The sequence below is a fragment of the Marmota monax genome, unplaced genomic scaffold, assembly GCF_021218885.2.
Source record: "Marmota monax isolate L192 unplaced genomic scaffold, Marmota_monax_Labrador192_F-V1.1 WCK01_AAM20220418_F8-fsc00068, whole genome shotgun sequence".
NCBI classification, from domain to species: domain Eukaryota; kingdom Metazoa; phylum Chordata; class Mammalia; order Rodentia; family Sciuridae; genus Marmota; species Marmota monax.
Genome location: NW_026692352.1, coordinates 5,659,020 through 5,799,248, shown reverse-complemented (window position 1 = coordinate 5,799,248; position 140,229 = coordinate 5,659,020). Strand labels below are relative to the sequence as shown.

Genomic DNA, 140,229 nt, shown 5'->3' with positions numbered 1-140,229 from the left:
CTGGCACTAGGGACAGAAGGCCAGCCTGGAGATGACAATGTGGCAGGGACAGTAATGGATCAGAGCAAGTAGAGAAGGTAGGAAGGCAGCAGCTGGGGAGAGGCAGGGCCTTGGCAAAGGAATCGGCTCCTAGGAGGGGAAGGAAGGTGAAGCCAGCAGGGCTGCGGGAGTGGGTAGGGCCCAGGGGAAAGGCCATGGGGATGCGATGGAGCAGTGGCCCTCCTCTTCCCTTCCTCCCTTCCTGAGAGTGCTGAGGGGGACAGGCCTCAGCAGCGGGATCCCTGTGACTCGGTGGCGGGTGGGGTGGGCCAGTGCTGGGGTCTGCATACTCGGCCAGGCCTCATTGGCTGTGGAGACTGGAGCTGCGCAGAGACAGGCCGAGCTGATGCAACGTGGGCCTATCATTGCGGGGCCTGCTGAAGGGATGCAGCTGTGCTGGCCGCTGCCCAGCGGTTCCAGCAGGGGGTGGGGGCTGACTCTCAAGGCTGGCTGGCGCTCTGGGACTGCAGCCCAGCCAGACCCAAAGGCCGTCTGTTCTGGGTCTGTTCTGACTCAGGAGGGAAACACGCCTTTCATGGAAGCACCAAAAGAGCCCTCGACTCCGTGTGTGTGTGTGTGTGTGTGTGTGTGTGTGTGTTTGCGATGGGGGTGGAGCCCACAGCTGATGCTGTGCTGCAGATGTTCCTCACTGGCTCAGCCTTTCTCAGAACCAGCTGGAGAAACAGGAGGGGAGGAGAGGGCCCTGTCCCCCACAGAGCTGGCCGTGGCTGAGTCACCACAGGGTTTTACTCTGCTCACCTCTGACTCTGAGCGTAACTTTGGGAAAGTCCCTGTTCCTGCTGAGCCTCAGGTTCCTCATCTCTTTAGCTGGGATTGAGTATGTGGAGGAGTAGCGAGGGGAAGGGGATCCTCCCCGGAGTACACTTAACCAGGCTGAGTCCCCAGAGAAAACTTGGGAGAAAGGTTCCCATCACGTTGCTGAGAGGTAGGCGTTTGCACCTGAGGATACAGAGCCTCTAACAACCTGAGAATGACAGACCTGGATCCAGCCAGGTCTTTTTGCTTGGATTCCTGGATCACAGCCAGATGAGATTAGGAGGCTCATACTGGCATCAATGTTTCCAAGGACTCTGGGAGTTGCCCACAATTTGGGCACAGTCTACAAGTCGATTACTTTGTTAACCTTGCCCAGGCCCCAGGCAAGGGCCTCTAAGTATTTGGGCAATGAAGAGAGGGAGATGGACAAATGGTGGCCAGGTTTGAGGGAGTCCCAGTTGGGGGTCTAAAGGGCTGGATCAGAGCACAGGTGAGGCCCATGGGCAGCTTGCCCAAGCTCCCAGACATAGGGTTTCCGCCCTGGAAGATGGGCAGAGGTGGACTGAGAAATAGAAAGGATCAATTCCTGGTCCCAGGAACAAACCAGGGAGCCTGGCTATTGAGACTGAGGTGAGGGGACTCAGCTCAGGGCTGGGCTCAGAGGTTTGAGGAACTCAGTAAGGTTTGTGCAGTGAGTAGGTCCACAAGAGGCCTTGGGGTAGGCAGCACCATCATCTGAGGTCCACAGCACTGACCTGTCCCCACATCCTGGCCAGATGTCTGTCTTGCCACCTAGAGTGGAGCTGTTTCTGCCCTGGTTCCCATGGGTGGGGTGGGGACAAATAGGTCAGGTGCCCGCGGAGCTGGCTCTGCTTCCACTGGGTACTTTCAGAGATGGAGACTTGCTCAAGGGTTACCCACTAGGGTGTCACCCAGGGCCTGCTGCTTGTCCCAAAGGCCTCATGTGGACAGAATTCCATCACTAATAGGTAACTTATTATCACTCAAAACCAGATTATCCTGAGCCACAAAGCTGGGATAGGCCCGATGCTGGGGACATAGAAGCAAACAAACTCATTTTCTCTGGTCAGGGAAGGAAGCCAAGCAGAGCTGGAGCCCAGAAGTACCTGTCCCAGTGCAGGGCTGGGTGGGGGTCAGGGAAGACTTCCTACATGAGGTCACCTGAGGCTGGGAAGTTCACACTAAGCAGAGAAGACCTATGGGAGGAGGGCAAGGCACTTGCCCTTGGCACACACCTAACAGAGGCACCCCAAACCTCAGGAGTCACTATCAATATTTTCATGTAATTTTTTTTTTTTTTTTGGCTACCAGGGATTGAACCATGGGTGCCTAACTACTGAGCCACATCCCCAGCCCTTTTTTTGTATTTTATTTAGAGACAGGGTCTCACTGAGTTGTTGCGGGCCTTGCTATGTTGCAGAGGTTGGCTTTAAACTCGCCATCCTCCTGCCTCAGCCTCTCGAGCTGCTGGGATTACAGGCATGCGCCATCCCACCCGGCTTATGCAGTATTTTTTAAAATAAAAATCAACCCCAAATCCCATGATGAACAAAATATCAACATTTTAACCAAAGACAGGATCAGGGCAGACTTCATGATTGCACAACCTGCTTGGTCTTATTGGGCCTCCCACAGGGTTAAACGTGTTGCTGTTGCCATTTTGAAGTTTTTAATAAGTTTTAAAGGAAGGGCCCCTCAAAGTGTGTAGTGAGTCCTGGACAGGACCAGTAAAACAGGATTGTGTCAGCCATATCAGAACCTGAGGCAAAGGAAAACTAAACAGTATGTATTTAAAATTAGGTATTTTATTCATCATGGATTTGTTTGCATTAACTGTGACTTTTAAAAATTATTACATGAGGCCAGGCATGGTAGTGTAAGTCTGTGATCCTGGCAACTCAAGAAGCTAATGTTAAAAAAAAAAAAAAAAAGAAGCTAATGTAGGAAGATCACAAGTTTGAGGCCAGCCTGGGCACATAGCAAGGAGGCCCTAAGCAACTAGTGAGACCCTGTCTCAAAATTTTAAAAAATAAAACAAAGGACTGGAGATGTAGCTGAGTGGTAGAAAGTCTCTAGGTTCAATACCCAGTACCAAAATAAAATAAAAATTTTACATGAGCTAGGCATGGTGGCTCACACACGTAATCCCAGTGGCTCCAGAGGCTGAGACAGAAAGATCACAAGTTCAAGGTCAGCCTCAGCAACTTAGTGAGGCCCTAGGCAACTTAGTGAGACCCTGTCTCAAAAAATAAAAAGGACTGGGAATGTTGCTCAATGGTAAAACATCCCTGGGTTCAATCCCTGGTATCAAAAAAAAAAAATTATATGAAAATATTATTACCTTGATTATTGAGGTTTTTAAATTTACACTTGAGGTAAACACCTCTCTATCTCTTAATACCACCCCTGAAAGAGGGTGAGGAGAGGAAGTCCAGGCAGAGGGAACAACAGGGGCAAAGCTGAGAGCCCAAGCAACAAGGAGAACTGTCGCATGGGGTCCTGGGAAGAGCCTTTGGGCACACCAGGTCCCACTCCCACCGGAGAGACACCCGATGACCCTACCCCACAAATCGCTGTCCAGAGCCTCAGTGCCCCATCTACAAAATAAAAACAAAAGTTTCAACCTGTCTCCCAGATTGTTTTGACGGATACAAAGAAGACACTGGGTTTGCAGTGATCTGTAAACTGCGCAGTGTGTGCACAAGTTTTGTGTCAGGTGGGGTATCCTCCACCCCAGGCAGATGCATGGTCATCTCCCCTGCCTCCACCCCTCATGCAACTCTCCCTCCTTTCCAGCAGCTTCAAGACCCCTGCCCCCTCCCTCCACATCACCCCACAAAGCCTGGGGGGTCGACCCCATGCAGCCAAAGCTGTTCCGTGTGCACATGAGAGAATCCTTGGAAGTTCTTCATTTATTCCTTCTTTCTTCTATGCAGCAAATGTTTACTCAGAACACACTACAAACCAAGCGATCTGGACCCCAAGAGTGAACAGAGCCAGAGCTCCAGCCTCGCACGCTGGCCAGGAGAGAATCATAAAAACCAAGAAGAAACGGGGACAGGAGGAAGGAGGTGGACCACTTCACATCAGTGATCTGAGATCTCCAAAGTGAGAAGCTGCCTTCATTTCCTGTGGCTGCTGCAACAAATCACCGCAGAGCAGCTTCAAACAATCCTCCCACCTCAGCCTCCAGAGTGTGGGGCTACAGGCATGCTCCACCCTGACTGGTTCCCTGGGTGTGTTCTAGGAACAGCAAGAAGGCCAGCCTTCTAGAGGGGAATGTTCCGGTTACCTTGATTTTAATCAACTCATCTGTGAGGCCAACCCCACCTCTGCAGACAAATGTGGTGGGCTCCAGGACCCCTGAGCATCACAACTGTCCTACAGGGCATCCCCTTGGCAGACAAGGTCACCCCCTCCATTCCCCAGCTTCTAGCACCAGGTTCTTCATATCTTAGAAGAGCCCAGGGTGTTTGAAGAAGGGGCCTGGCTGGGCCCAGGCCAGACTGCTCTGGTAGAGGACTGGGACCAGCCTCTGGTACCTGAGTATAATCCTGCTCTATCCTCCCCACTGAAGGCCAGGATTGTGTGGCTGAGGGAGGATGAGGGCAGGAAAGCTGGACCTGGGGTGGTGGTAGAAGCCCTCAATGGTCATATTGTTAGCTCTGGGCTGTGGCGGGGAGGGCGCCAGGGTCTGCTGAATGAGGCAACTGTGCTTGCTAGGTGGGGTGCCCAGGTCAGGGGTGCTCTTGGGAGATGGCTTCCCCATGGTAGCCCCAGCTCTGCCCAGACCTTACCATGTGGCTTCCTTGGCATCTCTCAGAGACCACAGCTGTAACAGGCTGGCTCGTGGTGCCACTGGCTGTTGGGTGGCAGCCTTCCCTGACACAAGGTAAACTCCCCACATAAGCTGGGAGCTGTCCATCATCTTCATCATCACCAAGTCCCAGCGTCTGACACGACCAAAGGTCTGGCTCCGAGAAGGTGTTCCATGTGTGCCTGCAGTAAGTGGATGGAAGAATGAATGGATGAGAGATGGCTGTCACCTGGCCACCTCTTCACATGGCCATTGTACCCTTGTTGACTAGCCTCCTGTCCCCATCTTTCCTCCTCCACACTGTGGCCAGGGATCATTCCAACATACCATCTAGTTAAAAGCCTCCTCGGGCTCCCTTCAACCTTGGAATCCGCCCACACTTCCAGTTTGGTGTCAAGGCCCTTCTGGATCCTGGCAGCCTGGCCTGACTCTACCCATCAGTTCTCTCCTCTACCCAGCACTACTGCGGGGGCACCCCTGTGCCCAGGACTTACTTATTCCTATGCCCAGCCTGCCCTTCCTCTTCTTCCCCACATGGATGTCTCTTACCAGTGACGATCAGCTCCTCCAGGAAGCCTGCCCTGACCTCCTCCAGCCTCCTCCGGGTTCCCCCAGTCCCTGGGCTTTTCTCGTCTCAGCATCTGTTGTAATTGCCAGTTACATCTATCCCCTTTTCCAAGCCCTGAACCCCTCATGGTCAGGGACTGAGTTTGACTCCTGTCTTTTTCAACCCTATGGCCCTAAGCACAGTCACGGTAGAGAGCAATAGCAGAAGTGTCAACCTAGACCCAAGACAGTGGGTGGGTCCTGAGACCTGAGTTGTGGATGCTTCTGCCATCTGGTGGCCAATTTAGGTCATTATGCATTTCTGCTGCTTTCAGGGGCTTCCAAGGGTAATGAACTTTGTCAGCAGCAATAGTTGAATATAGTCCCAGGACTAGTGGCATCAGAATCACCTTAGGTATCATTCTTACAGAGGGACAGTAAGACACCGTGTCCTTGAATGATTCCTTCTGGTTCCCAAAAACCTAGCCAAGTGAAGGGAACAATGAGAGCAGGCCAGGGATGGAAGGTCCAGATACGTATTATCTTGAAGGACACTGGTTTTCTCTTGTGCACACTGGGAACCAGGGCAAATCAGTGTTATCTACAGAAAATTACTTTCTTGCATGTAGATCAGGACAGTGGCTCCTCTGGATGTTGGCCATACAAGCAAACCAAGCAAGTTAATGCTAATGTCACTGCTTCTGCAGCCTAAGATATAAAACCCCTCTCAAATGGGGACTGGTGTAGAAATGGGAGCACTGTGGAGAGGATATGTGTCATTCATCCAACCAGCTATCCCTGGGCAAAGCTCCATGAGGAACGGCAGCTCTGCTTGGGGAAGCATCATAAGGGTGGGAGGTGCTACCAGTTCAGCCTGTCGCCACTGAACCCTTCTTGGGGCAGTCACTGACCTCTATAAGCTTTCTCCAATAAAGCACATGTCTCATGAGGCCTTCCTCTTCTTCCCCACCTGGATGACTCTTACCTTCAGGTACTTTCTTTGGTCTCTCTGCATCTTCGTGTCCTGGCACAACTGGGCTGTGGATGTGAAAACTTAGAACTTGTTAGAAGTGAAAATTACTGGTCTCCACCCTAGACCTATGACTCAGAAACTCTGGGGGTGGAGCCCAGTCACCTGAGTTTTAAAAAGCCCTCCAGGTGATCTGGATACCTGCTAAAGTTTGAAAACCTTTCTCCTAGTACCCAGACCTGAGCCACTCCCAGGAGCACCCGGTAATGGAGGGGGCAGGCCTAGCACAGCAGGCATGCCAGAGAAAACAGCATTGCCAAAGTTGAATTTCAGATAAATAATGAAAAACAGTTATTGCAAATATTGTCTGAGACACAAAAATCTAAAAAAATTATTCCTCTTTTATCTGAAATTCAATTTTAACTCAGTGTCCATTTTCTTGTTCCTCTTTTTTTTGGGGGGAGAGGGCAGGTACCAGGGATTGAACTCAGGGGCACTCGACCGCTGAGCCACATCCCCAGCCCTGTTTTGTATTTTATTAGAGACAGGGTCTCACTGAGTTGCTTGGTGCCTCCTTAATTACTGAGGCTGGCTTTGAACTCACGATCCTCCTGCCTCCACCTCCTGAGCAGCTGGGATTATAAACGTGCATCACCACGCCCAGCCTCGGTGTCCATTTTATTCCTTTCTAAATCTGGCAACCCTACATAAAGATATGGCTCTTGGCTTAATGCTCTGCTGTCACCATCTTGAAAATCTTAATAATTTTTTCACAAGAAGACTACATTTTTACTTTGCACTGGATTCTGCAAAATGTAGCCAGTCCTACAAAAGTCCCTATTTATGTCTCACCTGGAACATTCAGGATCCAGAGCTCACTGGCAGGGGAGGAGAGTTGGACCTGCAGCAGCTGAGCTGTGCCTCCAGCTTTTCCAGACAACTCTCTTCTGCAGACCCCGCAGCTCCTCCCCATGTGGGTCAAAACGTATCCTTCTCCCCAGATTGCAGCCCTGCCCTGCCGACTGGCTGCCTCTGGTCTCACCACTTCTATTTCACCTTCCACACAATAAAGTGAAGTTCAACATCACCCTCCTGCTCAAAACTTTTCTCTGAATATCTCCTTATACAGCTCTTGTGACAACCAGTGGCTGGCCTCACAGAGCACAGAGCTAGATGCTTCTCTGATTATCTCTTATAGCCTATAAATAACCCTGCCTCTGACCAATGCCCCAGGGTGGGGCTACTGTGAACAGCACCTGTCTACAGCCTCCGATGGAGAGCTGAGTGTCAGCCCCAGTCAATGCCTAACTTGGGAAGAGCTGCTGCCCAAGATGGCAACAAAGGAGATCGGGCAGAGTGGCTGCAGAATGGTTTGCTGAGCGCCTATTATGTGCCTGGCACTATCTTGGGTGGGGGAACACAATGATGAAACAAGTAGATATCTAGCCTGCCTTCCACAGAACATCTCCACAGATTCTGCCAGGCTTTCATCTCAGGTGCCTCACTCTCAGTTCCTGTTATGGTTTGGATCTGGAATGTCTCCCCCAGAGGCTCACGTGTTCAAGGCTTGGTCCCCAATGCAGCGATGTTCAGAGGTGAGGCTTTGGGGAAGTGACTGGATCATGAGGGTTATGACCTCAGCAGTGGATTAATCCACTGATCGATGATGGGCTGCTGGGAGGAGGGGGAAACCAGGAGATGGAACCTAGTTGAAGGCAGTGGCTTACTTTGAGGCATTCCCTGGGGACTATATCTCGTCCCCAGCCCCACCCCCACCCTCTGCTTCCCAGCTGCCCTGAGCTGAGCAGCTCTCCTCCTCCGTGCCCTTCCACCATGATGCTCAGCCTCACCTCAGGTCCAGAGCTGTGAAGCCACACACCAGGGACTGATACCTCTGAAACTGTGAGACAAAATAAATCCTAAATCCTTTAAGTTGTTTTTGGTCACAATGACAAAAAGCGAATAGAGTTCCCTACTCAAACAGTCGAAGACAGTGACTCTTTTTAAAATTTCAGTGACTATGGGCTGGGGTTGTGGCTCAGTGGTAGAGCGCTTGCCTAGCAGTGCACTGGGTTTGATTCTCAGCACCACATTAAAAAATAATAATAATAAAAATATTTAAAAAACAATTTCAGTGACTATTTTTAAAATTTCAGAGGCAAGTAGGAAATCATTCTATTCTTTCTGGAAGATTTGATTCAAAATTACATGGGGAGGAAGGGATGGGGCACAGATAGAAGTTCAGCACAACCAGACCATGGCTGAGGCTGGCTGACAGCACAGAGTCCACTACACCGATCTCTCTAACTTCATGTATGATGGAAATCGGGGAGGACAGAGCCTCTCCCACCCGCCTCAGCTCTCACATGGGCTCTTGGGCTGGATCTAGGAACCCAATTAATACAAGAGCTGATTAACAAGAGAAAAGCATCAAAGTTATATTGACTGTACATGTACATGGAGACCTTCACACAACAGTGAAGTATTGAAGAAAGGCCAAAAGTATGATGCTTTTATGCTTTTTAGATGAAGAACAGTACATTTATTATGAAGGAAGGATAGGACAAGAGTGTCTGGAGTAGGGTTTTGGATTAGTGAACTTTCTATCACTATAACAAACACTTGAGATAATCAACTTATAAAGAGAAAAGGTTTCTTTTGGCTCATAGTTTTGTAAGCTCCAGTATATGATTTGTTGACCCCCCCTTTTTTGGAGGCTGTGGTAAGGCAGATCATCATGGCAGAGCATATGGCAGAGCAAAACCCATGACCTTGTGACCAGGAAACAAGAGAGGGAGGGGGCTGGTGGTCCCACAATCCCCTTCAAACAACCTATGGACCTCCCCAGGCCCCACCTCTTAAAGGTTTTACTATCTCCCAACAGAGCCACTCTGGGCCTGGGGACCAAGCCTTTAACATGTGGGCCTTTCGGGACATTCTGAATCCAAACTACAACAGGTAAATTCTAGAACTGTTAGGAAGAGATAGGGGCGGGTGGAAGCTGGTGGTGGGTAAGGGTTACTTCAAAGTTTGTGTTCTCAGGTTCGCTGCAGCCCGGGTACCAGCCTCTGGTGAGGAAGGCTATTTTCCATCCTTGTGTGGAAAGGACACTCCTCCAAGTAGAATCTGTGTGCCTTGTTGCATGTAGAAAAAGACAGGCACCATGGATTTTTCTGAAGTTCCAGCTCCTCAAATGATTTCAGCATGAAGATCGATAGACCAATTCAGCACATTTTGAGTGGGCACATCTTGAACTCCTTCAAAATCGTCCATTCATTGTTTTTAAAGAATCCACTTCAGAGTAATATCTCATCCAATGCAGGGGGCACCCCTCCTCTGGGGTGAGCTGGCCTCAGAAACTAGAAACCTTTGCTCTCCCTCTGTCTCTGCCTCCGGCTGCTACTCACGGCTTTCCCAGGGTGGGATGAGGAGCAGGAGAGAGGGCAGGAAAAGCCCTCCTTGCCTGACACTTGTAAACTGGCCTGGGGACACTGGGACATGGTGGATGTCCAAAGGCAACTAACTCACAGGTTCTCCTGGGGTTTCAGGGAACTTCCTGTTAGGGGACCTTCTCCTGGACAGAACCTTGCCACCTTCACTGGCAGCTTCTCCCCTTGGGCACGGGTGTCTGCAGTTCCCCCTGCCAGCTCCTGTCCCTAGGCCCTCCTGTGGTCCACTGAGGAATCAGGCACCCGATGTCCCATCTGCCCTGGCAGTGACAGCTACTCCCAGGGCGGCACTGGCTCTCTCACTCCACCACACACATGGTTGCTGGCCTCTGTGACATGTGAGGTCCCAGCCTGTTGCTGTGTCCCCCACAGTCAAGGCATAGTTATCAGGCCCTTGGAACAGCTCTCCCTCTCTCTCGTTTCTGTTACCAGGGATGGAACCCAGGGTCACTTAACCACTGAGCCACATCCCCAGCCCTTTTTAAAGTTTTTTGTTTTGAGACAGAGTCTGGCTAAGTTGCTGAGACTAGCTTTGAATTTGAGACCCTCCTGCCTCAGCCTCCCAAGTCACTGGGATCACAGGCATGTACCACTGTGCCAGGCTCTGAATGGCTCTCTTGACGCTTCCTCATTTGATGTATAGGAAGGAGAGAGGCTCAGAGCAGAACGATAATTCTCTCTAAACAAACACCAAAAACCTTTTAGCAGGAAGGGCGGGGCAGGGCAGGGCTGGTGGGGGCAGCTCTGCGGGCGCTCCATTGAGACTTGGCGGGCCCCAGCCTCTGAGCCCCTGCTGAGACTCCAGTCAGCGGGAGGGGCCCCAAGCTCTCTGTTGGGAGAGAGTCCTGGATTTGGAGAGTTGTACAAGAGCCCTCCCCTTGTTCCCTGGGTCGTCCCAGCAAGGTCTACACTCAACCTCCGCCCTCCCCCCCCCGGGTGGCAGCCCTCCCTCCTGGCACCCTGCCACGCTCACTCCTCCCCATTGGAACAGTTCACCTAGTTTTAAGGTTGTCTTGTGTCCCGTCTCCCTGTCGGACTGGGGGCCCCTTGAAAAGTCCCTTTGTGGCTGGGTTCCTGCTGTGCTGACTCACAGGAGGCGTGGAAACAAGAGCTACAGCCCGCCTCTGCCCAGGGTCCGCTGTAGGGCCTTCAGAGGCAGGCACTGTCACCCCTGTTTTAAGATGTGAAACGAAGGCTCAAAGGTGAACTCACCTGGCCAGGGTCACAGGCTGGAGGGTGGGAGAGGCGGACTGACTGGCACCTTTCTGAGCGCAGAGGCCCTCGTGCTGTGCAGAGACAGGCCTCCCCCGTGCTGGATGGAGGCTGGATGGAGGCCAGACTGCCTCAGACCCAGGAGACAGGGACTCTGTTTTTCATGGGGTCATAGGAATCTGAGAATGGGGATAAGGAAAGTCAAGGCGGGCACGGGGCTGCTGTCTTCTGAGGTGGAGACTAAGTGAAATCAGGGTAGAAATCGGCTTTTCCTGCTCCCTGGCATCAAGGAGCCTTGTTCCCTCAAGGCCTCAACCCTGCCCGGCCTCCAACAGAAGCCCCAAGACTCCCAGGGATGGGGGAGACACGTGCTTGGAAAATGGCAGGTTGTGGGTGCTCAGGGTCTGGGTGCCCCTAGGGGCAGAGAGAGGTCCTGGCTTAAATAACAGTGGCTTAAACAAGAGGGTTTCTCACTCAGTTAGAAGTATGGAAATGGTCCAGGGTGATCTGGGGCTCTGCTTCCTTAGTCCTTAGCATTCAGGCTCCTTCCAGCTCATGGCTCCTCCATTCCTAGGACATAGCTCTTGTCTTCAAAGAACAAGATGGTAGCTAGAGCCCCAGCCATTACAGCCGTCTTCCAGTCAGCAGATATAAGAAGGAAAAATAAGTGCATGCTCTTCTCTCCAAGAGCACTTCCCAGACTCACACACAGCATTTCTGCTTATATTCCATTCATCATAACTCTAGTCCCAGAGCCAGAGATGGCTGCAAGACAGTGTGAAATGCTGCTGCTACTGCTGCTTCTTCTCCTCTCCCCGCCCCCGCCTCCTCCCCCTCCTCCCCCTCCTCCTTCTCCTCCCCCTCCTCTTCCTCTTCCTCCTCTTTTTCTTCTTTTCCTTCTTTCTGGCACTGGGATTGAACCACGGGGCACTTGATCACTGAATTTCCACCCCAGTCTTTTTTATTTTTTATTTTGAGACAGGGTCTTGCTAAGTTGCTGAGACTGACCTCAAACTTGTGATCCTCCTGCCTCAGCCTCCCAAGTAGCTGCAATGGTAGGAGTATACCAGGTATTCAGCTAGCTGGTGGTCTTGCTTCCTGATTCACTGAAAAAGTCAAAGCCACTGGAAAAGAACTCCCACAGGTTCCAGCGTCACAGCTACTGACCCCTGCACCTATGCACCCTCCGGCTGCTTTTTCTCCCACCCCTGTGGATAAAGCCTCCGTGCCCATCCCTTATGCAGTGGATTCCACCCCGGCCTACCCAAGGTCATGACTCCCACAATTGCAATCCTTTGCTCCCCCCGATCCTCCTCATCTCAACCTTTCCCACCAGCATACACATCTCTCTATCTTATAAAATCTCTATTTTACTCTTCAACCTCTTTATTTCCTTTCCATTAATACTTAGAAGAATGGTCTATATCTCTCTCTGAAGCCTTTTTTCTTACCCTCCTCTAACCAACACTCCATCTCTGCCTTTCCACTGAAACCAAGGTCACTGAGGCTTCCCTGGTGCTAAATCCAGTGGTGGATTTTCTCCATCTTCCTCTCACCCGTCAGCTGCGGGCTGGCCCCTCCCTGGATGCCCCCTCCCTTGACGTGCAGGACACCACACAGCCACAGTGCTGCCCTCCTACCTATTGAAGCTCCTCTCAGTCTCTGTGGCTGGTTCTTCCTCCTTCCCTGACGTAGGGCCCCAGAACTCAATGTCTGGTCTCCTATTCTCTTACATCACCATGGCCTTGACAATCCCATCCATTTGCATTTCTCTCTGGGCCTTTTCAAGACCCTTGGATTGTACAACTGACAAATGCCCAACCTCCTTACTTGGATGTCTGAGGAACATCTGAGAATGGACATGTTCAAACCTGAATTCTGGTTTGCTCCCCCAAACCTATGCCTCCTGTCTTCTTTCTCTGATCAGAGGTGATGTCATCTTTCAGGCCAAAAATTTGAGGTCATCTGACTCCGCTCTTTCTCACCACCTACATGTAATCCATCAGAAAATTCTACCTCCAAAAGACATTCCAGATCTGACCACCTGCCACTGTCTGCAATCAGAGCCCCCTCCCCTCTCCTCAGATGGCTGCTCTCCATCTCCCAGCTTCTGCCCATCTCCCTTCCTCTAACTCCCAAGGCCAATGACAACACTCTTCTGAGAATTCTGCAGTGCCTTCTCGAGTCAGCTGGAGCAAGTCGAGTTTCTGCACCCCCTCCACCATCTGGGCTACACGACCTTGTAGATGCATCCTTTACCTCCCCATCCTCTCCATTCCAGCCATGGCCCCCTGGCTGACCCCACCAGGGACATGCCACATCAGCACCCTGGCACCTGTTGGTAGCTTCAGATTTTTACTCAGAAGTCGTCTTCCCTGGCCACTCTATCTAAATGGCAAAGGTCCTCACAGACGTCCCCTGTTCACCCATCTGTGCTGTTCTCTGTTCCCTACCATTAGCATGCATCCCATCTAATAAACCATTTGCTTTCTCTCATTTTCTACCTCCCTCCACTAAAAGGCCAATTACGTGAAGGCAGAGATTTTTGTGGCTGTATTCACTAAGTTAAAATAATCACCAAGTATAAATTCATTTAAAGAACAAAGGAAGGAAGGAAACCACAACTAAATGAACACAGCGTCCTCCCTGCGGGAAGCACTGGGTGCCCAGAGAGAGCAGTAGAGAAGGGAGGTGACGATGAACAGTGTGCCTATCATGATGCTGGAATGTGGACTGGGAGGAGCAGACACAAGCTGTCAATCACAGAACCCACAGGTGCCACGGTGAAGAGACAGAGGACAGCGTAGGGGCCCTGGAGGAAGCGGTGCCTGGGCCCCATCCAGAAGTCCCACTTGCCACTCTGCCACCTTTCTCCTAGTCCAGCTGGGCTCTGAATCAACAGTGGAGAGAAGAATCCAGCCCCGGGAGCCAGAACAGCCTAGGTTTACTTATTTGTTTACCAGTGGGCGACTTGGGTAAATTACTCCCTCTGGCCAGCCTTTAGTGTAAACTGTGTCAGCTGCTTAAGCCACCTGCCAAGCAGCAGAGCCCTGCCGCTCACCCTTTCCCTGGAGGAGAGTGCATGGGCAGCAGTGGCCTCCAGCTGCGACACCTCTGGACCCACACCCACTGCCCAGGCCGTGGCTCAGCACAGCGGGAGAAGCAGGCTCCCTCTGTTGTGGGCCTCTCCTCTCCAGGCAGTTCTTGCTGGGCCTCTCCAGGCTGGCTGAGGCCCTCCAGCTGTACTGCAGCCTGGGGCTCTCCCTACTTCATGCTTCCTTCCCTCTCTCCTGTCACCATGGCAGACCATTTCCCAGGGGGAGGGAAGCTTCCTGGAGGAGGGGACTCTGGAGCCATGTCTTCCAGGTTGACCTCCATGTACCAGGTCATGTATGTGCTGCCAAGGGCCCTAACAGAAGGGAGCTGCCCGAGAGTTTCAATCGAGGGAATGGTGTGACCAGATCTGTGGCTGGACAGGAGGACGGAGGAGGCAGGAGAGCAATGTGGGGGCTGAGGTGATGGGCCCTGTCTGGGGAGGTGACTATGGGAGCCACCAGGTCAGGGAGTAGAGAGAAAAGGTTCTCCAGGTTCAGGAGGAGGAAACTCAAAGCAAGGCAACTCCAGGAGCTGTGGAATTCCTCCCTCTGATTCCTCCCGTGACTGATGGGGCACGGGGACCAAAGTCAAGGATGGCCCCAAGGCGCTGGCCTGGGTGACAAGATGGCTATGGGGCCTGTCACAGAGACTAGAATCTGGAGCAGCTTGAGGGAGGAAGTAATGAGTTTAGTTTGGGACACAATAAGTTTAGGAGGCCTGTGGGTCATCCAGAGAAAGCTGGAAATGTGGGTCTGGGCCTTGGGAGAGAGGCCTGGCTAGAGAAAGGGAAAAGCCACGACAGTGGAGAGCACCCAGGTGGCCTGGTGGCCATTCACAACTTTGCATCTTTACAGTTGGGGAAGCCACAACCAAGAGTGGTGGGCCATGTCAATCTCAGTTCTTCTTTATCCACTGCCACGGTCCCCTGAGGGTAGAATGTACTTGTGTGACCCAGTGAGACAGGAATTGGTTTTGTGACTTTGGTTGTGCTGGCCAGTGGGATGCGGGCAGAAGAGAATGTGTGATGACTGATGAGCCCAGACCTTGAGAGGCACGTGTGTCTCTGCACACGCCCCTGGGGGGAGAAAAATGCTCCAGGGAGCCACTGATCTCAAAGGCATGTGGAATAGACCTGGCCCAACAAGTGGACCCAAGCAGAGCCTTCCCTGTCACTCCAGCTTCAGGCCTGTGACAAGAAAAAGAAATAGTGTTTACAAAGCAGGAGGTTCTCAGTTATCTGTCATACAGCATTATTAGCTGATCAGCATGCCGAGGTAGGAGATGTGAACACAAAAGGTCACAAGTTATGAATGTGTGAATTTTATTACTGCTTAGAAATACATATGAATTAACGTTGAATAAAACTATAATTCTACGATATTGAAAACATCATTATAATTGTACAAAAGACATGTTTGTGCCTTGATCATGCACCGATCAGTGTGTGGGCGCCAGGTGGATTGTCTGTCACGCACCTTTTCCTAGTTGTCACCACTGCCCCTTCCTCCACATGTTTGCAAGCACAATCCCCATGTCCTTCACTCTATGTCCTGGTGACGAGGGATGAGGACCAGGGCCTGCCCGGGTCAAAGATCTTCTTATAGGATTTTTGGAACTTCCAGGACAGAGATGAAACCTCAGTTTCTTTTTGAGTGGGGGGACCATGACAGCACCCATCTTGGGCCTGTTTGATATTTCAGTTTGGTTCTCACCCTGAGGCTCATTGCATCCTGCCCTTGGAGCTTGGGAGACTCCCCCACATCCCTCCATTCACTTCCCTTCCTGCTGAAAGTAGTTCAACCCAGGATTCTGTTAGAAATCAAAGAGCACTAACTAACTAACTAACTAACTGGAATCAGAAGAGAAGCCTGTAGGAAACAGCAGGTGGAATTTGGAGCTTATGAAATTTCCTTTGGTAAAAGTATGATTATGATGTGACAGGTCTGTCTCCCGAACTAAATTGAACACTCCTCAGAGGACAGGGTCTAGTCCATTCCAAATCTCGGTGCCAGCCCAGGTCAGGGAGGAATTGGGAGCTCAGCAAAGATCCCTTGAGTTGAGTTGCTATGGGAAGCCACCAGGTTAGTACTGCCATTGCCATGGCGATAGCTGGTTGGGTGTTTCTAATTTTTGCCTTAAACAGCACCCATGATTGCCTCTTAAGTGACATAAGAGGCAAGATGTTGTCCACTCAGCTCTCCTCTTCCTGTCCCCTGCCCAGCTGCTCCTGGAGATAAGGGATGCCCTTCTGTTCTTTGACAAAATGACACAGTGAAGAAGAACACCAGCCCTTTGCATAGAGATCTATTGTGCACCAACTGTGTGACTTTGGGCAAACTACTGACTATCTGCACCTCTGTTTCCTTATCTGTGAACAGGAACAGTAATGTTACCTAGAGTTAGTATGAGTATAGGAGTGAAATGCTTGTTGATAACAACAACAGCAACAACAACATAAAACTATTCAAAAATGGGCAGAGAACATGCATAGACATTTCTCCAAAGAAGATACACAGAAGGCCAAACAAGCACATGAAAAGATGTTCAACATCACTAATCATTAGAGAAATGCAAATTAAAACGCCATCTCCCCAGGCCTGTAATCCCAGCAGCTAGGGAGGCTGAGGCAGGGGGATTGCAAGTTCAAAGCCAGCCTCAGCAATTCAGTGAGACACTAAGCAACTCAGTGAGACCCTGTCTCTAAATAAAATACAAAATAGGGCTGGGGATGTGGCTCAGTAGTTGAGTACCCTGATTTAATTCCCAGTACTCAACAAAACAAAACAAAACAAAAACACATCTCTTCACATTCATTAGGGTGGATACTATCCAAAAAATAGAAACTATTTGTTGGGCAGGTGGTAGAGAAACTGGGTCTCTGTACTCTGCTGGTGGGAATGTAAAATGGTGCTACGGAAAGCAGTACATGGGTCCTCGAAAATTTTAAAAGTAGAATTGCCCATAAGATGCAGCAATTTCACTTGGGGCAAATACAGCTAAAGAATCAAAAGCTGAGTCTCTAAGGAATATTTGCACAGCCATGATCATGGCAGCACTATTCACAAGAGCCAAGAGGTGGAGAAAGCCCAGGTGTCCATTGAGATGAACGGACAATGAAAATGTGTTTATAGATACAATGGAATGCAATTCAGACCTAAAAAATGGAAATTCTGGCACATGCTACAACTTTGATGAACCTTGAGGACATCATGCTAAGTGAGATAGCCCATCCCAACATAGCAAATCCTGCATGATTCTTCTTACATGAGGTATCTAGAGTTAAAAAATATTCAGAGACAGGAATTAGAACAGTGGTTCCCAAGAACTTGTGGGAGGGAAGAATGAAGAGTTTTATTCAGTGGTTACAGAGTTTCAATTCTGAAAGATAAAGAAAGTTCTGGAAATGAATGGTGGCGCTGGTCGTGTCATGTGAATGTACTTAATATGAGTGCACTGAACTGGACACTTAAAAAGGGTTATGTCAATTTTGGCACAATTCATTTTTTTTAAAATGGCAAAATGCTTGCTCGGACACTACTGCAGAGACATCAGACTCTGCGGGTCAAAGCTTTTTTCCAAAATGGTACCAAGTTATCATTTTCCTTTCTCACTGGCTTTGACATTTTCCTGATGGTGTAAGAGCAAGGTGGGGAAAACTGCTAGGACCTCGACACAAATCAGAGCAGTGGCCCCAGGTATACCAGAAGTCACCTAGCTTCACTCCCCAACTCTGTGGGAAACTGCCAACAGCAGGGCATGTGGGAAAGCCTGACAAGGCCATCAAAATTATTCAACTCATGATACATTGCCCCTTGAATATGTGTCTTTTTTTTTCCTTTCCTTCCTTATATCCTTCTGTGGCATTGGGGATGGAACTGAGGGTCTCACTTGTGCGAGGCAAGTGCTTTACACGGAGCTACACTCCCGGTCCCACAGGTCTTTTTAATATTCTGTGTGACAACGTGAAGAATATCATAAAGCACCTCTGCCACAAAGGTGTATGATGACTGTCTTCAGGAAAAGCTTTGGCACAATTAGTTGAACTGTCAGGTAAACTGACCACTTTTCTTTTCACGGAACACCAATTTTACTGGAAAGAAATACTAACAGGTGAATTATTGTTACGCAGACTTGAGTATCTAGCAGACATTCTCTCAAAAATGAATACAGTACGTCTGTCATGTTTCTAGGCAAACTGATAGCATTTATTGCTAATGACAAAATTCAAGCTTTCAGGCTGGGGTTATGGCTCAGTGGTAGAGTGCTTGCCTTGCACGTGTGAGGCACTGGGTTCGATCCTCAGCACCACAGAAAAATAAATAAAACAAAAGTATTGTGTCCATCGACGACTTAAAAAATATTTTTTTAAAATTTTAAGCTTTCAAGTAAAAATTGCCACTGTGAGCCTGATAGGCTCCCAATACTTAAAAACTTCTCCAATGAGATCAGTGGTGATGTTAATAAATGTAATTTGTAAAGAAATGTTGTGTATTGAAATTTCTCAATATTTGGAAGATCTGCATAACTTAGAGAGCCATTTCCCCCCCCCAAAAAAGGCTGATGTATGAAGTTACCACAGCATACCTAGGTAAAAGATACATTTAAAGTGCCCCTCAAAGTGTGATTTTAATGTAACTGAGCATGCAAGGTTCATGGATGGGATTTTAGAGTAATTCCAACTAACCTTCAAGAAACTACCACTTGTCCAGTTTGGCTAGTATCAAGAAGAATGGACGTAACTATTTCAAAAGGCCATTAAAGTATCCCTTTTCCAACTACTAATCTGTGCAAGCCTGTATTCTTTTCATAAACTTCAAACAACAGTGCATCAGATTGAATGCAGAAGCAGCTGAGAATCCATCAGTCTTCTATTAAACTAAGCACTAAAGAAACTTGTACACATTAACAATATCACTGTTTTCATTAATTTTTTTGTTTTGTTTTGGAGAATTTATTTTTTAAAAAATACATTATATTAGTACTTACTAGTAACTTTTTGTTATTTTAATTATGTAAATATTTTTAAATGTATCCATTTTAATTTAAGTAATGTAAGTATCAATAGGTATAAACTGGTAAGCAGAAGTTCTTCTAAGTTCTCAATAATTTGGAGGTATGAAAGGGGGTACTGAAACCGAAGATTGGAGAGGAGTGTTCTAGCATTCTTTTTTTAAAGAAGATAACCTTTATTCTTTTTCTTTTTCTGTGGTGGTGAGGATCTAATCCAGTGCCTCACACATGCTAGGCAAGCACTCCACCACTGAGCCAGAAACCCAGCCGGCTGTAGCATTCTTAGTATTATTCTGCCCTAACCAGAATCAGGCAGCAGGGGGCAGCAGAGGCAGCCAAATGAAAGCACCCTTTGCCTTTCCACAGTAAAGCCCCCGAGCCCCTGTTGGGTGTGACCCATGCTCTGGGCTGGGAACACAGAAGTTAATCTCCCAGGACTTCATGGTCCTGAAATTGACAGTGAAGGGGACAAAGTAGACACCTCCTGCTGTGAGCATACAAAGGTGCTGGAAAAGGGTAGGCGTGGAGCTATGATTGCTCACATTTCCCCTGACTAGCTGCAGGGGAGGAAGCCCCCAGGATCTGGGGTCAGAAAGGAAATGAAGGTCCCCATCCTTTCAAGATTAGATTCTGATCAGGATACTATCAGAGAATGAGAAGAGGAGCCAAGTATCATCTTTTATTAGCTTGACACAGACCCTTTCCAAAGTGACCCAACCCTCCTACCAAGTAAGAAGGGGCCATGTGGATCTCCCTCATCTGCCCCTGCACCCCTTAATTCTCAGGCCTCCCAGAAGTGCTACCTCTCCTTGGGACTGTGTCAGTCTCCTGCCCTGGCCTCCCTCTGCACATAGCTTTCAGCTTTAAGTCCTTCAAACTCCACCCAAATCCTCCAACTCTGCCTCCACCTCTGCTGCCACTCAAGTGCCCAGTCATTTGTCAGCTGCCCTGGAAAGAGCTCTCCACCATCAACAAGTGCTCCTCTGCTCCAGCCTCCTTCTCCATCCACACCCATCTCCCAGTCACCCATGGTCTCAACTGCCCATTCCAGACATTTTGTCCTTGTCCTCCTGGCCCTTATTAACCTCTTGCCACACTGCCCTCTCCTCCCTGCCTCAAGGGGTCCTCCTCTGGTGCTCCCCCTTCCACATTGGTTTTCCTGCTTCATCCTTGGTGGGCCACGTTCCTTCCCTGGAGCTGCCACAATTTCCATCTTGATTTTATCATTGAGGAAGCAGAGGCACACAGAGGGAGGTAGCTGGGCCAGGAAGTGTCTGGTTCCCAACACACAGCATCACACTCCACAGTGCCCTCCAACCAGATTGCTCTCCAACCCCAAGCAAACATCTTTACCTCCCTGTGCCCTTCATTCCCCGGTCTGTTCCCACTTAACTTACCCTCTTAACTGGATCCATTAGCGTTTAAGTCAAGGCCTGAACTAAGACACTCATCAGGGTGTTAAGGATCAGGGCCTTTGACAATAAATTAGGCCTTAAAGTTTTCCCTGGATATGTCAGGTGGGTGTGGCCACAGCCCCTGCAGTTCCACAATACATGGATTGTGGCCAAAGGGCCCCTGGGAGCACCAGAAGGCATGGGAGATGGAGGGAAGGCAGGGGACCCTTGGGAGGCCCTTTAATGTGTGTGGGTGGAGAAGTGAGGCTGGACCCAAGCCAAGCCTCTTACTCCCCTCAGCTCCTCTTTGTTGCTTCCAGTGTCCTCAAAATGAAGTCCAAACCCAAGCCCCACACAAGACAGCCTCGCCTGCCCCTGATGAGGCATACACAGCTTATCCCATATCAACATGACCCAAGCATTTAACAAAAATGAACTTAAGCCTTATAAAGTTCTTATAAGGCAAGTACTTGTATAATCCTCACTATACAGATGAGGAAACTGAGGCACCGAGAGATGAGAGGGTCCAGTGTCAGGATTTGAACCCAGGACACATGGCTCTAGCGTATGTGCCCAAACTGCTCCATTGTGTAGCCTCAGTTCTCCTTCTGGTATTGTTTCTGTTCCCCAAATGCACCTCCCTCTACCAGTCACTCGACAGTGCCCTCGTTCATGTCTTTGTGTGATTGATGTCTCTTCTGCCGAGAAGGCTCATCCCTCATCTTGGCAAGTTCTGTTTATCCTTAGATCCCAAATTAAGTGTCACCTCCCCTGTGAAGCTGCTTTTGCTCTGCCCTGCCCCAGCTGAACTGGCAGCCACTGTGTTCACAAAGCACCTGGCACCAATGTCCATGCAGACAGCCATGCCCATACAGACAGCCCTGGATGGCCTCTTCATGAGATCAGCTTTGGACCCCTCCTCATGGAACACGTGTCACAGGTAGGCACAGTGCTAGGTGATAGCAGGGCGGAGCTGGGGGCTCCTGACTGTCCCACCTCTGGGTTCCTGATGTCTGGTATAAGACTTGGTCCAGCTCAGGAAACAGCAAGTAGGGCCTGAGATGTACAGCCCTTGTGCAGAGAGAAATCAAATCCCTGTCCTTTAAAAGCTCATCATCAAATGGGAAAACCGACCTTCAATGGCTCAGATGCAAGGGGATCGGAGTTCCAAGAGAGGGACAAGACCCTTCAGTGTCACAGGTTCCACAGGAGGATACCGTGCTACCCACTAGGAGAACAGGGAGGGCTTCTCAGAGGAGCAGATCGTGGGTGGGGCCTGGAGGGATGAAGAAAGTCCCACTGGCTGCACGAGGCACAAGCAGGCAGGGGAAAGTGGGGAAGGACTCCAGGCTGGCAGAGCCAGGACAGAGAAGTGAGAGGGCACCACGTCCTGTGAGGGCTGATGAGCTTACTCTAGCCTAATAATCCTGTCAAAGAGACAGCTACGGGGTGGGGGGGGCACATTACCACCTAGCGCTGGGCCTACCCCTCATGCATGCACCACGTGGTTGGGCTGGAAACAGATCTTGTGGAAAGACCTTTCTGAATTGCTTCAGTGGCCTATTAAGAAAAATAATGCAAAATTACTAGTAAATGCAGGCCTGAGAGAGAGAGCTGGGCTGTGTGAGGAGAGAAGGGCTGCTCTTCACAGAGGGCTTGACGCACAGGCTGCAGCCCGGCTGTGAGCTGCCTCTGGTGTGAGGCATGGAGAGGGCAGAGGTTCTTGGGAGCAGTGGGGCACAGGCAGAAAAGGCTACTGTTTCCTATTAGCCTCCAGGCTCATGGATCCTGAGCGCCTGCGCCCTCCTAGACAAGCCACCCTGATTCTGGAGCTGTTCTGCTGGGTGGGCCTCCCTGGCCACAGAAAGGCCAGATTCCACCAATTCCGAAGACTCCCTCTTCTCTGAAGGTTATCCAGAGGGAAAGTGTGGGCGTTTGAGACCCGTATACTGGTCACCTCTTGGTAACCCCTGGGCAGGCCTCAGGGGTCATAGAGGGTCCGCTCTGAAAAGCTCCTTTTCATTCTGGCTCTGTTCATCTGGCACGGCTGAGGCAACAGGGGCATCCAGACAGCTTTTCTCTGAGAATCTCATTCATTCACTTCCCAATGCTGAGATCTCTTGAGGGCTGTCAGACACCGGGCTGGGAGGCCGGTGGATGGGGTCACACTTCTACTGAGGTGCTCCTATCCCAGTGGCAGGAAATAGACATGAACATACATAATTACAGAACCTTCAAGCCAAGGGAGCCAGAACAAACGCAAACTACCTGGAGGAGTTCAGGAAGGCTTCTCAGAGGAGGTGACTCTGACGTGAGAGATGGAACATTCCATAATTATTTACTAAGCACCTGCTATGCACTGGACTCCATGCTAGTCTCTGAGGATGCCACAGCAAAGAGGACAGGTGACCATCTGGCCTCCAGTTTCTTCCCTTCAACCCAGCAGGGAAGCAGAAATTAAAAAGTCAGGGCCCCATACTAGGGAACCAGCAGGAGCAACCACATTGGAGGAAGTCCATGGAGATGTTCGTTGATGGAGCTGAGAGAAGTGAGTGTGCGGAGGGTGGAAGAGGTGAGGAGATGAGGCTGGAATGCCAGGCTAGGGATTCAAAGCTTGATCATACCAGCAACTTGAAGCTAGAGAAGGTTCTAAGCAAGAGCTGAAGGAAGAAGGTTTCTTAGCACCATTACCAACTTTGACACATAAGGCAAAATTGCCTCCTACCAGACCTCAGGCCCCAGTGACTAGTCTGAGCTTCCTGGGGCCAACCTCCCAGTCCCTGGGCCTGACAAAGGGCCCCTTACTCCACCTCTAGCCTGGACTTCAGCCTCCAGCCCACGCTCTTCCTTGTTCTTCCAACCAAGGTCTTGGCTGGTGTACTGTACAGAGGGGACTAGGCAGCCTCTGGCTAGGCCTTGGCAGACACCATCTCTTCTTCAGGCAGACCCTACAACATAAGCTTCTTGGGAGGTTAGAAGTATTTCCATGCTATCTGCTTTCCTATCAAACTCATCCTTCCCATATCAATGCCTGGTTTAAGATTTTCCCAGGGCTCCCCTCTGACAAACAGGGAATCCCAACACATGGATCTTGAAGGCTTGAACCTCAGCATCATCCTGCAGGGCTCAGGATCATAAGGAAAATCCCAGGAGTTTGTGGCTCTCAGAAGGAAGTCTGAACCCCCTTGTCTGTACCCCTCTGCCTCTCCACATTCCTCTCCCCATGGATTCTACTGCCCTCTCACTGGCAGCTCCAGCCATTCTTTACTTTTCTGGGCTCTTTAACAAAGTTCTCCTTCACCTGCCTAGAGCTATGTGGGTTCCTGACTAATCCCTTCTGGCCTCAGCCTGCCCATCCCTCCCTCAGGGAACCCTCTGCTAACCAGAATAGTCCAGGGGTCCCCAGAGGTGTTCTTTCAGACTCCACACCTTTGCACAAGCTGTTTACCCTGGTGGGAATCCCTTCTCTCCATCCTCTAAAGCCTGCTCTCTCACTTGTATCCCTGCCAAGTCTCAGCATCTTAATTCTTTAAAAGAACCAGAGGTTCAGAAAGATAAAGTAATCTTTCAAAACCACACAGCTTTGCCCTGGAATGTGGTACTGACTGGTGGTTAGAATCCTGTGCCAGTTGTGGGATCTGGGGAGCATCACTTGGACTCCGTACTTGAGTCCTTAGCAGTGAAATGGGGTTCTTACTGGTTCTCACTTGGTGTGAAGCTTAAAAGAAGCTGTACTGTGCCACCTCCATTCCTCCACTTCCTGGGCCAATTAATGGCTTTCACATCGCCCGGTGCACATTCAACATTCATTCATACAGCAAACCCCTCCAACGCGTGCTCTGTGCCGGGCCCTGCGCAGGGCGTGGGGGAACTCAGAGGCATTAGACACAGCTCCTGCATCCAAGGCGCTGGAATGGGGAGGTGCGTGAGCAGACGACAGACACATCACGACTCGGGGAGTGTTGTCCTCACACACCTCTGCTTTTGACTTCATATTTTTAAAACTAACAACGACGTTCCTCCCGGCGATGAACGCTGGGAAAGGGGAAGTGTGGAAGAGAGATCCGCTCTTCATTTTCAAAAACTTATTTTTCACCGCTTCTTCAAATCTGAACATTCCACAGCACTTAACTCTTCTGTGCGCACTGAGCCCTAAAAGCTAGGGATGGGCAAGAGGAGGGCAGGGTCGCCTCACCCCCAGGTTCGTGGTGACCTGGTGGCCATCCTGGCCACCGGTATCCCACCTGGCCGCCATCCTGCCTCTCCTCTGCTTTACCTACCCACCGGTGTTCCTTCCCCATGACACCCCCGGCCTCCCACTGCAGACTTCATGCACCGGTCCCAGACAATTCAGACCACCTCGCCTCTCCTTCCATCCGGGCCCCCAGGTTACCCCCCTTTCCAGCTTGGCTCTTTAAGAACCCCCAACCCATCCATTGTCCTCTCTGCAGCCGCACCTCTCCATTGTCTGCCCCGCCTTCTCGGAGGTAGAGTCCACGTTCCGCAGAGCTCCGCCCTTTACCCCTTCTCTGATTGGCTCCGGCTCACGACGGTGCTGGGGCCCAAAGAGGAAAGCAGGCGCGCGCCCAGCCCCGGCCCGGGCTTGTGAAAGGCGGGGCCTCGGTTGGCTCCGCCCTATAAGGGCGGGGCCGCGCTCGCGGGTACTCGGGCGCTGGGCGGTGCTGCCTCAGCTGGGCTCGGCTCGGCTCGGCACGACTCGGGCTGCAGCTCCGGTGGGGGTGGGTGGCCAGGATGACAGCGGCAGTGGCAGCGGCAGTGGCTGCGGCGCGGGGCTAAGCGAGCGGCGAGCGAGCAGGAGAAGACGAGGAAGTGGAGCCGCTGCCAGGAGCTCAGGAGTCCGCCGTCGCGCTGAGGTCCGCCCCGTTTTGCAGAGAGAGCTGCGCCCGGACCTCGGAAGACTTCCCTGCGGGGCTCCGGCCGCCGCGTCTCCCAAGTGGCGCCTGCCCTGCCCTGCCCTGCCCGACCCAGCCCCGGGTTCCGCGCCCGGACTCTCCCAGCCCCAAGGTCCGAAACGGACTCACGGGACGCCCAAGTCTCGGCCCTGAACCGGAGCGCCGGGACGGGACAGCTCAGGCTCCACATTCGCGTCCATCGTTGCGGGGTCATTCCCAGTCTTTCTCTCAGTGTGTGTCGGAGCCCCCAGCCTTTCTCCCAGGGGTTAGCGCAAGGTGGCCCCAGCCTCCGACTGCAGTGCAAAGGAGTCCGGACGTCCCCACCCTCCGGCTCCGGAGAACCAAACCTTCAGCTGCTTCTGATAGCTGCCTCAGACTTGGAACCGTACGAGCTCTCGGGAAGCCTGGCCAGGGTGCAGCGCCCCGCGAGGGGTCCCAGGTCGGCAGGACAGTCGGACTGAACCACTGGGCTCGTTCTGCGAGTCGAAGCTGCCGCCTTCCTTCCGCTCCAAGCGCTTGCCCCGAGAGGAACACAGACCCCCCTCTGCCGTGGCTGCCGGCGAGAGCCTAGGCTGCAGGTGAGAGAGCCCCGGATGCGCGGCGGGAGCGGTCCAGACCCTTCGCGGCTGGGCTAGAGACTGAGGGCGTGGAGGGGGCACTGGCAGAGGCTGGAACTAGCTGGGAGAAGGAGCGAGAAGGGAGAAAACGAGCACTTATTTAGCTCCCATTGTGTGCAGGTTCGCGCCCCGCCCTTGCACAAATGGTCTCTTACTTAAGGCGCACTGCTACCTCGTGAGATAGAAAGTACTATGTATTGTTATGGGTGCTGACAGATGGAGAAACTGAGGCCAGACAGAGCTGAGGTTCCCTACTCTCATTAAGCTGGGGATGAAGGAGAGGGTAAAAAAAGAAGAGCAAAGAGGGGCTGGGATGTGGCTCCGTGGTAGAGTGCTTGCCTAGCATGCATGGGGCACTGGGTTCAATCCTCAGCACCACATAAAAATAAAATAAAAATATTGCGTTCACCTAAATTAAAAAAATAAAAAATAAAAAATAAAAGCAGAGCAAAGTCGGAGAAGAAAGGAAGTGAATAGCGGCCTGTGGGAGGTGGAGGGGCCCAGTGCAGGGCCACTGATCTTGAGGCTAAGAAGGTGGCTTCTCCTGGCCTCCAACTCCTTGGACATCTCACCTCCCAGAGTTGAAGGCAAAGGTGGGGGGCTTCCCAGTTTCAAAGCTTTCTGTGGGGCCTAGGGTAGAGAAACGGCTCCTTACCCCTACCTGCCAGATTCTGGGGTCTCCAAGACACGCTGAATTTCCTGGGATTCTGCTTATCTGATGGCAAACTCACTGTGGAGGTCCCCAAGTCAGTCCTGCAGAAACTGGAGGAGATGTGGCCCCTCAGCACTCACCCAGCTCATGTCCTTCACCCTACTAATGGGGACTGCTGAGGAGGTGCTTAGGATCATTCCCCAGATCATAAAGTCAGAGTGGTTGACCCAGAAGTTCCACTTGAGAAAGCTTTCCCAAGCGTCCCTCAAAGTGTCCACTCCCCTCCTCAGTTTGCAACTTCTGGAGGCGTGGCTGGGGTTTTCTCCACTCCTGATTTGAGGTCAGTGTGACCATGTTTGAGGCTGCTGTGAGAGTCTCTGTGGTGGTGCAGGGGCCTGAGACATGCCGGAAACCCCACAGCCTTTGGCCCAGATGGAAAACCTGACCTCATTCTCCTTTGGGCAGGGGAACTCGTAGGACACCTCTGACCCAGGAAGAGAGGGCTTGTTTAAGATCTTAAGGATGAAGCTACCAGGGCTGTGGGCATAGTCCCAGGTGTCTTGAGTCCCAGGCAGGGGCTCCTGCTGTCCTTGGGGGCCAGGTGGATACAGGACAGAAGCCCTTGGCATGGACTCTTGGGCTCTTGTTCTAGGTGAGGAAGAAGAGGGCATATGGCCTTGGTCTGGACCCGTAGCCTTGGCTGGGACTACTTAACCCCTGTTGTACCCAGCTCCCTGGAGTCAAGGGAGAAACCACCTTGGAAAGCCCCCGGGAGGTGGAACAGGTTAGTGAAGACTAGAAGCTCGTCTCTGGGGTTAGAGGGACTAGGGGAACCCAAAAGGTGACTAAGGGGCTTGGGATTCCCCCTACTCCCTCCTCTGTCTGAGGATTCAAGTCCTCATAATAATCCCTGCATCTAAACAAAGCTCTTCTTTGATGGAATAATTTCACACCTGTGATCTCATTTCATGGGGTGGTGGAGAAAGCCTGGAATCTGGAGTGAGGCACAGCAGGGTTGGGGCATCTTCTGGTGCCTCACCTCTAAAGTGGGGTCAAGCAGGCTGTGTGTTACCTGTGATAAGGCAATCACATCAGAAAACTGTCGATAAGGAGTTTGTTGTGTTTGCCAAGAAGGGGCTTGTTATTAATGGCTACCTTGTGTGGAAACTGAGGCTCAAAGAGGTAAAACCACTAACCTAGGGCCTTTGAGTTTGTTTCAGGAGTTATTTGAGCACCAGCTATCTATCCAGTGATCTGGAAGTTACCCAGGTGGGCTAAATGGCAGCCTAAACTGGTGAGAGCAGACAGTGGTAAGTCAGACCAGGCAGGTGAACTACTGTGTCTCACACTCACTGGGCAAATCTCTTCATGCCCTGAGCCCCAGCTGCTTCTCTGTAAAAGTAGAACATCTCCTTACCAGGTCATTGTGAGGACTGAATGAGATACCAATATTCAATGCCTGACCAAATATCTATTTCCTTCCCTATGAAGAAAAGGAAGCTTGAATTTTGACCAGGAAGTCTGGGATAATTCTCAGACTTGCAATAGATTACAACTCAGGCTATTGTTGAAGCCGCAGAGTCCTGAATTTGCTCAGCTCGGGCTTCCTATATAGGTTAGATTGCCCTCGGCCATCTTCCATAGTCTCATAGCTTCTGGAATCTGCTTGGGGATACTGGCAAGGGGCTCTGGGCTCTGATGATACCTTCCCATGGGGAACGGGGAGCTGGTGTCCATTCCTTGGCCCATTGTCTGGCCTCCCTAGGCACAAAGTGCAGTGAATAATTTATAGCTCCCACCCCTGGGAGGCAGGCTCAGGGAAATAGCTTTGTGTTCAGCTGAGCTTCTGAACCCCACCAGAAGAGGCAAGAGGCTCCTATTTATGCTGTTAGTCTTGGATATGACTGTATTAGAGTGGGGGATGGAATAGATAGAACAGCAGAGTGACCTATTATCAATCCGATTCTCCTGTTGGAGGGCCAGATGGATCCACAGGCAATAGTGAGAGCCAAGCTAGCAGATCTAGGATCCAACTGTGGGCCTCTTATTCCAAAGAGATATGGGGGGGGGCATTAAGGGTGAGAGTACGGGGGAGAGGTTGACAAGGGAGAGGGGAGGTCCTAGGGACTAGAGTAATGGGCAGGCTTCTTTGAGGTCATAGATGGTTGGGCTGGAGCTAGAGGTAACTTACTGCATCAATTGGGGGTCCCATCATCAAGGTTGAATCCTGACTCTGCCACCTACTCACTGTCAGATTGTGGGCAAGACACCTGGCCCTGCCAGGCTGTTTCCCTCTCTTGAAATGGAGGGTTGTTATAGGTGACCATGGGGTCACCTGCATAGAACCCAGGGCATGAAATATACTCAATAAACTGATGCTTCACTGTCCATGTGGACCACGGGGCAGGCCTGTAATAAAAGAGATGGGATGGGATGGCAGGCAGAGAGGTGGGGAGAACCCGGGGTAGTGATGCTGGGTTTGTGGGGATAGCGAAGGGCAAAGCAAGGGGCGAATGATCAGCTGGGAGGGGCCCTGGAGTGTTAGAACCCCTCTGGGCTCCCTGTGCTTCCTTTGTAAGGTGAAGACCAGGCTTCCAGTTGTGGCATTCAAGTCCTTGCCCATGGGAACCACTGCATGGACCTGGGCCTCATTGCTCACCAGTGTCTCCTGCATTCACCACCTGTGCCCCCATTGCTGCCTCTTTGCTTGTGGGGTGCCTCCCATCAGAACCACCAGCTCTGCCTCTTCTTCACTTATGTCCCCATCTGTCCAGGTCCAACTTGGGTCATAAATTCCCCTAGAAACATTCCTAGATTGTCCAACCCTGTGGGTACACCCCTCTGAATTTTAGCACTTCACAGAAATACATAATACCTACCATCCATGGCATTTGACAGTTTATAAAATGGATCAGCACATTTAATAATACTATGGTGATGATATTAACAATAGCTAATATTGAATAATTATTATAAACCAGACAATGTGCTAAGACTTTATGGACACTCTCATTCACACTAATGCTGGAGGTAGCTACTGTTGTGCCCCAGAATCTGAGCCTCAGAGAGGTACATTTTCTTACCCAAGGTCACACAGCTTGACAGGAAGTAGGGAGTCAGGGCTGCAACTGTTTGAATTAGAAATCCGTGCTTCTGTCACTGAACAGCCAGCTTTTAGATGTCCTGTCTCCTCAACTCCATTCAGTACCTCGAAAGCATTCTTTGCATGTGAAGAACCCGAGCCTTCTTCCAAGGCTAAGGAAGGGCAGTGTGAGACTGAGCGTGGGGCCCAGGAAGGAACCTTTGGCCTGGGCTCTGCAGCAGCTGGCTGTGTGACCTGCGGTGACTCAGCCCCTCCGTGCGGTTCTCTTTGCCCACATGTATGGTGAACTGGCGGTATCCAAGGGCCTTACCTCTCTAGATTTCTGCAGTGTCCTCTGTGATCCTGGCAGAAGGAGGAGGAGACCACAGCACAGGGTAGAGGATGTGGTGTGACAAGCAGCTGTGATTTTTGGCCTGGCTGCTGTCTGGGCCAGAAGGAACTGTGGTCACCCAAAAGAGGGTGGTGTCCTAGGCTGCAGGCAGCATGGTCATTAGCTGTGATTGGGAGCTGGCTGGGCCAGGCCAGGTTGGCAGGACTGGGGGCAGGCTGGCCTGGCTGCAGTGGGGTCATTGGCAGGGCAGCTGGCTTCTCCTCCCTCTGCCGCCTCCAGGGCAGAGCGAGCATACCCTGGGCACCAGAGCTTTGTGGGCCACAGCTGCCCTTTCTCCTGTTGTGGTGGCCAGCAAGAGCAGCGAGATCCTCCAGGCCTGAGGCTGCCTCCTCCGAGAAGGCCCCAGAACTCCTTTCTAGCTGGTGGACGCCACCCCTCTGCTCACTGCCTGTGGTCTGCATGGATTTGCCATCCTTGCCAGCCACCTCGTCCCCCAAGTGCCTGGCAGTGTGCCTGGCACAGTTGGCCACCCCCAGGTCAGGGAGGCCATGCAAGCTGCCCTGGGACCAGTTGTTTAACTTTGCACCTGTTTTCTTACCTGTAAAATGGAGTTGATAATAACAGTGTTGAGGTTTAATGAGGTGAAGGGAGAGGGGGTACTCATTGAGGCCTGGTACCTAGGCAGGCATTTGATCAGTGTTCCCTTTGCCCATCCCATTGGTGGCCTTGTGAACAAGTGACTCAGTGAGAAACTGACTAAAGAGTCCAGTGAGAGCAGTCAGGAGAGAGGGTGTGGCAGGTGGCAGGGAGGACTTCCCTTCAGAGGGCTACTGAGGGTCAGTTGGGACTTGCAGAGATGCTGTTCCCAGTGACTTCCCAGTGAGCAGTGCAGGAGCAGGCAGCTTTCAGCCTGGGAGGGACCCCAAGCCTGGTCAAGGGCAGGGAGCAAAACAGGATGTCCAGTGACCTGGGTTTTCTTCTTAGGCCTTAGAAACAGAAATGACCCAGTTGGAAGGAGCAGCCAGGGATCTAGCCAGCTAGCAGTGCTGAGCAGAGTGAGTCCTTCCCTACTGGGAGGCAGCCTTCTTTTGACCATCCCCCCTACACACACATCCAACCCCAGTGTGACATGGTTGGAGAGTCTGTAGACAGGCAAACACAAAGACACAACACTTCCAAACTGTGGAGAGTGCTGAGCTCCTGAGGCAGGGGCCGGCCCACGGGTAATATCCTTGATGGTAAAGGGTAGGGCTCAGTTGACTTGGGCAAGTGATTAAACCTCTCTAGGCCTTAGTTACCACATCTGAAAAATGGGGCTTAATCTCAGAATCTACTTCACAGGGTTGTTGTGAAGTAGGTTAAATGGACTGTGCACGTAAAGCACAAAAAAGAGCCCAGCACATAATAAACACTCAGGGCAGGCTGGCCCTTATTATCTGTCCCCAGCACCTAGCGAGGAGCTGAGAGAACAGGTGCTCAGGAAGGCATTGGAATGAATCCCAGACCAAGGGCAGCTACTCTGTGGAATGAATGAATGAACAGCCCAGTAGGAAAGGAGGACAGAAGCAATGACAACACAGAATGTGACAAGGCAGGCCAAGATCTGGGTTGCCCAGAGCTGTGTGGGAGGGAGCCAGGATGGGCTTCACAGAGGTGGTGCTCGCTCCCAAAGCCCTGTGACGTCTATACCCTGAGCAGTATCCAAGGGGACCGCGGTTCCTCTCCAAGGGCAAGCGGGTGGCTGGGGCCAACCCCAGGAAGCTGGGCTGCATAGGCTCTCTGTCCCCACCACCCACGCTGCCACCCTGCCCCTGACATTCAGCTCTGAGGGCGTGGGGAAGGCCAAAAGGCACCTGCGGAAGAAGCGTGGGCCGCGGGCCTGAGACACCAAGCTCTTCCCGGGCTGGGAACCAAACTGTCCACAGAAAAGAAGCCACACGCCCGCGCTGAGTTCTTTTATCTGCATCTTGCTCCCAAGGCACACCAGCAAGCTAAGGGGTCTCCCGACATCCATCCTGCAGCTGTTTAGCTTTTAAACAAGTGGACTCTTAGAAAACAACCCCAGGAGAATTCATCTCACCCTCCCACCCAGGAGGCTCAAAGAGAAAGTTCTGTCCCACTGACAAGGGATCCAGGACCCCCCAAGTATCTTAAAAGAGCGTCCCCCAGAGGCCAGCCCTAAGGTCAGAGCTCCCCACCCTGCCTTTGTTGTGGCTGAGGGTGGACCTGGAGGACACCCTTGTATTTTGCCTGAATCCTGGCTCTCTGTAAAATGGGGTCAGGAAAATAAGTCCCTTCTTACCTAAAAAAGGTGTAAGGTGGGGGGTGTCTTCTTCAAGCCTCAGTGTCCTCCTCTGAAAAATGGGAATAACAGTAATCTCTGTCTGAAATGAGGCCACACATGGGAAACGCAGTGTCTGACACCTCAAGGGTGTGCGGAGCAAGGCCACAGGAGCAGGAGCAGGAGAGCCAGGCCGGGGGCAGAGCCAGGCTGGACGCAGACCCCGGGCTCCCACCCCAGCCACCTTAGCTGGGTTTCCGAGATTAGGGCTGGCTGGGGAAAGGGATCGGTCCCTTGCCTTGGTGACTTCCCACTGTCCCCCTTCTCTCTAAGGGATCAGACAAGGCAGCAACATTTTGTTTTGCTTGGTTTTGTTTTAATGGTCAAAGTGTCAGATTCTGTAACAATGAGGCCTTGTATGAATCTGCTTGTTTTTCCAACCCGGATACCCGACTGCACTGCCTGCTTCAGGCCTTGTTCCACCTGGGGAACTAAAGAATGTCAGAGGGCTTTTTTGTTCCTCCTAGGGGAGGGCGTCTGGGGACACTGGAGGCTACTGCACAAGCCCTCCTGGTGGTGGACCCCACTGAAGTTGGTCTCCTCTGTCCTGAGCCGCTTGCACATAGTAGCTTAGTGTATTGCCAACTTGGGGGACTTCAGAGGCCAAAGAGCTCATGTTTGAATCCTGGCTTTGTCACTTACTGGCAGGATGACCCTGGGCGCGTCATTTTGTCTGTTCTGTAAAGTGCATAATTTATACCTACAATCTGAGCCATTCAGGAGGCTGAGGCAGGAGAATGGCAAATTCTAGGCCAGCCTGGGCGATTTTGCAAGACCTTGTCTCAAAGTAAACAATAAAAAGGACTGGGGTTGTGACTCCATGGTGGAGTGCCCTGGGTTCAATCCCTGGTCCTATTAAACATACGACCTTGTGTGAGAAGCGAATGAGGTTCTCGGAGTGTAAAGCACAGTGCCTGCTGTATCCTCAGTCTCAAAACACGCAGGGAGTATGCTCTGGGGGGTCCTCCTTCTCTGGCCAGTTCCTGCTCCTCATTCTCGGGTTCTCAGGGACGCCCAGGCTGAGGCAGGGCAGGCTGCACAGGTGAGCCCCAGCGTCCCCTCCAGCTGTTCTTTTGTAATTTGTTCTGTGAGGGGAGCCCCTTCTAGATGAGGCCCTGAAGGCCACTGGGGGGGAAAACTGCAAAAGCAATCATTGGTGGCAGGGCTTGGTCTCCTCTGGTCCAGCAAGAGAGGTGTGGGGCCCAGAAAGGAGAGTGCAGCCCCAAGGGCTCACAGCAGCTGGGACCATCACTGTCACCGCCAGGGTTTGAAGGAGCAAGGGAAGAAGTGGTCAGCTATAGGAACAGGGGCTGGGACTTTCTGTAGAGCAACCTACTCAACCCTGAGGACCCGACAGGGCACTGGACCTCCACTTCCTTTTCCCTCCCTGTAGTCCCCTTGCTTCCTGTGGCCTGAGCCTCCCCAAGCCAGCAGCACAGAGCCCAGTGCGGCCCTCAGAGGTCGGGCAGGGTGGGGCGAGGCCTGGAGAGGCGTGCTGAAGCCACTCCTCACCCTGTCAGTGCAAGCCACAGAGCCCACGGATGCTGCCACCTGAAGACCATGGGGTCTCAGCCCCCGCCCAGAAGAATCTCAGCCTTCCAACTGCCACAGCCCTCTCAGCGAGAGGAGTTTGGGAGGGGCACCCATCTCTCTCTCACTGCCTCCTCCCCCAAATCAGGCTGCAGGTGGCTTCTGGGGTGGTCCCGGCAGGGACAGTCGTATCTCTGGAGTGGGCAAAGGCCATGGGCTGGCTAATGGCAGGTGTGCTCAGGTGCACAGAGCCCTCGGCAACCCGTCCAGGCCAGAGCCTGCGTAGAACTAGGCAGCTGGCCCTGCTTACAGCACCCCTGGGCCAGTGTCGGCCTCTGGTTCCCAGAGTGGGTCATTCCATCTGAGCTCAAGGGACCCCTGGGAGCCTGTGAAGGCCACCAGATGCAATGTGGGGCTGGCAGGCCTGGGGCAATCTGCAGGGCCCTGGAATGGGCAATCTGCTGTCGGGTGTGGGGCTCACAGGGGCTCCTGCCAAGCAGGTAGTAGGCAGCATCCTGGCGCAAAACTGAGCCTGGACTCAGAGGAGGCACAGCTGGGGGAAGGACAGGAGATGTGCTTGGGCACTTTGCATGGAAAGCACCGGGAGGCCCTTGGGATAGTGTCCATGGGGCACAGCCAGGCGGCCTAAAACACACAGCCTCTGCAGCCAGCTCCTGCGAGCTCCTGGTTTTCCCACAGCTCACCCCTGGGCATTGTCTGAGTCCCCAGAGAGGCCTGAGGAGGAAGGTGTGTGGCCCTTGGAGTCACAGTCCTGGCTTTGAATCCCAGCTCTGCCTCTTTTGAGCAGAGCTCAGAAGACACTGGGCGAGTCATGCAGCCTAGCTGAGTCTCAGATGCTTACCTGTGAGATGGCGGGAGCAACACTCTCCTGCCAGGCTGAAGACAGCGTCTTATATTTTAGAGGAAGTGCTACACCCACACGCATCCTGCTCCCCTTCTCTGTCTGCTGTCCATTCTTTTTTTTTTTTTTTTTGAAGAATCAATTGAGATTTTTTTTTTTTTTTTATTGGTTGTTCAAAACATTACATGCTGTCCATTCTTAATGCTTCTCTAGGAAGTTCTTTCTTGCATCTAACCGAAGTCCATTATGGTGTAACTGAAACCCTTTTCTTCTTATTTCAGACTCTGCAGAGGCAGACTGAGCCTATCCTTCATCCAAATATACCTTGTCAGTATCTGTAGTGAATGAGACAGAAAAAGGAGCAACCAGGTGTTGGTTTTCACCTGGGAGCTTAGGGTCCTAGCTGTCAATGACCACAGCATCCTGACCAGGGCAGACCGTGCACGGGTGCGGCATCCTAACTGTTCACTCAGTTCTTCCTCTCTTTGCTTGACCCATGCTCTTGAAAGGGTGGCTCTGGGGCAGTGGAGACAGCCTGAGCTGGACCTAGAAGGCCTGCATCCTGGTACCTTCTGCCTTGCTTTGTGGCCTGAGGCTAGTTAGCAACCTCTCTGGGCCACCATGGGCATAGGGGATGTCTGGGCTCTGGGCTCCCCCTTTCCTACCTCTCCTCTGCTCAGACTCCAGCCACCCTGGGAAGACAGAAGATGAGGGTCCTGCTGGTGGCCGCTAGTAGGTTCTGTGTCTACCTCTCTGACCTGGGGCTCCTGAGGGCCAGTCCCCAAGGGCAGGTCACAAGTTCACAATTACAGTGGGGATTCTTTTGTGGGGAGGTAGCACTTCCCTTCTCAGACCAGGCCTTTGGAGAGCCTGATTTCCTCTGATTACTTACCTAGCTAAGTCAGCTGTTGAAGGTTAGGTTCGTTTGAGTCTCTCCTTGGTGTAGACCTGTTCCATGTGTGATCTGCTTTAATCCCTCATTTAGCAGGTGGCAAATCAGAGACTCAGAGAGGTGAGATGATTGGCCTGAGGTCTCACAGCCTGTCAGTGGTGGGTGGTGAGGGATCTTGGAGTGATTTCATGGCACCTGGGCCAGGAGGTGCCCTTTAAGCCCCTGGTAGTGTGGAGCACAGGAGAGACAGGTGATGGTGAGACGAGTGGTCTTCCTGGGCAAGAGGGGCCTGGTGGGCCTCAAGAAGAGCCCTGCTCTGAGGGCTGCATGGGGTCAGCTCAGGCCCCTGGGACTGCAGATCCCTTTCTCTGAGAGGCAGTTGGCCAAAGAATGCAGGAGGTCAAAGGATCAGGAGCCCAGGGGTTCTGGGCTTGGCACATTCTAAGTGTTCTTCTGAACTTCAGTGTTGGGTTTCATGGAGGAATCAAGACTTATTTTTTGTTGCCTTTGGACACATAGTAGTTTAACTTTACAAAGCCCTTTGATATCTGTGATGTCACTGAATCCTCAGCAATCTGTGGGGAAGCAGTGTGGGATTGTTTGGGAGGGCAGGAGAGGGGCGCTCTGGAATCAGACACACCCAGGTTACATTAGGACGCCCACAACCCTTGGACCTCAGGCAAGTTAGAAACCAGCTGAGCCTCAGTTTGCTCATCTGTGAAAGGGACAGTCCACCCCACAACAAATAGTTAGCAATCGCTGCCTTGCTGGCTGCAGCATTAGGTGAGAGAATATCTGTGACTGCTGGCCAGGTAGCTGGTGCTGTGGAGTAGTTTTTGTAACTTTTATCATCCGCCTCACTTTATAAATGGGAAGATGGAGCCCTGGAGAAGGAAGAAAGCTTGCCTGAGGCAGTGATTTAGGTTAGTCCTCCAGACTTCCTGTCTGTGGAATTTTTTCTGCATCTCCTCCCTCCCTCTCATCCTCAAGTGACCAGATGCCTCATTGATCCAGAATCTTTCATGCATGATGTTGTCTGTGGTGACCTCAGGTCCCCACTGCCTAACAGTCACTTGCTAGGCACAAAGACGGCACTTTAAAGACTTTTGTCCTGTGCATGAGTATGTTGAATGGTATAAAGCTAAGTGGGTGTCAGGCCCTGGAGCTGTCCTCTGCTCCCTATACCAGCCAAAGCAGTCTAACAGTTTTAGGTGGAAACCTTGTTTTCCAAAAAAAAAAAAAAAAAAAAGATTTGTCACTTCCTTTCAGCTCCTCCCACCCTGTCCCTTCCCTCTACTGCCCACTGGACCTGACTCCAGCAGCCCAGCACCTCTTTCTCCTCCCCTCCTGCTTGTGTGTGTCCTTCCTAATTTGTCACTTCTACCAGTTGGGGACTGAGAAATGAGACAGTTGACCTCATTTCAGCTCGCTGGTTTGTTTGTTTGTTCATTCATTCATACCTAGCTACGAGCCACCGGTGAGCCTGGACCCTGCTGGGGCTTCCGTCATCCTGACAGAGGACCTCTGCAGAGGCTTGTGATTGATCAAAATCTGCCCACCCCCTCCTGGCAGCACACACAGGGAATAATGGTGCACATAGTGAATGCTGGCTCAGGACGTCACAGTTGATACTCTGCCTCTGTTCACGTCACCACCGTGAATCACAGCAACCTTAAGAAGAGCCTTATCCCCACTTTACAGACAATGAAAGCAAAGCTCAGCAGGATGAAGTCCCCTACCCAATGGCCAACCGTGAGCACAGAATTGCAATTGGGGATCATTCACCCCCAGCCTGGCCTGTCACCTTCTCCTTTCTGTGCTCCATTTGCAAGCTGCACCATATCCCCTTCCTTTCTGTGTCTGTCACCAAGGATTGTTGTTGGCTGAGATCAGACCATCTACCTCAATGCAAAGAAGAATGGCCTTGGCCAGCACAAGTCCCCTTCAGTGTGCACACCTTGTCCTGTAGTGGACCCTGCCTGGTCAGGTCCCCCCACTAGTGTACACTTCCCAAACCCTGCTCTGGGGAGCTCTAGTTCCAAGGGACAGTAACAGGCTCTAGAATCCATGCTGACACACAGATTCAGAAACTGCTAGGTTACATAACTCAGAACATGCCTTCTCAGGTCCTTTAACGTGTTGATTTGGGTCAGGGAACTGCCTCAGACAGCAGTGCACAGCCAGCTTCCCCATGCTTGTTGGAATGTGTACCTCCTTTGTCACAGAGCAGGGCTAGGGACTTGGGACAAGTGGATGGAAAAACTCTTGCTTTGATGCTTTGCACAGGGAAGCCCCCAGCCCAAGGTAGGTTCCCGGCCAGGACCATTTGCATTTTGAAGAATATCTGAGGAACACTGTTCATCCCCAGAGAGGATCTGGAATAATGGTGGGACTTGAGACATCAGGGGCAAAAGGAAGGGGGGTATATTTTTATTCTTTACCTAGCAAACATATCTCAGGCATCTACTGTGTGCCAGGCACAGAGCCAGCTCTGGGAAATGCCAAGACGCGTCTCAGAGCCTTCCACTTCATTTCACCGTGCCCACTAAGGTTTTTAAAGAAAGACAAATAGAAGCCTTAAAAGGAACAAGTGATTCTTTTCATTGTTCTGAGTCGTGGCAGTAGGTGGGTGGGTGACACATTGACTCAACTAAGTGGAGCAGCGCTGAGTGCCAGGTCTTCCCAGGGGCAGAGGGGTCACCATGAGCAGAGTGCACAGATGTTGTAAGAGGTCAAGAGTGTGGGGAGGCCCAGAGGAGGGAGCGCCGGCAGGCAGGGCAGGAGCTAGGGAATGAGGCCAGCAAGGAGGAGGCGGGTGGGACACAGGCTATGGCCAGCTGGGAAGGGACAGCAACAACTAGAGCAAAGGTGTAGAGGTAGCAATGTGTGGTGACACCATGAGGGACACTAGATGACAGGGCAGAAGGAGGTAAAAGGGAGCCATTGGAGGTGGGGCTAGAGAAGTCACTGGGGCAGATCGTGGGAGTCCAAACACCAGCTGAGCAGGTGCCCACCTGACTGTGAGTGTCTTGGGGACCAGGACCATGTGACATTCATCCCAAGCATCTGGCTAGTGCCCAGTAGGTGTTTGTGGACTGACAGGACTTAGACAATCCTTCCCTTCTCTGGACCTTGGGCTCCTCTCACTTGTGGTCTGGCAAGGTCCCTGGCACATCCCTTCCATCTCCAAATGGCTCTTGGGAATTCTGGGTGGGTGCAGGGGAGACCCGATTGCCTCTCCCCCAGCCTTGAGGTTTTCTGGGCTGCTCCCGCTGGGCAGGCGTCAGCAGCCCCCTGGCGGGGACGTCTCTTGCTGCCAGTGGAATTCATTCCTGTGCTCTCTCCTTCAGCAGTTGGTGATGCACCACCCTGTAGACTCACTGAAGGCTCTTCTCAGGTCCCAGCCTCAATATGGGTGGAAGCAGGGTAGAGAGTGGGTGAAGAGTTGTGCCAGGCTGGGGTTGAGGGTGGTGTGCATACAGCAGCTTGGTATAGGGCAGGAAATTCTGTTGTATGAAAACAGGCAAGTTACTAGCTCTGATCCTCAGTTTCCTCCTCTGTAAAATGGGAACAATAGTAACTCCCACACGATTCAGTTGGACAGTTTGTGGACATGGAGGGCAAACTGACACGCTTGTGAACAGTTCTTGTCATCCATAGTGTTTATTTGTCCACTTTCCATTAATCCCCCAGGCCTCTGGTCCACTCATCGCCCTTTCCAGAAGTGATTCTTGGCGATGGCTTGCCTTTCCCCGCATAGGCTCCTCCTGCTGGGTAGGTTTTATCCAGGCCACGGCAATAGGAGCCTGTGAATTATGTACAAGTTGCACTCAGAGGCTGAGAGCCTTAGCCCAGTGTCTGTGTTACCTTGAATAGGAAGAGAAACCCCACAGTCCCGCCCATCTCCTGGACCCAGGAACTAGTACTGTCCCCTCCCAAATGCAGCCCAGAGTGCTGGGTCTCAGCCTCCTGGAAAGGATGGGAAACACATGTCAGGGACTCCCACAGCCTGTCTCTTTAGCACCTAGACTGGGTCCAACAACCTACATACCAGGGACTCTGTATCCTTAGGTAGCTGGTGGGAAGTGGACCCTTGGGGTTTGTGGGCATGGGACCTGAGGGACAGAACAAGACAATCACCCCTCTATCTCCTCCGCTGCCCTGTTCTCAGGACAGGAAGTGTCAATCAGGGCAGCTTGGTGTCTGGTGTGGATGCTGTTTTATTTCAGCAGGGCCTGGGGCACCCACTCTGGGGGGCCTACAGCCTGTCTAGCAGAAAACTTGGTCAAAGCCCCCGGGCTCAGGATGCGATGCCGGGGGAACAGGGCTGGATGTGCCAGCATCCCTTCCCCCAGAGTTCCTAGGGTCCCTCTCAATGCCCTTGTGCCTGAGCAGCTCCCAGATGGTGTTCTGGCCCCATCAGGGCAGGATAGGGGGCAGGCAGCTGGTGAGGTTGGCCCGAGGGCAGCACAGATGCTCCCTCTGCTTGGGTTGGCATGTGTGTTTGTGTGTGTGTGTGTGTGTGTGTGTGACTGGCAGGCAGGGAGAAGGATGCAGTGGAATATCAGGACAAACTTGGGCAGCTTTCTGAAAAAAGAGCCCCCCTCCAACTCTTCCCTGCCTTTATTTTCCCCTCCTTCCCCCCCTGCCCCCTGCCAGTGCTGGGGCTCCCTCCCAGGCCTCTGCCATGCCAGGCAAGAGCTCTGCACTGAGCGGCACCCTCAGCCCACCACCCGTCTTTTAAAGAGGCCAAGCAGGAACACACCGGCTTCCTTCTCAATTCTGCTCCTGTACCTATGCAGCCTTGGCTTTGTGACTTGGCCCTTCTGAACCTCGGATGGTTTCTGTAAGGTGCTGACGATGAGGCCTCCTTGCTGGGTGCATGATGGGCCACCGATCCGCAGGGGAGACTCAGCTCTAGGCCAGAGCAAAGAAACTGGATGTTTTTAGATACTTGATCTGTGTCCCTCTAAGCAAGAGGGAGGGCATTTCTGCTTGGCTCCAGGAAACGGTCAGCGCAGCTTAGAGGCCCTCTCACACCTGTCATAGCCAAGGATCTGCAAATTACCCCCGGGTGCCTGAGGAAGGTAAGGAACAGGAAAGACCATGAAGCCAGGCATCCCTGAGTGTGGGTCCTCTCTCTGCCATGCTAACCAGGTGCCTTGGGTGAGTTCGTAGTTCCCTTGACCCCATAAAATGGAGGGAACACACACCAAACTCAGGATTGTTGTGAGGTTCAGATGAGAAATAAATTGGGGAAAAAAGCAGCAACTGATAGGTAGTTAGGTGCATGGAGTGGGGTGGGGTCTGGGGCAGATGCCCAGGGTACAAGCCAAGGGCTCAGGCAGCTGAGGCTGGGTTCCAAGTCCTGTGACTGCCAGGCTCTGTGAGGACCAGCGGAGTGGAGCCTCATTTACTTTCCTTAATGGGACAGCTGATTAATTGGCCTCTGAGTGCTCCCGACAAGCGCTCCTGTGAGTGTCCCTGGTATGTGTCACCGTTAGCCCTTGCCAAGCTATGTGTGTGCTTAGCCAGTCAGCCTTGGGCATGAGGCTGTGACCCACTGTCCTATTCTCTGATTCTTAGCTTGTCCCTTAGATGACCTCGTGGAGCAGTTGCTGTGTTGGGGACTAAGGGAGCAGGAAAAGTCCTGCCCTGGGAGCCCCAGTTCCGGACAGGTGTAAAGGAAGAATCCAGAGAAATATCAATGGTGGGGACTCAGCTCGATGATAGGGGCAATCAGTATCCTCCAACCTGGGCAAAATTCTGCTTGGCTTTGCCACCAATTCCCTGTGTGCCCTTGAAACCTGACCTTTCTCTCTCCGGTCCTGTTTTCCCATCTAAAACAGGGTGCTGGAGGAGTTGGTCCCAGGAAGCTGCGGCCAGAAGCAAAGCAGCATATGGGGAGGAGTGGGTTATGAAGCAAGCAGTGGCTCGGGGTTTTCACCCAGCTCCTCAGAGCTCTAGTCCATGACCTTGGATGGGTTTCCTAGGCACTCAGAGCTTGACTGACAGGGGTGTGCTGGCCATGCTGGTGTAGAGCAGACACTGCATATGGAACCCTGCCCAGCAGTGCCTGGGGTAGTGGGCTGCGGCACAGCTTTGGCCCATTCCACTTCTCTCCCTTTATCCTGCAGTACCCAGAGGCTCCCTAGCAGATTGCAGGTGAGGTGGGGCCAGGGGAGCATGGCTGACCTCAGTGCTGAGTCTGCCGGACTGCTCCCCTGGGGGGACCCCACGGCCGGGAAGAGCTGGTCATCCTCAGCCTCTTATGGGCAGGCTGGGAAGTGAGGGGAGCGCTGGGGTGAGGCGCACACACTAGGGCCCAGCCTCTTGGAACCTTGCTCTTCTGGAACCACGGACTCTTTCTATTCCCAAATCACGGAAGCAATCAATGGATTGTGGGACCTTTAGAAATGAAGAGTTGGACGTGACCTTGGGGTTCATTTGACTCAAAACTCTGTCCAGCCCAGGCAGCCTCTCTGCTGACCCCTGTACATCCTGGAGACCCTCCCACGGGTCATAGGGCTGTCCCCACTCCAGTGGTCCTGACTAAACCCAGGCTCTACCATTGGCTCCCTGGGCTGGTTGGTGCTGCTGTGGGGCTGGGAGGAAACCAGGCCCTTGCTCAGCTAAGAATAGAAGGCTTTGTGCGATTTAAGTAGCAGCCCCATCGCATCAGGCCTCCCGCTGGGCCCCTGGGAGCTTATTAAGCAGGATCTGGGGCCACCCTGGGTCCTCCTGGGTGGATGGGTGGAGGCCACGCTTTCTGGGGATTTCACTCCTGTCCCAGGGGATAATGATTTTCCCTTTTTCCATCAAGCAGGGCTCTTCCTCCTCCTCCCTGGGGCCCACTGGGGAGTGGCTCCAATGGTCCTGGGGGAGAATCTCTTCTGGGACAAATTCAAACAAACAAATCTGCCTTTGAACAGAACAAATAGATCGATGAAAATGGTTTTGTCTGAAAGGAGAGAACGGCTGATGGTGAAGACTGCTATTGAGCGCCTATTGTATGCCAAACCCTAGGCTCAGGGTTTGGGGCTCTAGCCTCATTTAATCCTCCCAAGAGGCCGCAGGGAAGGGTTCTTGTCCCTGTGGTGCAGATGAGGATACAAACCCAGATACTATTTGGTATAACTGGGGTTAGAACCAAGAACTTTCCCATCCCATCTGGGAGAGAGAATAGGGATTCCTGAGAGTCCTGGGAAGGGGTGAGGGTCAGAATTCTTGGAGAGAGCCCTGAGCATGAAGGATTTGGTCAATGACAGCAGTGAATCATATTTTAACTTATGTTAGAATCTTTTCCACTTTGGGCAACATGGAGGTATCGCACTGGGCTCGGGACAGGAATTGTGGCCCTGTCACAAACATAGCAGGTATATGCCCATTTTCTTGAGCTTGAATTAAACCAAAACCTCTTGGGTCTCAGAGTCCCTTCTGTGAAGTGGGCAGAAGCTGCTTGGGGCAGATCACGAGGCCAAAGCCAAAGATACCTGATTTTCTGACCAGGGAGTATCCTGGTCCTTCCTGTTCACAGTCCCTAATACCTCTCCCCGCCACCTCCCTAACCTCAGAGGTTATTGCCAGTGTGAGAAATGGAAGGACAATAAGAATCTTAGGCCACCCTATGGCTGTACACATGGGAAGACTGAGTCCCCAGAAAGACAGAGTGATCCAAGGTCATGGGTAAGTGGGCCTGTGAGCATATGTCGGTGTTCAAGAAATCCCTCCTTCCTTCCAAGCCAATGCCTGCTCCCTCGGGAGCATTGCTTTTGGGTGGAGATCTGGAGGGCTCAGCGGGTAGGAGTCAGCTGATCCCAGCAGGGAGGCAGGGGCCAGAGATACAAGCCTCTGCCTGTAGCACCCTGGGCCCATCTGTGCTTAGTCAAACCTGCCCAACTCCACTGGTCTGTCTGCACAAAGCTTCCAAACCCTCTTCCCCAGTCCCCTTGGGGACTAAGCTCCCCATTTATCCCAAGGGTGGGAGTGTTTTTAAAATTTTATTTAATGTTAAAAACATAACATAAACTTTATCATCTTAGTCATTTTAAGAGGACAGCTTGGTAGTGTTGACTATATTCACACTGCTGTGCAGTGCCTCTCTGGGGCTTTATTTTTTCTTTGCAGTGTAGACCTCACACATTCTAGACAAGGGCTCTCCTCCTCAGCCCTGACCTCCAGAGCATTTTCATCATGTAAAACTGGAACTCCCCCTCCCAGGCTCCTACTAACCACCATTCCACTTTCTGTTTCTATATGACCACTCTAGGCCCCTACAGTGTTGGGCCTGGCTCATTTCACTTAGCATAACGCCCTGTGGGTTCATCCATGTTACAGCAAGTACCAGGCTTTTCTTCCCCTTTGAAGAAGAGCAGCATTCCACTGTGTGGCTACACCATATTGTGTCTGTCCACCCACCTGTTAATGGACACTTTGGTTATTTCCCTTTAGCTGTTGTGGCAAGAGTGGGAGTTTTGAAGTGAATGGGCCTGGGTTGGACCCCACATCCAGCATCACCTTTGCTATTTGTCTAAATCCCTCCTTACTGGCTGCCCGCCCTGTGGGATGGCTGCAAGGAACAGCATCTGTGCCTGCAGAAAGGCCCGGCACACAGCAAATTCACGGTGGCAGGATTTGTTCCCATTACCTGCTTTCTTTCTAGGGATGGTCCCTTTTGTCTGTGGGTTATAGGACCCCCATACCCACCTCTCACCTATAGCCCTATCTGTGATGCCGGTGTAATGCCTTGGGAGTCTCAGTATATTGAAACAGGAGAGAACTTGGGCCCAGAAAGGGGCGGGGACTTATCCAAGTTCACCAGCCAGTCATTGGCCATGGTACTAAACCCAGGTCTCCAGCCCTCCCCTACTCCCCAGGATCCACAGACCTTGTCCTTAGGAGGATTGGCTCCCCAGGGACCTGCCTATAATCTTGCAAGTATCAGGATTCCGGGAGGCAGGGGCAGGGCGAGGAGCATCTCAGGAGAATCCCTATGGGGAACAGAGCCTGTGACACCTGCAAGTCTCCTCTGATCTCTGACTCCCCCCAGGGCTGTGGACAGGGCTCACCTCAGGCTCATTTGCATGGTGCAAGCTTGCCCAAGGTCCTGGCCTTGCACCTGGGCGCTTCCTCTGCTTTTACTCATTCAGTCATTCATTTACTGATCCCTTCCCGTGGTCATTTCTTCAGCAACCACACCCTGAGGCCTGCTGTGGACGGAAGGACCAGCCAGACCTTGGAGACAGTGTGGCATAGCAGGGAAGAGAGGATTCTGGGACTGAACTGGTGGGGTTCGCATCCTGGCTCTGCCAGGTATTACTTCTTTGACCTTGGGTAATGGTTTAACCCCTCTGTGCCTCACATTCTTCTGTAAAGTGGGGAGAGCAATGGTTTCTACTTTACACTTGTTCCAATTATTATCCTCACATAACATATCACCCTAAAACTTAGTAACTTTATATAAGAACAAACCTCTCATTTTCTCAGTTTCTGAGGGTCAAGGATTTAAGACAGCTCAGCAGTGGCTCTGGCTCGTGGTCTCACAGTCAGAGGATATGAGCAGTGAGGACCTGGGTGGCCTGGATTGGTGGCCTGTCTTGCTTTCCCTGCAGCCTCCGGGCTTCCTTTCTCCCTGAGTCTGGTTGGGCTGGCTCTCCCATGGCATGGCAGCCTCTGAGCAGTGCCTATGTGGTGGCTGAGCGGGCTCCAGCAGGAACATCCCAGTGAAAGACACAGGAGCCACATCACTTTTGGTGGCCTGGTCTCAGAAATCTCATAGTGCCACTTAATCCACTATTCTCAAATCCTCCTACATTCAAGTTATGGTAGGTAGACCCTACCTCTTCTGGGAAGATGTCAGCATTAGACTGCAAGAAGGGCTTGGGGCAGGGGGCTGGGGTTAGAGCTCAGTTGGTAGAATGTTTGCCTCACATGCACATGGCCCTGGGTCCAATCCCCAGCAACAACAACAACAAAAAGGGCATGGGGGATGGGAGGTCCTGCTGCAGATCTCTTTGGAAATATAATCTGCTATAGTCTTGAGGGCTATGTGAGTCAAAACAGGAAATGCCTAGAACAATGCCTAGGCATTGCATATAAGTGGTAGCTATATATAGCCAAGGATGAATTTGACCATATGCAATTTGCTTATGGTACTGATTTGAAGACCTGAATGCCACTGCCAAAGCCAATCTACAGAACAACAGCATTTTCCATTTGGTATTGAGGAGTCTATAGGAGTTTACCAAGCCCAGAAAGGTGGGAGGTCTTCCATGCAGCAGGAATTAGTTGTACAAAGGTATAGAATAGAGTGAAGTCCCTGGAGCAAGATAGAACTCCAAGTGGGGGGGCTGTCTTGAGGGGGAGGGGGAGATTGGAAAGGTGTGCTGAGGCCAGGTGGAGAAGAGCATTGCACGAGAGGTTTGTACCTGATCCTGTAGGTTCCAGGGAGCTCTTGGCTGTTTCTTAGAGGGATGAAGGACCTGGTGTGCTACCACAGGGAAGCCCTGCGAGGTGGACTCAGCAGATGGAGGGAGGTCTGGACCTGGGAGTGGTAAGGAGAGGGCAGGCCTGATGGGGATCACACTGTGAGTTTCCCTTCGGTTGTTTGCTTCAGTTCTAAATGTGATGTGCACACCCAGCTTCCTGCTCTCTCCATCCAAAAGACGGAACACTTTGTGATTCTTCTCTGCTCACATTGGCTCTGTTGTAAGAGAGGGTACTGCCGAGGCAGGGGGCCCTGGGGAGTCTGGCAGTCAGCCTCAGGGCCACCAGCAGACCCCAGGACACTCACTGGCTTCCCCTTCTGCTCCCAGCCCCATCCATGGAGAGAACAGCCCTTGCACCCCTCATCCTCTCCATCCCATAGACCTCCCCACTCTGCATACAGCCTTAGGGTCCAAACAGACTTGGCTAATCCACCCGGGGCTGTTAGTCCTCTCCGGGGCCCAGTTCTGCAGCCAGGAAGCCAGCCTGAGCCCTAGCTGTGCCAGCCTGCACTCCTGGAGCTGGAAACTCCAAGTGAGTCAGTGGCCCAAGTTCATATCGTTTCCTGGATGCTCAAATCCCCACAGGCCCATCTCTGCACATCCGCATGTACCTCTGTGAGCCTGTGTGCTTGTACCACCTGTGTCTGTAACTGTGCTGTGTGTGTGTGTGTGTTGAGCCCATTGGCTCTCTCTGGGCCCCACGGGACAGCTCCTTGTAAATGGCAAGCAGGTTAGGAGCCTCTACATGTGACTAAGCACACCAGCCCTAGGAGGATCAGAGGAAGGACATGGCCCTTGCTCTGGGAGGCCAGAGGCTGAGGGAAGATCCAGGCTTCACCAATGGGGCAAATCCTGCAGAAATACAAGTTCCCAGATTTGAGAGAGCTTACGCTGGATGCCAAGGCCCAGGTCACAGTAAACAGCTGCCCCTGCTTTCCAGAGCCAGCCTGGGCATCTGATGTGCCACTGAACACTAGCAGGAATATGGACCGGGGGCTGTGCGGGCACAGGAAGACAGACGAAGGCACCCGAGTCTGTGGGAGTCAGGGAAGGCGTGGTGCAGAGGAAACCTGAGCTCAGACTCCAGGGACATTTGAGGGGACACAAGGGAGAGGAGTGGGGAACAGGAGAAGGACCTGCGGTCCCGGTGGAACTTGGGGGTTTGAGGAAATGGAAGGAGGCTGGAGAACAGGGAGGATGGAGGTGCCCCGAGAAGAGTGAAATGGTGGGGACAGGCTTCAGGGAACAGATGAGCTCCTACTTGGCCATTGTGGGTGTGAGGCTCCTGTAGGACATCCAGGGGAGAGGCGACTGAACCCATGGGGGTGGCTGACATGGCCCAAGGAAAGCATGAAGCAGGAGGAGGCGGGGGCAGGAGGCAGGGAGCAGGAGGAGGCAGGGGGCAGGAGGAGGCAGGGGGCAGGAGGAGGCAGGGGGCAGGAGGAGGCAGGGGGCATGGCGTGCAGCAGCGGTCAGCCTGGGCAGAGAGGAGCACAGGGGCTGGGGAGGCAGTGGGGAGCAGGAGAAAACCAGGCAACGGGTGTCAGGAAGCCAGGGAAGGAGAATGTTTCCAGAAGGAGGGCCAGGTCCAGTGTCAGCTGAGGACTGAGCAGGATCTGGCGGATTTTCCCATGTGGATGTTCCTGGTGACTTGGTGGAAACAGAGGGTGGTGGGCTTAGCCTTCTGGCAGGGAGGAAGTGCAAAAAACTCTTTCAGAAGTTCAGGAGGAAAGAAAAGCAGTTTGGCTGGAGAGGGGTGGAGGGAAATGGACCAGGCGGGACTTGGGCCTGTTTATTGCTGACTGGGAGGTGGCCTGCGGAGAGCAGAGGGACTGTGCAGGAGGGAGGAAGGGAGAATCGTCCATAAACACTGCCCTGGCCCTCTGCAGCAGGGTCTGCAGTGGTGGGGGTGGCTCTCTCCCAGGGATAGTTGTGATGGGGAGGAGGTGCCTATGGTGGCAGCCCTCATCATGCTCTGAGCGCTGCGCAGCCAGGCTCCAGGGCCCCTGTCTGTCTTCAGGTCCGCAAAGTGGTAGTAACCACACTGGAGTGTGGGGAGGATCCTGGGAGCCCCACAGACTCAGCACATCCTCATCAACCCATTCAGGTCAGGAGCTGAGCCTCCGGCTGGGAGGCCCAGTAGGTTGCCCGGTTGGTTGCTGCATGGACACTTCAAAGGAGGAAAGCCTGAGAAGTCAGGACATGGATTTGTCTGCTTCCAAAGAGGCCACACCCAACCCCACCCCTGGGCCCAGCTCCCAATTACTGGGAAGTTCTTCCTTCGGGTCTGGCCTGAGTCTTTCCTGCTGTGTTTTCCCTCTGGCGAGCTTACTCAGCCCTGCCTGCACAGTGGAGCCAAGCCTATCAGCCGGCCACTTGGAGTGGCCGCTTGTGTTTTTACAACTTGTTTTCATGAAATCGGTTTCAAGTCTCCCTGCATTCCCAGAACGCCAGACCCGCCCTGATTCACAAGGATTGACCAAAACAGGGTCTGAGCCAGTCAGAGGAATCGGAGAACTTAGTCATTCTCCCTGGATCTTCCACAGATTCTCCTCCTTTCCTTCCAGTAAATAAATAAATAAATAAATAAAAAGAAGTAAAGTTAGCCTAAAGGACCAGGAGGGGACAATGGTAAGATAGAGGCTCAGATGATGCAGGTGGTGGACAGAGGGACTGGGCTAGTGAAGAAAGGAGCCAGCATATCTGGTGGACTTCAAGTTCCCCTGCCTAGAAGGCATCAAAACTTTTCGACTCAGAGTCTCAGTTTGCACAATGGAAGAATTAATGGCTGCACCTCCAGGTGCTGAGGTTGGTCGGATCAGTAGGTCCCGAGGCAGGAGCTGTGTGAGAGTGACTTATTGGGAAGTTTTCCGGGAGACACACTAAGGGAACAGGGAAAGTAGAAAGCAGAGAAAGGAGAGGAGAGGCAGGAGGCGATGTCGGCCAACTCCACACAGGGAACTGCAGCTTAGTCTGGCAGAGGAGCTCAGGGGACAGTGTCCGCCACACCCCAGGGCTGGCCCTCCTGTGGCAAGGATGCCGGGGCACTTACAGCCCACCTAGTCAGTCACTGGTGAAGGGCCACCTTGGGAGCTGGCCATGACCTTGGTAAAGGGATTTCAGCAGTCCAGGGGCATCTGGACACCCCCCCACACACACACACACATACACACAGCTGGGTGCTGGTTGTTGGGAGGGACCACACAATCCCATGTGCCCCCCAGTAGTAAAAGGGTCCCAGGGGATATGGGTGGAGCACGCAGAGTCGGCTTCAGGGGATTAACGTGTGGATTATGTGAGATGAAGCTCGCAGGGTGCTGAGTGCCCAGAACCTGGCACCAGTAAGTGGCAGCTCTTAGGAAGGCATGTGCCAGCGGGGGAGCCCAGGGCTGGGGTAGCACCTCCTGAGAGCTGTGTGGCGCTCCTGCTGCTCTCCAGCCCCAGGTCTCCTCTCGCTCACCTTCCAGAGGCAGAATGCCAGCGCTGCCCTTGAGGTAGGAGGTGGGACAGGCAGAGGTTAGTCTGTCCAGACTAACAGATCTGAACACCAGCAGGAAATGGAGGCCCTGTGGCCCAGCCCCTCCTGAATAGAATTTGGCTTTTGTTGCCAGCCCATACCACTGTGTCTTTTTCTGGACTTTGTCCCTAGAAGGTGCTCCGTGTCACTTGGGGGAACTCGTGTTGGGTCAGCATGTCCCAGGAAAGAACAAACAGAAATCGTCCTTTCAGGCTGTTTTGACTAAATCCTAGGATCTGACAATGTGACTTTAACCGCTGATGTCAGCCTGCCTGGGTTGGCCTGGATGGTATCCTCCCTAACCCTTTCTCTGTCCCTCGTGACAGACGTCACAAGAGATGTCACCCATGACCTGATGTCCCCATTCAGGCCCCTGAGGGTCTATCCTTATAGACCATGAGAGACGTGAATCCCAATCCAGATTCTATGACCTGCTAGGTGACCTGCTAGGGCTAAGTCACCTCCCTTTTCTGAGCCTCTGTGTCCCATGTTCCTAAGCAGAACTGTAAATTGCTCACATAAAGTGAGGCAACTTCATGATGCTGATCCCTGTGTCACAAAGCTGATGTCCAGAGAAGTCAGGTGATTCGCCCGTGACCACACAGCAAAAGGGTGGAGGCGAGAGGGTGAGGGCCTGCTCCCAGGCAAGTGGCTGGTTAAGTGAGCACCTTGACGTTTCCCAGCTCTGCCCTGGCCCCCAGCCCTGGCCCCTTTTTGCCTGGGTTCATTAAATGCCTCACCATGTGAAGGTGAACTGAGCCAAGAGGTCCTCACTGCTGTGTCCCCAGTGGCTCACCTGGTCAGCACTGTGGGCAGCTGCTGGGTGACGGCTCTGTGTTCAGATGGGCTAATGTCCCATCCACTGCAAAGCTGGGAACCTACAGGCCCCAGGGGTGAGGGTGGACATGGGTGGTGACCCCAGAGGAGGAACTGGTCTAAAGGGTCAGGTCCCTGCTGGGCTGGAGGTGGGGGTGCCAGGGAAACAAGTCTGCTCACCCCCAGGGGGCTCCAGCCCTATGCCAACTGACCCACCAATAAGGACTCCCCTGGCCTCTCCATCTTTGTCTACACCATTAAACCTTGGGCTCCCCCATCCTGAGCCCCATCCATTCACTGGGTGCATGGAAGCTTAGGGAATGTGTGTTGGTCACTCCACCTGTGATCGTCTAGACAGGCCAGGGGTCAGTGTATGAATTCCAGGAACTAAAACTCCATCCCGTCTCTGCCCACCCCGTGCAGTGAAGCACCCCCTGCCATGGGAGGAACAGAGCTGAGTGACAGCCTATTAAATCTGTTAAATAAAACAAGTGTGACCTTCCCACCTTGAAAAACATACCTTCATTATGTAAAATGAACCACATGTATAAAGGTATAGTTTTTTTGTTGTTTGTTGTACTGGGGATTGAACCAAGGCACACTTAACCACTGAGCCACATCCCCAGCCCTTTTTTAGATATTTTATTTAGAGATAGGTCACACCAAGTTGTTTAGGGCCTTGCTAAGTTGCTGAGCCTGGCCTTGAACTCAAAATCCTCCTGCCTCGGCCTTCTGAAGTGACAAAATATCAAGGATATCTGAAGTTATCGTTGCTCAACTCTGCTTGGTTTATTGATGGGCTGGGGATATTTGGATAAATATTAAGACTTATAATTTATTATTACTTATTTCAGAACATGTTTTATCTTCATTTTATCAAAATCACTAATTATATTGTTATAATCAAGATTTTCCTATTATTTGTGCTCTATTAATGGCAATAACCTAAAGGGCTAGAAGTAAAATAGGATTATATTTAAAAGTATATAAAGTTGAGGGCCAGTGGTGGAGCCTAGCGGCAGAATACTTGCCTAACCTGCACAAGGCCCTGGGGTCCATCCCCAGCACCAAAATAAATGTGTAGAATTTGAACGTATGTCCAATCCAATGTAAACACAGGAACATTTATTTAAATTTTCAAAAATTGTTTTTTATAATATCTGTTAAAATTAAAACAATATACATCAATTGACATCAGGTTTTAAATAAAATTATTTAGAGATGAAATACCAATTCAAAAACTTTAAAGATTTTATAAAAATGAGACTATTCAGGGCTGGGGATGTGGCTCAGTTAGTAGTGTGTTTGCCTTGCATGCAGAAGGCCCTGGGTTCAATCCCCAGCACCACACACACAAAAAAGAGAGAGAGACTATTCATAGTTGTAGTGTTCATTGTCCATCTCATTGCCAATTTAAAAACTAGTATCACGTTTTTATGTTATGTTGGAACAATAGGAATTGTTAAATACTGTAAGATTCCTCAGCCAACACGTGCATTTTTTGTAAATTCCACACTAATTCATGAGTACTTTCAGAACCACAAAATGGAACAGGAAGAAATGCCAAAAAAAAAAAAAAAGGATGCTCAGCATTACTGGAAAACTGATACTTGGTTATGCAAGAAGCTACTGCACATCGCTGTCAGAGAGACAGGAGTTGACAAGTTAATTTGTCTTCCCTCTGACTCTTTTTGCCCCTCTGTGCCCCTCCGCTTTCCCTCGCCTCTGAGGCAGCATCCTCCCCCCTCAGCAAATGACCTTCCTGGCATCTGGACAGAATCACCTTTTGTTGTTCAGGTTCAAGAAATGGAGAAGAGTTCGGCTGGGGCCTGAGTGGTGTCAGGAAAGCAAATGTTTAGGATTACAGGTCACGTGGATGTCGCGTGACAGGACTCCTGTGTGCGTTCTTTAGACGTGTGTGCATTTGTGACCTGTGGGGTGGGAGGGGGGGGCTCCTTTCCCCATCTAAGGGTGGTTCAGGGAGTGGGTCTTCTGGCCAATGAGAAACCCTCTATCATACAACTAGCAACAGATAAAGGATGGGTCCTGTGCTGCCGCTGGAGTTGAGGTGTCTTTATTCAGCCATTTCATTCAGGTGTGTTTGTTCATTCATATAAACAACCTGCACCAATGCTCTTGCACCAGTGCTTCATCTCTTTGTAGAACGCCAGGCCACAGGAGGCTTTTAGTGCAGCCCATGATCCTACAGAGGTTCAGAGAAGGGCACTGATACACCTGAGATAACCGCCAGGCCACAGCAGGAAAGCCCCCAAGCCAGGTGTCCCAAAGCAGAGGGTGCAGGCCACGTTTGAGTTTCTGGTAAAATCTGAACAGGTATTGCTGTGTCCCATCAGCTTTCCTTCTTTCATCAACTTCTACTTCCTGTCCCAGGGTCCTAGGGCCATCCTGCAGGGGGGGTTTCAGCTTAAAGGGCCACTTCCTGTTTGGGGCCAAGCACTTCCTTCAAGTGACTCACAGGCTCCCATTGGCCCTGTGCTGGGGAGTCAAGGTTGGGATGGAGCCAGGCCCCAGCATGTCACTCTGTGACTGGACCCCAGCTGGGTGACCCTGAGACTGAGCCCTGACCCAGGCTGGAGGTAGGAGACCGGAAATGGAAGACAGGGATTGGATTGTTCTGCGTCACCCAGCCTGTGCGCAGGGGCTCTCACAGGTAGGGCTGACAGCAGAGCTGGTACCACTCAGGGAGACTCGGTGATACTTTCTCTTCCTTACAGGACAGTGAGGTGTGGCAGAAAGAGCACCGGGCCAGGAGACATGGACATCAACCCTGCCCTTCTCTGGGCTTCAGTGTCCATGTCTATCTAATGGGTGTAGGACTTGCTGGCTGTGACATTTTTGTGCAGCTTGATGTGGCAGGGTTTACATTAAGACATTTGGGTGTAAGCCAGGCCTGATGGCACACAGCTAGAATCTCAGCTACACAGGAGGCTGAGGCAAGAGGAGCCCAAGTTCAAGAATAGCCCTGAAAATGTAGGGAGACCCTGTCTCAACATAAGAAATCAAAAGGGCTGGGGAGGTAGCCCAGCAGTAGAACATCCCTGGGTTCATCCCCAGTACAAAAGAAAGAGAGAGAGAGAGACAAGAGACAGAAAGAAAGATTTGGGTTTGAATTCTAACTTCACCACCTTGTGAGGTCTGCCTACCTCTAAGAACCTCTGCTTTAAAATTTAAATAAACTTTAAGTGGTGTTTCACACGTTAGCTAATTTAATCCTCACATCAGCCCCATGGAGTAGGTTTATTATTACTATTTTGTACATAAGGAGATTGATGCAGAGGGGTGAAGTAACTTGCTCAAGTTCACACCATGAAAGTCAAGATTCTAACTTGGGCAGTGTAACCCCAGAATCATGCTCTCAATAATATCTTCGCTGCTCAGTTGTGGTCTATGGACCTGCAGAATTGGTATCATCTGGGAGCAAGACAGAAATGGAGACTCTCAGGTCCCAGCCTGGAACTACTGAGTCAGACTGCAGCTTAGCAAGATCCCCAGTGGTTTGTGTGCACACTGAAGTTTGAGAAGCCATAGTCTATTTATATTCTCCTGTCACTTAGGCCTTAGGATCATTGTGGGAATAAAGGAAACAAGTGTGTTTTTGTAAATGAAGTGCAGGGATTTCAGGCATGGTGGAAAACCTGGGCACTGGAGGTGCAGAGGTAGGGCTAGGGTGCTCTGGGGTCTGTCTAAGCTGTTTCTGAGCCCAACTTTGGGTGCCTGGTATGAAGCTAAGTCAGAGGTGTGCTTTTTGCTTCCAGAGTCTGAATGGGTTGGGGAAAGTTCTCATGTTGACGCAGGCCCAGGGCTGGGCACTAGGCTGAGACACCATGGCCCTGTGTCCCAGCCCTGGCTCTGCTTCTGCCTCTCTGGGTAACATAGGAAGGCCTTGGCTCTGCCAGTTTCAGTGTCCCCAAATAGGCAAAGTAGCAGCACCTCTGAAGCCTGCAGTGCTGACCCCAAGCCCCTTCCCCTCCCCTCTTCTCCCCATGTCCTGAGACTACCATCTCTCCCCGCAGTTCCTGGGCAGGGGGCTGCCCTGCTGGCTGTGGGAGCTCAGGGATGGGGGAGGTGATGCATGAGTCACTCAGGCACATAATTGCGGTGCCCCAGATCCCGCCTCCAGCCCACCGGCCCTCCCCCCTTCGGCTGCTTTGGAAGAACAGCTGGTCTGGCAGCTACCTCAGAGAAGCAGGTCCCTGGCAGCAGAAGAGGGCCTCTGCCCCCAGGGTGGCTGGGCTTTGGGTCCTGCTTCCGTGGGCCCTGCAGAGAGGCACAGGTGGTTTGAGAAGCATGCTGTCTGGATTTGGGATTGTTTGGTTTGTGGGCAGCATGTGTGGAAAAAGATTTGCATGCTCCAGGTCCCATGGGCCAGGACTAGATAAGCCACCAGATTCATGGCTTCCCCAGGGCAGGGACCAGCGTGACCCATCACTGGACTCTCCATCTAGCACAGGGTGGGCCCAGGCTAGGGTCTCCTTAAGGGCAGGGTGTGGAGGGTAGAAGGCAGGGCAGAGTGATGAAGGATCTCACTGTTTTTGTCCCCTTAGGTGTTCCAGTGAAGTGACATCTCCACCTCCGTGGACAGGACACCCTCAGGAGTTCAGCTAGCAGTCACTGGTATGTCTTATGGGTAAAGAAAAAAGAAATGAAGGAAGAAGAGAGAAAGGAGGTGGAAACCGGCCGCAGAGAGTAGCCCCCTGGCTTCTATGCGATGCCTGCCTCTCCTGAAGGGGAAGAACAGTTATGGAAAAACAGGAGGAGCAGGAACTATTGACCCATTTTATAAGACCCACAGCTCTGGGTGGGGGTCTCTTGCTTGGGACAATGCACATGTACAGGCACTTGTCTAAGGGCTTTCTGTGTAATAGTTCATTTAGTCCTTAAAAAAACCCACAGGGTTGGTGTCATGATCCCCCATTATAAAAGAGGAAAGTGAGGCAGAGAGGTGTAAGGATTTGCTCAGTTAGGCGCTTGGTAGAGCCAGATGAGTCTCCTTCCCAGCGGGATGTCTGTTCAAAGCCCTGGGATTCACTGCCTCTCTGGAGTCAAGTGGTAACTAAATTTCTTTGACCTCCAATTTGGGGTTTAATGGGCTCCTAATTCCAGGTAAGATTTGTGTTTTAAGAGAGAATTTAAATTTAATTTAGAACCCTAAAGAAAACAGTGCTTCAGCCCAAGGAATGAATAGCAAGTGGTAGCACTGGAGGCCCTGAGTCATGGAATTGGCTTGGACCTTCAAGGTGGGCTGGCCAGCTCCTGGGATTTTCTTCTTCAGCACTTGAGTAAGGTCAGTTTTCTCTGGTCACCAAAGAAAGAAGTCATATGAAAGAGGTGAAGAAAAATTTAGGTTCTGGGTCCTGAGACATGCCCAGAAGCAGAGACTTCTGCTTTTTGCAGAATACTGTGAAGAAGAGCAATGTTAATGACAGGGATGAAATTAGGATCCTATGCTAAACCTGAGGTCATTTGCACTAGATCTGGTGCAGAAATGTACAGATATCAGAGGTTTAAGAAAAATTTGTGGGAGAAAAGTACTTGAGACTTTTTTTAGTAACTTTTTTTTTTCTTTCCTGTAAATTGGAAAAAGCCTAATTATTATTCAAAGGCGGACTTCAGCTCAGGCTCAGGAGTGGTTCTGCAGTCGTGTGGTTTACACAGCTCTGATTAATTCCTTCTTTCCTTCCTTTGCATGTTTCACCAGGTTTTCTAACTGTCAAGCACATAGGCACCTTCTTGGTGCTAGGCCCAATGCAGGGGACACAGACCCCCTATACAAGACTCCTCTAGCTGAAAGTGAACGGGGGACAGGGTGGGGGGTGGCAGGGGTATCTTTTGTCACCATCACTGGGCACAGGGCAACAGACACTACAGGTCTTCAGAAAATCTTGGCCACCTTGAATAAGAAGCCTCAGTCTGGAAAAGCTCTGAGCCTGGGGGTAGGGCAGCCAGGGTGCAGATGATTACCAAGTGCTGAGGCCTGTGAGTGTTCTCAAGAGCTCTGTCAGATGATGAGTGCAGAGGGAGGACACCCTGGACCTCTGGGGGCAATCAGACTAAGCCTTGCACAGAGTCCATTAGTTCAGATGGACAAGATTTGGTTGGGGTCGGGGAGGGCTTTCCTGGCAGCTTGCCCAGCCTGGGCACAGGCGTGGAGGTGGGACAGCTGTGTAGCCTGGTGTCCTTGGAGCACAGACTAGGAGGAGGGCCAGCAGGAAGGCAGGCTGGAGAGGTAGGTGTCAGGAAAGGAAGTGAAAGGATTGCTTAGATGGTAGGACCTCCATCCCAGGGCCTGCTTGGGAAGCCTGTTTGTATAGCAACTCTGCTAGTTTACATAAGTAAATAAAATAAATCACTAGCCCCATCCTGCAGGGGTAAACACCAGGCAGAGACAAGGCCCTGGTGCAAGGCCCTGCTAGACTCAGCTTCCTCCTCCCCGTCCCCATTGGGAGGGGGCCCCCCTTCTCTTGGGCCCAGGGAGAAGCATCAGAAAAAGTCACCTCAGGCCCTGTGACTGAGGCTCCTGGGGAAGGCCCCTGGAATCAACTAGAGGGGTGGAGGATGGTGAGTCTGCTCCCTAGGCCCTGGGGCTCCCCATGAGGCCTGAGCAGAGAACTTAGGCCTATTTGCTGGCTCCACCTGGGCCAGGGGGAACCTGGCAGTGCCAGTGGGGGAGGTGGGGCAGAAGACCTCCCTACAATCCTGGAGGCTTAGAGAGAACCTAGAGGTCCCGCAGAGCCTTGCTGGGAGTGCACACACTTGTGGCCCCACTGGAAGGTTGGGCCCACCACTAGGGAGAGGAGGCTAGAGAGAATGGCTCTAGGACTTTGCTCAGGCTGACATGGTCTTAAGACCCCAACTGGATTATTCCAGGATTTCTTGAGAGTACGGTCTTGGGTGATGTAATTCTAAAACTGGTTTGGGGCGCTTGGGAGTTTGAGCTCTGAGATGCTCAGCTCTGCTCTCTGTGAGGTCAGGTTGTTCTTGACGACTACTCAGCCGAAGCTGACTGGAATCAGAGAGGTCTGAGCCTGGCCTCTGCCCAGGTGTGTCCCACACATGCAGGTCTCTGTCCTAAGGGCCTTACCTGAGGGAGAGGCTCAGCAGACACCTGGTCCTAAGCCTGGTGCCGGGTGAGTCCTGCCTCCAGCATCCTCTGCTTCCTTGTCTGTGAGTGAGGTGGGGATCTTGGTGATGGCCTGGGAGTTGGTGTGACACTTCAGTGGCCGGACAGCTGTGGAAGCTCTTTGTAAACTGTAAGCACTGTGGTGTGCTCGTGACTGTAGCGGCTATTGCTACAGTGAGGCTGTCTCCCTGCAAGGAAGAGAGGTCCACATCTGATTGTCGGTGAACCCCTCAGCTCCAGGGGAGGCGGGAGGCCCCTGAAATTCACAGTAAGGGAGCAAAAGAGCTGGAGGGACAGGACAGATGGTCCCCTGAATGCGCAGTTTCAGGGAGGACACCGCCCCTTCCTGCTGGGGGACCATTTCCTAGGGAGGCCAGCCAGGAGGGTGGGAGAACTGGAGAGCCACACAGGAGTAAGATCTGGTCTTCCTTGGCTTCCAGCCTTTCTCCCAGAGAAAGAGCAATCGAGGTCTCTTGGGACAGAAGTGTTGGGTAAATAGGAGGCCCTGACATCATTGTGTAAGATTCATAATGACCCTAATTATGGCATGATTGATTCTTGGAGAGCTCTGGCTCTCAGCTCTCAGAGTAACTTTTCCCCAAACAATGAGCAGGTGTGATGAGGGTGGGTCCCACCTGGCGGTCTCCCCTCCCAGCCCTTCCACCCTTAGCCCCAATCCTCCTTCACTCCTCCTCCAGCCCCCCACCCCCACCTCACTGCAGCTGCTTTGGGTACTTAGACTCTCTTCCTATCCTAGGTCTGGCCACCTTCTCTGCCAAATTCATTAGAATCTACAGTTTTCTCTGAGGCACAGAGTCGTGAAGGAACTTACCTAAGGTCACGCAGTGAGATGGTGACAGCCTAGATGTCTTGATTAGAGCCATCAAACGATGCCGGCACTAGGAACATATGAAATTTCTAAGTGTGGCCAAAGAGCTAACTACAGAAGGCTGGAGAGCAGTAGTGTGGGCTTGGGATTGGTTAGCCCCATAGTTCTCTGGGTGGACTTTTTATCAACCCCAGGGAAAGGGGAGTCCCAGAATCAGTGCTGTCCCCCAACCTCCAGCCCTGGCACTGGGGCCAAAGATTTGTTTTGGAGGTTTGTGTTTGTGTTTTGGAAAATGGCCTGGTTGGTGAACTGTTTGGGGAGTGTCTTGCTGTCCTGGGTCCCTGGAGGGCAGCAGGGCCTACCAGCACCGCTGCATGGAGCCCAGCCGGGGCCTAACTTGCTGGCCAGAGCTAGGGATCCTGCTCTAGGAGCCCCGATCACTCCCTCTTGGCCTTTCAGGCTTACTCTGTACTGTCCCTGCACCTGAAGTGTCCTTCCTTCCTTCTGAGTTCTGCTTAGATCCCACCCTCTCCAGCAGTCTCCACGTAGAGGCCAGTACTGCAACCCAAGGACACTCAGAGTTCTGGGGTCCAGAGGAGACCTGGCCCATCAGGGAAGGCTTCCAGGAGAGGGGCTCCCTGCCTTGAGGTGGGGGTTGAGGACAGGCAGAGGGGCTCCCACTGGCACACTGGGTGGGAACAAGGGTTGGATGATCAGCGACGAGGACCACACAGGGGTCCTAGCCATGCTCCCCAAGCTCTGTGTGAAGAAGCCTCTGTGGCCCTGACCCTGTGGCACCGGGGGTTGTTCTAGGTGAAGTTTGGGTCATTACTGAGTATGTTTATCCAGGACCCCTTGGTCACTACCAAAGATGGCAGAGGCCCTGGGGGGGGCATACTGAGCAGGCAGCTAACCTTGCTGTGCACCCTCATTAAGCTTTAAACCAATCCCCAGGAGGACAATTCACTGCCAGGACTCCCAGTGATTTTGCCCTAGGAGCAGAGAGGGCCCTTCCCCAGCTGGAGCAGGAAGGACTGTGGGACATGTCCTTCTATCCTTGAACACTTTCACCTCGGCCTTGTTCTTGGGGATGTGGAGAGAGCAGGTGGCTAATGGGTTTTAGAAGCCATGCTAGAAAGGCCCTTGGAGATCTCTGGAGGTGTTCAAGGTCCCCATATAAGGGTGGGACAGCAAAGACCTGAGGCTTTGGGGGGGTCACCCAGCCTGCAGGTCAACCCAGCCTGTGGGGACTGAGCTCAGCCTCAGACCTTTAGGCCTGGGGCTGGGCTGGGGTTGAGGCCCCAGGGAGGGGAGCCAAGGCCAGGGAGGAGGGAGGATTTCCTTTGCTTGCTCCCCTCCTCCCCCTGGGGCCCTGGCAGGCTGCAGGAGAAGGTCAGGCCTCCACCTCCCCCAGCCCTGGCACCCCTCAGGGGTTTTCCTCTTTCCTCCTGGGTTCCTGGCCTCACTCCCTGCCTGAACGTCCCCGCTGCCAACCAAAACACTAAGCTCTGCCCTCTGAAGCGCAGTCCACTGTTCCACAGATGCTGCAGCTGGCAGATGCGGAAGGGGATGGAAATGTGGGTAGACCTCCCTCTGCTGGTGCCATGAGAAGTCTGCCCTTCAGAGTCACCGGCCCTGGGTTCAAATCTTCCCTTCTCCATGATTAGCCCTTTGGCCTCAGGCAAATCACTTTTTGCACATACACATGTGTGCGTGTTTGTGTGTGTGTGTTATATATATGTGTGGTGTGTATGTGTGTGTGTGTGTATGAGAGAGAGAGAGATTAATTAATAGACTTTTTGTTTTATAGAAAAGTTCACTGGGAAATACAGAGTTCCCAAGTACCCTCTTCCCCTCCCCCGACTCTCCTCTGTTTTCACATTTTGTTTTTTTTTTTTTTTTTTTTTAATTTTTTATTGTTGGCTGTTCAAAACATTACATAGTTCTTGATATATCATATTTCACAATTTGATTCAAGTGGGTTATGAGCTCCCATTTTTACCCCATATACAGATTGCAGAATCACATCAGTTACACATCCATTGATTTACATATTGCCATACTAGTGTCTGTTGTGTTCTGCTGCCTTTCCTATCCTCTACTATCCCCCCTCCCCTCCCCTCCCCTCCCCTCCCCTCCCCTCTTCTCTCTCTGCTCCCTCTACTGACATTCGTTTGTCCCCCTTATATTATTTTTCCCCTTCCCCTCACTTCCTCTTGTATGTACTTTTGTATAACTCTGAGGGTCTCCTTCCATTTCCATGCATTTTCCCTTCTCTCTCCCTTTCCCTCCCACCTCTCATCCCTGTTTAATGTTAATCTTCTTCTCATGCTCTTCCTCCCTACTCTGTTCTTAGTTACTCTCCTTATATCAAAGAAGACATTTGGCATTTGTTTTTTAGGGATTGGCTAGCTTCACTTAGCATAATCTGCTCTAGTGCCATCCATTTCCCTGTAAATTCTATGATTTTGTCATTTTTTAATGCAGAGTAATACTCCATTGTGTATAAATGCCACATTTTTTTTATCCATTCGTCTATTGAAGGGCATCTAGGTTGGTTCCACAGTCTAGCTATTGTGAATTGTGCTGCTATGAACATCGATGTAGCAGTGTCCCTGTAGCATGCTCTTTTTAGGTCTTTAGGGAATAGACCGAGAAGGTGTTTTCACATTTTGTATCCATGTGGTACATTTGCTTCAGTTGATACTGTTATGTCATTACTAGCCCAAGTCCATAGTTTAGACTAGGGCTCACTTCCGTGTTGCACATTCCATGGGGTTTGACACATGTGTAAGGACACCTATTCTGGGTCATACAGAATAGCTTAACTGCCCTAAAACCCCCAGTTCAACCTACTTCTCCCTCCCTCCCCCTGAGCCCCTGGCAACCCCTGATCTTGCTGCCTTTGTGGCGTTGCCTTTTCTAGAATGTCACATAGTTAGAATCACACAGTATGTGGCCTTTACAGATTGGCTTCTGTCACTTAGCAATATGCTTCCGAATTTCCTCTGGGTCTTTTTGGGATTTGAGAGCTCATTTCTTTTTATCCTGGAATAACACTGCATTGTGTGGATGGGCCACAGCTGAGTCATCTATTCGCACAAGCCCTTATTTTTGATCTGTAGGACAGGGCCACAGTCCTGCACTCGGAAAGGTTGTCATCTGAAGGTAATATGCACCAGCTTGATGCCCAGCAAGTCCCCAGTCCTCCAGGTCCCCACCATACTCCCCACGAGCGAGCGACAGCACAGCAAGCTGCAATCACTGTGATTGGCAGTAATGCCACTGTGCGGATGCTGGGTCTACCATTTTGGGAACACTTTTATTGAGTGCTTAAAATCTGCTAAGAACGGGGAACACAGTGAATGTCCTTGTACCAGTTGAGTGTTTGGGTTGCAAACAACAGAAATAATTCAGAGTAATTTAAGCAGAAGATTTCCTTGGAAGGGAACAGAGCAATTCCTGGAGGCACCAGCCAGGGTAGGAATGAAGGGGGCCCAGCTGTAGTCAAGGACCCCAGGCCATCGTCCTTTCTGGTACAGCGGCCATCAACCTTGCAGCACCTTCACACTAGAGCAGATAGTCTTCTGGTGACTTCCAGATCTGAGCACTTGAACAGTTTTACCCAGATAAAATCCACACACCATACAACTCACTCTTGAAGTACACAATTCAGTGGGTTTTCATGTATTCAAAGAGTCCTACAGCTGTCCCCACTATCTAATTGCAGAACATTTCCATCACTGTAAAAAGAAACTCCATACACCCGTTATCAGTCTCCCCACCCCCGTTCCTCCTCACAATCCCAGCCCTGGCTTTCACTAGTCTACTTTCTGTCTATATTTGCCTATTCTGGACTTTTCTGGAATCGTATAATTTTAGCCCTTTATAACTAGCATCCTTCACTTAGCATAATGTTTTTAAGATTCCTTCAAGTTGTTCAGATTCATCAGGTTTGATTGCAGACTCAGGCACTTCCACATGCCCCGCCCAAGGCTCAGAGAGAGCTGGTGGCCTGTCTGAGGGAGACCAGGTAGAACCCAGGCCCTCACACCTGGCCTGAAACTCTGTCTGCTCTCAGGATAAACAGCAGGCAACAGGGTCTGGGAAAGTAAGGGCCTCACAGCCTGGCGGAGCTGGGATAAAGGTCAGGCACATTCTGGGATGTTGGGATGGCAGAGGACCCTGGACGTGGGGGCTCAGCCTCAACATCCTGCTTCGGCTGCATGTGGGCATTGGCTGCCTCTCAGGTGTGACTCTGGGAAGGTCTTTCCCTGTGCAAACAGGAGACCACGGAAGTTCAGGGCAGGGGCCAGAAATTCAGACAGAAAACAGGACTTTGTGCTGGGGAGGGGCTTTCTTTTGTCCCACAGCCAGCAGGAGCTATTGGCAAGGGATTTCTCAGGAACTTGGCTGGTATCAGCAGTCCTGGGAGGTGGCTTTGAGAGATCTGTTGATGCTAAGGATTGTCATTAGCCTGGCAGGAAGGGGAGGTGTGTTGATGGCTGGGGACGGGTGGGAAGCGTGCTGACTCGAGAGCTTGTTTGAGTGTCTGCTGCCCAGTGTCTGAACTGCACATCTGTGAGCAGAATTTCTGGGTCCCCCCTGAAGCAGAATCCAGCCCTTAGTGTCTTCTCTTCTCACGGCCCTGTGCCAGTCACTGGGGACGTGGGGATAACCAGGCCATCCCATGGAGGAGACAGGCGTGTCAATGGTGTATATGTGGTGTGCCCGGGTAAGAGTGGGGGGATATGCAGGGCTATGGGAAGGCTCTCACCAAGCTGGGGCTCAGGAGAGGTTCCCCAGAGGAAGAGACATCTGAGCTGAGATTCAAAGGATCAGGAAGAGGTAACTAGACAAGGGACTGAAAGCTCTGGAGAGGCCAGGCAGGAGGAGCGGCAGGGGCCAGATCCTGGTCACGTAGCTGGTGAAAAAGTTCACTCTGGTTTCAGCAGGAAGGTCCTAATGGAGGGACAGGGCCCACTCCAGGGACACCAGGGTAAAGAAGAGGCCTGAACCAGAGGAGTGGCTGAGGATGGTGAGAAGAGGGCCCGGAGGGGTGTGAGAAGCCGGCTGGGGATGGCAAGGAGGTCACCGCACAGAGTGGGTCTGCAGGAGCCTGGGTGTCACTCTCGCAAACAGCCACTGGCCATCTCCATCAGAGGCGGAGACTGGGTGACCTTGGCAGGGTATGATAACTGCAGCTGTGGGAGTGCACGAGCTGTCCCTGCTGGGAGAACACACAGAGGAAAGAGGGGAGGTCTGCCTCCCAGGGGAGTCCCACCAGCATGGCAGGATGCACACCCACTCGGGAGAGAGAAGAGTCACCCCAGCAGTCATCCGCTGAGCCCTGGGCCAAGGCGAGATGTGTGCTGTTCCACTTTCCGCTTTTCCAGATTGAAGCGGAATTTCCATTCCCAGGTGGGTTGTAAGGAGGTGACTGGGAAGGGGCAGCAGAGGACCTGTGGGCATCAGGCCCATGGTCAAGGATGCTGGGAAAGGACTGGGGACATGGCTGTGGGTTCCTGCTCCCAGAACACCCACTTGCTGAGCTTTGGTCACTGCTGTGCTACTCAGACACCTTTCTGCCTACCCCTATGTGTTTCTCCAACAAAGCCAAGGCAAAGGCAGTCATCCCTACACCATGCTGCCCCCCAGGCCCTGGGCTCAGGGAAGTCCCTTCAGCAGCACCATATTCCACATGCCTCTCCAAGAGCCCCTGGGACAGAGGCTGCATCAGACAATTCCCAGCAATTAAGAGGCTCATGGTCGTTCAGTATTCCCAGCAAAAGCTCTAATGCATCTTCCCCTGGGGACCGGAGGCTGTAATCCCTAGGTTGAGGTTAGCATTGGTGGTGGGGTTGGGGGTGGGAGGAGGAGATAGGCAGAGGCCCTGGCGAGGCCCAGAGGAAGAAGTAGTGAGTAAGCCCAAAGCCCAGTGTTCCCCAAGGGGCACCTGGGAGCAGGCACTTATAGACAGGCATCTTAGGAGCTCTTCTTACGGCCTCAGCTCAGCCCTTCCTCAGGAAGCAGGCCCTGACCCTTCCTGCACACGGCAAGTGCCCACAGCCCCTCTTTCCCCCACCACGTGCCTGCCGCCTGTGGCACTTACAATGCTGGCCCAGAAGCAGTGGAGCCTGGTGCAGGAGTCTGCCTGTTCCCTCCAAAGGGCCAGACAGTGAGTATTTTGGGCTTTGCCGGCCATATGGTCTCTGTGGCAACAACTTAACTCTGCAGTTATAGTTAAAGCAGCCACAGACAATAATCCATAAATGACTGAGTGTGGCTGTGTCCAATAAAGCTTTATTTATGGACACTGAAATTTGACTTTCATCTAATTTTCATGTCTCACAAGATATTCTTGTTTTGATTTTGTTCCCCAACTATTTAAAAATGTGAAAACCATTCTTAGGGGGCTGGGGATATGGCTCAGTAGTGGAGCCTAGCAGGTGTGAGACACTGGGTTGGATCCTCAGCACCACATAAAAATAAATGAATAAAGATACTGTGTCTACCTACAACTAAAACAATATTTTAAAAATAATTAAAAATAAAACATTCTTAGCTTTTGAGCTGTATAAAACAAGGCAGCAGGTGGGGTTTGGTGGCCTCTGGGTTAGTTTGCTAGCCCTAGGCTTAATGAAAGGCCCTTGTAGCCAGACTGCCTGGGTGTGAGTTCTGGGCTCTGCTGTGTGACCTTTGGTAAGTAGCTAAATCTTTCTGTGCTTCAGATTTCTCATCTGTAAAATGAGGATGGCAATGATAATATTTTGGGAACATAAACTGGTGGTGCCACTATGAAGAGTAGTTTGGCACTTCCTCAAAATGTTAAATGTAAGCCAGGCCCACAGATGCACGCCTATAATTCCAGTGACTCAGGAGGCTCAGTCAGGAGGATTTTCAGTTTAAGGCCAGCCTCAGCAACTTAAATTATATATCAAATTTTTAAAAAAAGCACTGGGGATGTAGCTCAGAGGTAAAACACCCTGGAGTTCAATCCCCAGTACAAAAAAAAAGAAAAAAAAAGTTAAACCTAAGATTTATCATCTGACCCAGGACCCAGCTAATCTATCCCTAATCTATTTCTAAAGAGAAATGAGAACATATATCTACACAAAACCACATTCATGGCAGTGTTATTTATAGCAACCAAAAAGCAGTGACAAACCAAGTTGTCCATCTACTGATTAAAAAAGAATAACAAAATGTGGGCTGGGGTTGGGGCTCAGAGATAGAGCGCTCGCCTCGCACATGCGGGACCCTGGGTTCGATCCTCAGCACCACCTAAAAATAAGTAAGTGAAATAAAGGTATTGTGTCCAACTACAACAAAAAATAAATATTAAAAAAGAATAACAAAATTTGGAATATCCATACACTTGAATATTATTCAGCCATAAAAAGGAATGACGTTGTGACCCATGCTACAACCTGGATGAACCTTGAAAACATCACACGAAGTGAGCCACACATGAAAGGTCACATGTTACATGAATCTGTCTGAAGTCTCTAGAATAGGCAAGTTCATGGAGACAAAGTAGTTGCAGGGTCCAGAGGTGAGCTGGGGTAAGTAGGGGGACCTGACTACTAATAGGTATGCGGCTTGATGGCGATGAAGGAAGTGGAATTGGGTGGTGGGATGGTTGCACAATTTTGTGACTATAGGAAAAATTGAAGGTGACCAACACAGACTTGTACAATGTGAAAGGGTGGCTCTTACAGCATGTGAATTCTATCTCACTAAAGAAACAGTGATGAGGGCTAGCTGTAGCTCGGAGGCCTGGAGAATGAACACCTTGGGGCACTAGAGCAGATTCCTACATCCACCATACCCAGGTGTTACTGCAGGCCAGGCATTCCCCTTTTTCTCTCTGAGCCTCATCTGTTCAACTGTCAAATGGGTTTAGGACACTACCTGCCACTTCAGCTTATTGTGACAACCAGGTGGAACAGTGGATGTACACAGGGCCTGCTGTATTTTAGTGCTCAGTGCATGTCAGCTGTTATGATAATGTATTTGAGAGTGTTTATTTTGAAAGTCTACTATTGCTAGGCACAGATCCAGTTACAGGGGCTAGAGCAGGGAATAAAATAGACACAAATCCTGCCTTCGTGAAACTTATAATGGGGTAGGCACATAAGAAACAAAATAAGCAAGGAGATTTAAGAATATGGTTGCTCTGGGTGTGGTGGTGCACGTCTGTCACCCCAGCCCTATGGGGGAGGCTGTTGCAGGAGAATTGTAAGTTTGAGGCTAGCCTCAGCAAGTTAGCCAGGCCCTAAGCAACTTAGTGTTTTAAAATTTAAAAAGTATAGAGGGCTAGTACGGGGCTCAGTGGTAAAGCAGCCCTGAATTCAATCCCTGGTACAAAAAAAAAAAAAAATGATTGAGAAAGTAAAACTGAGAATGTGGGAGGGAGCTTAGGGAATGCAGGAAGAGATTCCAGTTCTGTAGTAAGTCATCTGGGGAAGTCTCATTGAAAGAAGACATTTGACCAAAACCTGAAGAGAGGAAGGGAAAGAGGAAGCCACGCGAGTTTGCAGGTTTCTAAGGGCAGAGCCTCCCAGGCAGAGGAAAGAGCAGCATGCTGGGCAAGGGCGCAGGACACGGGAGGGGTCGGCAGGAGAAGGAGGAGGCAGGAGGAGGTCGTGAGTAGATGGCAGGGACAGATTTGGGGACCTGACTCCAGGCAGACAGGACCCACTTCAGGGCTTGACCAGAGGCTGCCCCCCAGCACCCCTCGGCTACGATGACGCTTCCAGTGTTGAGCCCATCTCCTCGGCCCGGCCTCACAGCCCTGTGCTTCCTCCCGCAGGACCTCCGGAGCCTCCATGGGTGCTTGAGGGCTGGGCGCCAGGGCGGTGGGCACGAGCATGGTGAGACACCAGCCGCTGCAGTACTACGAGCCCCAGCTGTGCCTCTCCTGCCTCACCGGCATCTACGGCTGCCGCTGGAAGCGCTACCAGCGCTCTCATGATGACACCACACCGGTGAGCCACCCTGGGACGCCACGAGAGGGACCCAGCCAGCCCAGGACCCAGGGAGATGGGGCGTTCGCTGTCTCTCTCCTGGGGGGCTCTGGACAGGTCAATGACCTTTCTGGGTTTGTTTCTTCCTCTGTGAATTGGGCTTGTAGTAATTCCTCAACCCACCTGTCCAGGTAGGCCGGCAGGTGCTCAGCTGTCCTGATGTGGCTAGTTGTTAACTTTCCTCTGATGGCATGGGGACTGGGCTGCTCCCAAGGTCTGGGAAGGAAGGGTCTACAGAGGCAAAGTCACCCCAAGAGAAAAAGTTCCCAGCTTCGAGTCCTGGCAGGTCTAGAAGTGGGCAGTGGCAGGAGACTGAGGAGGTGGGCCCAGCCATTCCGGAGCCTGGGAGCTGCCAGGGCCGGGGTCTGGCACCAGGGCCCAGTCACCTGAGCCCCTGGCCTGCTAGATCTGGCAGCAGGTGCTGAGCCAGATAAAGAAGGCCCCCTCAGTGCCAGGCTTCCCAGGCTAGACCCCTCGCTCCTGTCTCCGGGGCGCTATCAGCGGGTGGATCTGGTTTCTTCTCTGAAGGAACCCAGTTCCTGTGTGGTGTTTATCTAAAAGCTTTGCTGCCTGGAGAACAGCTCTCCTCCTCCCTCCTGCTTGTCTGAACAAAGAAGCCAGCCTGGTAATTCAGGCAGCCCCAGGCAAGCCTCAGTGCCTAGGCAGGCTGCCGCCCAGGTCGGAGGCCAAGTCAGCGAGCTGTCTGGAGGCAGAGGTCAGGCTATCTTGTCTGCCCTCTTCTGCCTATGCTGGCAAGGGACACTGAGACAGGAGTCTGGGTTCGTAACTCCCAATCCATGAAAAGCAGGGACCACCAGAGTAGCCACCAGGCCAGGTTCCTTGCCCATGTCCCCATTCCCAGGACAGAGAAGACAACGTAGCCAGACCAAGGCAACAGAGAGGCTGAGGCCTATTCAGGGCTCACAGCAGGCCCCTGCAGTCCTGGGACCCGAGCCCCCGGCCCCCCTCCAGGCCCCAGCCTAGGAAGCCTTCCCCCCATGAGCTGCCTCACCTGGGAACTAGAGGTGACAACACCCTGCTCATGGCCAGCAATGGGAGATTAGGGATGGGGAGTGACTGGCTCTGGGGCAGCGCTGTGCTGACACACACCGTCTCTGTTCCTCTCAGCAGGCCTGTGAAACAAGCCAGGGAGGGAATGACTGGACCAGAGTCCCCCAGCCCCACTGCCAGGAAGAGCCCAGCACTGGCCCCGGGGGGTTGATCCGACAGCTATGGGGATGGGGGCTGAAAGACAGCCGGGGCAACCCGGAGGCAGAGGACAGCTGAGCTCCAAACCCCTTGGCCACCAGCGCAGTCCTGGAGGGAGGTGCCCTCCCAGGACATGGTGTGCCCCTTGGAGGCCCAGGCCAGCCTATGTGGAGTCAGAACATGGTGGGTCTTGGATGTGGCTGGCACAGGGTTCTGGGTAGAGGAAGGGGCTCGAGGCTGCTCGTGGGAGCTGGAGTGGGGCAGGCGCTGGGGCTCCAGGGACAGGGCCAAGGCTGAAGGAGCCACAGGAAGCCTAGGCCAGGCTGGCACAGTGACAGGAGGTGCAGAGTAGGGGCTCCGTCAATTTTGCTGAACGTATAGAGGCCTCTGCGACCTGGGAAGTGCTGGGAAGGGAGAGGAGAACTGCCTGAGGAGAAGAGCCTCCACGAACACCATGCACCTTCCCCTCCTGGGGAGCCCAGTGCCTTGAGGATGTGTATCTGAGTGAAGGCTCAAGGGAAGTAGAGGACAGGGGGAGCTGGGCAGTGGTGCACCCCTGTAATCCCAGCAGCTTGGGAGGCTGAGGCAGGAGGATTGTAAGTTCAAAGCCAGCCTCAGCAACGCCAGGCCCTAAACAACTCAGTGAGACCCTGTCCCTAAAAAATAAAATACGAAATAGGGCTGGGGATGTCACTCAGTGGCTGAGTGCTCCTGAGTTCAATCCCCGGTTTCCCCCACCGGCCACCCCAAATAAAGAGGATGGAGAATAGCAGGGGAGCGTAGGAGTTGCCTGAGGAGCCTGGGACATGCGGGAGTGTCCTCTGCTGCCAGGCTGGGACCCTCGGCATTGCCTGCGTCCTGCAGGGGTGCCCTGTGGAGCCGGGGTGGAGTCCTCTGCATCCTTCCCGCCCGCCCCAGGCCCCGCTGTCCCTCCTCCTCAAGCTCTGCTCATGCTTCCCCTTCCCAGGACACACACTGGACAAATACAGAAACAGGAAATGGGGGACCTCAGAGGTGAAGTGACCTCCTCTCCTGCCCCCTGCGCAGAGAGCATGGAGCAGCCTTGGCAGCAGGAGGCCGGCTCACTGACAGCCAGGAAGGGGAAGCGAAGCTTTTTATAACTGAGGATAATTAATTGGTTGTTGTCTGTGACTCATTACTCTAATACTACCAATTAGGGACGTGATAGGACAGAAGACTGTTCTCAGGCTGTCCCCACTGGGCCCCCTGAAGACTGTGTCTGCGGGAGTCAGCACAGTGGCAAAACCAGCTTCCCTGCAGTGGCAGGGATATAGGTCAGATATCTGAAGGAACTTCCCAGCCAGAGACTCTGAAAGAACAGATTACAGTTGTCAGCTCTCTTGCACCTCAACAGTACATGTGCCCTTTGATGGCTGTTATGACCTTAATTGATCCCTTCCATCTTACAGACAGGGCTGCAGGATGAAAGGCACAGCCTGCGCTAACCTCTGCTTAGACCCCTGGCCTGTGTCCCCTGCCCTATTCCACAACAAATAGGTTTGTCTGGGATGCGCTGGTCACTTAGTCAATGAACAGAGCTGGTACCTGCTCAGGAGTCTGATAGGTGCATCAGACCTGGTTCCCCCTCCCTCCTGGGGCCCTCAGACTGTCAGGGAGCAGACGTGAGCTGACACAGCCAGACCACCCAGGTGACCATTGGTGAACCCAGGAGAGTTGGCTGAGCTGCGGCTTAGTGAGCCCCCCTCACCAGAGTGGGGTGTGTCCGGGGCCGTGCCGAGCACCCTGTACTTCAGCCTAGCAGGGCACTGAGGACCACTGTGCATGAACCTGGAGGGTGCTGCTAGGGCCAATGAGTGAGAGTGGGCTGGGGCCTGGGGAGGGTGCTTGAGGGAATAGGCAAGGGGAGGGACCCAGAGTCCCATAGACGGTGTGATCAAGAGATTGAGAGAAGGAGACCTCTGAGCATGACTCCCATCCCCCCAGCCCCCCATTGCAGCCATTTCCAGAGTTTCCTCCCATGCTGTGCCTTGGAGGGGGGCTGCCAATGAGTGGAAGTGACCCTCCCCCGCCCGTGCCCCCCCCATGGTGGGCTGTGAGGGGCCCCTCCTGCCCTGCAGAGGAGTCCACCCCACATCCTCCCACCCCTCCACCCAGCCACCAGCCTTTTCCTGTTCCCAGATAACAGTGCCATGTCTTGGTGCCTGCCCCTCCCACGGCCTGGAATGCGCTCCTGTCTCCTCTGGGCCTCTTGACTCCTGGTACATGCCCCCCACCCCTCCACCAAAATCAAGCCAGCTCTCCTTCCCCTCCCTCCCCTCCTTCCCTTCTCCCTCCCCTGGGCTCGCACAGCACCCTGGGCCTGTGCTGGCCTTGAGGACTGATTCTCTGTGTCCTGCGGGGTTGTTATGAGGGCAGGGCCTGGGCCTGCTCCCTCCTGGTTTGCCCAGGGAATGACTAGAAAGAAGGACAGACGATGGGATGACAACAAACGAGAAGCTGCTCAGGGCTGTGCTGCTATCTTGGGTGGGAGAGGCCCCGTGAGTCCTCTGGTGTCGGAGATCTGGAGGAAGCAGGCACACCTGTGTGGACAGGTGCACGATGCACTCCTGACCTGCTTCCCAGGCCCCTGGCTGTGGTTGGTAATGGAGGTTGCCGCTCAGTGGTAGAACTTCCAGGGTCACCCTTAGAGCTGGGGTTGGGCACTAGAGGTGGTCAAGAGGGAAGGGAGAGGAGTTTCCCAGCTGGCCACCAGCTCCCAGCCCTGTGGGTGTGTCCGGGGTGAGGATGCACTCAGGAACCCAGGCAGCTTGGCAGGGAAGCCATCTGAAGGTGGGCTCTAGCACGTGGTTGGATTCAGCCAGATGCAACTAGGTGCTGCTGGCCGAGGGAGATGAGCCTGATCTCCACCCTGCCTCTACCTGGGACCCATCCAGGCAAGGGCTAGACACTCCTGGGCTTCACCTTGCTTGCAGGTTAAAATCCAGTGGTACAAATCCATGCCCTGGGGGTCCCATTAGATGACTGATGGCTGTGCCTTTGGTCTTGGGTAAGAAGAGACCATCTTCCAACCTTGGGGATGACCCACCCTCCCTACAAACTTTCGAGGGGTGTCATTCTCTTCTCTGGTGCTGTGGAGAAAGGGACCCCGCAGGAGTGAAGGAGGAGCTCTGGGTTTTACTCCCCCACGGAAATGGGGTGGTAGCAGTGGCAGGGTTGCAATAAGGAGGAGAAAATGGAGTTGATACTTCACTGGGAGCTGAGGGCTTGTGGCTGCAATAAAGCCATGCTCTCACTGGCCTTTGGAACCCCACATCCCACTTAGCTCCTCTCAGAACAGTACTGGCAGCACCTGTCATGGCTTCGCCACACCCAGGGGAAGCGGCTCGTGGGTGACCCTCTGTGAATGTGCTTTAGGGAGAATGGGTGGGTGTCACAGGGGCTGCAGCCTCCACCCTGGACCTGGGCAGGACCCTCTGAAGCTCTTTGGAGGGTCCTCCCTTGAAGCCCCTTCCTGGTTCTTCTATGCCTGTGCATATCTCCCAGGGGCTGATGCCACCCAAGGGATGGGTGGGGAGGGACCAGAGCTCCTGGCTGGGCCTGGTTTCGTGCTCCTGCTTGGTGAGTTGCTCTGAATGCCCCCCAGCAGAAGCCAGGGCAGACAGAGGCCTAATTGCCTGGCATTCTGTAGCCCTGGGAAATAAATCCAGCTTCTTAGGCTGCCAGGAGCTGGCTGGGGGGTGGGGATTCTAATAATCCCTTTCCCAGCTTGGCCCTGATGCTGCAGTATATCTCAAACCTGCCTGGGCTGCCCCCTCCCCCAAATCTCCTGGGTCAGGGCCAGGGCAGTCCTGCCAGAGCCTGCCCTTTTCCCCTCCCAGGAGCTCCCAGCACCTACCCAGCCAGCATCTCCCAGGCCTTTCCCTTGTGTCCATTCCCGCATTTGGAATTTGGTGAGTGTGAAATAGCCTGACAGTGGCAGGAGCCGGGGTGCCCCAGATTTGGCCTGCATGTGGGCAGATTTGGGTGTCGGCACCCCATGAGCTCTATCTCCCAGTCCCTCAGCACTGCTGGGAGCTGGGACCACTGGGGAGGCCCTGGGGGCTGGCTCAGCAGAGGGAGAGGGAGCTGAACCAGGCAGAGCCAGCTCGCAGGGGCAGGACCTCAGGACAGAGACGGAAACCTAGACACAATCTGAAGACCTCCTCGAATTTACTCTGTGGGAAACCGATATGGCTGTTATCCCAAGTGTCATGGTGGTGTAGGGACAGCTGAAGCATCCATGTGACGAAAGTAAAATTAGATCCCTGCCTCTTACCTCACACCCAGATATATTCCAGATGGATTAAAGTGTATTTTTTGCCTGGAGCAGAATCGCACGCCTATAATCCCAGTGATTCAGGAGGCTGAGGCAGGAGGGCCACAAGTTCTAGGCCAGCCAGGGCAACTTAGTGAGACCCTGTCTCAAAATTGGAAAAGAAATAATAATAATAAAAATTTAAAGAACTGGAGATGTAACTCATGGTAGAACACTCCTGGATTCAGTCCCCAGTACCAAAAGAATTAAAGGGGACCTCTGCACCCCTGAGCAGCCTTACTTTTCCCACTCTTACTTATCCCCAGGATTGGAGTCACCTGTTTTCTGCTCAGTCACCACTGCAGGTTGCTCAGGGTGGCCTGATTTATCTCCAAGTAGCCAAAGCCCATCAGGCTGGTGCAGAGAGGGCTCCGTGCATTTGGGGTAAGTGGAGAGTGTAGGAGGAGATAACAGGACACTGAGCTTTGGCATGAGGTAGGGGTCAACGAGGATTTTTCACCAAGTGCAGGTTCATGTGTCCCAACACAGTCTGCTGAATTCTCTGCCATTTCTGCACTGATTTACTGACATACTCATCCTGTGTCCGTGTTTCTAGGCTATTCTACTTTCAGATCTGTTTTTTTCATTTCTTAGTTGGACCTTTTGGGGAAGAGGCAAGATGACGAAATCTCCTGAAATCTTGTCTAACTCTGAAACTCTGAAATTCCAGGGTCCCCCTGGCACTGACTGTGACTTGCAGTGTGACCTTGGGCAAGGCCCTGACCCTCTGAACTTATTTCCTCTGTGGCCAGACAAGGATAATTACATGGCCTGCTGCTCCTCGTTGCTTTGAGACAGTTGGGGATGGTGGAGGCACCTAGACCCGGGGGGGGGGGGGTGAATTCTGGCTGTACCCATTACATTTGCCCTTTGTGACCTTGGGCCAGTTGCTTCCCCTCTCTGGGCCTCAGTTTCCTCAATTTTATAACCTGCTTTTGCAGACCTTCAGGGAGGAAGAGATGGGGAATGCCAACCCACAGTGCCGTGAAGAGGTCCTGTGGGCTCTGTCCTCTGCAGGCAAGGGCGCAGGCCACCGGCTAGGGCCTCTTCTTCCTTCCTCAGTGCTGGCCTGACCTGCTCTGGCTGCCCCTGGCGCCCACCCCTGCTGGGGGCAGGTGATCAGGCTTGCTGTCCTCAGCAGCAGGAGAAAACTTTGGTGGAGCTCAGGCAGGGGGAGGGAGAAGACTCGATCACTGTCTTCACATAATTAAAGGGCTGTCAGACGCCAAATGATAATTATAGGAACGATGGTGGATCTGGCGATGCGCGGCTTACATCTGTAATAGCTGGGCCCAGCCACCTCCTGTGAGGTGGTGGTGATGTCATCACTGTGAACAGAGGAGGAAGCTGAGGTCTGAGGTGCTGAGTGCTTGGCCCACAGCCACGCAGCCAGTGGGGAGAAGGGCCCAGACTAAAGCCCAGCTCTGCATTATAGTCCCCCATGCCTTGGCCATTTGACCCAAGGATTTCTTGCCCTTTTGGCTGGATTTGTTCTCTGTGGTATCAGGGACCCTCAGGAGCTGGCAGGTTTCAGCTCCACTCAGGGCAGGGAGGAGGGAAGGGAAATGATCCCCCTGCCTGGCCAGGGCCCAATGCCTCAAGTGAGCCCTCACAGCTCTGCACAGCACGCCATGGCTGCTGTCCCAGTTCCCCGAGCAGGAAGCTGAGGCTCACAGAAGGTGAACATCTTCTCCAAGGTCACTCAGCAGTGGCCATCCTGGATTCAAACCCAGTGTTGCTTGGCTACCAAGTCCCCTTTCCCTGTCAGGCTGGGAGTCGTAGAAGTAAGAGCTTTTGGTCAGATGATGAGGCTGTCCCCCAAAGGAGCTCTGTCCCTGGAGCTACTGGAGCAGGAATAGGCTGAGTCCCCATCCCCAGAGAGAGTGCCTCTGGCCTGGGGAGGGTACGGGCAGGGGAACAGCATTGAGCAGGACAGCGTTGGCTCTGAGTGTCTTGATTCTGAGAGTCTGTGATGTTGCCAAGGTGGCCTTGGCAGCTCCTGTCCTGGCTCTGTCCGGACTACAAAGTTCAGGCTCTGGGTTCTATTTGGGGACTCGGGGGAGGTGCTGTATCTCCTATAGTGTCCCCAGCAGCAGCAGGGCAGCTGTGGGCATCCTGGCCTGGGGCAGTGGTACGGAGCAGGCAGGAGCCCGTAGTGAATGGCGGCCAGCAGTGGAAGGGCTGTCCCTCCCCGGCAACAGAGCCCACATTTCCTGCTTGGATTGGGGTCTGCCACTGCAGTTGAGCTCGGTGACTCTGTGAGCCTTGCTGCTGATAATCTCCTTTTGCTTATTATTATGCAGAGGCCTCAGGAGTGGGAGGGACAGAGATGGGGAGGGGTGAGGAGAGGATGTGACTATCAGCAGGAGGCAGGGTGGAGGAGCAGTGGCCTTCTGTAAACTGGTCCACTGTGGTCAGGATCGTGATGGAGGGTCTCATCTCCTGGAGGGTCAGGGCAAGAATGGGAGGAGGTGAGCCAGTGATTTGGACTAAATGCCACAGCCTCTGGGAGTCGGGCCTCTGGGATTCTCTAACAGCCACTGGGCCTCAGCCTCGTCCCTCGGAGCAGGGCTACAGCATCCTACTCACCTACACCCAGGGTTCTCTTCTGACCAAGCTGGGCTTCTTCTGGCTGCCCCATATGCAGCCACCTCCAGCACACTCCCGCTGTAGCCTGGGTGAGCTGAGGAGTTGCTGACCCCATGAGGGGGCGGCTCCGGCTAGGTCAGCTATGCCTGGCTCAGCCTTTGTCCTGCTCCCTGGCGGCTGCCATGGCGCTGAAAGGAAGGAGAGGAGGCTTGTGTCATGGGAGTTCCTGCCCTTGCTTCCCTGGGCCCCTGGCCTGAGAATAAGTCTGGGGCTTGAATGATGGCCTTGTCCTCCAGTGGCCCTGAGCATCCCTGAGACACAGTCCCTTCTTCAGTTATTCCCACCATATCTGAGTGCCCCCTTGTGCTCCAACATGATGCTGGACCCAGAGACATTCCAGGCATCCCTGCCCCAAAGGAGCGCAAACTTCAGTGAAGTGACCTTTAGTATGCGCATACTGTATGCTGGTTGAAGTATATCAGCTCATTTAACAGCACCCCTCTATGGCAGCGGTTATGATTCCCATTTTATAGGTGAAAAATCCAAGGCTCAGAGGGCTAAATGACTGGCCCACGTGGCAGAGCCTGGCCTTCAGAGGTCGTGCCCTTTCCACAATGATGTTGTGTAGGGTCAAGTTGGTAGGTACCAAGAGCCAGAGCAGGATGCTCCAGGAGGGCAGGTCTTTGGGAGCAGGAAAGAGCAGAGTTTGGACCCAGGGTACAACCCAGAGAAAGGGAAGGGTGAAGCCACGCTGGGCCTGGGATGGCCATATGGGGTCCCCAGGGTAAGGGCAGGTTTGAGGGAAGCAGTTCAGGGCTGCTTCTGTCAGGAATCCAGGGTTCCCCACTCTTCCCCCACTTGGTGACCTCTCTGACCTCCACTTGCCCACACTGAGCCCTTGTGCAAATGAAGAAAAAAAGGCACCCCTCTGCCACTTGACTGCCATTTGTCAAAAATTGTCATCATGAATCTGCACCTGTGTGGAAACCCTGTGCTTCTTGGCGTGGGGCAGAGCACAATTTGCTCAGCCGTGTGTGGGGATCCTTCTCTGAGCCTCGGAGTGCTGGAGACACACCCCCTGAGCCTGTGCAGGCTGTGGGAGATGGGGAGGCTGAGAAGTGCTATCCCTCTGTATGGCAGTGGCCTCAGGAGGCCAGTTGGGGCAGTGATCCCTGCTGCCATCCTCCGGGAGCAGGGCCAGATTGGCTTGTTAATGGTAGAGCGGGCACAGGACTTTTTCCTCCATAATGCACCCTGACAAGGACCATTAGTGCCATTTGGAACCTCTTTATCAGTGGAGCTGCACACAGGCTGCTTCCTCCAGTCCCTGCCTTCCCCTTCCCCTTCCTTCCAACCGCTGTCATGTAGTTTTTTTTCCTCTGATTGTTCTCAGTGCACACCCGCCCCCCCCCCCACTGCCTGGCCCTCTTCATCCTCCTCCAAGGGCCCCCTGTAGCCAGCTGGCCTCCGCTCCCAGCTCCCAGGCCTGTAGTCCCCAGACCCCCCAACCCTCACTCAAGCCCCTGTCCTGAAAACAGAGTTCCTAGTTCCTTGTTGCCAAGGCCCTGTCCCCGTCCCTGCCATGCCTGGGTGCCTCACCTACCTGTAGGCTCTACGCCTGTCACCCTGGTCAGTTTCTAGGGGCAGGGATGCAGTCCCTCATTCTTGTCCTGTTCTGGCTCAAAGTAAGGATCTGGCCGTGTCGTGGAGCACAGGACCTCTGGGGGCCACCTGACCCCTGCAATGCCTGTGGTCTTCCGGGCTACCTGTTGGTGTCACCCTGGGTCCTTCATCACACCTTGCTGCCGGATGTCTTCCCAGCACCTGCAGCAGCAGGTGCTCTACTATTTCGACCTTCAGGAAACTTGTGCCATCCTAAGCTGTGGCTTCTCGTCACCTGGGGCCTTGGCCACTGCTCGAAGTGCAATGCAGAGCTCGCTGCTGCTGCAGGAGAGCAAGCCCTGGAGACAGATGGGCACCCGGCACCGCCAGCAGGACTGAGCACTCCTCTGGCGGGTGGGGCAGGGCGATCAAGCCCCAGTGAAATCTCTCCTAGATGAGCATATCACACCAGGGTGGGAGAAAAGGAACCTACCGGTTCATTATCAAGTCTTTCTTGAGTTCCTCCACCACCTGGGGATATGAGGACACCCAGCTCATCAGTGTGCTCACAGCAGAGCCACACACAGAATCACAGACCTGCAGGTTCTGCTGACGCCGAGATTGGTGTGAGGGTGGTGTGGCTCCAGCTGGGATTCACCCTGTAGGACAGGGATGCCCTCGGGGAGAGGGGTCTCACTGAGGAGGGAAAGGCTGCCTTCCATGGAGGATGTGGCTCACGTAAAGCTGTGGGCTCCCCAGGGCCTGCTGGGAACTGCGGTAGGTCAGCATGCGTCGGGCTGCAGGTGCAGAGGTTGGCCTGGCCTCAGAGTCTGCAGAAGAGCTCAGGCATCAGGGAGTTCGAGCTGGGGCGTGACACACCAGAAGGGAATGAGGCTGGGGGACACGGCTCCCTCTGTGGGAGCCCCAGACACTAAGACTGGCCTGAGAGCTGCCAGCTGGACCCTGCAGGAAATGGGGTCTGTTATGAACAAATATGAATTTGAGGCAAGAGCAGAGACTCTGAGAAGGACTAGATGGAGGTGCTGGGCCAGCCAAGGTGGAGGAGGTGGAGAGACCTAGCCCTGGCGGTGCAGGCCAGACCCACAGCCTGGCCACGGGAAGCAGCACAGAGCTACCACCCAGACTGTCCTAGTGGTTCCCTGACATGGGCCTCAGTCCCCCAGGTGGGCACGTGGCCTGCTCTGCTTCTCACCAGGTTTTCTCTGTTCCTAAGCAATCCTGGGTTTGCCATGCCTGGAGCTGGGGCTCGTGCCAGTGTACGCCCAGGTGGGGCAGGCACAAGCGACCTACTCTGAGAAGCCATCCCCACCCCAGACCTGCTGGGAGGATTGGGTTTTAGAGTATGGTCACCTTCGTCTCTGTTTTAAATCAAGTGGGGGTTAAGCAAAGAAGCCTGGCTCTGCACATGACAATGAGTGGTGGCGGCTGCTTACCCAGACATGGGTCACCAATTTGTGTGACTCACGGGGTGGGGGGAGCTGCTAGTGTGTACCAAGTCACAGATGGCCCAGGAAGATGGCTTCTCCTGCATGCTGGAGAGAGGCCCGGGTGCTTATGGTATGCTAATGGAGAGTGCCCACTGTTTGCCAGCCATGGTTCTGAGTACTTGACTTGTATTACCTCATTTAATTCTCAAATTGACCTCATGATTTTAGTGCTCTTAAGTTCATTTCACAGAGGAAGAAGCAGGCACAGAGAGGTTGAGTAACACGCCCAAGGTTAGTTACACAGCCTATTAATGGTAGATTCGAAGTCCCAGGCAGTCTGGCTCCAGATGCTGTAGTTAATGCCTCCATGAGGTGTCCCTGGGCAGCAAAGGAGAGCGATGTTCTGGACTTTTCCTCCCCTTGCAGCTTCCTGCTCAGGCATAAATGCTGATGGGGTGGAGGCAGACTCCGTCTCCATCTTGTTGGAACCATGTCATCTGGGGAATGGCCACTTGAGCAGGTCAGGATGCAAAGAGTACAAGTTTAAAAACAGAGGGATGCTGCCAGGTGCAGCATTGTACACCTTAATCCCAGCAGCTTGGGAGGCTGAGGCAGGAGGATCACAAGTTCAAGATCAGCCTCAGCAACTTAGTGAGACCCTTTCTCAACATTAAAAATAAATAAAAAGGGCTGGGGATGTGGCTCAGTGATAAACTCCCCTGGGTTCAATCCTCAGTTACCAAAAACCAAACAAAATCAGAGGGACCCTATTGCTGTGGAGCAGAGAGATGGTGTAAGGGTGCTAAGGCAGAGCCCAGGAAGGCTTTCCAGAGAAGGTGACATTTGAACTGACTCAAAGGTGAACAGGGCTGGGCGCAGTGGCGCACCTCTGTAATCCCAGTGGTTAGGGAGGCTGAGGCAGGAGGATCAAGAGTTCAAAGCCAGTCTCAGCAATGGTGAGGCCGCTAAGCAACTCAATGAGATCCTGTCTCTAAATAAAATTTTTAAAAAATAGGGCTGGGCATGTGGCTCAGTGGTCAAATGCCCCTGAGTTCAATCCCTGGTACCAAGAAAAAAAAAAAGAAAAAAGAAAAGAACAGGAATTTTGGTAGAACAAGCTTAGGGACAGTGGCCCTTCCTTAGGGATGTTGACCTCCCCAAAAGGCAGTCATCGCCCCCTTATGCAGGATGTTCCTAGCTTGTGCTTCTGAGACTGGGGTATAGAGAAAAGAAAGGAGGAATAAGGCCCAGGCAGAAGCACCTGTGAGCCAAAACCTCTGGAAGCAGCAGTGGTGGTCAGCATACCCTCCATCGCCACCCTGGACTGGAGACAGCCTCGCCAGGCCCTGAAGCATCAGTGCCCAGAAGAGGAGGCGGAACTTTATACTTACTTCTTTAAAGCCTAGAGACTGGGGCCCTAGTTCTGGGGCCCTGGTCCCTAATCCTCTGCTAACTTGCTGTGTGACTTGGACAAATCAAAATCACTTGGCCTTTCTGGGTTTCAGTGTTGTTATCAGAAGCACGGGGTAGAAGTGGAGAAGAGGACCTGCTTTGTAAGCATGTCTGAAGACAAAATAAATGAGGGATGCGACTTCACAGACTGCAAGTCACTGGCCAGTGTGAAGGCTTTAGGGCAGATGAGACTTTGCTTCTGGAGATCATTTGCCAGAACAGGAGACCAACACACACTGACCTTAGTCTGCAGCAGAAAGACCACAGCTCTGGGGTGGACTCTGCTCCTTGTTCCCCACTCATTTGTGACTTTGGTCCCTGTGATGTTGGACAGGTCCTTTCCCCTCTCAGCCTTCATTCCTCACCAGTACCAAGAGGGCACTAATCCTGCCTGGCAGGACCCGCACTTGACCCCTCTCCTCCTCTGCCCTTGCAGTGGGAGCGCCTCTGGTTCCTGCTCCTCACCTTCACCTTTGGCCTCACGCTCACGTGGCTGTATTTCTGGTGGGAAGTCCACAATGACTACGACGAGTTCAACTGGTGAGTGGGGGCTGGGTCCTGGGCATCCGTGGCTGGGACCTGGGGGCTCCAGTTTGAGCCTCTCTCCCAGGTTGGATCTGAGGGCTCTGACACCTGTCCTTCCTGTGGCCTTGAGCAAGGCCCACCCCAGGAGCCTCTGTCCTGCCCACCTGCAGGGCCTCAGTGAGGTTGGGAGAGAAGGGGGCGTAGTGTACATCACAGACTGGCAAGAAAGATGGAGAGGAAAGGAGATCCCTGCCTTGAGGGCATTCCCACTGGGACCTTGGGAGGGCACAGGAACAGCCTTCAAGGACTGCGGGGACTGAGCCCATGGAACTCAGTGCTGGCCCTCAGACCTTTGGTGTTTATGTGGGTGACTCATCCTGCATGGCCTGCCTGAGGAGGCACGAGGGGCACCTGAAAGATCAATGGAGACAGGAGCGGAAGATCACCATGCGGGCTACAGGACACCCCTCCCGGGGCTGTGCCAGGGAAAAGAGGAGGAGCGGAAGATGGGCACAGCACTTAGCCCGGGCTGGGCCTCTGGTCATCTCCTTTTTAGACAAGAACTCTGAGGCCCAGAGAGACCAAGGCCTCAGCAGAGGAGGAGCCCCAACCCCAGACCTCCTAACTCTCCGAGCCAACCATGCCTGGGCATGGCTGGCCATGGCTGTGGTCTGGGGACAGCTAAGTCTCCTTCGTGGGCACCTCGGGTCCAAAGGCAGGGCTGTCTGAGGCAGGTACCTGGGTGCAGAAGGGGTACTGTCTCTTCTCGCCCCCAGTCCTCCCCTGGAAGGCACTGGGTTGATCAGAGGTAAAATGGGATGGTGGGTGTGGGAGGCTGCCTCCCAGGAGACCAGGTCTCCAGCTGGAGGGTGTTGTGGTGGGGGCTGTGGGGTTCCTCAGAGTCGGATTTTGATGGGCCATGCTTCTGGGATTCTGTGGGGATCTGAGACTCTGTTCATGGACCGTGGAATCTGGCTGTCCCCTTTCCTCTGCACAGCCCCATCCTGTGCCCCTGTTATTAATGAGCACAATAAAGGACCTGCTGCGGTCTCACTCCTTCTCCACAGCAGCCCAGAAAGATGAGCCAGAGCCCTAGCTGGGTCCCAGAGGTGGCCTCTGGTCTTTATTAAATTCTGTAAATCAATTATTCGTCTGCTCAGGTATCCAAAGCATGAGTACTATTGTGAACATTTCCTCCCGGGCCTCAGTGGCAGACCCTGGATAGTTCTCCTCTGAACTAGGAGATCAGAGGGTGTACCAAGCACAGATGGGGAGACTGAGGCCCAAAGAAGGAGGGGCCACATTCATGGTCATATGACCTGTCAATGACAAAAACACATATTTGAGGACAGTCTGAGGAGACAGACCCAGAGAGATTAAAGGTCCCTTGCAAGGTCATATGTGAGATGCAGGTGGATCTGGCACAGGACTTGGGCTTAACTATCATGTTGTCCACGGAGCCATCCACTCTTCACAGAGAGAGCTCCCTGTTCCTGGGAGACTCAGCTGAGGATACCTGCCTGTCTTGGTGGGAGACTGCAAGGAAAGGCCCGCATGGGACTGTGGAGTGCCTGGGAGCTGCAGCTCTTTGCCTGTCACCTCAGGGTCTTGGAGGCTGGGTACCAAGGTTCAGGAGATCCTGACTCAGTCCTCATGGTCTTATGAGCTTGTGGGGTAGTTTGTGTAGTAAGAGATTGTGAGCAAGACCCAAGGAGGTCCGAGCTCACCAAGTGGGACAGAGAGGGCCATCTGATCTGTGGTGTCCTAGAGAGCCCCAAAGCGGTTGAATTTGAGACACTTAGGACCAGAATATATTCCAGGAGCAGTTACAGGGGAATTCCTGCCTCAGTTTCCCCAACTGAGCAGCAAAATGACTGTGCTCATGATCTTCCAGGTAGTAAGTCTTCCCCTGGGTCCTCCTGGAGAGCAGCTAAGCTGCGGAGACCCTTAAAAAGCTCATTCCCTGAACCTTATAATTCTTCTGGTGGGGATCTGTCCTAAGGGCATAGCCAGAAATACAAAAAGATATGCCCAATTTTTTCATTTTTGTGTTAATTTGTAATAGTGAATCAGTGGAAACGATGAAGTGCCATTCTAGGAAGTTGGCTATATATGGCACATGGATTCAATAGAGGACCACATGGCTGTTTTTAAAAATCACATTTCCTCAGCACTTTTGCAGACAGCAGTAAACACTGTGCTGAGAAGAGTCTGTTGAGTGCTCACCATGTGCTTCGCCTCTTTTCCTCCTCTCAGAACCCTCAGAAAGACACGCTGCTCTTATCTGTCCTGCAGATCGAGGCTCAGATAAGTCAAGGATTACATTTTATCATCTCTGAGACCCCATATTTTCACATTTGAACACCGGAGTGGGGGTGAATGTTACAACCAATGGCAGAGAAGCCTGTCACTTCAAGGTCCCATTAGCGCTTCAGAGGCAGAGTGGGAACTGGAGCCAGCATGTCCACGGTGCCCAAAGCCTCCTGCTGTGGGTGCTCCTGTGTGCCCAGGGCCCAGCTTCGCTGTTCAAATATATAGGTGTGGGGAACCCACAAGAAGAAAATCCTGCAGTCTTGGTGACAGTTATTTCTGGACAGTAGGATTGCAGGAAATTGTTCTTTATGTGTCTTGGTCCCCCTTGGTGGACACTGGGAGACCAAGAAGCTGAAGAGCATGAGTCATGTTCTAATGACGAGGGAAATGCTCAGTGCCACTACAGGGCGAGCAGGGCCTGGCCGCTGGACCAGTCTGTGGGCCACCCAGCTGCGGCTGTGGAAGACCCGAGATCATTTTGGTTCCTAGGGCAGGCAGTGACCCTGTGGAGGTCTGACCCCTGCCCCTTCTCCTCCCGGCAGGTACCTCTACAACCGCATGGGCTACTGGAGTGACTGGTCTGTGCCCATCCTCGTGACCACAGCTGCTGCCTTCACATACATCGCAGGCCTCCTGGTACACAGGGCTGTCTCAGAGGGCTGGTCCCCCTGCTTCTAGTAGGCAGGGACACTTGGTTGGTGCTAGGCCTGCCTTAGTTTAAAGGGGGAAGCTGGCTTTGCCCAGGGTCTCTCAGGTGGCTGCACTTCTGAGACCTGGGTCCCCCAAGGAGAAAGGTCATCTGTTTTGCCAGTCTCTTTCAGCTGCCCATCCTGGAATGTCTGTCCTGTCCGCACCCCTGCCCCAGCCCAGTGACAGCCACCCTGCTGTCCACTGCAGACTTCCTCTTCCAAGAACTCCACATTAGGTTCCTGCTCCCAGTATCCCAGTGATAGAGATTCATGTGGACCCCATTCTGGTCTGGGAGTTCTTAGGGCCAGGACTCAAATCTGTCTCAGAATCCTAGGGCCTGGGACTCCCAAAATATTTGATGAATTAAGTTGGGCAGTCCAAGTGCAGCAGGGCCCAGTGGCTGCTTCAGGGAAAAATCCAAGAGGAGGGGCCTGGAGTCCTAGAATAATCTGGAAGGAGGCCAGGCTTGGACAGGGCTGGGCTGGGCATTCCTATCGCCTGTAGGAAGGGTTTGCTGACCCTGTCCTGGGTCAGGCCAGGTCAGGCACCAGCCTAACTGCCACCCTGCGGGCCTCTCCTCAGGTGCTGGCACTATGTCACATTGCCGTGGGGCAGCAGATGAACCTGCACTGGCTGCACAAGGTAAGCCTGCCTCTGCTGGGCCAGGAGCGGGGAGGGGAGGCTGGAGGCCAGGGCAGCGGACAAAAAGCCTGGGTCCCCCATCCCTGCCCTGGATCACAGCTGCAGCTGCTCCACTGGCTCACACGGAGCCCTTGCTGCGGGTCAGGTGGGATTCTCAGAGCCGGGCCCTTATTCTGCCTGCAGCCAGCGCAGGGAGCCTAGGAGGTTGCTCTGACATCATTCCATGTCCCAGTTGGAAGAAATGAGGTACAGAGAGGTTAAGTCACTTGCCCAATGTCTCCCAGTGAGTAAGTGGAAGGTCCAGGATTCCAGCCCTCTTGCCTCGGGTTGATCCAGGACATCAGTGGGGGAGGGCGGTCGGTGTCAGAGCTCCTATGGCCGCCCAGCCCACCCACTGACTCTGTCTCAAGTCTCACCTCCTCTTCGTTCTTCAGTGAGTTCTTTATAAAACCCTGGTCAGGCGAAGTCATTTTCATCACTCCCAGGGATCCCAGGATGACCTCAACTCCCCTACTTTCCCACCCACCCAGCCAACGCCTCCCTGCTCCTGGCCTCCCTGCTCCTGACCTGGGCCGGTCACCCTCAGCTCCTGCTGTGTGAGACATCTCTGACCCTCCAGCCCTCCCACCTGCCTTTTCTCCTTTTTTACCCCCTTGCTTGCTGTCTCTTGACTCCTTTCTTGTTACTGGTCCCTACACACCCAGACTTCTGTCCTAGGGCTCCCCAGTCCCTGTGATCTCCCCTGCTACATTTCGGAACATCCGTGTTGTCAGTTTCCATCTGGCTTGCCCACCCCAACCCACTCCTTGGTGCTCCCTGCAGGTCTAGTGCTCCTTGCAGACTGGAACTGGCATTGACCATCTCCCCCCGCCCCCAGCACCCCACTCAGGGCTGGACCCAGAGCAGGCAGGCTTCACACCACCTAGAACCTTAGCCTACACATCACACGTGAATGCTTGGTGCAATTCCCTGGGTTTCTGATGTCCACTCTGCCTGAGTAGGTGCCCAGGTGTGGTGCAAACCTGATCCAGACAGCCCCTGGGCTATGGAGGGAAGGCTAGGTCATCTCTTCCCAGAACCTGGTTCAGAGTGGGCACACCACTTAGGAAGGAGCAAAAGTGTTCAGAAACAGCCATGAGCCCATGAGATGGGTCCAGAATGACTCCAGGTGAAAGGGCTCACTTCCAGCTAGAAGGGAGGCCAGGAAGAGGAAGAGAGCTGAGAGCTCGGGCCTGTGAGTAGTATGGGAAGGGGTGGGGGTCAAGGTTGGTTAATGACAGGGTCTGGAGCCAGCAGCTACACCTGTAGCATAGCTGGTCTTGCAGGGGTTTAGAGCAGTGAGCAGCCCCTGGTCCCGTCCCACCTTTCCGAGGCCGGTGACTCTATCCGGAGCTCTCCTCTGAGCTTCCGCAGCCCCCTCTGTGAGGCACTTTCTTCTCCTGGCTGCAAAATTAACACTTGAAAGAATTGCACCAGCTGGTACCCTGGGTGGGGCTGGCACATGCTGTGGTCACCTCCTGGGGCCAAGCCTGCCTCTCAGCAGGACAGGTCACATCGGCTTGATCCTGGTGGAGAGGCCTATAGAGCCACTGAGCCAGCTGGAGGTAGCACATCAATGCTATCTCTGCACGGGTGCCCACCCTGGGGACCAGGCGTGCCCTCCTCTCCCTTCTGCCCCTCCACCCTCTCTGTGGGATCTTGGGGTGAGGAGGGGCTTTCCAGAGGCTGCCTCACCCCGGGGGGGGGGGGGGGGGGGGCCGGGTCTCAGGGCTTTTGAGCAGGTGCTGGAAGTTTTCCATATGTATTCTATTTTTTCACGATTCTGTCATTGTATTCTAAGAAAGCTGTCTTTTGTTTTTGTTTTAATTTATTTTTGACCACATAATACATTGATGACACAAAAAAGTACACAATGAAAATTTCTTTATTTCCAGAGATATTTTAAGCACAAATATACATGTACATTTTGTTTTTCTTTCTCTTTAAACACAACACCCTCTGTCCTGCCCCTTGACAACATGCTTGGCACTCCTGTTAGGGACATTAAGAGTAGACCTTTGGGGCCATCACTTTCTCCTGCTCCCTGCTCTGGGCATTCCCAAGTTCCCTAGGTATCCATGCCAGGCCCCTGTTGATGGCCCTAGTCGCTATCCCAGCTACTTTCAGTCCACAACCCAGGCAGTGTGGCAATGACCCAGGAGAGGAATTTCTGGGTAAAGAATGTCTACTTTCATAATCTTGATCTTGCCAAGTGGCCTAGTTGCCAAGTGCCATTAATTCATACTCTCTTGACAATGTATGGCCAGGCCCACAAAAACACCCCTAACCCACAGATGTGAGCTGATTTCTTGACCTTTGCCGATCTGATCGGCGAAAAATGAAACCTAACTATAGTTTGCATTCCCTTGGGATGAGTTAGAGTCAGCACTTTTCACAAGCTTGAGTCACATGTGTCTTCTCTATCTGCTGTCTCTTGGTGTTTTGCCCTTTTTGCTATGGAATTTGCTTTTTACTTATTAATTTGCAGGAGCTCTTTATAGATTTGGGTGATTAGCCCTTTGGCTGCAGATGATTTTTCTTAGTTTATCATTTATCTTTAGACTTTGTTCATTGTATTTGTGCCACAGGGTTTTTTGTTTTTTTTGGGTTTTTTTTTCCTTAGTACTTAGATCTGTCATCTCTTTTTATGGCTCCTGGGTTTTGTGTCAGACTTAGATCTTTCTCATTCCGAGATTATATAAAATTTCTCTGTGGTATCACTTGGTAATTATGTTTTCACTTTTTTTAACATTTAAATTTTTTTTTTATCTTTTTGGAAGTTATTTCGGGGCATGGTGTGATCTTAGTTAGTTCTTTTTAGATGGTTTCCCAGTGTTCCCAGCTGTCTTCTCTGAGCAAGCCTACCTTTCCCCTCTAATCCACTTTGATCATAAACCATATATTTTAATACATTCTGATCTATTTCTGAACTTTTTACTTACTATCATGTTGCTTTGAAGACTTGAGTTTTATGGTATTGTTTTGTTTTTGTTTTTGTAATACTGGGGATGGAGCCAGGGCCTTGTGCATGCTAGGCATCTACCACTGGACTACATCCCCAGCCCTGCTATGTTTTAATCATGACCTATATTTTGAATCTGGGTTTCCCCTGGATCCTGAGGAAGGAAGGACAGAGGTGCTCAGGGACTGGTTGGGGAGGGAGCCATCTATTCAACACCTGGTGTTGTGAGAGAATCAAGGATCCCCTGGGGACCTTCCTCCTCCTCCCAAGTCTGCCCAGAGTTCCTGTCTCCCAGAACTCCCTCCCAGGAGCCCCGAAGGTGTGGAGAAGGTTGAAGTGTTCTTGGGGACTTGGCAGTAAACACAAGGCCCTTTCCTTGGGATGCCACCTCTGTGGGGTGCCAAAGGCAGCTCCTCCTTCCCCAGCCCGTCTCCTCCTCCTGCCACAGGGGATTCAGCCACAGCCTGCAGAGGAGGGTTCTGTCAGTGACCCAACTTGAGGCTAGAGAGGAACACTGGGAACCGTAGAGCCCCAGAGCAGCTGGGCTGGTGTGTCTGCCCACATCCCAGACTCGATCAGGGCGTCAGCTTGCTGACCACTCTGTCCACATCATCCACATTGCCAGTGAATTCAGGATTTTCTCCAATATCTAACCCAGGCTCCACAGTTCTGCCTGGTGTCCTGCCTCTATCCCTCCAGCTGTGGCTTAAGAAAGGAACATTCATTGAGAACCTCCTATACGCTAGGCACTGTGTTCATCATAACAGCACTAACCATTGGCACATAAAATTAGGCACTTACTGCATGCATCAGGCACTCTCCACACAGAGTTTCATTCCTTCCTCACAATCATCCTGTTCAGTTGCTGTCACTTAAAATGATCCTACTAACATCCAGGAAGCATTTCCTCTCGATGCTGGCATTTCCTCATTTATCTTCCCCAAACTCTCCCAGGTAGACACTCACTGTCCCCACATCTCAGCTTAGGCAAGATTTATGAAGAGCAGAATAACCAGGATTTGACCCAGGAGTGGGACTTGGGTGTGGCTCTCACCTTGAGCTGCCATTGGGATCCTAGAACCCAGAGGCCAGGCACCCCCAAGAGGTCAACCCATTACCCCTCTGCAGGGCTGGGTCCCAGCACCCAGGCAACCCTCTGGAATGAATGAGCGCACTGCCTCAGCCTCCACCCTCATCGCCATCACAGACCGCAGCCCCAGCAGGACAGAAATCCAAGACCACTCTCTCAGTCTGTCTCCAGGCCACCAGCGGGGGAGTCATCCTTCCTAGCCAGCCTTAAGGCCCAGGGCTCACATTGTTGTGAGTTGGTGCTGTTTCCATGGCTTAAGGACACATCAGAGAGAGGGAGTTCCATGCTGAATATTCAGCAGAGCTGCTGAGCTTGTAGCTGCTGCTGCAGCATCTGTAAAACCCAGAGGTGGTCGAATTTTTAATTGTATTAGGATTATGAGGAGTCAGTTTTATTGCCTGTATTTCCACCAACAGTTACTATTTGTATGAGATGCTCTCAGAAACAACCCTTCTGGGATGCCAGCTCTCTCCCAAGGCCACAAGGGGGCAGATGTGTGCCTGGAGTGGACAGCCTGGGTGTGGAGGTAGAGGCTTCTCAGGATGGTTAGGAGCTCCCCCAATGTCCCCTCAACTCCCAGCCCTCCCCACAGCAGCCTGAACTCCGAGAATGAGCACAGGCAGAGGGGTTTGTATCTGGATCCGCCTCTGAAGCTGTGAGATCAAGCGAGCAGAGCCCACTCCCCGGGGTAGGAAATGACAAGGCCTCACCCGGGGTGTCAGAATACAGTGGAGGACACCCTGAGTCCCGCTGCAGGCAGACCCAGGCACACCTTCTTCCGTTGTCCCAGAAGAGGCATGTCACAACCCATAAAGGCCTTTACCTGTTTGACTTGTTACTGTTTCTTAGGAGAAGACCTATTTTTCCAGGCCAATGGGCTGAAATGACAAGTTTCCAAAGGAAAAGTTAATCCCGGGCAAGAATTCACCTTCCCTGCCTGGCAGGGAGCAAAACAAGAGGCCGCTGTCCCTGCCTCAGGTCTAGAAAGCCCACGCAGCCCTTGCTCAGCTGCTGGAGGTTCTCAGGGCGCTGCTGTCAGGACAAAAGGCCTGGCAGGAGGAGAAAGGCGAGAGGACGTTCGTTGCCGAGGGAGAAAAGGGCTTGAGGGAGGCAGAGAGGCCAGGCCGCGTGTGGGCCACGAGTCTGACAAGCCAGAGAGCAGCATGCCGTGGTCCAGGCCAGCTTCCGAGCACCGGGCAGCGGGAGGCCGCAGTGGAGGTGTGACTGGGCTACGAAACAGGCTTTGCGCACAGGGGGCTGGATGGGCAGCAAAGTCCAGGGCTCAATGGAGGGTAGCGCTGGGGGCTGACAAGCAGGAAACCTGAGCTTCGTGGCACTTAGTTTGGGGGTTCCAGATGCTATCCATCCTCAAAGATCTCTGTCCCTGAAGTTGTCCTTGTCCTCTATCAGAGCCATGCTCCTCACTTTCTGGAGAAGCTCCCTGGAGGGCAGACCCCTCACACATTAGAAGCTGCCAGAGCTGGGACCCTGGGGTTGGTGGGCCTTGGTGAAGGAGCCGGTGCTTGCCCTGCCAGAAGTGCCACTGTGAGCCTAGTCCTGTGTGTGGGGCTAGGCTGCACACCAGGCCCTGTCCCTGTGGCCTGGAGCAGGCAATTTCCTCATCCCGTCTGCCCTGGATGCCACCGTCCCTCTGAGCTTGCTGGGAGGGCTGGGAGGCCGGGTGGCCAGCAGGGAGGCCCTGCTGGTCGAGTGTTTCCAGTTTCCTTCTCTCCACCCTCCCTCTTTCTGACTGTCCCTTCCTTGCAGGGTCTGCCTGTCCCTTCCTGGCTGTCCTCTCTCTCTGCCTTCCCCAACTGCCCCTCAGCCCATGCCATCTCTTTCCTTCCCTTCTATCTTGCTTCCTCCAGCTCCCCTGCTTTCTGCATCTCTTCCCAAGGGTCCCTAGGTTCTCTCTCCACTCTTCCTCTCAGACACCCTGGAGCCCACCATCTGCTCTGACACTGTGTCTGATGCTTCCTCCTTTCAGATTGGGCTGGTAGTCATCCTGGCCTCCACTGTGGTAGCCATGTCAGCCGTGGCCCAGCTGTGGGAGGACGAATGGGAAGTGCTGCTGATCTCCCTGCAGGTAAGTGTGTGAGAGGGTGCTCCACCAGGACCCTTGCAACAGGCAGTGCCTTTTTGTCTCCTGTTTCTCCATAGCATGGCCCGAAGTTGGTGCAAATTTGATTTGGGTCACACAGCAGGTCAGAGGTGGGGAGGATACTGTAAGCCAGGGTCTCTGGATTCCCAGTATCCTTATCAGGCAAACAGAGACAGGGTACTGACTTTGTGGGTTAAACGTGGGCTATCAGCTTGCTGGCAACTTGAGGGCTTGGGCATGTCTGGGAGTCCCAGGACCCTCCTCCTCTTCACAAACACAGGGCACAGCACCATTTCTGCACATGGGGGCCCTGGCTGCCATCACTGCACTCTCCTGGATCGTGGCTGGACAGTTCTCCCGCGCAGAGCGGTCCTGTGAGTACTGCCTCCCCACTGGCGTGACACCTAGGCCAGGTTGGGCTTCCCCCACTGGACTCCACCTGTATAGCCTGAGCTGAGCAGGGGCCCTTGTGATCAAAGGGCGGGGGTGGGGCGGGGTTCCTGGTTCAGAGAGGCCTACAGACTCCACCAAAAAGTGTGGCTCTGTCAGCCTTCAATTATATCTTTCCTCCAAGTGCACGTGCATGCACACGAGTGCGAGCTCATGTGTGTATGTGACTTCCCAGCAGGAATGGGCTCTACCTCTCAGAATGCTGGGCTCCTACATCCGCCCCTGGCTACCGAGGGTTCCCTGTTGGGAGAAGGTGCTCCCAACCATGAGGTGCTCATGGCCTGTGTCTGCAGCTTCCCAGGTGACCATTCTCTGTACCTTCTTCGCTGTGGTCTTTGCCCTCTACCTGGCCCCTCTTACCATCTCCTCTCCCTGCATCATGGAGAAAAAGGACCTGGGCCCCAAGCCTGCCCTCATCGGCCACCGCGGGGCCCCAATGGTGAGTGCCATCTTAGGGTCCTAAGAGACTGGGAGAGGGGTGGGTGCCGCTGCCATTCCAGAGGAGGAATCTGTTGGGAAATGGATATGATATATGCAGTCTAATAATAGGGACAAGCTTAGCTCTTTGGGGGAGGTGTGTGGGGAAGGCTGTGGCAAAGGCCAGGAGAGCTGATGTGGGCCCAGATCCTGAAGAGCCCTGAAGGCATCTTACTAAAAAGATTTCACTTTTATTCTGAGGGTCCTGCAGAGATGCAGGAGGTTTCAGGCCCAGGCACAGCACTGCCAATTTTCAGTTAGAAAGGCCCAGAAGAAAGCTGCTGGGTGAGGGGCCTGGGACTGCAACCAGGCAGCAGGAGAACCCACCAGGCTGTGGGGCAGCAAAGCTGAGGGGCAGCTCAGAGCCCACCATGGAAGGGAAGGCTGTTGGAGCAGACTGAATTGGAAAGAGGATGAAATCAAAGTCGAACCCTATTTTGCCACTAAGGTGCCCCACACCTCTGCAGGAGTACTGAGGTTGAGAGTTCCAGAGCCATGCTATCTGGGCAGGAAGCCAGGCCCAGCCCTGGCCAGCTGTGGGAGCCTGGGGTTTTCCATCTTCTCTGTTCCTGCTCCCCCATCCTGTGCCATGGAGATAGTGAGCGTGCCTGCCGGGTCAGAGGGCAGCTGTTAGATGTAGTGCCCAAACAGGCTACTTGGGAGGCTGAAAGTAAGAAGAAAGTAAGAAGCCCCCTTTGGACCAAGGTCTCCTCACCCCCTGGAAGACTTGAACCTTCTCAACTGAGGCAATACCAGCCCCCACCCGCAGGGGGCGTTTGGGGACTTCCTGAGAGCTGGTGTCTGTTGAGACCCTGGTACTCTCCCACCAAGCCATTCCACTGTGCCATTGGATTTCAGGAGAGTTAAAGGGGCCTCCACAAGTCATTGTTTTAAAAGCATGTGTATATGGGCTGGGGATATGAGTCAGTGCCTAGTATGCACGAGGCCCTGGGTTTGATGGAGCTCTGAATTCCCCTGAAAATCCTCTCTTACTGTATGAGATAGGTATTATTTTCTAGATAATACTCAGCTGGGAGCAATGACCCACATCTGCAATTCCTGCTACTTGAGAGGCTGAGGCAAGAGGCACATGTTCAAGGCCAGCCTGAAAAATTTAGCGAAACCCTGTCTCAAAATAAAAATGGGCTGGAGAGAGTATTAAAGCACCCCTGGTTCAATCACCAATAATTAAAAAATAAAATTTAAAAATTAATTTAAAAAAAATCACAGAGGACTGTGTCCCTGAGTTGGACCGTGGTACTCTCCCATCAAGCCACATTCTGCTGTTTTCTTGGTGGTAGGGGAGGCCAGGTCATTCACCCCCTTGGAGCCTGAGTTAGGGATGCCCATGTTGCTGGGTCTTGTGAGGAGAGGTCAGAAGCACTCCCTTGCCAGGCAGACAGGCCCTCGTGGGGGTGGGTGACCTGTCTCACTTGCTCTGGAGGCCAGAGGAAAGGAACAGTGTGCTAAAGCAGGAGGGGCAAAGAGGGGATGACCCAGAAAGGGCTGGTTTCATTTTTTTTTCCTTTTTTTCTGATATTGAATACCACAAAGCTACACCCCCCCCCTTTTTTTTTTGAGGCAGTTTGCTAAGGCTGGCCTCAAACTTGTGAGTCTCCAGCCTTGACTGCTTGAGTAGCAGGGATTATAGGCATGTACCACCATGCCTGGTAGTTCTTTTCTTTTTTTTTCTTTTCAAAATTAGTTTATTTATCTTAATTAGGTATCTATGACAGCAGGATGCATTTTGATTCATTGCACACAATTGCAGCACAAATTTACATTTCTCTGATTGTAAACGATTAGTGTCACACCATATGTGTAGTCATGCGTGTACCTAGGGGAATGATGTCCATCTCATTCCACCGTCTTTGGTAATTGTTTTCTTTAGTAGAAAAATTTCCAAACACACAGACATGGAAAAAGCAATATAAAGTATCATGTAATGAAGAACCACATTATGAATCCAATACGACCTTCAATAGTTAGCGACATTTTGCCACTCTTGCTTCATTGGTCCCCATACTTTTTTGTTCTGGTGTAGTAAAGCAAATCCTAGACATCATGTTACTTCTTATTTCAGGATGTATCTCTGATCCATAAGAACTTTAAAAAAATATAACCACAGTGATGTTATTATATCCAACCAAATTAGCAATAATTCCTTCATATCTAATATCAAATCAATTTTCTATTGTTGTCTCAAAAAGTATCTATAGTTCAGTTATTAAAGTTGAGGCTGGCCATGGTGGTGCACACCTGTAATCCCAGAGGCTCTGGAAACTGAGGCAGAAGGATAGCAGGTTCAAGCCCAGCCCCTCAACTAAATGAGTCCTGAAGCAACTTAGCAAGGCCCTGTCTCAAAATAAAAAATAAAAAAGTCTGGGAACATGGCTCCGTGTTAAATATCCCTGGATTCAATCTCTAGTACCCAAAATCAATCAATCAATCAATCAATTAAATAAAATTCAGGACTACCAGACACAGCGGTACATGTCCATAATTGGGAGGCTGAGGCAGAAAGCTCACAAGTTCAAGGTCACCCTGAGCAATTTAGAGAGATCCTGTCTCAAAATTTAAAAAATAAAATAAAAACAGGAATATTTCTCAGTGATGTAGTACCACTTAATTCAATCCCCCACCACCAAAAAAATCAGGACCTAAATGATGTCCACGCTGACCCCTGAGTACCTTTTAGTCTATAATAGTAGCCATCCCTTTTTCCCTTATGCCATTTATTTGTTGAAGAAATTCATTTATCCTGTAGAATTTTCCACATTGTACATCTGGCTGATTTCATCCTTGTAGTGTTTATTTTATAACCAATCAACTAATTATTTTTAATTAATATACAAGAATTATGCATATTTATGAGACACAGTGTTTCATTTTCATACATGTATACAATGCATAGTGATCAAATCAGGGTAATTAGCATATCTATCACCTCAAATATTTAGCATTTCATTGTGTTGGGAACAATAGAAATCCTCTCTTCTGACCTGAAACGCACAGCAAATTCTCATTAACTATAATCACACTATATGCTGTGGAACTCCACAACTAGCTTCTCCTATCTGACTTTAACCTTGTACCTGTAAACCTCTCCCCTCCAGCCTATAATAACCACTATTAAACCCCAGCCCCTAATAACCACTATTCTGCTCTTTATCTCTACAAAACCAACTTTTAGTGGTGTTTGAGAAGGCCCAGCCAAGGTCCCCTCTGTGTCCCTGCAAATGCATGTGGATCTGTCCATGGGTCCTCAGGTAATTGATTATCCGTGGGTTCTGACTGTCGTAAGCTGAGTGCACCTCCTGCCTGAGAGGCTGTGTCTGTGTGTCCCAGATGTGCTGTTCCTAGGTGGACTTTCCTATTTGGTGTGACTAGATCCAAAGCTGGGACTCTCAAGCACAATTTCCTGTTCACTAAGTGAAACAACTTTCCACCCCACCCGAATGCACTGTCCTGACAGAGCCCCACTTGGACTTGCCTGAGGCAGGTAGGAGCTCTGAGAGAGGGATTATGAATTCACTGCAGGGATGAGTGTGGTAGCATACACCTGTAATCTCAGCTACTGAGGAGGCTGAGGCAGGAGGATTGCAAGTTGCAGGCCAGCTTAGACAATCTAGCAAGAACTTGTCTCAAAATAAAACATAAATTGGCTGAGATGAAGTTCAGTGGTGTGCTGAATGTTTGACTAGCATCCAAAGGGCCCTAAGTTCAACCTCCAGCACCACAAAAAGAAAAAAAAAATTATCCCAGAAGCCCTGCATACTTGGGGAGGTCATCCTGGAGCCCTGGCAAGGGAGGACCAGGTTTCCATGCCTTGTTCTAGGTGGCCAGCACCTAACCTAGGGAGAACTTAACAGTGCAGAAAAGAAACTTTCCCCTCCCAGACTCTTTCTGCCCTCTCCTCAGGGTCTTCACAGCCCTTTCTAGGCTACTTCCTGTCCACCTTCTCAGGCACAGCCCGTGTGCAAGGGAGTCTACACCTCTTGCATGGTCACTGGTGGAAGGAGAGATGGGCGGGGGCCTCCACCACCCTGCTCTGGGGATGGGGACTCACAATGCCCACTGGACTGGGAGAACAGGTGGCATGTTCCCCAGGCTGGACAAAAGGTAAAGAAAGGTACTCATATTACAGAATTTCTACTGTGCACCAGGCTCTGGCCTAGGGTCTCTGATGTGCTATTCCACCTATGAGGTTGATAGCATGAGCCCATTTTATAGCTAAAGAAACTGAGGCCCTTGGGCATGGTGGTGGCTCACCTGTAATCCCGGTGACTCAGGAGGCTGAGGCAGGAGGAGGCCAGCCTGGGAAGCTCAATGAGATCCTGTCTTAAAAAATAAAAAGGGATGCAGATATAGATCGCTGGCAGGGTACCCCTAGGTTCAATCTCGACTACCAAAAACCAAAACAAAGCAAAACTGAGGCCCCACTAGAGATGGCATTTCTCCCTCTTGGTCAGCTTCAAAGCCTTTCCTTGCCATTCCCTGGCTCTCCGGTGCCAGGCTGCCCTCCAGAAGAGGGGAATGTGTTGGAGCAGAGCATGGCCAGAGGGACATAACGTGGGCTTAGATCAGCCACCTCTCCACATGTCTCCTTCCTCCCTCCCTCCCTCTGCCCACACCACTTGCACCAGGTCTTAGAGGAATCCCTGATTTGGTGCTGACCCCCAGTGGCAGAAAGGGAGTATGGCAGTGTCCTCAGACTACATGGAACCAGGGAGGGAGACTTAGAACCCCAACTCTCCCAGCCTAAGGACCCTCAGAGAGCAGAGAGCACCTCCTCAAGGGGCCACTGGGGAAAGAGCCCCAAGGAGGGAGAAATACACCCAAGGTCGTAAAGCTAGTTAATGCAAAGTCAAGGCTAGAACTAGGATCTTCTGACTCATGCTGTACAGTTGCCATTTAAGCACCTTCTCTGGATCAGGCAACCTGCCTAGGGGCTTTTAATCCATATAGCGAGCGACCCAGGGAGGAAGAGGACATGATATTTCATCACTGCAATGAAACTGTCACCTCAGGCCCCTCCTCTCCCTCCAAATCTTCATCTGGACTGAGCTCAGGGTATAACCAAGAGGGAACATGGCATTCTGCCTTTCCCCAAGGCTGCCAAAGAGCCACCAGACTATGGGAAAGGTTTCCTGCCTCCGTGTCTAGCTCAGTGCCTGGGACACAGTAAGGATAATCTCATGATCAAAGCTACTATTTATTAGGTGCTAGCTGTCTGTCAGACATTTATATACACCCACCCTAACCATCATGTCTGCCCCTCCCCCAAAAAACCTGCAAGGTGGACATGACTTAACAGAGGATGAAACTGAACTTCAGAGAAGCTGAGTGGGCACCCAGAGTCACACAGCTGCTCCAGGGAGGGGCCAAAATTAGAACCAGACCTGCCCCAGCCTCCCAACACAAGGCCTTTCTTTGGCTGGGGAGGGGGACATCATTTGAATCCTGGCCCCCCCTCACCATGCCTTCCTCTCCAGCTGGCCCCAGAGCACACACTGATGTCCTTCCGGAAGGCACTAGAGCAGAAGCTGTATGGGCTCCAGGCTGACGTCACTGTCAGGTAGGTGTCAGGAAGGGAGGAGGGCACCTCTCCTCCACAGGGTCTCTGCTGGTGGAACCTCTGGCCCCAAAGCTGTGGAGATGGGAGTCATCTGGGATCATCCGCAGCAGGGAGGCACCCTTTCCATGCCAGTGAATCTTGTGCCAAACTCCAGGGTATAAGAGAGAAGAGAGCAGACTCTCTTGGTCAGGCAGAGTGAAGGGTAAGGACCTGGAGGCACAGATCCACCTGAAGAGAAGCCAGCTCCGTGTCGCGGCTTCATGGGAGGGCTCAAATGCTCAGATAAGTGAAGTTAACTGGGCGGGGAGACAATACTATTACTGTGATGCCAGTTATATTTTAAGGGACCACACAAAGGTGATAGGTACATTTTATAGCTATAGATATTGAAATATGTATTAGTATAAAGGGGAGGAGGAATCCACCCCAATCTTATAATAGAGATCACCTCTGAGAGGGGAAGATGGGTGGGGCTGCCATATAGAGTCATACTGGTCATAACAAGGACACCATATATGTGAGGTCACCTTTCCCAGAGTGGACATTGTAAAACTATTTATCATATGTTTCTAGCATGTGGTGGTGACATGCCTTGAGGAGTGGGGGCAGGGCACAGGTGCACTGGGTTAGCTCTTGGCAGCCCTGGTCGGGGAGATAAGGTGGAGATGGGGTGAGATTTGTAAAAGAGGCCTACATTTGCACTGTTCTCATTATGATCAATGGACTTGGTCCCAAGACATGTTCTACTACTTCCTGGCAGTCAACCTTGAGCTAGATACTTTCCTCTCTTCGTCTCAGTTTCTCCATTATTGAGTGACCTAGCACCTATCTTCACAGATGATAATGGTCCCAGCCTTTTCCTACCCTCCCTCCCTGGCAGTTCTCACCCCACCTGACCCGCACACAGAGTGGAGGGTATTGGCCCTTCAGGGTCACCTACCAGCCCCCTGTCCACTATTCAGTAGGGAGACTGAGGCTCAGAGAGGGGCAGAGCCAGTTCAGGCCCCATGGTGGTTGGGGAGCAGTGTGTGACAGGGGCTGATTGTGGATGGCAGGTGACTTGGTTGGGTGGTGACTCGGTGCCCCCTCCCCACAGCCTGGACGGTGTGCCCTTCCTCATGCACGACACCACGCTGCGGCGCACCACCAACGTGGAGCAGGCATTCCCGGAGCTCGCCCACAGGCCCGCCTCCATGCTCAACTGGACCGTCCTGCAGAGGCTCAACGCCGGGCAGTGGTTCCTGAAGGTCAGACCCCAGTCTTAGACAGGGATCCCACACAGTGAGAGAGGCAGGTGGCCATCAACTCGGGTCATGAGGCCAGGCTGGTTAGTGGCCTCTCCGGGTTCCGCAGCAGCCAGACCTCATGGTTGTCACTGCTTGATCTGGATCTGCCTCCCTGGCTGGGACAAGCTGATGGGGGTGCTGACAGCAGAACGGTTCACTCTGGGACACTCTGGAGGGAGGTCGATTGTCCGGTCTGAGAGGCTAGAGGAGAATGGGCTGGGGTGGAGGTGCTCTGGGAAAACCATTCCCTCTGGAAGCGGAGTTGGGTAGAGGGTAAGGGCGGGAGGCTCTGGGAGGCCGCAGCACCACTTCACCTGACGGACACCAGCGGACTCCCGAAGCCCAGGGCTCTCCACACTTGGTTGCTAGGAAAGCATGCAGAGACCCGAAATGGCAGGTGACAGAACCATGTGTGTCCCTGTCTCTGCCAGACTGACCCCTTCTGGACGGCCAGCTCCCTGTCACCCTCCGACCTCAGGGAGGCCCAGAACCAGTCCATCTGCAGCCTGGAAGAGCTGCTGGAGCTGGCCAAGGGCAACGCCACGCTGCTCCTCAACCTCCGCGACCCGCCCCGGGAGCACCCCTACCGCAGCAGCTTCCTCAATGTCACGCTGGAGGCCCTGCTGCGGTCTGGCTTCCCACAGCACCAGGTGAGGCCCTGCAGCACCCCAACCAGCCCTGGCCCAGCCCTGCTCCAACCTCAACTCACCTGTTCCCTCTAGACTTCAGGTTTCACATTTGTAAAATGGGGTCTTAGGCCCCTTGCCTCCTTGCCAGGGTCCTCGCGGGGAGCAGAAGGGAACCAGAAAGTCCTTTCAGATGTTCAGTGGGCAGGAGTGGGTCCAGGATCTCCAGTTACGTCAGTGAAGGGCTGCCCAGGTCACTGTGGTGCAATGATTAGGGACCAGAGAAATCAACACCAATTTGTGACAGCATGCCTGAAACTAGTGACCCCGGGCAGAGTGATGGGTGTTTGGGTTCTCCATCTTGACATGACAGCAATCCAGAGTTGTAGCCAGAGGGCTTACAGCCATGGCTGGGACCAAGTGTCCCCTGATAACCATCACACTTAAGTGGTCATCATTTTAACCTTATTCATACTCTAGTGAGGTAGGTCTTCTTACCCAGAGTTTGCAGAAGAAAACGCTGAGGCTGCCCGCCCTCTTGCCTGTAGGTCATGTGGCTGCCAAACAGGCAAAGGCCCCTCGTGCAGAAGGTGGCTCCCGGCTTCCAGCAAACTTCAGGCTCCAAGGAGGCTGTCGCCAGTCTGCGGAGGGGCCACATACAGCGGCTGAACCTGCGCTACACTCAGGTGTCCCGCCAGGAGCTCAGGTGCTTGCCCCACCTGGCCCAGGGGTGGGACTGAGTCTCCCCTAGTCTTGACACTCCTCTCACTGCTGGACAGAGGGCAGGGCACACAGGGGTTCTGCACATGTGGTTCAGAGATGTTGTGAGCAGCAAGCAGAGCTGGGTTGGACTGGGAGCTGGGTCCTGGTGTGGACATTCCTTCCTCCAGGGAAAGTTGGTGGCATGAGGCTGTGAAGGGAGCACACTTTACAGGCTTCCCACAGGGAGAAGCCAGTGCCCGGAACCAACCAACCTCTGTCCTGTCCAGGGACTACGCGTCCTGGAACCTGAGTGTGAACCTCTACACTGTCAATGCGCCGTGGCTCTTCTCCCTGCTGTGGTGCGCTGGGGTCCCGTCTGTCACCTCTGACAACTCCCACACCCTGTCCCAGGTGCCTTCCCCACTCTGGATCATGGTGAGTTGGAGACTGTTGGGGGACAGAGGACACCTGGGGTCAGTGTAGAGAACTGCCTGTGGCCTACTCCTACCACTCAGCAAGCTCTGTGCTTGGGGCTGTCCCTGGGGAGGTCTCAGGGCTGGAGGTGTCCCTGATGTGGATGCAGGCTTGAGGCAAGAGGAGAATTTACCTCGCCTCCGGGGCTGCACTAAGGCACTGGAGGAACTCTGGGCCCTGCTCCCAGGGAGGAGCACATCACCTAGGGGCCCTCAAAAAGTAAATAGCTACTTGGAGTTTTCTTTTGGAGTGTGTTCCTTATATTTGATTTTAAAGTAAGGGAAAAGAACAATGGGACAAGAATTAGGAATGTTAAAAGTCTTCCTTGAAAATAGTGAATCAAATGGTGTTGAGCTGGTGGGCTGAGCACCCACCCACAGGCTGAGTTCTAGTCCCTGTGCTGCCTCCCAGTAGCTGGGGAGCCCTGGCTTCCCTCCTGTGCGGCTCCTGCTGCCATCTCCCTGAGGACATGAAAGGCAGACACAGGGCCCCTTATGGCCTTGTGGGTGGCATCGTCAGCAAGTTACATCTGAGTTAGGATGGACTCATGAAGGAGAGAGAAGGAAGCAAGAAGCAGCCCTCGAGGAGAGGAGGAAATGGGGATCTGGGCCGTGGCCTGCACGTTAGAACCCATCACAGCCTCCAGGTCCCTAAATACCTGCTCTCCAGCTCTCACCTGCCTTTCATCCTTTAAAACCTCCCGAGTGGGCACAAAACCACTCACTACCAGCGCGGGTGACGAGCTCACCCCTCCCAGCATGCCCAAGACCCAGGAGCCTGAGGCTACACACAGGGCCTTGCCTTTCCTAGCCCCTCAGTGTTCCCTGGGGGGCCCTGCTCTCTGCCCTCCAGTCTTCATGCAGTGAAGCATACTCCTACCCCACACAGGTGCTACACACCTGTCCACAGGTTCGCAGCTCACCAGCCAGTTGTATCACACCCTTACATTCATATGCACATTTGTTCAGACATACAGTACCCTTGTTTCATCATTTGGTTCTTGCTTTGAGCCACGGACCCTCCAGGTTTAACATCCATCACTTCTACCCTGAGTGTGTGCATGTGCGCGCGCGTACACACACACACACACACACACTCTCTCTCTCTCTCTCTCTCTCTCTCTCACTGAGGCCCACACTATGCAGAGCCCACTCCTACAAAGTAAAATCATAAGCCTCCATCCCCCTCAAGGTCCTCCTTACCCTCCCTCATGGTCATGTGGGGTCCTCCAGCCCATGGACCCTCAGTCTGGATGGGCCATGACTGGAAGCTGGCCTCGGGCCATCTGTCCACAGCCCCCGGACGAGTACTGTCTCATGTGGGTCACCGCCGACCTGATCTCCTTCACCCTCATCGTTGGCATCTTCGTGCTTCAGAAGTGAGTAGGCGCTGACACTTCCATGGTCCTCCCACCCCTTGGTAGGCCCAGCCCCCACCCAGCCAGGTGAACCTACCCTGAGCCCTCGGCAGGCCAACCGGGAAGCCTGACCAGGAGAGAAGATGGGAGTCCCCGGGATCCCCCAGCCTTGCCTTCTTCCAGCAGAGGCTGGGTGCCTTCTGGAATGAGCGCCCAGCTAGGAGCCCAGAGCCAAGCTCTGTCCTGATTCGCTGTGTGGACTTTGGCCCCTCTGCGGCTAGCCTGCCCCTGTTAGCTGGGGCACAGGTTCCCAGCAGCACCGAGGCCTTGCCTGTGCCAGGTGGAAAGCCTCCCCACCTACCCCTCAGGGCGGCAGCTGGGATGTGGGTGGGGTGGGGTCCAGGGGAGGGTTTAGGGCCAACCTGGGGGCCCAGCCCAGCCAGGAACCAAGGGGCTGGGTTTTATTCTTGACTGATGTTCTCTCTCTGTCCCATCCTGCTCTGATCCGGCGCATGTCCCTCCTCTCTCCCCTCCCCCCCTCTGCTGCACTCTGGCACCTCACAGCTATCACTTGATCAGGTAATTCTAGTGTGCTCCTCCTCCTGTTCCTCTTTCTCCCTACTTGCCAGTCCCTTCTCTAGTTCTGTCTGAAAAGCTGCCGTGCACCAAGCTCTGGGCCTGGGTCACCCTCGCCAACACACCCCCTTGCCTGAAGCCGCACCCCTCCTTCTCTCCCCCAGCCCTCCTCCCTGCTCTTCCCATCTTGCCATGTGTGTCCCTCTGCTCTCTGTTCTCACTGCAGTTTCTGCCAGTGGGGACCAGTGTTTCCTTGACAGGTCCCTGACCCTGTCTCTCAGCACCAACGTGTCTCCCTCAGGGAGGGGGTCCCTGCCTGAGCACCCCTATCCCCCCGAGTCCAGACCTTTTGGGGGCCTTCACCACCTGCCCAGTGCAGACCCCAAGTTCCTGCCTCTCTGGGCTTCCTCCTCCCTCCGTCACGCTCTTTACCTTTCTCTGTGTCTCTCCCATCCCTTCTTTCCTCCTCTGTCTCTGACCCCCACTGCCACTCCTCTCCCTGACATCGCCTCTCCCCTTCCCCTGGGAGGAGCCCCCCAACGTCGTCCTGTCCTAGATGCACCTAGCTGCAGAGACCGTAGCCTGATACCTTCTTGCTGGGTTTTAATGTTAATTTCCAAGATGAGAACTTTGTCTTAGGCATCCCTTGGTCAACTGCCTTGGGCCCTCCTGGGTCAGGTACCTTTACTGACCAGCTTTTTTAGGAGGAGAACCTGCCCTCTGGCTATGGGACTGGGGGAGGGACATTTAGCCAGTTGATCCTTCCTCTGTCCACAGAGGCAGTAGACACTCATGATACTGCCCAGTGTCGTGCTGGGTCCTTCAGATACAACCAGGGCAGTGTCATTGTCCCTGGAGGGTCAGGAGCAGCATCATGGAGAAGGAGACCTAGGGGATGAACCAGGGGAAAAGATCATTTCCCTGTGGGCCTCATTCTTCTGTTCATTCACTCAACGAGTCCTTGTCTAGCACCCGCTAGGCAGACACTGAGATTGGTGCTGGGGGCCCACTGCTGGATAGGAGGTGCCATCCCTACCCCTGAGGATTTGCAGGGCAGCCAGCCCAGCCAGGGGGCAGGTGCCTTCCCCTCTGCCTCTTGCTTTCTCCTTGTCTGTCTGCTCTGTCCACCTATCTGTCTGTCCATTTCTGTTGTGCTGACCCCATCCAGAAACTCACAATTGATTTCTTGTGGAGTCTTGGTTCCTTCCACCGGCCCAAGCAGGATTTGGTCCCCTAGAAGGTTGGGTGCTTGTTTCCAAGCTGCCCTTTAGCTCCTCTTGGTGGGGTAGGGTGGGGGGGATCATGAATCCTTCTGCCTAAATCCTAGGAAACATCCAAGGGAGGCCAGGGATTTGGGGTTAATTTGGAGGGACTACGACAGCGAAGGCAGTGTCCGGGGCTGGGCCCAGGAGACTGAGTCCTCCCCACTCTCTCTTGGTCCCTGCGTGCCTTGTGCACGCCCACCTCCCAGCCTACCCTCGAGTCAGTGTGTCCACCACCCTGCCCCTTCCAGCCTTCAGGAGGATTCATGCTCCAGCCTGCCCCTCCCTTTAAGGTTGTTGGAGCAGAGCAGCAGACACCCCACCCCACGTCGCTCTAACACCCTTGCCTCCCAGACCTGTGAAGATCACTTGTGAGCAGTCCTATTACCCTGCTGCCCTTCCCTTCCCTTCATCTCCGGGTTTCCTTCTGGCTTCCCTGGGCCTGTCATGATGGTGGAGCTGTGGGAGGCATCAGCTGGGACTTCCTGACATTGATGTGGACTCCAGGGCAAGTCACGAGTCATGCCTGCTAAGCTCCTTCCTCCCTGAGATTGTCCCAAAGAGCCAGGTACATAACTGGAGGCACCTGAGACAGAACCAACCAACCATCTTTCTGGGCCAGGTTGCCAGTTTAGGGTTCTGGAGGTAAAGGGAGGCAGGAGAGCCCTGGCCGAGAACCAGTAGACTCTGACACAAGTCCCCACCCTGTCCCTCTCTGGACCTGTTTCCCTATTTGTCCAGTGGGACATGAGTCTGGCCGGTTTCTCAAGCCACATCCAGAGAGCCTCTGGAAGTGGCAGGGTCTGTGCTGCACGAAGGGGTGGGGAAGGACCTGATGCCCATGGGACCATTTCTGCAGGTGGCGCCTGGGTGGCATCCGGAGCTACAACCCTGAGCAGATCATGCTGAGCGCTGCAGTGCGCCGGACCAGCCGGGATGTCAGCATCATGAAGGAGAAGCTCATCTTCTCAGGTAAGCAGCCTGCAGACAAGCGAAGCAAGCCCTGGGCAGGGGCTCACACCTACAAGCAATGTCACACAGCGCATGTATGTAGGGACACAGACAGGTGTACATAGCCCACTTGGGTTTACACCTGCACACATACAGAGGCACACACATACAGAGGCACACACACGGAAACACACACACCTCCACAGGCAGGCAGCTCGGGATCCTGTGGCTCCCTTTCACACCACAGTTGTTGGGCAAGGGCGATGTGCGGGTGGGGAGGGGCCTGTTTGAAGGTCCATCTTCCTTCCCCTAGTTCACATACAGGCGCACAAATAATGATTTTACCCTACTCGTTGCTAGCCCATTGGCAAGCCCTGTCGGATGGAGGAGGCAGCTCTATGGACAGACATGGAAAATCGAGGGTTGCTGGAGCTCTCCCAGTGCGGGTGCTGAGGAGAGTGGGGTCAGAGCTCCCTGGGGCAGCAAGGAAGGTTTTGGTGTGATGATGTAGCTGGAGTGTGGAGGACGGTAGAGAGTACCCACCCGGGTAGTGGGTGGAGGGTGCTCCTGGTGGGGGCAGTGTGGGAACACTTTGCCTGGGCACCGGGAACCAGAGAGCATTCTTCCGGGCTGAGCTTCACTCAGCAGACCTTCCCTGAACCCGTCTGTGCCCTGCATTCTGCCATCTCTACAGCACAGATGTTCGGGAGCCACTCTGTTTAGTCGGGTCCTAGAACTCACACCAAATGTGGTGGGGCCAAAGGAAGCAGGGGCTGTCCATGAAGTGGCCCATCCCTCCCTGGGGGACTCGGAGGAGGCTTCCACAAGGGGGACACAACACAGCTGAGAAGACTTGAGTCAGAGTTTAGGAAAAGGAAGTGTCCACAAGGACATTGGTCCCTCCCAAGAGAGGGGCTAATATATACAAAGATCCCATGGAGACTAAGAGTGCCAAACTCAAGAGGGCGCAGGTGGCTTCCTGTGGCTGGAGGTGCAGGTGGCTTCCTTCCTATTGAGGCAAGGCCAGAGCGTTCAGCAGACCAGGAGGGCCTTGAATGCCAGGCTCAATGCCAGCTGGAACCCAGCAGCTGCACCGGGTCTCTAAGTGCCCCACTAGGAATTGCTGCAGGCCACCCTTCCCGCCCCACCTGTCACCATCCTCACCCTGTCCTCCCCATTCACATTCTGTCTCCCTCTGGCCCAACAGAGATCAGCGATGGCGTGGAGGTCTCCGATGAGCTCTCCGTATGTTCAGACAGCAGCTACGACACATATGCCAACAGCACTGCCACGCCTGCGGGCTCCCGAGGGGGCAGCAGCCACACCAAGACCCTTACAGACCGGGGTGGGCGTTAGCAGAAGACCTGTCTGTCTGGGCCTGTACCTGACATAGAAACCAGGAGAGCCCAGGAGAGCTGGCGTGTTGGACCGAGAGCTCCGGGAGCTGGCTCCGCAGCCTCTACTTGGGGCCTAGCCCTTTGTCACCATGACCTCTCTTGGAGGGTGTTTCCTCTCCCCTGAGGCCCAGCGGGGCCAGGATTCCAGCCTTTCAGATGCCCCTGCAGGCCTGGGGCTCCTTCTTCTGGGAAGTGTGGGGTCTGGGGCCTGGTCCTGCTCTCACAGGCCTCTCTCACATCCCAGCCAGAAAGCTTTGATGGGTCACTGGATGGTGCCATCTTCCGTGGCAACGAGGATGTAATTGCCCACCTGTGTCTGTCTACCTGTCCACACCATGGGCAACTGACTTCTCCATTTTTATCCTGCCTTGAAGACCTGGGCTAGGCTTTTACCCCTGGCCCCTGGCAGCTCTGCTCTCCATGTCAGTCTCAAAGCACAAGGAAGTTCTGCCCAGGGAGAAAGCCGGTGGCTGTGATCCAGATACATCCTCCTTCCCAACCAGCCTCCCACCAGCACCACCAGCCCCTGCCCCACCAGAGGGCTTGAACCATGTCACCTAGGAGGAGCTGGAGATAGCCAGAAGTACAGGCTTAGGGCTGGTCTATGTCACACCCAAGTGTCCAACAGGCCTCTGGGGAAGAAGTGGCCCTGAGGCCCAGGAGATCTACAGACTGATACAATCTCATGTTCCCCCACTGTGGCCCCAGGGCAAAGACCCCTTAGGAAAAGTGTTCTGAGCATGATGAAATATGGACATGTGGCCAGTAGGCCTGCAGTGGAGGGAGCCTGAGGGCCTCGTCCAGGATGATTAAAGCTGCCATCTTGATGTGTGCTGTCTATGAGTTGTCAGCAGGAGGGTGGGAACAGAGCATACTGGGTTTGAGGCTCAGTTCTGGCCCTGTGATTTGAGGAGGAAATGTTCTCAGTAACTCTGGGATGGTGGCAGGATGGCTGAGCCCCTACCCTGTCAGTCATGATGCCAGGTGTCCTTAACAGCCCTGGCCCCAGACGTAAAGCAATTGTCTAAGGCCATATAGCTTAGAACAGGCAGAGCCAGTGTCCCACCCAGAGACTGGCTCCAACCCACATCGCCTTCCATAACAGAGGGGGACAGGTAGTTAAATGCAGGGCTGGGGAGTGGGACAGCTGGTCCCTCAGCCATATGGAGGCACTCTGAGCTCCCCTATAGAAGAACAAGTCCTCACCAGGCCTCTGCCCCATGACAGGGGGTGGCTTTGAGTTCTCAGGGCTTTGGACCTTCCTAAGGCAGGCACACTCCTATGCCTAGCATAATGGGAACACCTGGGCCAAAAGTCAAAACGCAGCCCAGGGACCACATATGCCCCTTCCTGTTCTTCAATATTTGGGGTGTGTGCTCTCTGCAGGGAGGGGTCCACTGTGGAGTCAGGGCAGATCTTTAACTGTGAGTTTGTCCCAGGGGTCTGTATGTCTTGGGTGTGTCCCAAGGGGAAAGGGTGAGGCTGAACCCCAGCTCTAGCCTGCCTGAAGCAAATGCCACACTTCCCGGGAGCCAAGGGATGTGTCTCATCTCCAGACAAGGGTAGATAGAATTCTTGAGGCCTCAAAGTTTCTGGCACCTTCTTGAAGGAAAACAAAAGAGTCCCTTCCAAATGTTGACCCCTCATGTTAACCTCTAGGACTATCCCTCAGGGCTGAGGGGACTTACCCTTCCTTCCCTTGCTACTGAATATCTGGCAAATGCTTCTTAATGGGGCAAGGGTCAGCTCCAGCCTCTTCTCTGGACACAGTCAGTAAGTGAAACTGCTGGGCCAGTGTTGGGGTTGGGGGCATTTCCCTACCCAAAATGCACATCCCCCATCATGTTATGCCTTCTCTCCAACCTCTGTCAGGCCCACATAGGAAAGAGAATAAAACTTTCACACCAGTCCTTCCCTATCTAGTCAGTTCCCCCTGGCCCACTGGCCAGGGTATCTGAGGCTCCTGGCCACACTTGGGAACCTTAAGACATCCTGGAATCTTAGGAGAGGAAAGTGGGGAGGGAGAGGGCTGGGGTCCCAACTGGAACAGCCAGCCCATACCCCATCCTCCAATCCAGGGCCAGTCCAGCTGCCACCCTTTCACCCCAAATAATGGAAGTTGGAGGGCGGTCATACCTTAGATGGGCAGACAGTCTGGCTTGTCTCCATCTAAGCCTGCAGCCATGGTCCACCCTGATTCCTCTTATATAACCTGGGGAACCTACCTTCCTGGAACCCTCCACAGCCTCCCCTTCTCTGCAGAGAACAGCCTCGCCACCTACTTCACAAGGAAACAGAGAAGGGGCCCTAGACCTCTGGCTGTCCCCTGTAAACCACTCCTTTCTTCCTTCTGACCTCAGAGGGTGGAGCCTCATCCTGTCTGAGCCCACTTTCCACCTTCTCCAGGCTTCTCTATGAACCCCCAGTCCCTTCTTCCCAAGAAGAGATATGAAGACCCCCAAATATCTCACATTCTTTAAATAATATTCACACAGGAAATCTTTTTTGCAGTATAAGGGCAGTTCACCATTCCCTGGAGCAAGTCCTCAGAACAGACTCTAGCCAAGCCTCAGGACTCACACTTGGTCAAGATCACCATGCGTGCCCCCATTCTGTCTGAGCCTGCTCTGCCTGGGTCAGGGTCTCCTCACACCTGGCCTTCTTCTAAGCAACCCAATATGATAGGCAGAGCAGGAATCTTGTGTATCCTGCCTGCTGAGATGAAGAGCCAGGCCAAGAGGTGGGCAGTGCTAATCAGGGTCACAACCATCACAACAGTGCCAGACTAGGTCCCAGGTGCCCAGGGTCTACCCAGATTCTTATCAAAGCAATCTTCTCCCCAAGTTGCTGTCCCCTTCCAAGAGGGCAACCCCGTAGATGTCAGGCTCTGTGGGCCTTTGTAGAGGCAGCAAGTCATCCAGAACCAGCCTGTGGAATCCCCTTCCTTGGCTCCAGGAGGCCAGGTCAGCCCCTCTCCACCCAACTCAGCCTTCCCAGTAACACCATGCCCTACCCCACTGAGCCCCCTCCAAGGGGCTTATCCCCCACTCATACCACACCAGACAGGCACAGGACCACATGCTATACAGACCCCTGTCACACACACAGACACACCACGGATATACAGGCCCACAACACACACAAGTCCGAGACACTCATGACATACATAAAAATGAACAAAAAGACACAGATACTGAGATAGAGTCAGGCAAAGTCCCACAATGACGTCTGCCATCAAGCAGGGATATGGATACAGCATAGTCACACAGAGGCAGAAGGAGAGAAACCTCAATCCACATCTGTGGCAGTCACATTCTTGGTCACTTCTGCAGCAGTGTGGTCATCCATCCACAAGTCCATACCACCTCAAGCTATAGTCACGCACTCCCACATTCACACATAGGTACACTGGAACACCAACACGTTGACAACCACCTCGCCTACCTGAGGCACACCACACACACACACACACACACACACCCCTATGTATTACTGAAGGACAAGGCCAGCACAAGTCACTCCCAATCCCAGGCATACCAGATCCCAGAGTTGCACACACAGTCAATCCCACTCTTACTCCCACCCCCTCCCCTCCTGGGGCTGGTCCAAGAGTGGAACAAAAGCCCAGCGTCCACCCCTCCCCCTCCCCCTCCCCTCCTCCTCTCCTGCTGGCGTCCAGCCCCTTTGTCCTCCCACAGCTGAGCCTGAGTGGGAGTCTGGGCAGAGCGGCAGGGAGGGACGTTGGAGCCTGGCTGCTGGGGTGTAGGCAGCAGGTACAATCAGGAGTGGTCTTCGTGAAAGCATCAGCTGCGGAGCCTCTGGGAGAGGGAGTGGCCAGGTAAGTGCCAGGTAGCCCTGGGCAAGGCTCAGGATGCAGGGCTGACTGGTTGTGTGGTAGTGGTGTCAGAAGTCTGAGCTGTGTACATGTGAGTGAGTGTGGGGGTGACAGAGAGACAGGGACGGTGGCATGTTGAGCTGACTTCCACAGGTGGGGCCTCAGTCTGCGTCACGACCTTAGCCAGGGCTTAGACTGCCCCATGGAAGAATGCTGACGAAGCCCTACCTGGGAAGCTCTACCTTCCATATTCCACCTGGGTGGAGCCCCCCATGCTCTAGACTGGGAATCCTCAGGATGGAAACTGGGTCTCAAGTCCCTGTGTCCATAGTTCACAGTACCTAGAGTGGTGGAGAGTAGAATGAAAAAGTACATGTGCACTTCCCAGGACAGAACCTCTTCCCTCCTCTCAGGGAGCCCCTCCAGCCCTGGGACATCTCAGTGGGGAGAAGTCCCTCCTTTTCCTGATGAGGCTGACCTCAGTGTGTGGCTTCATCCTGGGCTGGCTTAGCATACATAGAGGGCAACACACTGTAATGAACTGCCTTACCTCCCTCTGATGGTCTTTGGCTGCTCCAAGTCACACCCCCACCCTGGCCAGTGGCAGAGTAGCTAGACATGCAGAGCCTCTACAGAGCCAGTCAGGGCTCAGCCCGCTCTACTTGGGCAAATGTAGTTAACTTCGTTGTCCACCAGGAAGCTTACTTTCTGTGAAGCTACGGTAGGGAGTCCACCGCCCAGCCAACCAGGCTGACACCAGGCAAGATCTCACCTCTAGAGGTGGCAGAGCAGTTGAGATCAGGAGAATGGAGGGAGAGGCAAGGGGTCGAGTGCAGAGCTGAGCTTCCCTGGAATAAGACATAAAGGTATGCTCCCCACCCTAGAGGGATGCAAGCAGAGGCTGTATGCTCATAAGGTCCAAACCCTAACCAGTGGGGAACAGCTCTTCAGTCTGTGGAGTTCAGCTCTTCCAAACACCCCTCCTTTGCTCCTAGCAGCAAATCTCTGAGGGGGAGGTTCCCTCTGAGTGCTCACAACTTACCCAATCTAGGTCAGAGCGCTACAGCCAGGTTCTCTCCACTTCCCCACAACAGTAGGCACCTTCCCTTTACTCCTTTGGCTTCACTAATTCTACCCAGCCTTCTCAGTTTGAAGGACCCCTCAGGAACATTTCCCCTGAATCCCCTCAAATTGAGTTTACTACCCATTCTGTGAGCTCCCTAGATGCTTCATACTTCCCCCAGGGGACCTCTGCCAAACTGTGACCTCTGGGAAGTCTCTCAATAAATACTTGTTTCATTACATTCACTCGACTTTGAACAGGTCTAAGCACTTACTATAGCATGATGCTGTGCTGTGAGGGTGGGGCAGACATTAAATAAATATAATCAGAGTTTGGTCAATAGGAAGTACCTACACCTACGTACGGGAGAGCAGCAGCAAAGTTGGAGAAAGGGAGATAATTATTGTGCACCTGTGTGCACTTTCGAACGCACACACTGGAGTCCCTAGGGTAGTCTGAAACCCTTAATCAAATACTGCAGCTCCTGTCATGGAACCGTCCTTATAGAGATATTTTGTCCATGTTCCTGGAACCCTCCCTCCTTCACACCTTGGTGATGAAGACTCCCTACTGCTGGTAGCCCCGTGGCACTGTTCTATCCCTGTTGGAGTCCCTAAATACTGCTTAGGTTTTTGTAAACCGTTCCTTTATTGGACTCTCCACAAATTACCCTATTTGAGAGCCTGCCATCTGCCTCCTGCGGAGACTGATAGAAAAAAGCTTAGCGAGTCTGAAGAAAAAAGGGCAATATGGCTTTAGTGGGTGATGGGAGGAGGTGGTACGGATAGGGCAGAGGCTAGATTATAGCCACGAGTCTGGTTAGAAGAGCGTCTGAATGAATCCAAGCACACGTTACGTTTGTGCGTGCAAGAGTAAGCCAGTGAGCGAACTAAAGAATAAGTGGCTGGTTTGGGTCGCGAGTAGTGCCTCCTGATCCTAGGCCAGCCTCGCAGGAAAATTTCCCGACGCTGTGTTCTCCACCCTGCAGGATGCGGGAGGCCCCCGGCCCGCAGGATTCCGAGAGGGGCTGCGAGGCGCCGTGTGCAGCATCCTGCCACGCGCAGCGCGTCCTGCAGACCCTCAACGCGTATCGGCGAAATGGCATCCTCACCGACGTGGTTCTGCGCGCCGGTGGCCGCGACTTCCCCTGTCACCGTGCCGCGCTCAGCGCGGGCAGCGCCTATTTTCGCAGCCTGTTCGGGGCCGGTCGACACGAGCGCTGCCTCGCCGTGGTGCCGGTGGTACAGATGTCACCCGAGGAGCCTGGCACCGGGCCGACAGGCAGGGCAGCGGCTGCGGCGCTAGCCGTGGTGCTCGACTACGTCTACGGCGCGGGCGTGCGGCTGCGCGCCGAGGAGGAGGCGGCCGCCGTGCTGGCGCTGGCCGAGAGGCTGGGAGTGGTGGGCCTGCGCGAGGTCTGCGCTCGCTTCCTCGAGGGCCGCCTGCGCGCCCACAACAGCTTGGCGCTGCGCCGAGTAGCCGCCGCTTTCTCGCTCGCCTCTCTGGCAGAGCGCTGCGGCCGCGTGCTGCGCCAAGCCTTCTCCGAGGTGGCACGCCACGCTGACTTCCTGGAGCTGACACCCAACGAAGTGGCGGCGCTGCTGGCAGACCCCGCGCTGGGCGTGGCACGAGAAGAGGCGGTGTTCGAGGCAGCCATGCGCTGGGTGCGGCACGACGCGCCCGCCCGCCGCGGGCAGCTGCGGCGCCTGCTGGAGCACGTGCGTCTCCCACTGCTGGCGCCCGCCTACTTCCTGGAGAAAGTGGAAGCTGATGAGCTGCTGCAGGCCTGCGGCGAGTGCCGTCCTCTGCTGCTCGAGGCCCGCGCCAGCTTCATCCTGGGCCGAGAGGCCGGCGCGCTGCGGGCCCGGCCGCGGAGGTACGGCCGGCCGCCGCTTCCCTTCCTCCCACCCTCCGCTAGTTCCGTGTTCTTCAACTACCCACTCATTCTTTCACCATTACTTAATTCACTTAGTCGTGCGTATTGAATGAAATTCAGTCATTCGTGCAACATTTCATAGGCCCAGTGCCCAGAATACTGCCCTCCAGGAGATAACAGAGCAGTTGGGAGAGGCACAGAGGTCGTCCTGGAACACACTCTTTTTCTTGCAGATCATCTATAACTCTGAGTGCTTACTCTGTAGGTCTTGAAGTGAGTGCTTTGGAAACAACCCTTGCTCTCTAGGAGCCCAGTGACTAGCGATTGATATAAATGGGCGGGGCATGGAGAGTTAAATAGGGGTTTTACCCCAATCCCCAGAATGCCAGACCAGTAGACTACGGGTGGAGTAGTCCAAGATGATCTGTCACCTCAAGGACAAAAGAAGGGATGACACTTTTACCCACTAAATCTCTTAACAGTAAGGCCAGGGCCTGGGGCAGAGATAATTCTCACTGTCAAAGGAATAAGGAAACCGCTGAGTTAAGGGTTTGGAAAATCTGGTGAGGTCAGAAGCCTGAAGGGTGGAGGGGGTCGGGGAAGGGTTGCTTTGCTGAAAGAGTGAGCAGTCCTATTCAAAGGAATTACCGGATGGCTTGGGGGATGGAAGCCAGAAAAGTGTGAAGAGGATGGATTCGTAATGGGATCTGGCTTTGAGCAAGCTGTAGCCTGTGATCCTGTTTCCTCCCCTGTAAAAGGGGTAGTAATCCCTACCTCCTACCATAGTCACGATTAAACGAGGTGATTTTTATGGGGAAGGACTTTTTAAAGTTTTTTTTTTTTTCTATAACTCAGAAGTGAACAGAATAAAATTCGTGACCTTTTCCCATTGGTAACCAAAGGGAAGGTTGGCAGTGATGGAGTTCAGTGGGGTCACTGGAGAGGTGGGTATTTAGGTATGGAAGGGCAGAAGTATTGTAGTGTGGTCAGCAAGGGTTGAAAAAGGGCTACACCTTGGTTGCTGGTCAACAGGCCTTGGGTTTATCCCCACGCCAGATTCATGGACCTGGCTGAAGTGATCGTGGTCATTGGTGGTTGTGACCGCAAGGGTCTCCTGAAGCTACCTTTCGCCGATGCATACCACCCAGAGAGCCGGCGCTGGACCCCACTGCCCAGCCTGCCTGGCTACATGCGCTCAGAGTTTGCGGCCTGTGCTCTTCGCAATGACGTCTACGTTTCTGGTGAGGGCGGGGCCACAGCAGGAGCCCCACAGGATTGGCTCAGAGCCTCCTGCACACCGCCCCTTTATTTTTCCCCTCCAGTCGGGAGACAGGGGCGGGACTTTGCCTGATAACCTACAGATATTGGCAGAAGAGATATGTAGTCTAGCAGGGGGACACACTGGTGTAGCTAGTGGTGTCCTTCAGCAACATAAGTGCTGGGCTTGGGAGCCAGAACATGAGGCATTCAGCAGGTCATTCCTGAACTCCCACGTCTCATGAGTTTGCTTATGGAAACTAGGTACCATAATTCCTGCTTCTCATGGAGGGTTGAGAATGGAAATGAAATCATGAAGGTGAAAGCAGAAGTGATGTAGGATTACTGCCTTACCCTCTACCCCTTCCCCCATCCCTGTGCAGATGGCTCTGCTTTCCCCTGGTCTCCAGAACATTCCTGAAGCTCCTACTCTTGACTAGAGCCCCCACCCCGACGTTTGCTTCCCTGAGTACAAAGCACCCAAGGCACCCAGTGAAGATTATGTCTTTCTTCCTTATTCTGTTCCTCAAGAGCCCTAACTCAAGATCTTCTCTTCATTCAAAGCAGTCTGGGATCAGAGGGTCTTACAATGGCTCAGTGGATGTCCTTTCTACTTTCTATCCTTAACCCTTCCTTTGAGCGTCTGTGTTTCTGTTTTTTGGGGGTGCTGGGGATAGCAAGAGGGCCTGGAGGCAACGGTTGCTTATTTCTCCCTAGGGGGTCATATCAACAGCCGTGATATGTGGATGTTTAGCTCCCATCTGCACACCTGGATCAAAGTAGCCTCGCTGCACAAGGGGAGGTGGAGGCACAAGATGGCAGCTGTGCAGGGTCAGGTAGGCATACAATGTGATTATTACCGTGGGACCCAAGACACAGATGTGGACCATCTGGGGGAAGGCTCTCTATGAACCTCCGGAAGTAAGAAGGGATCTGAGGTCCAAGAAAGGAAAGGGACTTGCCTAAGATCACATAATACTACTAATGCTAACAATAATAGCCATTACTGTAATAATGCAGGCTAGTGGTCAAAGGTGGTGAGCTGTGGGGCCAAACAGTCCAGGTTTGAAACTTGACTCTTCCACTTAAGACAAAAACTTCTAGTTGGGTGTTGGTAGTGCATACCTGTAATCCTTGCAACTGGGGAGGCTAAGGCAGGAGGACTGCAAGTTTAGGTTAGCCTCAGTAATTCAGGGAGATCTTCAGCAACTTAGGGAGATCCTCTCTCAAAGTATAATTAATTAATTTATTTTTTTTGTATATATATATATATATATATATATATATATATAGTGTGTGTGTGTGTATAGTTGTAGATGGACACAATACATTTTAGTTAATTAATTTATTTTTATGTGGTGCTGAGGATTGAACCCAGTGAGTACCTCACATGTGAGAGGCAAGCACTCTACCATTGAGCTACAACCCTAGCCCTCCCTCCCTTTTTTTTTTTTTTTTTTTTGAGGACTGTATTTGTAGGTCAGTGATAAAAGTGCCCCTGGATTCAATCCCCAGCACAAAAAAAGAAAAGAAAAAAATTCTGCCAATTATCTTTATAAACTACATCCTGAATTCAAAAACACAAAAATGCTGGGTTCGGCAGTGCACGCTTGTGATCCCAATGGTTTGGAAGATGGGGCAAGAGGATCGGGAGTTCAAAGCCAGCCTCAGCAATATATCAAGGCCCTAATCAACTCAGAAGACCCTGTCTCTAAATAAAATATAAGAAAGGGCTGGGGATTTTGATCAGTGGTTGAGTGCCCCTGAGTTCAATCTCCAGTACCAAAAGGAAGGAAGGAAGGAAGGTAAAAATATTTATTTATTTGGCACCAGGGGTTGAACCCAGGGATGCCACTAAGCCACATTCTCCAGCCCTATTTTGTATTTTATTTGGAGTCAGGGTCTGAGTTGCTTAGCGCCTCGTTATTGCTGTGACCCTCCTGTCTCAGCTTCCCTAGCCGCCAGGATTACAGGGGTGCGCCACCAAGCCCGGCACAGAAGTGCTTTTTAGCATTGATTAAGTGGAGGTGGTAATACTCTAGCTGTTATAAGTAAGCATCAGGTATTTGTAATCTGCATTTTAGAGACCAGCCTCATTATCCCAGTTAAGGAGAGGAAGCATCTCAGCGAAGTTCCCTAACTGGGTGAAAGATGCCCAGGTGGTGTCTGTGCTTAAGATTTGCCCATGTTAATTTGGAAGCTGGGGTGGTGACAGTTGCCCACTCAGACTAAAGCGGTGGAGCCGCAGATTCGCCTATGGCCCTGACTCCAGACACCACTGATGTTCTCACCTACAGCTGTTCGCGGTGGGTGGCTTCGATGGCCTTCGGCGCCTGCGCAGCATGGAGCGCTATGACCCTTTCTTTAACACCTGGACCGCGGCCGCGCCCCTGCCAGAGGCGGTGAGCTCTGCGGCGGTGGCGACCTGTGCTGGTCGTCTCTACGTTATCGGGGGCGCTGGGCAGGATGGCTTCAATACCGACAAGGTGGGTGCAGGTCTAGGGGCGTGGAAGGGGCATTAGAAGTTATAGGGAATCAGCGGTGCTTAGTGTGCGTCAGCCGTAAACTTGGGTGTTTGTGTGTGCTGGTCCATTTTCTCAATCACGTCAGCAGCCCAGGAGTCAGCCTAAGATTTCAGGCACGGCAATGAATTCAGAGAAATGACCCGAGTGTCACACCAGCAGCACACCTGGACTTGAGTATTCGGGCTGATCCCATCCATATGGGTCTCATAGATTTAAAAATTAAGTGAGGGCAGGGATAGGATTGAAGTTTTTTCTCCATCCCTCTCCAAAAATACATTCATTCAAAGCCTAGAAGGAAAGGAAACAGCCCCACCACCTAAGCATAAGTACTACAAATATTTCCACAAATTGACTTTTGCTTTTCTGTATTAGTTTTATGTTCTTACTGTAAAATTTTGCATTCTGCTTTCTAGTTTAAGTATAAGCACTTTCCACATGCTTAGAACTTAATGGCCATCATTTCAGTGTCTGTAACATCCCACTGGGTGAATGAACTATAGTCTACTAATCTATTGTAGCGTTTAGTTTTTTGTGAATAAAAACTTATTTTTTTCATGGCTGCTCCCTCCCTCCCCTGATGGCCTCACAAGCCTGTGGTCCTGGTACCCCAATTTTTCCCAAATTAGGAACCCTCACTCCTCCTTATTCCCAGGACTCCATTTCTCCAGCAAACCTTCCTGGAGTGGAATAGGGGACACCAGTAGCGGTTGGTGCCATTCCACACCTTCTCATGTAGCACTCATTTATTAAAGGCTATTCTGGGAGGCCTCCAAGGATACAACTGAGGAAAGAGTAATGGTAAACAGGCAGCCAGCTATAGGTGTGCACCCCTGAAAGGCCTGTAGCAGCTGTAGCAGCAGGCTGCAAGGTGTGTTAGCTGGAACATCGCCATAACCCCAGAGCACCATGAAAGAGGATTGACAATGTATACAACCAGGGACAAATCTCTGTTGAGGAAAAAAGAGGAATATGGATAGTACCTTCACCTGCTAGGACATGAACCTCTCCCAGCTTGATATTGGGCTCAGATGATTAATCTCATTAGGGCCTAATTTCTCCTCCATTAAAGGTACTGTTCCTTTGGTGGAGGAGGTAGGAAACACCCCGAAGGGCTTTAGGAGTGGGTGACATTTGAGCTGGACCTTGAAAGATGAGGAGGCTTTTGACAAAGGGCATCCAGGGATTGGGGATAGAACATAGAAAGCAGAACTAGGCTGATAGCAAGGACAGTGGGTCTCTACATTCCAGACACTAGCCCAGGCCTGGTTGATATTGGTGGTGTGCTGAGTATCCCTGGGGAACGAAGTGGAAGGACACGGGCAATGGGGCACTTGGAGATAAGCTTCACCACCACTGCTTTCCTGCCCCTCAGGTACAGTGCTTTGACCCCAAGGAGGGCCAGTGGAGCCTGCGGTCACCAGCGCCCTTCTCCCAGCGGTGTCTTGAAGCTGTCTCCCTTGAGGATACCATCTATGTGGTGGGGGGCCTCCTGAGCAAAATCTTCACCTATGACCCTGGCACAGATGTCTGGGGGGAGGCTGCTGTCCTTCCCAGTCCCGTGGTAAGTGGAGGATCCATAGCCTGGGCCCTGGCAATCAATGGTCCATTCAGGAAAGTGGATCTTGGAAGTGGTGGGTCTTATGTGGTACATGATTCTCTAGCTCTGTCCTCCCAGTAATGATCAAACTTTCACAGATGAGGCAGCTGGCCTTAGAGAGGTTGGCCCAAGGCCACCGATTAGGATATATTAAGGCAAAGCCTAGAACTGCAAGTGCTGTATCTTTGAGTGAAGGGTTGATCTCAATGACCCTTCAGTGTTTTTTTTCCTACCTCCAAAGGCCACCAGCTGACAACATGTTGTGCAGTGGGAAGTGGGGGAGGATTCTGCTAAGTTTACTTGCTCCAGTAGTACCACAAACAGGAGGTCCAGGTCAGCTACTCTGGTGCCTATAGTTCCTTGTCTCCTGGACTTTCTATCTCCTTCCAGAGACTCCAGAGACTATGGGGAGGTGTGGTTGGACTGGTGGTCCCTGCCAATCCTGACCTTCAGCATTCCTAAGAACCAGGAGATTTCTGGCTTCTTAGGTGTTGGTGATGTGATTATCATTCCCGGTGTATTTACTATATCCCAGGCAATATTGCCTTTGCCTCCTAAGGCACTATGTACAATGCTTTACATACTTATTCCCATTAACTGTGGAAGAGTACCCTATGAAGAAAGTACTATTATTCTTCACCCTTTGCAGATGAGGAAACTTAAGGCCCAGAGCAGATGACCTGATTATGCCATTCATTTAAAAAGGGTCAAGCCAGAGCCTGAACTCTAATTTCTGCCTCCCTACGTTTGTAGGGAAAGTTTCTATTATCTGGTCTGGCCAGCTAGGATTGCAGTAGGGAGCCCCAGGCTGGACCCCATAGTTGACTGTCTCTCTTTGTCCATCCAGGAGAGCTGTGGCTTGACTGTGTGTGATGGGAAGGTCCACATCCTCGGCGGGCGGGATGATCATGGGGAAAGCACCGATAGGGTCTTCACCTTTGACCCCAGCAGTGGGCAAGTGGAGGCCCAGCCATCCCTGCAGCGCTGTACCAGCTCCCATGGCTGTGTTACTATTGTTCAGAGCCTGGGCAGGTGATTCAGATTGGGACTGCCTGAGCCAGGAGACAGGCAGGGAGAATACAGGCATACCACTCTCCCCTCCTGGAACCTCCAATGTCAATGGCCCTTTAACTTATTGCCCCCTTTTCTTGTGAAAATAAAACCTCATTCAAAGGTTGGTGTGTGTGTGTATTCCAAGGTGAGCCTCCTTGGCCTGGAGATGCAATCCCTAACATCTGCTCCCTGCTTTTATTGTTTTCAAAGCACTTTTATACCATCTTAGTCCATCAAGCTGCTGTATCAAAATAACCTTAGATTAAGCAACTTGTAAACAATAGAAATTTATTTTTCACAGTTGTGTAGGGAAGTTTAAGATCAAGGCACTAGCAGACTTAGTGTCTGGTGAGGGTTCTGCTTCACAGATGGCGCTTTCTTGCTGTGACCTCACCTAATGGAAGTGGGCAAGGCATCTCCCTTCAAAAAGGCACTAGTCTCAAGTGACTGCATGAGTTCCCCAAAGGCCACACCTCACAATATCATTACATTGGGTATTAGGTTCCATTATGCACTTTAGAGGGATACCTATTCAGCCCATGAAACACTCATTACCTCATTTACCTTCAAAACAGCACTGGACATTTTCTAAAAGTATGAAATATTTCATGAAGGATGAAGGACACCAGAGTCACAGGCCTGAGAACCCAGCCAGCCTGGCTGTGCACCTGGACCTGCCAGATCCCCAATATCAATATTAGGCACAAGTTCCTGATGCCATTATAAACACGTGGTGTGGCCTGAGGCTCTAGGGGCAGTGACAAAACTGCTGGGTAGGTGGGGGTGTGCTTAATAGAGAGGGAACAAAACAAACCAGGCAGATTTTGAAGCTAAGCCCAAGGCTGGAGGCCCTGGCCAGGCCCATCTGCAGAAGCCCCCTTATTTATGCTCAGATTGCCTTTTGAAGAGGAGTTATCATCTGTTCCTCATATCTCCCTCCAGAACAGGGCCAGACCCTCTGTCCTCCCCATCTTCCAGAGCCCCAGGGCCTGTCTGCAGTCTTTCCAGCTGGGGCTGGCACATCATAGCCAGACACAAAGACCCAGGTCCCAGCTGGGCTGTGACCCACCGATTATCCCAGATTAAGGAGCCTGTGACCATCTGGACACAACTGATAATGGCAGCAGGGGGAGGGGAGGGGAAGCCCAGACCCACCAACTCTGCCTATCCCACCCCACGAGTAACAGAACAAAACTATGAAGGTGCCACGTTATTTACCTACCCAGGAAAAAGGAGGACATCCAGGGCAAACTCTTTCAAAAAGAGCATCTTACCTGGGTTGGATATTTTCTGTGCCAGGCAGAGTGCCCCATTTCCTCCATGCTCACCATTTTGTCCCCAGTGCCAATGTTCTTTCCTATTTTGTGTGCCTAGGCACACCTGATACCCTACACCCGAGTTACCCACTCTCTTCTTGTGCTCCATATCTGTTGCCCCACTTTTATCACCTAGCATATAACCCAGGCTTTTTATGTGACATCTCTAAGTTCCTAAAACACACCCAGAGGAGGCCCTAAGGCCTGTTGTGAGCTTCACCTCTATCCCTCAGTGCCTGAAACAAGGCCACTTACAAAATACACTCAATCAAATTTCCTGGATTTGTACCTTATACCTTTGAGGTAGGCACTATCACCATCTGCCTCTATCCTCACAAATGAGGAAACAGAATTGTCAAGTGGTGTTGAGGGTATAGCTCAGTGGTAGAGTACTTGCCTAGCATGCACAAGGCCTTGGATTAGGCCCCCAGCACCACACACGCACGCACACACACACAAAAATTGTGAAGTGACTTACTTAAGGTTACTGGGATGGTAAACAGTGGCAGAGTGAGGATTCAAACCTGGGCCCAGCCTTCTCCAAAGGCTGCTCTCTCCATGCTGCCTCACCCAGGCTCTGCTAAGGAAACAATCTTGTTGAGCACACCACAGTTGTATAGAAAGAAGTAGAAACTACCATCAATTCCACCCCGAGAAATCCTGGTCTGATAGGATATTGTCTGCCCTTGAGCCTCCAACTAGATGAGGTCAGACATGGTTTAAGCCCTTAAAGAGTGAGGCTCACCAGAAAATAATCAGAAGGGAACACACCAAGTGTTCTAATCTCCTAGGACTTATTGGTTAGCTAGAGATCATACAGAGAATCTCCTTGGCTCCGATTTCCCTGCCCTTTGTATCCAAGGCTGACTCTTGAATGAGAAAGCCTGTTACCATTCTCTAGGAAGCCAGACCATGAAAATCTTAAGCATAGATAGACCCCTTAGCCATGCAGAGTATTTTGTTTTGTTTTTGCAGTACTAGAGATTGAACCCAGGGGTGCTCTGCCACTGAGCTACATCCCCAGCCCATTTTTTTGAGACAGGGTGTTACTAAATTGCCCAGTCTGGCCTAAAACTTACAATCTTCCTGCCTCAGCCTCCCAGGTAAGTGGGAGTAGCTGGGATTGCAGACATGCACCAACACACCCAGCAGCCATGCAGGTTTAACATGCTCTCCCAGTTGAGAACAGAGGCTTAATAGAACCCCCAGACCCAAATCTAGTTGTTGAGTTCTAGCAATTTATAATTGATATTTTATGTTATTCTTTCTTAGTAGTCTTTTAAAGAACAATAACCAAACTTGTATGTTAAAAATAGAATGGGGCTGGGACTGTGGCTCAGTGGTAGAGAGCTTACCTAGCACGTGTGAGGCACTGGGTTCGATCCTTAACACCACATAAAAATAAATAAATAAAGGTATCGTGTCCATCTACAACTAAAAAAAAAAAAAATTTTTTAAATATAGAATGCAGCTCAATTTATCTTGCAATTACCATAGATTCATAGGATTTTTATAAATTTAAAACACATCAAGATTTTGACACTTATACCATGAAAGACTATTTCATCATTATAAAAATTATTTCATACGATTTAATCCAAACTATGCTAGACAAGACTAAGATAATAATGGAAGGATGACGGTATTACCTAGAAGGAAGATGCAATAGTAAAAATGAAATCATCACTATCATATCATCCTTCAATTTCCTTATTGTGTTTCCCAAAGTGTTGTATCATCTTTTAGAAGTCCAGAAACATCAACTGATAATTCAGGATTTCTTATTTTTCTAGTCATAATGAAAAAAGAGAAGAAAATTGAGAGAGGACATCATATAAATCAGAAAACGAATGTAGACACATAGCAGCACTCCAGAATGGTGGTGCAATATTCACATAAACAAAAATATTTCTTAGATTCATTTTGGTAATGAATGAATTATTTCTAAATACACAAAAAATGGTATTTTCATCCAGTTTAATCATAATAGGAAGATTGTATTGCTCTTTTTGTAACAAAAACCTGGACCATCCTGTTTTGCCAAAAAGTGGTGTGACAATATTTTTTCATCTTTACAGTTACTATGCATCATAATTTACTAGGTACAATTCATAGGTAGAGAAAGGCTGAAAGCAGTTGTGCCCAAAGTGACTAGAGGGAAACAGATGGGATAGAGAATTTTGTTTTTAATACTGGGGATGGAACCCAGGGGTGCTGTACCACTGAACTTCAACCCCAACCCTTTTTATATTTTGAGACACAGTCTTGCTAATTGCTGAGGCTGGCCCTCCACCTTAACAATCCTCCTGCCTCAAGCTCCCAACTTATTGGGATTATTGGCATGTGCCTTGTACCTAGTTAGATATTTTTTAAAACTATGGATTGATCATTACAATTGGCCTTTTTAAGTCTAAAACATGCTTTATAATTAGGGAATAAAGAAAATGGTTGCCATCTCAATAAAACTACGAGCCATCAAAAATTTCAAAGTATTATATGCTGAGGATACAAGTGCAAACACAAAACAGTGAAAGCAATGATAAATCAGAGCCTATTAGAGATGTATTTGAAATCTGAAATCAGTAGTTACAAGATGAATATGTTCCAGTTTCATGCATGGCAAACTACTTCATTGCATTTAAGGGACAGTGCTCATTTTATCTCCAAAGACAAGGAATACATGAAATTATCTGCTGTTTTAATTTACATGCGCACACATGTATCTTCACATAGATATTTATGAGTGAAAGCCTTAAGGAAATATATTTCACATACCATAAAATTCATCCATTTAAAAGGTCCAGTAATTTCTAGTATATTCAAAAATATGCTGTATTTGTTAAGATTTGAATAGTTTTTAGTATTTGAATGCCTGTTAAACCTTGCAATTATTTTTTACTATCACTCTTAGTTCTGTAAATCATTTGTAAAATGACTTACAACATAAATGGGGGTGTCCATTGCACCAAAACAGTGAACAATGATGACCACCTTTCCTGGTATGTTGAGGGAAAAACCATAGAGTCAGCAATCTATTTCCTTTAAACCACCCAAGCAGGAAAGCAGCCCTAGTATTGTGCCTATTCTCTCCTTTTAAAAGGAAAATATCCTCAAACAAGAAGACCAGGGAGCTCTGTCTTCTCTAGGCAATTTTGGATGCAAAGATTTAGCTCTTTGGCTCACCACACAAAGGGCTGAGGAGCAGATTGCTCAGGACAGTGGATGGCCCACCAGGGAGAGTGAAATAAATCTATCATAGTATACTCCCTGCTCAGTGAACAAAGGCCCAGCTGCACCTGGCCAGGTTAGGCTATTGATAAGTCATTCCTAACCTAAGATTTCATGTGACTCGTTCTCAAATCAGAAATGAAAATTTTGATATCCTAAATATTTTCAATGCCTAAGAGAAACTGCCATCCTCCTAAGATATATACTGCATGAGTTAAACTGTCAACTAAGGTTAGTAATGTAATCTGCCTGTTACAGGAATGCTGGACAGATTAAATGAGATGTTAACAGGATATAAATTGTTTCCTCACCGCAGCCATGCTGCTTATGTTATAAATGTATTTTTTTTTTCTTTTTAATACTTTGTAGACTGTTAGGTGCTTTACTCTTTTTTTGGTTGTCAATGGACTTTATTTATATGCAGTGCTGAGAATCAAACCCAGTGCTGCACGCATGCTAGGCAAGCATTCTACCACTGAGCCATAACCCCAGCCCCTATAAATGTAGCTTTGGTTAACAGAGAAAGAGCTGGTAGACAAAACAGTAAAAACAATCTTTGAGGTTGAAAATGCTGATTCTCAATGGCACCTAAATATTTTTATAATTCGGTGTTGGCAAGCCCCACTTTGAAATGTAACAGCTGCACTTGTACATAGCAACATGGGAGTTCAGGAGTCATTAGACAGCAACTGGGTCAAGGCATGGCAAAAGGCATAATTTCCCACTTATAATATGGGTACATCGATACCTGCCTACCTGTGACCCTTGAACAACACAGGTTTGAACTACATAGGCCCATTTGTTTATTTATTTATGTGGTGCTGGGGATTGAACCCAGGGCCTTGTACATGCAAGGCAAGCACTCTACCAACTGAGCTACATCCCCAGCCCTTCCATGGTCCACTTATACATAAAACTTTTTTTTTAAGATTTGTGAGAACTTGTAAAAGCTTGCAAATGAACTGTGTAGCCTATGAATATTGAAAAAAATTAAGACAGGTATGTCATGAATACATAAAATATATATAGTCTACTTTATCATTACATGAAATACAGTTGTCTATTACAAAGTTGAAATTTATTTTTAAAAAACTTAGAAACTATACATGGTATAAAGATGTAGCACTAGTCAGGTGTGGTGGCACACACTGTAATTCCAGGAACTCATGAGGCCAAGGCAGGAAAATCAGATTCAAGGCAATCCTCAGCAAGTTAGTAAGGCCTTAAATAATATAACAAGAATTTGTGTAAAATAGATAAAAAATAAAAAGGCTGGGGATGTGGTTCAGTGATTAAATGCCCAGCCCGTGCGGCGTGCGCACACTCACACACACCAAAGTCCAAAAGATGCAGTATTAAATAACTGCATAAAATTAACTAGTTAATACTGTACAACTGTAATAATTTCAGAGCCATGTCCTGTTGCTCTTTCAGGGAGCTCAATTATTGCCCCACTTAAAATGCCCTGAAGTGCTTCATTCTTGAATGAATGAATGTTATCTACAGTAAATTCCTTTACTGCAGTAATATAATAATATGCAAAACGTGTTCATTGTTTATGTTATCAGTTAAGGATTTATAAAGCTTTTAGGGAGTCAAAAGTCATACTGGGACTTTTCAACCACATGGGGTGTCTCTAATCCCGACACTGTTCACAGGTCAACTGTAGAATAACAGCACTTACTGGGCACTTGCTGAGTTAGGCAGCGTACTGCATGCTAAGAGCTCTACATGCAGTCTGGAGTAGGCAGAGATGTTAATTGATGTGTCCTGCTCACATAAAAAGTTGTGGACTGGTATTGAATTGACTGGCTTAAAGACTAGGGTTCTTAACTATTGCTATTATGTCTCCAGAAATATATTTTATGTGGAAAGGCAGACCCTAGTCAGATATATATATTTTATGTGGAAAGGCAGACCCTGAAACTTCTTGGCCCTCCCCTTGGAGATATAGTTGTGGGGAGGCTCCACAAATAATCACACTTCACTGTGTGCTCCAACAGACTTTGTGATAGTGACAGTTTGCAAGCCCAAATACTTCCCCCTTTAAAACCCTTTCCCCACTGTCCTCACCACATTTTCTATGCTTCTCCTGGTTCTATACACTGATGGTGCAATTTTGGTATTCAACCTTCACTTGCCTGGAGTCTTGTAAGATTTCACACATCCAGGTGCTCTCTCCTTGCTTATGGACAACTGATTTAGCCATGCAAGTCCTGCAACCTGTCACCAGCTGCCAAGAATCCTAACAACCTAAGATCTAAGAGCCTGACAGTAACCTATTAGTGGAGAGTCCACAATAGGCCTCAGCACTTGTCTTCATATTGCCTCATTATCACCAGTGGGATCCAAGGACAATTTTACAACAAAACTTTAGCTGCTCAGCATTAATACCTTACCTATTGTGGGGACAGAGACCCTGTGCTATAACGCTCGGCCATCATCATCATCATCATCATCATCAACATCACCATCATCATCTGCAGTTTTCCCTATGTACCAGTTCAGTAAGTTTTGTTTCTTCCTCTCCAAGCTGCTACTTACAGCAGTCTTGTTACAACATCACCTGCTGGGAAGTTTATTTTGTCCCACAAAGAACTTCCAATTCTAAGTGGATTGATGAGGTTTGCAGAAAAATCATCAGGAAAGTAATTTACCACTACATACAAAGATCTGTAACTGGCTGTGCCAGTACTAAATGCAAAGGTCTCAGATGACAACTGTCTTAACCTGTTTGCATCACCCAGTTCTCTATGAATACTCCAATTAGTTTTAACACTTCACTACAAATAATCATGTCTCAACTACATCAGCACAGGCTAAGAAATAATAGGAATAAAGCAGCTTAGCTTAGTGAAAATATTTGGACTTTTGATAATAGCTCAGTGGGACAGCCCTTAACCAACATGCTCAAGGACCTGGATTTGACCCCTAGCACCACCCAAAATACAATAAAACCCCACCAACATTTTTAGCAAAATTTGCAAAACACCTAGTGTTACCTACAAGGGATAAATAAAACTTTCCCAGTTCTGGTGGAAGAGCGAAAGAGCTGCCTGTCAATTTTGGGGGCAAGCACACAACCATTTTACATATGCAGTTACCCCCACAGGCAGTCTTTACAATATCTCACTCTCAAATCTTCCCAGAAACCTTTCATCAGTTGAGAAGGCTCATTCTTAGGATAATGTTCACCCCACTTACTTTTGTTAAGTCAGGTTTTAGTTTCTAGACATAAGGTATTACAAAGTAAACTCACCCAAGGCCAGTAAATGGGTCACTACCACTTTAGTTATGCCAATGATTAGAGAATTCAGATGTCCGTACAGGTTGTGCTTGCTATCCATGGGTTTTATGTTCAACCAACCACCGATGAATTAATAAAAATAGATTATGCTTATACTGAACATGTATGGAGTTCTTTTTAAGGCATAAATAATCTAGATGATATAAAGCATATGGGATGATGTGCTTAGATTACATATGAATATCATATGCCATTTTATTGAGACTTGAGGTCTTTGGGGGTCCTGGAACTAATCCTCTACAGACATACTGTGTAGGCATTAAAGGTTCTTCCACAAGGGGAAGACATGTCTGCAAGACAAAAAGTTCTAGAGATACGTTGTACAACAACGAATGTACTTATAACACTATAGAAGTGTACACTTAAAAATGGTTAAGATAGTAATCTTTATGCTGCATTTGACACAAGTTAATGGGGAACATGGATACAGATGTCCTGTGAACACCATTTAATTCAGTGAAATATTAAGCCCTTACCATAACAATGTACAATGCAGGTGCTCATTCGACTCTATATAGTTAAGACAACCAAATGATCAAACAGCACTTCTGAGGCAATCGATGGAACCAAGTTTTTTTTATCACCAGCCAGATAGCATTTCCACCAGGATGATGGAGCCACCTGACTTGGCCTCCCATCCCTATAACAGCTGTCATTAGGAAGCTGTATGTAGTGGTAAATTACTTTCCTCTGTGACCAATCAAAATGGTCTACCAGTCTTGTAGGATTTTTCAGCCAACTTTACCTTCACCAATTTCACCTAATCAAAAACATCCAATTTCTCACAAAATACAGTCACTGGTAGCAAATATTTCTAAACAGATAAAACTGTAGACAATTTAGGTGTTTTTAATAGTATTCCAGGCTATAGAAGCTAACTGCATAGGACTTAGGATGTGGACTCTAATGACAGTTTTACACTGCTTAAGGCAATTCACTTCTAAGATTTAAGCACAATAGCACAGTCAAATCCCCTTTACACTTCCAAACCAAATTCTTCTTCTAAACCTGTAATCCTGAAACATAATTAATCAAAGTGCTGCCTGCCAGCTGTCAATCTTCACAATCTCATCTTTCTCTGGTTAGCTCTGCTTGGTTCCTCCAGTTCTGGCCCTTTGCAAATACTGCAAATATGGCTTAAACCAAAATGATATGTTCAACAGTCCAACATAACTCAGCTTGAATAGTGGACAGAAAGTCTAGTCAGGCCTTATGTCTTTGTACAAGAAGATTTTATTAAATGTCTTAATAACATCCAGACTCCAGATACAGCTGCCAAGAAGACCCTGAAACCAAACAGAGCACATAGTAAGTGACACTGTACCTCAGTATCAAGTTCCTTCACTTATCAAATAGGTTCACACTCCCACTTAGGTTCACATTAAGATTAACAATACAGGAAGGCATAGTGGTGCATGCCAATATCCCAGTGACTCAGGAGGCTGAGGCAGGAGGATCACAATTCTAGGCCAGCCTCAGCAACTCGCCAAGATCTTAAACAACCTAGTGAGACCCTGACCCAAAACAACAATAAAAAAAGGGCTGTGGATGTGGCTTGGTGATAAAGCACCTCTGGGTTCAACTCCTAGTACCAATAAGAATAAGAAGCAGCACCACCACCAAGAGACAAACAAAACCCTCAGATACATAAAGGTTGCCTGTTAGGGAGCTGCTGAAGAACACCAGCCAATTACTAACAAGAGTGCCTTGAAAATCTTGAGCAAGTATTTCAGATAACAGTAAAAGTAGGATCTTCATTCTTAGATCAGCCACCCCAACAGAACTGTGAATTAAATGGGCCCCAGATTCCAACTTAGTCAATCTCCAGAATCCAATTTTATTCACCAAGTGCTTATTATCAATTTGATACCAGTGTACACATGCGTGATCATGCATATGCACACACACACGCACAAGGAATAGGAAGGACCCTGCAGACTTACCTGTTATGCTGTAGGGACTGGCTGGGGCATGGCAGGGGGCTCTGGCTTCCCACCCTTCTGTTCTGAGATGGGGGTGGTAGGCAGGATCTCATCTTTGGGTTCCACGATGCTCACATGGTCAGGCAAAGGCTTCTTAGGGCCAATCTTACCACTTGGGTCCCAGGGCAGCATGATCTTCACTTTGATGCCCAGCACACCTAGAGGACATCAGACAGGAACTAGACAGTGCTTCACCAACACCCCCCTCACACACACATACAGGATAGAAAAGAGCAGTTTTCTCGAGCACCATTGGATCTGGCCCCTTCTCAGACAAATGCCTCTAAATCAATCAATGAACAGGACACTTTTGCAAAAGGAACCCTGCACAGCACCACAGAACGTGGCACTGACAAGGACCAAGAGCAGGATGTGACCTTTCTGACTCGTCATCATATCATCACTGAAGGGTACAGAGAAGACTAAGACAAAAACAAAGCAATGATCAACAATGCAAATTTTACATCCATGCAGCTAATCAATAAACCCAAGGAATACTAACATGCCCAGCTATTTCCAAGGTAAATCCCCACAAACACTGAGGTTGTTTATGGAAAACCACATCTGCTTATGCTCTTTGCCCCAAACATCCCCAGCTGTTTACCCTGTCTAAGAAGCACGTGGCGCACAGCAGTATCGACATAGTAGTTAACAGGGTCCCCGCTGTGGATCATCAGGCCATCCACAAACTTCATGGATTTAGCTCTCTGTCCTCGGAGTTTCCCAGACACCACAACCTCACAGCCCTTGGCTCCACTCTCCATGATGAATCGCAGCACACCATAGCAGGCCCTTTAGAAGAATAAAAGAAACACACTTCTGTTATTAACAAATACAAAATTCATCTAACCACTCCAGTAAGTTAAAAAAAAAAAAAAGACCATCTCTCTTATCTCTAATGATCCTTTAATGAAGAGCAAATGAGATCACATTCTGACCCCCCCCAAAATAGTAATTCTCTTCTATTCTTCTCATAACTAATCTTAGGCTAATTTTCCTTAGGGAATTAATGTTAAGCTCCAAGCAACAAAGTGAATTCCAACCGTACCTGCATATCACTTCAGAAGGCTTTATAAAAACCAAACCCTGATGGCTCTGGGGTGGCAAAGCTCAAGGCATTTTCAAAAGTGGTCCCTAGGTAGTTTTCACATACAACAAAAGTTGAGAACTATACTTTAAAACTCCACAAGTACAGCCAGGCACATTGGCACATGCCTGTAATCCAGAGACTCACGAGGCTGAGGTAACAGGATCCCAAGTTTAAGGCCAACCTCAGCAACTTAATAAGGCCCTAGATAACTTAGTGATACTGTTGCTAAATGAAAATTTAAAAGCTGGAGATGTAGCTCAGTGGTAAAGCAACCCTAGGTTTAATGCCCCATGCCAAACAACAACAAAAAAACACATAAACCCGCTCTTAATAACTTAGGGTTCTTCCATGGTTTACTGAAATATTCAACCTCTACAATTCATACTCAGAAGTGATCAAGAGTACTATATGGGAACCTGGCTGTCTTAATATCAGAGTGCTGGAAAAAACTTTAGGTCTATAAAACTCAATCTTTAAAATACCTGCCCTTGCTGCCCAGTCTCATCCATTGCTTTACACCATATGAGATACCAACTGGATTATTAACCATTTCCCACTCTTTCTCAATCTCATTCAATCATCACAACTAAGGACAATTGGCATAATGACCTTTATTTAAAGGAGATCCAACGGTCAGAGAAACTAGGTTGCAGAACTTCCAAGTTAACTTTAATGTCAACAAAAATCACATGGAAGGCTTATTTAGACAGAGAGCTGGGCCACACACACACCCAGTTTTTCATTCAATGGGTACTAGATAGAAACAGTTTTTATTTCTAAGAAGTTCCCAGTGATGGCAGTAATGTTAGCCCAGAAATAAAACTTCAGGAACACTGTTATAACAGCGAACTGGCACTCAAATCAGGTGTCTTTTCCATGTCCTTGACTATATTACCCAATCCCACAGACCAACCTTCCTATAGCAGAACATTCATGTCATTCCTGAGCTGAAAAACATTCCTTCCTCCAGGGCTCTGTAGTCAAGTACTGTCTAAATTCCAAACAACAAGGGGAAGACACTCCACAAATAGTCAAACTTCACAAAGAGCTTGTCAACCAACTCCCTATTGCCCTTTATACCTTTATCACTTCTCATTGTCCTAACTATAGTTTATAGAGATTAAGTGTCTAGATTTTATGCTGTCTCCCACCAGGACTGTGTTCTCTTCACAGCCCCCATAAGGGTGAATTCATTAGTGGATTTGCATGGCTTCTAGCTGGCTTGAATGGAGGTATCCTACAGGTGCCAAAACACACTTATTGCCTGTAGATACATAACACCAGCCTAGTTAATACAAATTACTCCTTAGTGAGTGGAGGCTGAAGTTCTATTTCTATTCTACTCTCAAAGTACGCAGAACACTTCTCCATTACAGCACTGACCACACTTTATGGCTTTTGCTTCTTTACTAATCTTGTCAGCCTACCAGTTCAGCAATGGCATGGATTATCACTATCTTCAGAGACTAGATGATCCTATCACTTTTAGAGTTCATCTGCTAAATCAACAAAATAGTAGATACCATATTCTGATCCACACAAAGAGTACATGACCATCAAGTTTCAGGACACTCACCTCCGTACAGCAAGCCCTCCTAGGAGTTTGTATCGCAGAGACTCTGCCTGGGCAATGGCACAGAGACCTCTTGTGGCCACCTTTTCAGCATAAAGCTTTAAAGAAAGCAAGACACATGCTGTTACCTTCACTATTTCCAATTATAAGCCAGCACAATCATCTTTTTCCTACACCATCATATATTATCATTGTAATATCCCTGAAGAACTGAAGCACTTCTACCCACACATGTTACACAGGTACATAGTGACACAGATCTCGTTGTGTTCCCACCACTGGCTCACCCTAAAGCCACACTAGGAAGACCAATGGGGTAGCCAGTCTATCCTGTGTTACCTTTTCTATACTCAAGTGGAATATAAAAATTCTTTAGCCATCAAATTAGTTGAACAGACCTATAAAATTAAGCCCACTACTGATTAAGAACTTTAACAAAACACAATATTTGTAATACTCAATAAACACAAATACATTAAAGTTTCAAAGGTTACATCAAAGTTTTTTTAAGTACCATTCTAAAGAGCCATTTCCAAGTCCATAATAATTTCTGGCACAAACCATGACCACTCACCTCTACACTGCCCTCAGGGAAGCCAAATCTCTTCTGAACTACCGCAGTCAATTCCCGGATCCGCCGCCCCTTCTCACCAAGAACATTCTGTGTCCTAAAGGAAAAAAGGTGACAATTCATGATTCTCACAAAATCCTATACCTAACTTCAAATCTTATGACAAAATTCTAAATGTAGCTTTGAGTCTTGCACTTATGCTTTTTTTTTTTTTGGTGGTACAAGGGATTAAACCAAGGGGTGTTCTACCACTGAACTACACCCCCCAACCCCACCCACCCCTTTTAGACAGGGTTTCACTAAATTGCTGAGGGTCTTGCTAAGTTGCTTAGGCTGCCTTGAACTTGGGATCCTATGTGACTGAGTCTTTCAAGCTGCTAAAATTACAGGCATGTGCCACTATGCCCAGCTTAGAAAGTATAAATTTTAAATAACAAGAACTAAGATAAAAATTTTTAAAACCAGCTTTTAAAAAACTTGCATCCAGGGTGCAGCCAAGTGGAGGACAAACAGTGCCTTCCCCAGTTCTCTAGCAGTGTCTGTTCCTGTCTGTCCATTTGGCTCAGAGCTCTGGGAGGGTAGAGTCGTTCCAGGATTCTCCCAGACTCAGCATGAGAAATGTCAATAAAGGACCATTGGCTAACCAGGTGCAGTGGGGCACACCTGTACTCTGGATGATCCTATGTTCAAGGCCAGCCTGGGTACTGTAGTGAGACCCTCTCTCAAAAAATAATGAAAAATGACATAGCTCTGTGGTAGAGCACCCCTGGGTTCCATCTCCAATACTGATGGGGGAGAAAAGCATTCACCAAGGCCAGATTCATTGGTTGTTTCCAAAGTTTACACAGAATAAGTCACCTCAGTATATATAACAATCATAGGTAATGACCAATCAAGTGAGTTTTTACCTGGTAGCTAAGATAATGATTTCTGTCCTGGTTGGTGTAACTCGGACCTCAACTCCAGAGTAGCCATCTTCAGCCAGCTCCCGAGTGAGAAACTCATTTAATTCAGCTTTGAAGATGCCATCAGCAACAAACTAACACCACCACCACCAAAAAAAGAAAAAACAAGTTAAAAATTAGGAAACAAGTAAAGGCTTACATTCCCCTGAACTGGTCTAGTTTATCAGTCAATTAATCACTCATTACAAAGCAACACTTCCAACAAATAACCCATCAATCATCCTATTTTTGTTGTTGTTGTGTCAGGGACTGAACCCCAGGACAGCTTAACCACCTAGCCACATCCCCACAATTTTTTTTTTTTTGAGACAAGGCCTCACTAAATTGCTGTGGCTGAGCTGGAACCTCAGCTTCCTTGGTTGCTGGAATTAAAAGCATGTGCTATCACATTCAGCTAATTCTCCCAACACTCCTATTCCAACAGCAATACAGGAACCCTTCTCAGACAAATGCCTCTAGGTCATCTTTACTTGGTTTCTTCTACCAGGGTCCTTTAAACTGCCACAGAACGCAGCACAGAGTAGGGCCGCATGGCCAAAGATGAACCAAGTCAGACTCGTCATCATCTCTTCATTGAAGGGTTTAAAAATTGGTACTTAAACACGTAAAATAAAAAGCTGCTCTAAAGTGTTATATATATATATATATATATATATATAATTAAGCACTGCGGGGACACCTAAATAACTTGTCAAAGGAGCAGTGTGGGCTGAAGATAGCAGTCTCACATGGGGACTGCAACTTGGTCGCAAAAATCCCAGCCATGTTCACCTGGTCTTAACGTACTTGTGAACTGATCTAGCAAATTCTACTCAAAAGAGCATGACGGATTTAATTCTAAGATCGATAAAAACAAACCGTCTATTTCCAAAGCTAATGACTTTTACAGCTCTTTACTCTGGGAATGACACAAAAAATTCAACCCGAGAATCTCCAGGAAGGAGCAACTATCAGTAGCCTCTCCAACTGAGGGCTCTGGAGTTATAGATACATTGAGACACTAAGCAAGGAAACTAAACTACACTGTTATCGCTCCTTCCCAAAGCCATGGGATGAGATGTGACGCCTCATGCCCTCTAAATGCTACGTTTACTATTTTGTCGGCCTAAGAAATGCTCACAAGCTCCTTCTCCCGGGCAGGTGGGGCGCCCAGCTAAGTCGGGAACTGGCGGAATCTGTATCTTCCCCAGCCACACTGCGCTCGGCCGCCGCGGGCCTCGCCCTCAATCCACTGCCATCCGCAGCCCGCGGGAACGCAAGGCGGCCATAGCCACTTCCTGGAACAAGGCATGGAGCTGTGGGTCTCTCAATAACACCCCAAGAAATCCTGGGCCCGTGCATCCCCAGAGTTTCCAGTCCTCGGGCCCAAAGGCTCACCTTCCTCTTCTTGGAAATTTGTACCGCCATCTTGCCGCCGCAAGCCCCGAAAAGAAAGGAAGTCTGGAGGGCGGAAGTGAGTATAAAGGGCGCGAAGCGACGACGAAAACACTGCGCGACGTCGACGCCGGCGGGCGCTCATGGGAAATGCAGTTTCACGTAAAGAAGGCTTTAAGAGAAGAATCGTAATGGTGACACCTGTAGGCAGAATAACAGAACTGCAGGGCAATCTGGAGTCTAGTTCTCACCGCTCGCAAACAACGTGTGGCATAGAGATGGAAACTACAGGTATTAACTCTCAAAGCAACAGAATTTGATCAGCGGAACCCTGGTTCCTACACATTCTGGTCCACAGTAATGAAAATCTGCCGGAAGCCCTTCAATGAAATTTATTCAAGCACCCCATCTTCTCCAATCTGTGTCCATTTTCTCTGTTCTAAATGGATAATAATACTTAACATTTATTAAATTCTCTAGGAACTGTTGTGTGATTTTTTTAATGTTATTAACTCATGTACCCCTACCTCACTTTCATAACAATCCATTAAAATTTGTATCGGACAGAGTAGTGGCTCGCCTGCTCATTTTTTTCAGCCAAAAAAAAAAAAAAATCCGTTTCGATTTATTATGAAAATGTCTAGCAAGGTGCAGTCACACACACCTGTAATCCCAGGGGTTTGGGAGATTGAGGCGGGAGGATTGCAAGTTCGAGTCCAGCCTCAGCAATTTAGCAAGCTCCTGTGTCAAAAAATAAAAAGGGCTGGAGATGGTAAAGAACCCCTGTCGCTTTTGTTTTATTTTTTTTTTTTAAAGAGAAAGAGAGAATTTTTTTTTTTATATTTATTTTTTAGTTTTCGACGGACACAACATCTTTGCATGTGGTGCTGAGGCTCGAACCTGGTCCGCACGCATGCCCAGGCGAGCGTGCTACCACTTGAGCCACATTCCCCAGCCCCAAGAACCCCTGTCCCTGATAGATGAAAAATGACTTTTCAGTGTACCACGGAACTCACTTCACTTGAGTGAAGTCTCTGGAAGCTTCACTCAATTATTTCCTGGGCTTAGAAACCATTTTGAGTATATTTAATTCCAGCACTAAAACAACTCTGGTGCCAAGTGACGAGACATATTATCATAGACTTAACAGTTCTGTGACAGCTGAGACCAAATGAAGAGGAAAAGAAGGGAATGAACCAGAGATAGGATAGGTGTGGACCTGATGTATCTTGAATGTGGATTGAGGTTGAAGGGAAATTAAAAATGATGCAATGATGCTCTGGCTATTTGAGGGGGAGGGGGGAGGGAGGGCAAATAAATAAATAAATAAATAAATAAAAATGATGCCATGGTGCCGCGTCCGGCCAAGGGAGCCGAGTCCGGCGAGGGACGGCGAGGTTAAAAGACACACAGGACACCAAGGTTCTTCATCCAGGAGTCAATAATAATCTTTATTGCTAACACACCTTTTTTTATACCCCAAGCAGCAGAAGTGGAAAACTACCCAAAAGCAGGAGGGAGGGGGGAGAAATTTAGTTTCAACATCTATTATTGTCAGGTACCGAAACCTCCCTTAACAATAAGTCCATCAGACCAGAAAAGGTCAAGGCATTCCCGTGGGATACATATGTCTCAGACGGACAAGCAGGAACAGAAAAACCACAAGTTCGCCATGGCCTTGTGAGCTGGCCACACTGGCATGCAGAACAAACTAGTGGAGGTAGGGCTCCAGGGGCCAGGGTGGACCTGCTGCCAACAAGTTCCCCTCTTTTGTTTTTTGCATGCCAGTGGGAATCAAGTAGCCCCTGTCTTAGGTCGTTCACAGCCCTTGCGATGCTTACCCGTCTCTGGGAAGGCCCCGATTCCCTGGCTTAGGTCGCACAGCAAGCGTGAAAGTTGCCCGTCACTGGGTACTACAAGATCAGCTCAAGGTGTTATGACCTATCAAGACACTATTGCAGTAAACGTTTAACCGTCTCCACCTACGGGACCCATGACCGTCACCGCCGAATGGCAGATGTGATTGGACCGAGAGATTAGACAGCAAAGATCCTAGTACAGGAAGGCAAGAGGGAGAGGTATGCATAGAGAAAAGATATGGCAGGAGTTCTTCTTTTAAGGAGGACACTCATCTTCGGATCGGTCTGAAGTATATCTCAGAGGGGCGATCATCCATCTTCAAGTGTTGATAGTGAACCTGTATTGGCTTAGAGGCTAAGATATTAATTTGATCCTTAATGAATTGTACTATCTTATTTACAATGCAGGGTCCTATTGCCACTACTAGAAGGAGGCCTAACAATGGTCCCAATAAGGGAAGAAGATAAGGCAAAAATCCATTAAGTCCAGTCCAGAGAGGGTTCTCAAATAATTCCCTCCTCCTTTTTTCTAGGTCTTCTTGGAGTTGTTTAATTTTTGTGCGAACTATGCCAGATTTGTTAGCATAAAAATAGCACCTCTCCCCAAGGGCTAAACAAATTCCCCCTTGATTGGCAGTAAGCAAGTCTAAACCCCGCCTGTTCTGAAGAACTACTTCTGGTAGAGAGTCTATCTGGTCTTGTAAGTCTTTAATGGTTCCCGACAGGGTTTGCACATCATCTATAAGCTGTTGAGATAGGCGGCGGTAAGAATGTATAGCCGTACCCAATCCTGCCGTGCCTGTACCCACAGCAGCGGTTATTCCAAGGCCAACAAGGAGTGGTAAGGCCTGCACAACTCTCTTGTGTCTTCTAACTAAGATGTCTAGGCTAGGAATGGGTAGGGGTTCATCTCCTGAGATAATCATGATATCAGGAAGCAGTAATGCCAGAACGCAACCACCAGTCCAATTTGCTGGGAGCCTGGGAAAAGCTAAATTTCCACCACACATAAAAACTGTACCATTAGGGGGACAAATGGGCGGAGTAGGTGAGGAGTAATTCTTTATTAATGAGCAGTTTCCAAAGGAAGAGACTCCAACATCAACATCATAGGTATTATTTTGCATCATGCCTAGAAGGCATGACATAAAACCACCTAGAGGCTGCACCTTAAAGGGCAGCCCAGATTGACATGTGTTGTCATCATCAATGGTATAATTGATGGGAACCGCCAATGGCATGACTGCACCTGCCGTCATGCAGAGCCAGCAATCACCAGCAAGGGTAGGGTTGGAACTGTTAAGTAAAGAAAAGGTAGTTTCTAGGATATCTAATATATTGGCATCTAAATCAGGAAACTGGGATTTGGGCAATATCAAGGGGTGGTATGTAGGCTTAGGGATCTCCGGCTTTAAAAGCTTAATCACCTGAAGGTGTTTGATAGCATCAGTTGGTCCCCCTCCATCAGAGACTCCGATAGGGGCCTGCATGGGCCAACAGGAAGGTTTACCCATGACGCCCTCACATCCCGCCTCCGTTAACCGAGTCGTGATGCCTTCCCCTCCCCGGTCACCAAGAAAAGGAATATAATTATAAGTGGTCCCCCATTCTCCACGGGTGTTAGTTAGGATGGCCTCAAAATATTGTTTTCCTTGATTATTAACACAAATTGAGGCTGATGTATAACAGGAGATGTGCATTGCCGGGGTGTAATGACAAGTGGCGGGACAGCTTTCAAGAGTCTCAGTCGGATTAGGGAAAACAAGTCTGGGCTTATTAACATATATCCATTTTGGTTGCTTAAATCCTCCAATGTTTTCATTGAGTTCAGCCACCATGTAGGCTACTTTAGTCCCACAATCAATGCTCTGGATATAACCAGAGGGGGCCGAGTGCCGGGGCCCTCCCTTACACTCACAAGGGGCTCCAAAAAGATATTCATGAATATTCCCAGGTGGGGGGTCAAGCCCTCCTTCAGCAAACCTGTCCAGAAGGAATGCCACAAGAGGGGTCCAGCTCATGAGGTGTGTCTCGGCACTCACTTGAAGGGGTGAGAACAACAGCGGCAGGATCAGCCATCTTGGGAACTTCATTTTGTCTTGAATTTTCATTCACCGGTTTGGTGCAGCGCTCCGGGATCCAAATGGGCTTCTCAGTTCCTGGGGGAAAAACACATACAGCTCCCCTCACTCTAGCTAAGAGTGGAGCCGGGGGTTGCCACTTTCCGGTGGATAAATCTTTCCACCTTATTTGAGCATCTTGTACAGTGGGAGGGGAAAAGTGGCGTTGTGCAGCTGTGTGCCCTCCAGTGTCAGTGAGTAAAAAATTTAAAGTAAATAAGGTTATGCTTAGAAGTGCTTGTGGTCCCTGACAATTCCGGTATATTTTCCCCTCTTTTGTTTTTTGTAAATAAGTTTTTAAATGTTGATGGGCTCGTTCCACGATAGCTTGTCCCTGTGGATTATAAGGGATTCCAGTCTTATGATTAATTTCCCATTGGGTGCAAAACCGTTGAACTGCCTGGCTTACATATGCGGGACCATTATCGGTTTTGAGACATCATGGGGTGCCCATGGAGGAAAAGGCTTTTAGAAGATGACTGATTACGTCCTTAGCCTTCTCTCCAGTATGTAAGGTGGCAAAAATGAAGCCAGAATATGTGTCAGTGGAAACATGTATAAAGGAGAGCTTACCAAAGCTAGGGAAGTGTGTAACATCAGTTTGCCAGACATCATTAGGTTGTAGTCCTCTTGGATTAACCCCAAGGGAAGGAGAATGAATAAATGGTGCACAGGTTGGACATAATGAGACAATCTGTAAAGCTTGGTCTCGTGAACATCCTGTGTGGAAGCGTAAAGACTGTGCATTTAAATGAAATTTGTTATGGAATTGTAAGGCCTTATCATATTTGGTCGTCACACAGGAAAGGCCAACAGCATGAGTAGCAGCGTCTGCTTTTGCGTTGCCCTCTGACAAAGGTCCAGGGAGCCCTGAATGGCTTCGGATGTGGCCAATGTATAAAGGATCTCGTCTAGCCCAAATGAGAAGCTGGACTACCTGTAGTTGTTCTGTGATGGTGGATTGCTTTCCAATATATGATGTTGTTTCTATGACTAGAGCCAGATTGGCTACATATAAGCTGTCAGTATATACATTAAGAGGAATAGAACTATAGACTTTGAGAGCTATGATTAAAGCTTCAACTTCTGCCTTTTGGGCCGACTGACCTGACACAGGTTGTCGGAGAATTTGAGATCCATCAAAAATGACGGCAAATCCATTTTTGGCCCCATCTGTATATACAGTTTGGGCCTTTGGAATAGGTTCCCTTTTCATAATCTTTGGGAAGATAATGGGACACCTTTTAAAGCCCTCCAAAAGTCTATGTTTAGGGAAGTGATTATCAATCTGACCCTTGAAGTTGCACAGGAAAAGACACCAAAGGTCATGTTCTTGTTGTAACTTGTGTATCATATCTTGAGTGTAAGGTTGAATAAGTATGTCAAAGGTTTTTCCAAACAATGCATCACCCAAATATTTAGCCTTCCAAATTAAGTTAATAACTAGCTCATAAAAGGGAGTCAGTACCCGGGGGTTAGAAGCCGGCAAGTGGACCCAATAAATGGGACCCGTTTGCCAGAACACTCCTGTGGGAGTAATTTTAGAAGGTAGAACTATAAATGACAAGGGCAGAGAATAATCTATCTGCGTAATCTGCATGTCCTGTAGAGCCTCTTCTATTAGCCTCAGTGCTCGTAAGGCTTCTGGTGTAGGTACTCTACACGACGTAGGAGAAGGATCTCCTCGCAAGAGGTCATACAGGGGTTTGAGCTCTCCAGTTGGAATATGAAAGGATGGGCGCAGCCACTGTATTTCTCCAAGGAATGTCTGCCACTGATGTAAAGTTTTGAGCTGATTTATCTGGAACTGGGGTCTCTGGGGAAAGATTTCTATGTTATTAATGATGTATCCCAAATAATTGTAAGGGTGTTGAAATTGCACCTTTTCGGGTGCTATGACCAGCCCTGCCCCTTTTAGAAGGGATTGGAGGACTTCATAAGATTGAAGAAGCCTTTCTTTCTTGGGCCCTGCCAGTAAGATGTCATCCATATAATGAATGAGGTAGAGCTGTGGGAACTGCTGTCGAAAGGGTCGTAAAACCTCAGCTACAAAATATTGGCACATTGTAGGACTATTAGTCATCCCTTGAGGTAGGACAGTCCATTCATACCG

General features: G+C 51.2%; 3 protein-coding genes, 1 long non-coding RNA gene and 2 other non-coding genes across 11 annotated transcripts; 2 read left to right on the top strand and 4 right to left on the bottom strand.

Annotated features, from left to right (window-relative positions):
- The first annotated feature begins 25,024 nt into the window (after positions 1-25,024).
- Gdpd5 (glycerophosphodiester phosphodiesterase domain containing 5) lies at positions 25,025-106,352 on the top strand. Of its 3 annotated transcripts, XM_058578547.1 has the most exons (19): positions 25,025-25,822; positions 27,166-27,297; positions 54,958-55,027; positions 67,178-67,352; positions 80,464-80,567; positions 83,408-83,501; positions 84,138-84,197; positions 90,276-90,374; positions 90,670-90,763; positions 91,133-91,278; positions 96,812-96,894; positions 97,991-98,141; positions 98,612-98,830; positions 99,355-99,512; positions 99,796-99,943; positions 101,278-101,360; positions 101,904-101,918; positions 104,037-104,149; positions 105,336-106,352. In XM_058578547.1, exons 4-19 carry the CDS (start codon positions 67,236-67,238, stop codon positions 105,482-105,484), a joined length of 1,833 nt encoding a protein of 610 aa, XP_058434530.1. In that variant the 5' UTR covers positions 25,025-25,822; positions 27,166-27,297; positions 54,958-55,027; positions 67,178-67,235; the 3' UTR covers positions 105,485-106,352. The 3 variants fall into 3 exon arrangements, with proteins under 3 accessions (XP_058434530.1, XP_058434529.1, XP_046297953.1); XM_058578546.1 differs by lacking the exon at positions 27,166-27,297; XM_046441997.2 differs by lacking the exons at positions 27,166-27,297; positions 101,904-101,918 and having other exon boundaries at positions 25,026-25,822.
- LOC124091056 (uncharacterized) lies at positions 91,275-102,400 on the bottom strand. 4 transcript variants are annotated; one of them, XR_006851291.2, is made up of 6 exons: positions 101,437-102,400; positions 99,305-99,716; positions 98,890-99,063; positions 96,795-98,545; positions 95,589-95,657; positions 91,275-91,924 (listed from the first exon to the last, which is right to left on the bottom strand). It is a non-coding gene; the product is annotated as an uncharacterized LOC124091056 (long non-coding RNA). The 4 variants fall into 4 exon arrangements; XR_006851290.1 differs by lacking the exon at positions 91,275-91,924 and adding an exon at positions 93,243-93,422; XR_009226589.1 differs by lacking the exons at positions 91,275-91,924; positions 96,795-98,545 and adding an exon at positions 93,243-93,422.
- Positions 106,353-111,412: 5,060 nt separating the features above from the next.
- Klhl35 (kelch like family member 35) lies at positions 111,413-118,945 on the top strand. The gene is made up of 6 exons (XM_046441996.2): positions 111,413-112,299; positions 113,356-113,540; positions 114,274-114,392; positions 115,854-116,042; positions 117,454-117,642; positions 118,526-118,945. Exons 1-6 carry the CDS (start codon positions 111,413-111,415, stop codon positions 118,712-118,714), a joined length of 1,758 nt encoding a protein of 585 aa, XP_046297952.1. The 3' UTR covers positions 118,715-118,945.
- Positions 118,946-127,792: 8,847 nt separating this feature from the next.
- On the bottom strand, positions 127,793-134,285 carry Rps3 (ribosomal protein S3). Its single transcript, XM_046441994.2, has 7 exons — positions 134,141-134,285; positions 132,707-132,837; positions 131,802-131,895; positions 131,231-131,325; positions 129,169-129,356; positions 128,526-128,722; positions 127,793-127,868 (listed from the first exon to the last, which is right to left on the bottom strand). Exons 1-6 carry the CDS (start codon positions 134,168-134,170, stop codon positions 128,529-128,531), a joined length of 732 nt encoding a protein of 243 aa, XP_046297950.1. The 5' UTR covers positions 134,171-134,285; the 3' UTR covers positions 127,793-127,868; positions 128,526-128,528.
- LOC124091268 (small nucleolar RNA SNORD15) lies at positions 128,829-128,973 on the bottom strand. The gene has a single exon (XR_006851314.1). It is a non-coding gene; the product is annotated as a small nucleolar RNA SNORD15 (small nucleolar RNA).
- Positions 133,200-133,342, bottom strand: LOC124091269 (small nucleolar RNA SNORD15). The gene has a single exon (XR_006851315.1). It is a non-coding gene; the product is annotated as a small nucleolar RNA SNORD15 (small nucleolar RNA).
- Positions 134,286-140,229: the final 5,944 nt, after the last annotated feature.

Bases quoted from the DNA above. Each gene is read 5' to 3' on its own strand.
- Gdpd5 (XM_058578546.1), top strand. From the start codon at position 67,236: ATGGTGAGACACCAGCCGCTGCAGTACTACGAGCCCCAGCTGTGCCTC. The intron at 96,895-97,990 runs GTAGGTGTCAGG...CCCTCCCCACAG, and splicing joins CAGGCTGACGTCACTGTCAG to CCTGGACGGTGTGCCCTTCC. The intron at 98,142-98,611 runs GTCAGACCCCAG...TGTCTCTGCCAG, and splicing joins CCGGGCAGTGGTTCCTGAAG to ACTGACCCCTTCTGGACGGC.
- Klhl35 (XM_046441996.2), top strand. From the start codon at position 111,413: ATGCGGGAGGCCCCCGGCCCGCAGGATTCCGAGAGGGGCTGCGAGGCG. The intron at 114,393-115,853 runs GTAGGCATACAA...TCTCACCTACAG, and splicing joins TGGCAGCTGTGCAGGGTCAG to CTGTTCGCGGTGGGTGGCTT. The intron at 117,643-118,525 runs GTAAGTGGAGGA...TTGTCCATCCAG, and splicing joins CTGTCCTTCCCAGTCCCGTG to GAGAGCTGTGGCTTGACTGT.
- Rps3 (XM_046441994.2), bottom strand. From the start codon at position 134,170: ATGGCGGTACAAATTTCCAAGAAGAGGAAG. The intron at 131,326-131,801 runs GTGAGTGGTCAT...CTTTCTTTAAAG, and splicing joins TCCCTGAGGGCAGTGTAGAG to CTTTATGCTGAAAAGGTGGC. The intron at 128,723-129,168 runs GTAAACAGCTGG...GATGTCCTCTAG, and splicing joins CCACGTGCTTCTTAGACAGG to GTGTGCTGGGCATCAAAGTG.